This window comes from Hesperophylax consimilis, chromosome 31, assembly GCF_061612785.1.
Source record: "Hesperophylax consimilis isolate HC1 chromosome 31, BYU_Hcon_1.0, whole genome shotgun sequence".
Lineage (NCBI taxonomy): Eukaryota > Metazoa > Arthropoda > Insecta > Trichoptera > Limnephilidae > Hesperophylax > Hesperophylax consimilis.
The window spans coordinates 11,301,814-11,443,126 of NC_142866.1; the positions used below are offsets into that span (position 1 = coordinate 11,301,814).

Genomic DNA, 141,313 nt, shown 5'->3' on the forward strand with positions numbered 1-141,313 from the left:
TGCCGAGGGCAATCTTATGACAACGCAGCTAACATGTCAAGCATATACAACGGCCTACAAGCTAAAATAAAGGAATTTTCTCCCCTTGCCGAGTATGTTCCCTGTTCAGCACAATCGCTCAATTTAGTAGGTGAGTGTGCAGCTGAAAGCAGCCAAGAGGCTTGTTCGTTCTTTTCTCTACTCCAAGAGCTGTATAATTTTTTTGCAGCATTAACTCAGCGTTGGGAACTCCTACAAGCCCATTTCACCGTCAAAAGTCTATCAACGACTCGTTGGTCAGCTCGTGCAGATGCATGCAAAAGTTTACGCGAATCGTGGCATGAAATCCATAAAGCGTTAGTCTCGATCGAAAATGACACAGAACAGAAGAAAGCCGTTATATGTGAAGCAAGAGGTATTCGTTTAAAACTGGAACGCTTTGAAACGGCCATCATGACTGTGTTTTGGGGTTTTTCACTGAATCGCATTAACGCCACAAGTAAAAAACTTCAGAGTGTGGAAATTGACATCACCATTGTCATAGAACTGTATGAGGTACTTATTCATTTTATTGGCAAAATGCGAGATGATTTCGAAAACCAAGCAAAAAAACTGTCCTTTTTACAGGAATATGAAAGAGATTTTCGACGCAATTGAAAGCCTAAGCTTCTTCCTGGCGAGAATAATACAGGTGAAGAGATGCAACAAAAAAAGGGCCGCGAAAATTTCAGAATCGCTACTTTTTTAGTAATAATCGATTCCTTATCAGCAGAACTAAAAAAACGACTGGGTGCTTACAAATCACTTTATAATAAATTTAATTTTATTACTCAATTGACAAAACTAAGCCCGTCTGAAGTCGAAGAAAAGGCAAAATCATTGCAAATGATTTATTCTAGTAATTTAGAAGCCCATTTTTCAGAAGAATGTCTCCATTTTCGTGCTCACTGCAGTGTAAAAAATAAGGATCGAAACAATGCTGTCAGTTTGTTAAAATGGTTACGAACTGAAGATCTTCAAACCATTTATCCAAACGTGGATATTGCTCTTCGAATGTGTGTGTGTACTCCCGCCAGTAACTGTTCTGGAGAACGATCATTTTCTTGTTTACGACGTGTAAAAAATTATTTACACACAACAATGGCGGAGCAAAGGCTGAACAATCTTGCTTTGCTTAACATGGAAGCAGATTTTTTTAGGAAATTGGATTGCGAAGATCTAATTAATGATTTTGTTGCACTTAAGTGCAGACGAGAATTGTAACTGCCAGATTTTTGTTTTGAGTTCAGTTTTTTTTTTTATGTTAGACAATGCTTTACGTAAATTGTATTTTAAGTTTAGTTATTATATTCGAATATGTACCTTGTTGATTTTTATTTAAAAGAGGTGCTGATTTCTTTTATTTTTTTGGAGACTTAATAATAACTTTTTATCCAGCCCGTATCTGGCAAACCTTACTGTAACTGTGAAACACTTATATATTATTATATGAGAATAAACCTGAAACTAGTTAAATAAATTAAACCTAAAACTGTTTTAAATGTTTTATTCAAATCCTTGAAACCTTAGAAAGTATTACGAACTAGCAGCTATTATAGTTAACTAAATTTCTGAATCGATTTCGATAAAAGTTGTCAATAAAGTAAATTCATTATGTAGTCTATAGTCTATATCAGGGGTCTCCAAACAACGGCCCGCCAATGTCATCAATCCGGCCTGCGACAATCGACAATTATACAGTAATTGAACCTACGAATTTAGCAAGCGTATTTTTTTACATTAATTCCACACAGGAGGCTTTGAGAGAAATATTTTCCCTCACGACCTATGTCATCTTAGGTGATGCTGTGTGGAGGGTCTTTTTAAGGAAGGGAAGTATAGGAAGTTCTGAAAAGGAAAATGTATAAGGGGTGGGTAGGAATCTGGGGATTAGTGTGTCCAGGAGTGACATACGTATGAATACATCCCTCCAACTGCGGTGCAAGGCGATGGGTCAAGGTAGTCCGGCTGGAAACGTCAAAAGGCCTCCCTCACCCAGTCTCTCTCGATCCTGCCCGCCAGCAAGCAGGTGGGCAGACGTATCCGCCGCCAAGACCTGGACAAATCTCACCCCATGAACCATGAATGATAATGGCAGGAAAATTAAAACGGTTTTGACCCTAGGAACTTACTGAAAAGTTTGGATACTCCTGGTCAATATGATGGGTACTGAGAAAGGGGCGGCTACATGGTCTGGGGCCTAGGGCGGCCAAGACTGCAAATCCGCCCCTGATAGTCTCCATATTTTGCACAAACCTATATAAAGTAAGTAAGTACCTAATTCAAATACAGATGGCGCCAAAACGCTTACGAAGGTCGATGAACTTGTTATCAATGGCATACCTTGTCAGCAGTCATAAAGAAATGATGAATATCTACTCATTTTAAGTGTTTTTTTGGTGTTTTGTTTAATTAGTATAATACTTTTTTTTTTCAATTTAATGTAAAAAAAGTGAGTTAAAGTTTTAAATATATTTAATTTTTTCTGTACAAGAGATACAAATGTCAAATGTTTTGACTGTCCAACTAGGAGGAATTCCCGTTTAAGGACATTTAAATTAATACCGGCCGGTCCTCTGCAGTCGCAATTGGAGCAGTCCGCTCCTGACGCCGACTTGCTAAGGCGCCAAAGCCTTGATAATATCTAATTTCTTACAGTCCTAACAAATCTCACCAGAGATTTTTTTTATACAAACGGTGCTGTAGAAAAATACAAATCATCCGAATATTATTGATTACAGTCATCACATATCTTGGCCGTATACTGGTTTTGACAAGGGGTGCCAAAATTTAACTGCTGTTTGTTTAACATATTTATGAAAATAATAGATAGGTAAATTTACTTAATAATAAAAGTTTAAAACATATAATAGATTAAAACATATGGATAAATGGGGTTTGCTGTGATTTATTTTAGTTTTAATAGATTATTATAATGGAATTCCACCAAGAATTATCAGTATCAAAAATATAATTATTGACTAAATCAAATTAAATATTTGTAAATGTACTTATTAAATATTAATTTGATTATTGTGACAGCTGTTTCGGCTTTCATTTTGTACTTAATAAATTAAAATTTATGTAACGGCATTTACCTAGCACGCCAACCAAACACGTCATTGCTTATAAATTATAAACGTGTTTTCATGAATTTGATTTTCCTAGGTCGCTGATCGGTTGGTAAACAAATACTGTACTTTGTGTCGTCACCAAAACGTAAATCCCCGCTCTTATCGTAGAGCAAACAATTATTTGGGGTTTCCGAAACGTATCTCCTATCTACTGGTTTTACAGAGACCGTGGTTAAAATAGCGATGAGAGTGGAAAAATAGATTTTCGTAGGTTGGGAATTAAATTTTCTTCAGAATTCCCTGAATTTGATTTCAATAATAATCTAAAGATTTCATGCTTCACGGCGGGAAGATAATAGAATGTGTCACCTAAAAATAATACATATTTAACTTAAAATAATAAAAATATTATATTATAATATAATATGAAGGAGTGTCTGTGGAAGGCAGACATCCGGCGTACGGCGGGGATTTATTTTTTAAACAAATCTACAGAATTATGTTTATGATTGATGAAGTTTTGCACACCCACTGTCTACGTGAGATTTCGAAAAACTCCGCGTAAAGCCACGACAGCGCCGAGGACTTGTTTCATTCCGAGATTGGTGAAATTTTGCACACTTGACCATCGAAACAAGAAGAAGGTCCCTGTCTACACGAGGTTTCGCAAAAAAATGCTTAAATCCAGGACAACGCCGGGGACTTGTTTTATTTCGAGATTGATGAAATTTTACACACTTGATCATCGAAACAGGAGGAAGGTCACTGTCTACATGAGATCTCGAAGAATTCTGCATAAAGACAGGACAACGCCCGGGACTTGTTTTATTCCGAGATTGATGAAATTTTACACACTTGACCTTCGAAACAGGAGGAAGGTCACTGTCTACACGATATTTACAAAAAATCTGCCTAAAGCCCGGGCAACGCCTGGCAATTTATTTATTTATTATATTACAGTAAGCAAATAATAAACAAAACGTATTGACATTTTCATGGAAAATATACAATTTTCTTTATCTCTGAAGAAATTATTCGATGGAAGTATGCTGTGGGCGTGTCCGCGTGCCTAAATGAAGCTAATATTAATCTTTACTGGTTTAATATTACCAATATTTTCAAAATTTTAAATTCTTTTTTTGAATTAATTATACGGGTGTATCAGAATGTACCGAAAGATTTTAACCAGCGATTATTGAGCACGTTTAGAGTAAAAACTGTAGATGACATTTTGCTATCCGACTAATACATCTATTTGATTTTAATATATTTTAAAATTAACCTACTTCCCGACATCCAATCCAGCTGAAACTAGATAAACGAGATAAACTCGTTGTCGATGGCAATGCATTATATTAACTTTTGGTGCACTCACGCACACACGTGAGCGCAAACACACGCATTTCTCTGAAATTAGATAACATTATGAAAATTTACAGCTGTAAATTATACTTACGAAGTAAATCTCTGTACCATCACGAATTGAAAGTACGTACATCTCGTTCCAGCACCAACATGAGACAGTGTGATAATTTTGAAAAATGTATTATTGTTTTTAAAAGATTTTTTTTCACAGTTGGCAATCTCTTTGTGGTTACACATAATTATAATTTTAATGATACAACTTTGTTTACACACCACTTGATTGACTAATTATATAATCAAATATATAAACAATAGAAGATCAGAAATAGAAAATATGCCGACACCAAATACAGGCTGAAACCGAATCCACGCAACTGCACTGAAAAACACTACATAATATTATATTTATAATTATCGTAGACAAACACTACATAATATTATATTCAGTATCACAGAAAAACACTGCATATTTTTTTGTTTATTTTATTTTATATTACAGAAACAAACAGTGCATGATTTACAGAGATGAAACAATATACAGGAATAAGATACCTGTGATATGTTTCCTTGTAATGTCTGCTAAGTGGTATGTTTTTTCCTTAATTACAAGGTGACGTGTGTAGTATAATATAGGATTATGTGTAGTGTAAGGGTGAGTGTTTTTGTGTGTGTGTGTCTGTGAGAGGGTGAGGGTGAGGGTGTGTGTGTGTGTGTGAGGGTGTGTGTGTGTGTGTGGGAGGGTGTGTGTGTGTGTGTCTGTCTGTCTGTACGTATGCTCATTGAACAGTTTAAATTATTGACATGCTGCCACGTTTGAATTTGGGCAGTGAATCCGAAAAAATATCAATGTTAGAGTTAAGACAAATATTATTTAGAGTATGAAGAGCTCGGTTAATTGGCGAATTAGATGCTGCATTTTTTTTGTTTTAAATTTATTTATTAACATTCAAACCTGCTAAACTACTTATGTAGTTTGTCAGCAGGTACATAATGACAACATTTTTGCAATAACATGGTACAATGGTAAAAACAGTATGTAATTATGTATAATGTTGATGATAAATTAACAATAAATGACAAGTTGGTTAAATTACAGAATTGTATAAATATAAATATGTAAGAAGCAGTATAAGCCTCATATAACAAAAACAAGCACAAATGAATTTAATATGAACAAATGAATATAATCAAGTGAAATATAATCAACAAGTACTTCTATGATTTTAATATATACCTACATAAGGTAATACAAATTTATAACGATTTTTCATTTCCCTAGAATGTGAATTCCAATTAGGAAAAAAAGGTCTTCAGTAGCGCATCAATATAAATCCTCATTATCTAATAGCCATTTCCTTAGATTATATTTGACTTTGGCTGTAAAAACGTTTATATTTTGAATTGTCATTGGTAGTTTATTAAATATTCTTGGTACAATAAAGTTTAGGGTTCTTTCACCGTATTTATTGGTACATTTCGGGACCACCAATCCTTCATTTTGGGTGAATCTTGTATTATGTTTATGGAAAACTCTTTCCCTATACAAGGAATCAGACAATATAAGATGTTGACTTAGAAGAAGTGATTCCATAACGGATTGTGGATTCAGCCAGAGATAGATAAATTAATTTTAGTACTTACAGGCACAAAATATTTTATTTTATAAATTCTACCCACAATAGACCGTAGACGTTTACAAACATTAGTAATGTGTATATCCCAGTTCATGTGGCAGTCAATAGTAACACCCAAATATACATAATTTTTGACAAAATCAATGGTTTCACATGAACAGGGCTGTGCAACATTTCTGTGTAAGCAGTCAAAAGTATGTGTATATAACGAAGGGATTAAATTGTATCTGGCGTGTGGTGATCTTATGTGCATAATTTTAGTTTTTTTGGCATTTATTATGAGACCCGCGTCATGAGACCATTTTAGGAGACCAATAAAATCAAGCCGCATAAGGTTCATTGCAGTAATCAAATCCTCGTGTGATATTACGAGTGCCGTATCGTCTGCGTACACAAAATGTTTAACGAAAGAAAACAATTTACTCATAATTGAGACGTATATAATATACAGGGTTGGCCCTAAAATTGACCCTTGTGCAACACCTGTTGAAATATATTTTCTTTTGCTAAATTTTTTTAGAATTTTTACTGTTATTTGTCGATCTGATAATAATTTTTTTAACAAAACTAGTAGCTTTCCTCGTATTCCTATTGCATCCATTGTTTCTAAAAGTTTATTTTTATCAATGGTATCAAACGCCTTCGCGTTATCTGTGAATAAAACCAACACACTTTTTTTAAAATTTAATTCATGATTTGAAAATTCCTGAAGCAACATATCCGTACTTTTTTTCTTTTGAAAACCATACTGGTTGGGATCTAGCAAGGAGAAGGATTCTAAATATTTGTTAAGTTTTGTAGAAATGTATTTTTCAAGTATTTTTTCTACGGCTGGCAAAATGCTAATTGGCCTATAATTTTGTTCATCTGTATGTTTGCCGCCTTTGTAAATCGGTCTAATGATAATAATTTTAATTTCATCTGGAATCACTGCTTGTTTTAAAATTATATTGATAAAATGAGTTATGACAGGCCCTAAAATATGAATATATTTCTTAATGTCAAACATTCGAATGTTGTCAATCCCTGGTGAATTTGAATTGTTTAGTTTGCTAACAATGATATTAATTTCTTCGCAGGTAGCTCTTGGTAGGTACATACTATGTTGAACTTCTGTCGGTCTCACGGTCGAAGCTATATAATCACATTTATGTATCATAGAGCTAACACTGCTCGTAAAATATTCAACAAAATTATTTGCTACGGTTTCTTCATTATGCGTGTTTAACATATATTTTGAGATTATTTCGTCACAACTACTTTTAGACTTGCGTCCTAATATTTTATTTAGTTCATCCCAAGTTTTTTTGGTATTTCCGAAATAATTTTTAAATTTATTGTTAAAAAAGGTAGACTTACATTAAATGATTTTTTTTGTAACCTTATTTCTGTAAGTTTTATATTCTAATTCAAAGAATTTATTTTAAATTTGTTTTATAATTTAGCGTGTGGAATAGCACTGTATGTCGTGTACATCTCAAAGGTTAATATTATATTTATAATTATTCCAGATAAACACTACATAATATTATATTCATACTTATCCCAGAAAAACACTACATAATATTATATTCATACTTATCCCAGAAAAACACCACATAATATTATATTCATACTTATCGCAGAAAAACACTACATAATATTATATTCATAATTATCCCAAAAAAACACTACGTAATATTATATTTCTAATTATCTCAGAAAAACACTACATAATATTGCATATTTTTGGCATATTATGCCAAAAATATGGCAAATATAGCTTTCCACTATCTTCAGCTTCACAACATGAACACACTCTATATGAATTTGGTGATGACATAGAGCCACCGGTTCAGTTTAGATTATTCACATGGAAAAAAAATATCTACTCAACTTAGTACACTTATAATGGTTTTTAGATTTATAAAATATCAATATTTATTAATTTAACTACATATTTACCCAGATATTTTGGGAAATTACCTATTCTATATCAAATGTAATGAGAGCTGCGTTACTTGGAATTCCGTTGCGTGAGCGGGAATTCCTAGTGGCCAGATAACTAACATGCCCATTGATAGTGCATAGGTACCCAGTGGAAGTGATTGTATTTAGATGATATGTTTATTTGGGGGTACTTACTCGCAATGAAGTCGATCAACATTTGACCGGTCAAATGGCTGAGTTGGCATCGCGTTCGGGTCCCACCCAGGCGTAGTGTGTTCAATTCCTCGGCTGGCTAAGTCCTCCATCACAACCAGAGATGTGCTTTATTTCAAATAAATCCATTTCAAATGGAAATGCAAAATGGGTATTTTCATTTTAAATGCGTTTCTAAAAATTATTTTGCATTTTCCATTTTAAATGCTTTTTTGCAACATTCTTCCTACTATCTACACTGATCTTTTTTTCATAAGCCCCAAATATCAATCGGTCCTCAACCTCGCTATGAGAGATAATTTACATTTTTCAAGTTGCTCCCTGGTAGGAGCCCTGGCAATTGAGTGATACCATTACAAAAAATACTGATTCAAATACTGAACATGGGGCCATGACGCTGTAATATATGTTAGATAGCAGTTTCTATGTTTTTACGTTGGCAACATTAGTCCTGCGCAAATTTTTTGTGGTTTCATAATCTGTAGTCGTGGTGTTTTTGGATTTACCATCATGTAATATGTTTGTTCTACATTGATGTCCATTATTAAATGACAAAATTGTTTAAAAAAACCTATAATTATTTTAATTGTTTGACCTGAGAAACCATTTTGCATTTTCAATGCATTTTGAAAATAGGTATTTTGCTTTTTGCATTTGAAATGCTTTTCTAAAAACCATTTTGCATTTTGCACTTTCAAATGGAAAAGTTTTGACCCATTTCCATTTTGCATTTCAAATGGTTTTGGGTACCCATTTTGCACATCTCTGATCACAACACACCGTTCTGGCAAGCTTTAGGTACCCACAGTTTCCGCAGACGTCAACAAAGCAAATGGTGCAAAAATATTAACGGGTCGAATGAAAGTGCGTCAATCGCACTTCATTGTACATTGTCAATGACATAAAAACATTGATAATTTTAAATGATCATATCCGGACCCCACTCCTCGTAAGCACATAGTGGAACCCATTTCGACGAGATTACAATGTTCGCAATGGCCTTTCTAATTGTATAACTCTAGTTTAGTGGGAGTAAGTATTTGTTTTTAAAGTCATACAATTACAGCTAGTCACGTTTGCAGTGTAAACTTTTAAGGAAAATGTTTACGTTTACTATGTAAACTTTAGCTCTAAACATGTCCAGGCGTCGTGAATTCCTGGAAACGGTGATTGTAATCTTCACGTTGCTTGGAATGTATTTTATAATATCACTAGTTTGACCTTCAAGCAGCACTAAAAATGTTTTGGCAAACAAAAAAACAATAACACATAGCTCGCAGGATTTGTATCACTTATTAGCTCAACGATTTACTTGGGGGCCTCTTCTCACTTGGGTTTTTCTAATTAGGATATAATTATTAGAAAATTTATTTTATTACACATAATTTTTGCACTTGTCAGCAACAGTATAAGTACTTAGAAAATGAACAACTTTGTGTACAGCTGACTTTAAATAATATTTAAATTTTTCATTTTAGTAACACGACTTTAATCCAAAAACATGTGTTACCTTAAATACACTGGTAATTACACAACTACTATTAATTCGTTGCCTATCAGTTGTTTAAAGCTTAAAACTCGATTATTAGTAATGGGGATAATGTTTATCAACATTTATGGACAGAGCTCGATAAATAGGTAAAACGTGGTTTTCAAAGTAAAGGTAACGGGTACTTTCTTGTAGTCAAGTTAAATTATATGATTTAAGATTTTCACGGCCAAAAGTATTTTTGTTATTTGTTTTTGGGGTATTATGCCGTGTTGCGCTAACTCCTTCTTTAGCCAACGTTTCGGACAGCATTGCAGTGTCCATCATCAGGGCAGATGTCTTGAAGACATCTGCCCTGATGATGGACACTGCAATGCTGTCCGAAACGTTGGCTAAAGAAGGAGTTAGCGCAACACGGCATAATACCCCAAAAACAAATAACAAAAAAAAGTTAAATTATGCCTACATGAAAAAGTAATTTGAATTTCGATCGCTTGCTATTTTAACGATGACGTTCTTAAACGCATGGATTTGAAGAAAGACAAAAATTTCCTCCAAGACAAAAATCGACTAGTCGAAACGGAACAAGTTAGTAACAACTCTCGTCATGAAAGTATGGATATTATCGATGATATTTTGGAGCGATTTTAATATGTAATTTTAACGAGCCGGCGAGTGAATATTTAAATAATTTGCTGTGTAAATTTGATACCTTGTACTTACCTATAGCCTATACTGCTGTGTATATGCTATCTGATGAGTTCGCGAATGCGCGGAACCAGGGGCGGACTTGTACTGGCCCACGTGGTGCGCCGATGTCTATACGAGCTGAAACGTTATTTTTTTGTAACTTCATTTGGTTTTACGCCCAGCTGGGCTTTTATATAGATTATAAGAAAATATGCAATAAAACACGAAGTACCTATGTAAAAGTGATAAAACAAAGCCATAAGACAAAACTTCTTCTTCTTTTGTACTGTGGGAGATTAGAGGGGGACATTTTGGTCTGTCGTAATTTACAATATTTTCTGGACCTCCGCACTAGGGGTCGCTGTGCTGATGCGAACTCGATTTTCTTTAAATACTTTTTGTTTCTGCTCCTTTATTTTTTAAAGTCAGCGTTGTATAATTCATAATTTATTTTTTTAAATCATTTTCACTATCCCTTAAAAAAAATATAATAATTAAGTCTTATTTTTGACATAATAATCTTTATTTCTTCTATTTGATGCTTTTTAAGTATGGTATTTGCCTTTAGTATTTTGTTTAACTTATAATTGTAAGTCTTTATTGAATTTTTGATTTTGTGTACGAGGTACGAACATAAATTATTGGGTTTTGCAAATTATTCATATTCCTTTAATTATTGAAGACAATATTAGAGATTCCTAAACAAAAATCTGAAACGGAAAAATCAGAAAAAGATACGGTCACATCTAGGACTATCTTTTTCTGATTTTTTCTGTTTCAGATATTCGTTTAGGAATCTCTAATATTGTCTTCCATAATTAAATATTATAATTTGAGGTTTTACTCACTAAGTTATTCCAAAAAATAAATATTCATATTCCATTTAAATAAAATAAAATATGTTTACTAAATAAATCGATTTTACTTTAAACAACATTTCAATATGTGTAACTCAACTTTGTCCATCGCTAAAGCGGATTCAACAAAAGTAAGATCAGAGCCACTTTTCAAAAAATTTATAATCCTAAATATACGTCAATTATACATTAAGACTATTCTTATATACATATGGAAAAAAAATATCATAAAAAAACACAACAAAATATTTATACGCGTTACTCGTCACATCTAAAAAGTGTAATTCCTCCAACAAAAACAGCATTTGCCCAGCGACAATTTTCATATATTGCTTCCAAGATATTCAATTCACTCAATATAGATACCAGAAAATCGAAAACTGAACATCTTTATATAAAACATATTCAGAATTGCCTATTGTTAAAGGGAAGGAACTATTTCAAAGAATGTCTCATGTCATTAAATTAAATTAACTACTCTTTTATTGCATTCTATTCATATGCTTTCCTTTTATTTTTATGTTTATATATTTTTTTCTCTCTTATTTCTGTATATCCTAACATCTTAACATTGTGATCTAAAGAAATATGGCTACCATAATACGGTCATGTGCCTATGATGACTGTAGAAAACAAAAAAAAATGAATCATTTAATTTTTTATGAATAAAGAAACACAAAAAATATAGGCTTATTTATTCATATTTTTTCAATCCTTGGGTCATAATGATAAATAATTCGCCCCTGCGCGAGCCTCCACTTCTTCCACTCGGCATTAATTTGCCAGCAACCAGTAGTAAGCAAAGCGGTTGCCAGTAGACAGTTGAAAACCAAAAGCAGTCGAGTCAAGTCAAGTGGCAGTACAATACACAGTGGTGCGAGGAGCGTCAACATGATCGTCGAATTCCTATTGTTCGTTGTGGTGATATACCTGATTACTTTAGTGATTAAACCCAAGAACTATCCTCCCGGTAAGTCGATAAAAAATACTAACCAATTTACTTTTTTTTTAAATTTATTTTGGAATTCACGATGACACCAATTCAAGTTTTTTTTTAAAATTTAAATCGTTTACTTACTTAATTTTACATACGTCATACAGTCGAACAAAAACCAAAAACAATAAAAAATACTCTCTAAGAATACAAATAAAAACTTACAAGTGAAAAAAAAGTTTCACATACGGTGAGACTTGTATTTTCTAAATTGATTTCTTCCATAATTTTATAAATGTACTCGGTGAAGTTTATCTTTATCTAAGTAAACCTAAACATGTGGTTTGGCGTAAGTATGTGTGATGTGCTGATGTAGCACCTAGCATTATGATGCCGACTATTTATGAAAAATGATTTTGTGCAAATATTTAACCGATTTTATCACTGTATTCTTAATTTTGTCTATCTGTGTTACATTCTGTATACTTTTTTGCAATACCAGTTAGAAAAATGTCAGACTTGACACGTCGCGTTGGTAATAATGTCGGTAGCACGAATGTTATCCACTGCAAAACCGTCCCTTTAATTAATAAAATTATTTTAGTTCTTTTATAAAATATTTTTGAATCAATATGATTTTTTAACAAAATATTAGTCACAATACCTACCTACTTACAGACCGATATGTACCTTTGTAGATACGTATCTACAAAACAAAGGCCGAAATGGCAATGTGTTTGACAATGTAAATTATTATTATTAATTTATGCAAATGGGCGTTGTACTGTTTTCCGATTATATATTAAAAAAATTCCAAACCATCTATTTACTTCAATTTTAAAATCTTTGAATATCTTCCATTGTTTAATAGTACGTTTGATATTCCAAGAGACTCTGCCTATTATGGATACAAAACTAACAATGTACCGATATTTATTCCTGAAATATTCGGTAGAGCACGTTTTGACTTTACAACGAGCCAGGCCACAACAGAGCTGTATTCCATCTGTTGGTCACGCTATTTTTAACCAGCATTTCGAAAAGCACAAATCACCATGAAACGATATAATTTCTTTGTGTGTATGAGTGTGATCTTTTCCAAACTGGATCTGACGTACCTACTTTTATTCTGTGTTAATTGAAAATAACTACATTATAGAGAGATCCTTTCAAAACTGAGAGCGATAAAGCACGTACCTATTATATATTTTATTATTATTATTTTATACTGACTCGTGGATGAATTTTTTAATAAATAATTTTTAGAATAAATTGTTTTTGAAAAAAATATATTGAAATTTTGAACACAAAAACATCACAAAAAGTCACCGGAGACCAAAATTTCTTTAACATTTTTTACTCCAAATAATTTTAGGAATCACCGGTTATAGTAAGTCATCTATATAAGCAATCTATGTACACCATGTATATAAAGATTGTTTAAAATTAATTAATTTTTACAAATAAAATTTTTCAGATATTATCATTGTAAGTCAAGTTACAAGTTTTCATGGGTTGCAGCTGACAACTAACAACCAAAAACATTAACATAATAATATTTTTCATTATAGATAGAAAGAATGTCCACGAAACCATAAAATACCGCTATCTCCTTTTTAGTAAGCAAATCTGGTTCTTGTGCAAATAAAGCTTGCCTACCTAACTTCCAGATGTCACGTATTTTTGCGATTTCTTTTATAGCATAGTGGTTAATGAAAGGTCAAATAGATCGTTAAATTTAGCCCGATTAGTTTATACGCCCGATGATAACTTTCAAATACTATGTAACAAGATAAACAACATTTTTATTAGATTAGTTTAATCACTCGTAAGTAGCAACTTTAAATGCGAAGCTAAAAACAATTGAACGCACGTAAGTGTACATGTATTAGAAACAATGTTTTGTTACAGTAGACCATTGTTTTCTTTTTAGTGACTAGAGTATTAGAGTAATTTTAGAGTATTTTCGTTTTATCGATACTTATTTCAAAACTTTTTTTCTTGTATTACAGCAAACAACCTTTTCTCACTTGTTATTGATAAATAATAATTGAGGTATTTTCAGGATTTAGGTTAGGTTTCTTAAAACGAAGGTATGGTAATTGACAGTGATAAATGGTAGTTGACCATCAATGTTATCCTTGAACTCTCACTACGTTAAGCTAGTTTATTATTTGGCGAGGCTAGTTTAGGCTTCAGCCATTTTTTCAATGGATTTGTAAAACTATGGCTAACACATACATAATCATAATAACAGCCATGCACACAGTTGAAACGTTTCTTGAAATGGATTTAGCCTTGGTTGATGACCAGATCAAAGCACTTCTCCTACATTTATATTCCCCATCTCCTTCCTCCCCCACTACCTTCAACCTCACAAGTCTCTTTGGCTTCAGACGGTTGAGAGCAGTTGGAAGTCATGTGCGGTAATCACATAAAAAATACAAGTCATTTTATTTACAAAAATTTTCTTTTTAGTTATAAACATCAACATACATTCAAATGATACAAAACCAGATATATGTCAGCTCTTTTACTCGTTTAGCATTATATAAAATTTGTTAAATTCTCATGAACAAAAGGTGTATTTATTTTTCGGAATAACTTTATTGAGTAAAATCTCAAATTGTAATATTTAAATATTGAAGACAATATTAGTGATTTCTAAACGAAAATCTGAAACAGAAAAATCAGAAAAGGAAACGGTCACATCTGGGACTCGAACCCAGGACCCTTGTCTTTCCGGGACAGTGCTCTACCAACTGAGCTAATGGGACTCTATTCCCTTCGGTCACTTTTAACTATTGTATCATACTTCGAATAAGAACTACTAACATTGTCTTCATTTTTTAAAAGGTGTATTGTTGTTATTTTCAAATCTGAAAACATAATTGCTTTCCAAACCCTTTTAAGGAAAATTATTCAGAAAGACAATCAAGAAATTTTTTTAAAAATATTAACATTTTTATCCAAATTTATTTATTTATTGAACGCCCATAGGGCTTTTACAGACATAATACAGAACATAGATAAAATAATACAGAAATGTAAAACCATATAATAAATATCATTAGATACAATAAATACTTTTCGTGTTAATTTGTAGTTACACTGTCGTAAAATTTGCATAAAGCAGTACAACAAGTTTACAATTATATTTGTATAATTTATACAATATATTCACACAAACGAGAAAATCAGAAAGAAATGTTTTTAATTCCAGACAATACGATGGCATGTGATAATACATAAATGATAGAAAATATGATGGCATGTTATAAAACATAAATGATAGACAATATGATGGCATGTGATAAAACATAAATGATAGACAATATGAAGGCAGATGATAATACATAAATGATAGAAAATATGATGGCAAGTGATAATACATAAATGATAGACAATATGATGGCATATGATAAAACATAAATGTTGGTAACAGAGGTAACTTACATCGAGTTTTTTATCGTTGATTTTAATAGCTACCTCGATAAAACCGATCATTAAACATTATCTTAATAATGATTTATGTAATGCCTTTTAAAATGCTACTAGATACGAAATTGTCAGCGGAATGTGAAATAATTCATATCACATGTAAATAAGTGATACGATGTATTTTTGAAAAAAAAATTTTTTTTAAGTTTTTTCATTATATTATATATTTTTTAAATTTTTTTTTATCATTATTGTTAATATTAAAATTGTGTTTAGTTCCTTAATTTTTATGGGCGGCAAAAACTTAATCGGTTAGTTTGCAAAACCATTTCTGTCTTGAATTTCTAGCTCAATTCAACTATTTTCTGCAAAAGACCAAAAGTACACCTCCTAAAACAAAAAGCTAAATAAAGAATTACAGACCTGTAGTCATATGGTCAACGATAATAAAGATATTTGAAACAATCTGTTGTACAATATTTTTAAAATAATCCAACATATCTGTTATCCTTGTCGACGCGTGGTTTTTTACATTGTATATTATCAACCTATCATAAATAAAAATGGTAATGGAAGCTTAGATATAGATAATTATTATATATGTTGCAGAAACCAGTCATTGAAATCCAACCATTTCAGATAAGTTTTAGCACTACCCATTATTTGTACACAAATTAACAATTTGAAATTTATTATTATTAAAGAAAAAAATCAATTTTTCAAGAAAAACAAATTAACTTGTTATTTTTTGTTTTTTTTTTGATTGGTTATTATTAATAATAACCAATCTCATTTTAGTATACATACGACACAAGTTTTTTTTCACGAACACGATCAAGAATTTTTAATAAAATCCCAGGAAGGGTGGAAGATAATCTCTTTAGTAAAAAAATACCAAATATTTTGTGCAAATATTAAATATCAGTCTCGAGACGTTGCCTGAAATGGCTTTAGCCGTGCTCAGTGAATAGATCTGAATATCCAGATACTTACCAAACTTACTTCTCCCCCTTCTCCATCCCCTCCCACTCCCAATGAACAAATCTATGTAATTTATAATGAAGAACAACGCTATCATTTTAATAAATTTTATTAAACTGATGGATATGATGACAGTTATTTATCCGGTGACTAGCATTTAACCCGTGTAAGTACATTCATACTTTAATAGTTTTTATATACGCTATTGATGACGACTGTCTATGTCGGTTCGTGTTAATTTGTATCCAGTGACTGATTAAATCTGTTGCTACCCGCAGAACGCGACGAACAATGTACCAATAAGATACATTACATTACACGAGTATTCTATTGTAAAGGCTAGAGTTGTCAATTCATTTCAATTAAAACAGACTAGGAACAAAAATGCATGAAATTTCGTATCGAATACCACTGCTGTTATTTTTTGTACCATTTTTCTAATGTCATTTCATCACAATATTTTTTGCTGCAATAATAATAATTCTACAACATTTCTGTAGCGCAATTTTTTTGTTCTTCACTTCAAGTTCGCAACATATCTTAAGCCCCCGATTTATAACAAGTTACTAGTATACCCTATTTCTACCGATTTATAACAAGTTACTAGTATACCCTATTTCTACCGATTTATAACAAGTTACTAGTATACCCTATTTCTACCGATTTATAACAAGTTACAAGTATACCCAATTTCTACCGATTTATAACAAGTTACAAGTATACCCAATTTCTACCGATTTATAACAAGTTACAAGTATACCCAATTTCTACCGATTTATAACAAGTTACAAGTATACCCAGTTTCTACCGATTTATAACAAGTTACAAGTATACCCAGTTTCTACCGATTTATAACAAGTTACAAGTATACCCAGTTTCTACCGATTTATAACAAGTTACAAGTATACCCAATTTCTACCGATTTATAACAAGTTACAAGTATACCCAATTTCTACCGATTTATAACAAGTTTCTTAAGTTTATAAGATCCAAAAAAATAAGTAATTTTTGAAGATGATATCTATACATGTGTTATGAAATTAAGTTAATTAGTTTAATAATATGAATGGGGAGTGAGTGGAAATGGGAAGAAAGGTTGGGAAGCACCTAGCTATTCAGGTCTGGTCATGAAAACCGGCTAAAGCCATTTGAACCAATCTTTCGAATATCATTTTTCAATTTCAATGCCGGCAACCCCGGCGTATATTTCACTAGACAAAGTCTGCTCCGTTGCGGGTAATTAACATATGAATTATAATTATAAAATATTATATGAATATATTATACAAATATAATTATTTTGATTATTATTATTTAATATAAATGCATGCAATTATTAAACATCATATTTGTAAAATATATAAATAAACATAGGAAAGTTATGGATACAGTAGAAATAATCTTCAGTTTTTCTTAGGACGGGTTGTTTCGGAGTATTTAAACAATTCATCAAATTTCAACGTTCATTTTCAAGTTCTGTGAAAGATTTTTTCAAGCTCTGTTTTTATTTCAGTTTTGTCAAGCAACTAGCCTACAATGATATAATAACAGAACTTAAATAGGACTTTCACAGAACCCGAAAATGAACGTTGAAATTTGATGAATTGTTCAAATTCTCCGAAACAACCCGTCCTTAGTGATTGTAACTCCGATTCAATTAATTTGCTTTGAATTTAAGTCTCACTTCATAATTGAAACTGATTGTGTCAAAAATTCAGCGAAAAAGTAATATAATCTTTCATCAGAAAATTATTCGACTGTCTTCAATTTTCAAAATTGATTGTGTCAAAAATTCAGCGAAAAAGTAATATAATCTTTTATCAGAAAATTATTCGATTGTCTTCAATTTGCAAAATTGATTGTGTAAAGAATTCAGACGATCGTAGCTACTTGTAACATAATATTTTTACTGACAATTATTGTAATTGTAATTTTCAAAATTGAAACCGATTTGTCAAGAACTCAGACCATCCCGTGATTTTTATCATAATAAAGAATGAATTGCTGTTATAAAAATGTAACACAAAACTGTTAAAGCAAAATTATATTACTTTGAAGTCACGTGTTAATTTCAAAACGAAAGATTTCTGATTCCATTAATTTATTCATACGCCACCATTCAATGTGCGACATCATGTGTAAACTTAAAACTACCTAACTAACTAACCATCACGCAGTTTTCCGACGGGGTAGGCAGATAGGACAGATCGCCAAACAACTCGGTCTCAAGCCAAACAACACTCATTACCTCATTCACATTCATATAGCATCTCTCACATACTCTTCTGATCGTGCCATGTCTTTCTCGGGCGTCCCCGTCGTCTTATAGCATTCTCATTCGCGTCGTATATTCTCTTTACATTCCTTTCTTCGCTCTACATGCCCATACCCTCCAAGCGTCCCTTTCTTAAACTTGCTCATTACGCTTACAGCAGCCTTGCGTTCTTTGCGAATCTCCGCATGTTTCACACGATCATACATGGATTTACTATTTGTACGCTTCAGGGATCTCATTTCCATAGCATTCAGTCTACTTTCTTCCTTCCTCTGCCAGTTCCATGCTGCTGACTTCGTTTCTCTGGACATTTCTTTGTTAGCGCCAACGGCGTTCAGTCCTCCATTAATGGAGTTACCTTCATTTACCCTTCTTTCAATAGCTCTATCAGCATTTCCATCTCTCGTAAAATTTAAGCAAAATAAATAATGGATGCTGTAATAACATTTGTCTTAGCAGGTGTTAGTGGTTAGTATCAAATGCCTTTTGGATTCAGATAATAAAATTAGTTATACGATAAAACTTTGATAAAAGCTGTCTCGATCGAGAGATAACCCGGCATTCTAAATTTATTAGAAGTCTATGACCACAAATTTTAAAAAAATCTACAAAATAGAGTTGTAGAAAATAATAATTGTGATGTAAGCTTTACACTGAAAATCCAAATAATTTTGGTAATATTTACGCAATACATATTTTATATAATACGTAGAAAAATCATAAAATATATTGCTAATTTATTATGAATTTCTTCAAATTAAGTAATCCGGTTAAAAACGGGACTGCTAAACTTTTCTTCCTGATAAACTTTTAATAAATTTGTAATATGTCGTAATACGTGTTAATGCACGTGCATTTGCCTTGATAAAATATAATGACGAAATGTAAAAGGTTTTTATATTTATAAACAATAGTTTATCAAGAAACCTATCAATTCATTCGATAAGGACCTGCAATCCCGTTTTTAACCCAATAACGAATAATTTGAAGAATATTATTCTTGGTGTGATATTATATATAATCAGAAGGCATCTCACATTTTAAGGTAATAAACCATCAAAGTATTTCAGTTTTCATTATCTAATATTTTACTAAAACAAAATCCAAAGAACACACATATTATTGTGTTATTATTAGATTTAACATTTGAAAATTGTTAATATATAACTAGTATAATCCTATTTATGTAAATATGTAAAGTCAAACCTACCATTTAGCAAATAATAATGCAAACATGCAACTGAAGTGGAAATTGTTTAATTTTTATCAGTCATGTCACCGAGGTCAACGAAGTGCGATTTCTCATCGCCTCAATAAATAGAGATAACCAATAGGAGTCAGCGCACAATCAACACCATGTGCTGTTTATAGTGTAAGCAATGAACTTTACTGATCTGCATCGGATTTCAGCAGTAATCAATATTATCACGTGCATAACACTGATTACTTCATTTACAAATCTGCAAACTTATTGTAAACGTTTTACAACAACATAGTACTAATTAATAATTGTTATGCATTGATGTATTATACTAGATTAGCCCTGTCTAGTTAAATTCATTTTTAAAATAACGCCACGTAGTGTACGTCACAAATATGGAGTTGAACTTAACAACCCAACTCTGTTTAAACTCCTTGTACAAGCGTTCAAACTCGTAAGCGAAACCACGGAGAATTTGTTGTCAGAGGTGTTGTAATATGGACATAATTCAAATTTAAATATTTGGAACTCGGTTATTTATTTTTGTAATTGAAAAAATGAACTTGCCCAGCATAGCTGAGAAGCAAAATAGACCAACAAAAGGTAAAACGCAATGCACAGTGCCCATTTCGCATTGCGACATAATGCGTGGGCCTTTTCATAAATGTGCATGTGAACCGAACCAACATTGTGTTGGGGTTATTTTTAAATGAATATGCCGTGTCTAGTCTAATGTTATGTTATCTAAATGATAGAGCCAATTATTATTAATTGGATATTTTATGTAGCAACACTTTTGTGAAAATCAGCCGAAACACGCTTTAGATATTACTTCCTGGAATATATCTAATTGCAATAATAATTAATTTATTATTTCAATTATTTTTTAATCAGAACAAAGCATCGTGGTTGAAATACAGGGTTTTCTAATAAGATGTGTTATTTTGAATAGCCCGCTATTTCGGTTGATGTTACTTTTGAAGCTGTTATTTTTTGACATTTAACAAGTAGAAACTACGCCATTAATAAAAATGGAACGATACACGCTTCAACAATGCATTGAAATTATTAAAATTCACTTGAGTGAATCAAATGCAAATCATCTTGAGTGATGAGGCCCATTTCCACCTCGGTGGCTTCGTCAACAAGCAAAATTGTCGCATCTGGGGCTCGGAAAACCCAACAGTTGTTATTTGTTGAAAAGCCTCTCTATTCATTGGACCTTACTTTTTCGAAAATGAGGCTGGAGCAACAGTTACGGTGAATGGATTGCGCTATCGAGAGATGATTAATGATTTTTTATGGCCGGAATTGGATGGTATTGATCTGGACAACGTTTACTTTCAACAAGGCGGCGCTACGTGCCACACAAGCCACAAAACCATTGATCTTTAACGATTGAATATCAAAATAACACCTCTTATTGGAAAACCCGGTAACTTATATCAATAAAATAGAGATTTTAAGTTTGCGTTTTTGGTGGTTCACAATAAATTTACTTATTAATAAAATATCAATTTAAGAATGTTTTATCCATTTGTCTTGATAATATATCACGACGACACAGAGAATTTTCGCTGTAGTAATAAAATATTTAAATATTCATGAACACGTGTTCCGATGTGATAATGCTTTCTTTATATAATTTACTAAAACTTTATCAGGAAACCTGTTAATCAATTCTGAATTACCAATAATTTGATGAGATTATTGATAAATTACGATTAGTCTTTTTCTCTGTGTGAGATCTGCGTTTTGACGGTGTAGTCTTGCAGTATAAGATTTATTGGACACTGGACAAGTGGATTTATTAGACAATGCAGGACTGTTTAAAAGTTAAAGAAAAATGCCAAACCTTCTAACATCCCATTTTATGTATAAAATAAAATAAAATAAAAATGAAACGTGAACCAACATTCGTATTATTATTATATTATAATGAGTTGATATAAATTTAATTTATTTCTTTCAATGTGATTTTATATTTAAATAAAAAAGTTAAAATTGAACAAGCATTAGTATTGGGAAAAAATAGGTAGGTATTCGATAAATAATTAATTACATTGCGTACTGTACACATTTTACCTTATATTTGCAATAAAACAAGAAAAAATTAATTATTTCAAATTTTAGTTTATAATTTATAGTAATTAATAATGTTATAAGATCTGCAAGTATTTTAATTTTAATTCGTTTTACAGGTTTATTTTTAATAAGAAGAAAACAGATATTTATATTTAATTTTTGTTGAAGTGGAAAACAAAAAAAATGCGTATTTTTGTGATGCTGCTGAAACTTTGATAGAGATACAATTGTTTGAATTTAGAACAATTTTAATAAATAGTAAACTAGGAAGATACTCAGAATATATCAGACCACTATTTGCTTGAAATGACTTAAGTCATCTTTGGTGACTAGATCTGCATTGCCGGGTACTCCCCCACTTTCGCCTTCTCCATCTCCCACCCTTCCCTATTACCCTCAGCCTTACATCATACCCCAATTGGAGATGCCATAGTCTCGCTGGCTCCAAACGGTTGGGAGCTGTCGGGACTCTTGTGCGGTATTCACATAAAAAAAGGAAACTATAACTGGTTATCGTAACGGTATTTGCCTACATGTTATGGCCGATTATACCATATCCTTCAATCCTTTGCGTAATTAGATATTTATCAATCATTTACCAAGGTATTTGCTTGTGTTAAGAGCTGTGTAAAAATCACGTATCCTGCTCGTCGTGAGAAGTGAAAATTATTGGTTATATAATATATATAAGTATATATATACATACATATCATAGGAATTCGATTATATTATTGTGTGTTATCAGGCATCTGATGATGAATTGATTGCTCTAATGTCCATTGTAACTATCATTTGTACAATGGATATCGAGCAATCAATTAATCATTTTCACTAATAACTAAAAATAATATTATTCAATTTGAATGCGTGGTGAAATATCATTTAAAAAATTCTAGTTATTAATCGAATGACTCACACTCGAACGTTATCGAAGATATCGAAGTAATCGTAAAATCTTCGGTAAAATTCTCACGTATTTGTATAATATACCTAAACGAATGTATCGAGGGATTACTGCCAAAAATTGGTAACTAGATTTTTTGGTTTTTCGAGTTAGCGATGATTTTAATGTTTATGTATTACAATCTATCTGTGGAATAAGTTTGGGTCCCCGCTTTATATAATTAATACACAACAAAAAAAAATATTAAAGGACTTACAAAAATAAACGTATTTGTTTAAGAAACGAAGCTGTAATGTGTTTTTTCATATGGCATTATTTCCCATGAATGTCTTCATAATGAAGACCAAACTTTAAAATTCAGTTTACTCCAAAACATGTTGTTGATAGTAACCAACTTTTGGCAGTAACCCCACGATATATTATAATATTAGTGTAGACTCTTGCAAAATCACGAGATGTTATAACTGTATTATTGGTGAATCTTAGAGAACGTATTTATATATAAAAAACTGCCTTAGGATTTTCCTTTTTTCTTTCAAAAGTCGTTCAGTAATTTACCTTTAGTATGAACAACTTAAGCAAATACTAACAATACCATAACTTCCGACATTTCCCATTAATTTCGATGGCGGCATGTTACACTAGCGCCTCCTGGCGGCATGAAATGTGCGCATTGGTTTCTTTCAAACATTTTAGTGTATTATTTGTGAAATAATATTCCCTATTTTACGTTAGGCGATGTTACGTTACGTTAGGCGTTTTATGTAAGGCGATGCACTACGTCGTGTAATATTTTAAATTGAGCCGCTATCAATAACAACCCTTACGTAGATGGCGATAAGGTTTAAATTCCCGCTTAACACCATCCGCCTGTTTTGATTTATGCAAGAAAAAAACATGGCTAAAAAGTGCCTTTTATTTTATTTTGTAAATGTTCAGGCATAAATATTAAAAAAAATTTCGATCATTTTATAAATAACTGAATTTTCCACATTATACAGTAAAATCATAACCGAAAATGGGTTCGTAAGTAAGAGATTTTTAACTTTAAAGCAGTTTTCATAGGCCTTTACATTATTTTTTTCTGGGCTTATAAAAAAACTTATCTAAAAATACTCGATTATTAATTAAAGCATCTGAAACATTTCTAGGCGACCAAATTTTCAAACCATAAACTCATGATTTTGAATTACTACGTGTGGCATCGCCTTAATAAATTATAGAAATCGGAATAACGAGTATTTAAAAAATGTTATTATAATTTTAATTGTTTTAAAAATCTCGTTTGCTTAACTTAGTTTCAAAATCAAAATTATTTTAAGTACAATAATTTCATATGTCAACAAAAAGAGGGACTACCAATGGGAGCCCCTACCAGCCGTCTAATTTATATATTTATCTATGAATTATTTGGAAACAACTTATTTTAAATAAAAATCCAGCTTCAAAGAAATGTTTTACTATGAAAGAGGTATGTTAACGACATCTCCTGCCTTTGGACAGGATCGGAACGTTAACTCAACAACCTTTTAAATTCCTTTAATAATGAAATAAAATTAACAATTGAAATAGGCACGACACTTTAAACTTTACCGATTTAACTTTGTCTATTATTGCGGCACATTTTAGAGTGGAAGATTCTCTCAGTATTGCCCTTAAGTAAGAACCGCCATTCAGAAATGAAAACCACCATTCAAAGTTTGAAATGGCTTTTAATGGTTACCAGATCTGAATAGCCAGGTACTTCCCCATTTTCTTTTTTCCCATCTCCTCCCCCCACTACCTTCAACCCCAATTGGGGATGTCATAGTCTATCTGGCTCCAGATGGTAGGTAACAGTGGGGACTCATTGAAAAAATAATAATTAAAAAATCTGTGCATTAACTTTTTTTAAGGATCTCTGAAAACTGACTGAATACCGAAGTAGGTACCTTTTGCACGATGTGATATTGTGTTTTTCAAATTGTATCAGTAAAAAAAAATTCTGGATGTTTTTATTTAATTTAATTATTTCCAAATCATAAATATTGTTAAAACACGGAACAGGAAGAAGTTAATGAGTAATAACATGCTCAATTTAGGCATAATAAGAATGAAAGTTGTTTGATTAAATGAAATTTTACGTACTTGTGATGGATTATTTCAAATGAAACACTATTATTCACTACATGTCTCAAACTGATATTAACTGTTACCGTCTCTAATATAATTTGCTCATAGGAGACTTGCAGTGCTTAAATATGTGTTACAACCGTCAATGTCTATAAATTAAATCAAAATGAATTGAAAAAAAAAAGAATTGCAATTGAATTGAATTGAATTGAATTGAATATCGTATAGTTTGTCACCACAATTAAAGATAATTATAACGGAGATGACTGAAATAATAGTTTATTACATATTGATTAATTGTACTCGTGTTTATGAATAAATTGTGCGATGAGATTAGCAGTCGGTATTATTAAAAGGTGTTAATTTTACTCCAACTGATGGTAATTCTTTACCTACAACTGTTACTGTATCTAATATAGTGTAAAATTATAACAAAGAAGAATGAAATAATAGATTATTACAATATAATGTTTACATTTTACTGCGTACATATGCATTGATATACAACGGAAATATACAAAATAATGTAATCTTATTACACTTTATTTTATTAAAACATTTCGAACTTCGTTCATGAAACATGTAGAGATTGTGAATAATAAAGTGATGTAAACAAAGTTATTTGTGTTTTAATAAAATAAATAATGCCATCACAAAGTGATAAGCTTCCAGAAGAAATCTTGGTCAAGTAAATTTGCATAACCATGTGTATTGTTAGCTGCATATTTAAATATTCGCGCCAATCATTTGGTTCGTTCTTATACCGCCAGAGGTGTGCTCTGTCGGCCATGAGGGAAACTATAGCTGTCGTGCGTATCGGTCATTTTCGAGGAACCTCAGAACGCATGATTTTTGTATAAACGTCAATCATTATCATGTAATTGTGCACAATTTTCACTGTATTTTAATTAATCCAACGGATTATTAATTTCTAAAACATATTTTCTTCGATATTATCCAAAAATTATATGAGCAGAAACGATGTTTTTAAGAAATCGCGAACTACATAAGGCGATCCTATTTCAGTGTGAAATCGGGTCTTAATTTTTTGGGTCCGGTCGCCTGCAAACCGAAATGAACCTTTCGGTACGTTAAAATTGAGACGCTGGCGTAATAATACTATCAGATCATAATAATTTGATATTTACTTTTACCACTTAACCTTCTGTCAACAATATTCAGAAAAACAATGATTCATACGTATCAATTCGTTAGCATTATTTTGCAGTTCATTAGAAATACATTTTTAAATCGATTATTTCCAAACCATCTGAAAAACCCATGTCAACCACAATCAGAAAAACAATGAGTTATACGTTGCGGGTCTTTAGAAACATAAATTTTTAAAACGTTCATTACCAAACCTTCTGAAAACCCAAGTCAATAACAATCAGAAACAACAACGAATTATACGTCGCAATTAATTAGAAATATACATTTTTAAATCGTTCATTACCAAAACTTCTGAAAAACCCAAGTCAATAACAATCAGAATCATCAACGAATTATACGTCGCAATTAATTAGAAATATACATTTTTAAATCGTTCATTACCAAAACTTCTGAAAAACCCATGTCAATAACATCAGAATTATATCGTCTGTGTGAATACAGTTGGTCCATCCATTTTGTAAAAGACAAATAAGAAAACAATCATAACAAGAAATCGGACCGAAGTGCAAAATACATTATTTTGCATGACCCGCGGCGGGGAATTGCGGGCGCGTAATGCGTATTCACACTTCGGTACAGTTTACTAACCTCAAGGCGAAAAGAGAATCTATTTCTGTACCCAGAACAGGACTGCAAGCAATTGGACCTCAAAAAGATTCGTAACAAATAAATAGAATAGATGATGGTAAGCTTTACAACACTATACGCTTCACAAACTATACTCAATATTATATTATTTTTATATTGTCCTCGAAGTTGCTAGACAGTACCTGCCCGACGTTCGCCATTTGATGCGTGGAATGCAAAATTATGTATTTGCACTTCGGTCAGGTTTCTTGTTATGACCATTTTATTGCCTGGCTTGTGGTTCCTCAGTAAGCGTTCAGAAAGAAGAATCATGTTTGAAAGGGAGAAAGACGAATATCTCCGTAGTTTTATATTGTAAATACGAATTTAGGAAGGTGCGCCCTAATATTAAAAAAAATAAAATGTAATTAGACGTAAGCCAAAATATTTAATAAAGCATGACTTATTTAAAACAGTAAAAATCTATCGACGAATGTTTTGGAAGATACCCTTAGTATCGCCCTGGTGTAAGACCACCGTTCGGAATTGAAACATTGCTTGAAAAGGCTTTGGCCGTGTTTGGTGAGCAGATCTGAACAATCAGGTACTTTCCCATCTCCTTCCCCTCCCTACTATCATCAGCATCACATCATACCCAAATCGGGGATGACATAGTCTCACTGGCTGCTGACGGTTGGGTTCAGTCGGGACTGTTGTGCGGTTTATATAAATATATATAAATAAATGAAAAAAACATTTTTTTAAGCAGCATTTAAAGAAACACTGTGATTTTTTTCTTACCTACAACATATTACAAAACAGAATTATTAATTAATTAATTAATTTTCTGACGGCCCTAACAGATAGTTTCAATAAACCGGTTTCAGTGAACCGGTTTAACTTGCCGACATATTTTTTTAAAATTTATTTATTTATCAATATAAAGTTTTATTACATTTTTTTTTCGACAAAAAAAAATAAAATAAATAAACAAAATACCGATTATGCTTTTTTTGTATTTTGGTTCACCGAGTTTCCGCTTCGAAAATCCACTCAAACTGGATGTACGAAAGTGCGTTATTTATTTCTATGTTCTCGCAATGAGATGATTGGTCATTGGTCGTTCGTGTGTTTTTCCAATAATACCATTTTCCATTTTCGATTAAAATATCGAGAGGTGATCGCAAACAATCACGGATTTTACATATGGACTTCATATTCAAAAGAGTTTGGTCATCTTCCTATTTTACGTTGATCACACACCACCAGATATCAAGGAGATAACAAACAAAGAATTAAATTGCTTGGTAAAATATGTTGTTAAATACATTGTGATTATTTAGTATAAGTGTATATTTACTTAGAATGTCGCGAATACTTGAAAAAATAGGATGTTCAAAAATTTTGATTGGAACACACACCTTTGCAAATATTCTCCAACAGCTGTTATTATTACAAAGTAACCATATTGGCAGCACGGTGTTAAGTTGGACAAATTGCGAGCTCTTGCCAAATGAAGTTAAAATCAAACACCCATCGATTAAAAATCCACTTTCTACCGGATAGAACATTTTTTCTTTGCGAACGGCTCCGACGGTATATTATCCGTAGTCATCAAGAAAATACAGATGTATAATATCAAACCACACACACAATGTGTCTCACCACATATAAAAATTTTCCAGTTGTCAGGTTCTTCAATAGTAACCACCTGTAAGCCCAATATAAATCTCAAGTGCACCCAACAATTGCATTTGGGAGCCACCTCTGGGCTGGAGCCCCACAATACTTGTTAAGCCTACTTGATTCTGTGCAAAGAAAAACTTTCTGAAACTTCTGTGAAAACTTGGTTGACAGACCTTATTAACAGACCGATTGCCATCTCTAATGCACGGCCAAAATGTGGTCATGCTGAGTTTGTTCTACAGGTATTTTAATGGAGCCTGCTCTCCGGTCCACCGGTGTACCTGCATGAAACTCGACATAAACAAGCAGAACACCCGTTCACAGTTGATGTTGGCTTCATGAGAACGGGCCGCTTCTACGACTCGTTTTTGTGTAAGACGGCTTTTATGTGGAACGAGCTACCGGCATCTGTTTTCCTCCTTCATATAATCCGGGCCTCATCGAGACCCGATTTAAAAATCCCTTTCTTCAGCCCCTAATGTAACCCACATCAGAAAGCTGCCCAACCGGGTGGTCACATAGCTCCCCTGCCCTTACACTGTACAGACAGGGGCGCTTTTGTGCAAATAACATTAAAAAATTGTAAATAAATTATTCTTATAATTTTATAATACCTGCATAAAATTAATTAATGCTACCGTTCTTAAAATAGTTGGTGGTGAAACGGTCAGTAAAGTCGCATTTCAAGTAGTTGACCGAGGTTAGATTATCGGCCGTTGCATTTTTTTAAATCTAAACTTTTTTATGTGAGTTTTCGTCCCGCGATTTTTCAATCAACTCGTTTATAATGTTCTTGGGAGCTGCTAAGTGGCAGTTGTAAGAAGAAATATAAAATACAAATAAAAATAAGCATACAAAAGAACATCCCGGCGTGCGCAAATAAATTTTATTTGATTAATTTGTGTTATTTCACAATTAATTAATTAAAATAATATATAGTATATTTGCGGCACGTTCCAGAGTGGAAGATACTACCAGTATCGCCCTGGTGTAAGACCACCATTCAGAATTGAAACGTTGCTCCAAATGGCTTTAGCCGTGTTTAGTGACTAGATCTGAATAGCCAGGTACTTCCCCACCTTCCTCTTTCCCTTCCCCACTTACCTTCAGCCTCACAACATCCCCCAATTGGGGATGCCATAGTCTCACTGGCTCCAGACGGGAGCAGTTGGGACTCTTGTGAGGTATTCACAATAAAAAAAAATAAATAAAAAAAAAATCCTTTTTGGTATGGTTTATTGAATTCGCCGACAAATACATGTGTTGTATATACAATGTCTATTTCATAATTTGTCTATGTTTATCTATGGTCATTTCCATGTAACGTTTTCTTTACAAATGTCAACCTGTGATCATCTGAATAAATAATGTCTCCAATTAATTACCGTCTTTCTTACATGACCGTTCATCGTTGATGTGGTAAAGCCGGCCTTGAGCCTGGCTTAAAACCGTTTTAACCGAACAAATGCCAAGTAAAAATTCAAGTTTTTCACTGTTCTGACCTTACGCACCGCGTAATATTTACAGAACATTTTTTAGTAAGCCTGAGAGTGTTTTATTTCAAATACTTAATATGAAACTAGATGCAGAAAGATAGCCAACAGTAGCGGAATTATGTCATCTTCATCGTATTATTTATAAATCGATTAATTAGGATCCTGTCCGGAGAAATGTGTCATAGTACGAACCTACTGATAAAGAATAGATTAGGTAGTAAGCAAATGACCATCTATGTAATTAATACAAATAATAATATTATATTTTGCTCACTAATTTTGATAAGCTGCCATGTGATATTTTGTGTAACAATGCGTGATTATAACGTAATATCTGATTGTCTATAATATGATAATTTATGGTTTCAAACAATTAAGTGCTTAGATTAGATTTATTAGTAGATTACAAAAAATGTAACAAGCAGTAATTGTTGAATGAAACACTAGTATATATTGAATCATTTCGCGGGTAAGAGATAAGCCGCCATAGCTCAGTGGTCAGAGCTGTCGACCGGAAAACGAAGGGACACGGGTTCGAGTCCCGTTGGCGTCGTGTATCTTTTATCAGGAGATTTTTCAATGTGGATGAGTGTTTCAGGCGAATAATTATTGCTTGTAAAATAATTAGTAGATTACACGTCTGCATTGATAATGAACACGTTAGTGTTCTCCGAAACGTTGGCTAAAGAAGGAGGTAGCGCAATTATACCCCAAAAATAAATCACTCTAATTATGTACATTGAATAAATTTATAACAGAGGTTCAGGAAATCCACAATATTTGCTCTTATATTTGTTATTTTATAGTCAACGGGTCATGAACCGTAGTACCAATAGTATAATAATACACGGTGTCTGGAATCTAAATTACAAGCGCGAAACTGATTGATCTACATCACATGTTACACACTAAAAAATCGCTTTTCTTAAAATTAAAACTTGCTAAAGAGAGCGAATTCTACATTCTACATAGATCTGAAAAATTTGTAAAACTGTACTAACCCATTTGAAATAAAGTCACTTTATTATTTCCACCATAACACCAACGGTAAAATCATTCAAATTTATATTTCTCAACGCTGTGACTTTGTTTTCTACCTTAGAAACTTGATTTTGACAGACAGTCGAAATTATAGTATTTAGTTTTCACTAAATCAGTGCTGCGGGTTTATAAGTGAGTAAAATTGCAAACAAGATAAATTAGTGAGATTAGTATGTATTACACGCCCACATAATACCTTAGAATTATCCTCGGAGCGCATATCATTATAGTAGGTGTGCTAAATTGCTGAAAAACCACAATCTCTTTCGCTTCAAGGCTATTTCACTTTGTATGATGTACAGGGCGTTTCTAAACGAACTTGAAATGTAGGTGGTCAAACTTGTAGGTGGTAGGTATACCATTTTACAAAATGTAAATGACACATATTTTTGTAAACGATTGTTTAAGATAGTTTTGGGTACTGTGATCCGGTTAAAAATGGGATTGCAGGTCGTTTCCTGATAAACTTTTAGTAAATTCGTAATAATATAGTAATACGTGTTTTTTGTTATTTGTTTTTGTTTCGGACAACATTGCAGTGTCCATCATCAGGGCAGATGTGTTATTGAGGTTGTGTTAAAATGTGAGCTTATGTATAAGGTTGTGATACCGTGTTGCCAGCTCCAACCCTCTGAGCTAACATTAACGTATCATTTTTTTTTATTATTATTTTATTTTTTATTTTTTATTTAAAGTGGTTTTCTTCTTTTAGCTCTGGTGTATCCGTCAATTACCGGATACCAAGAACTATTGAGCTTAGCTCCATCGTCTCTATTAATGTTTACGGGATTTTTATGAATTTCAATGGCTTCCGTAATCAGCCGTGCTCTATAAGTTTTGGGTCTCCCCAGGATTTCAGGAACAAATCCAAAGTAATGCCCGGTGTCAATCAAATGCTCGGCAATTGCCGATTTGTCAGGGTGGCCGAGTTTACAAGCTCTGAAGTGTTCTGAAATCCTTTTGGAGATAGTCCGCTCTGTCTGGCCTACATAGACCTTGTCACATCCGGAACAGCTGAGTTTATACACTCCATCTGTTTCCAGAGGAAACTTAGTCTTTGCAGACCTCAGTAAGTCCTGTATCTTTGTTGTTGTTCCGAAGACAGTCTTGATACTTTCCTTTCTCAATAGCCTGGCAATTCTGTCTGTCACATTGTGCACATAAGGCAGGAAGGCACAGCCTTTAGACTCTTGTTCAATTCTGTCTTCGTTTGGTGCAGATTTGGCTCTTATGATTTGCCTTGTCTGACTTGCTGGGTAACCGTTACGCTCCAGTGCATCGGTCAGCTTCGTAAGTTCCGCTCCGTTAATGTTAGCTCAGAGGGTTGGAGCTGGCAACACGGTATCACAACCTCATACATAATCTCACATTTTAACACAACCTCAAATAACACATCTGCCCTGATGATGGACACTGCAATGTTGTCCGAAACGTTGGCTATAGAAGGAGTTAGCGCAACACGGCATAACACCCCAAACACAAATAACAAAAATACTTTTGGCCGTGAAAATCTTAAATCATAATTAATACGTGTTGATGCACCTGCGTTTGTCTTGATAATACATAATGACGAAATGCGAAAATGTTAGGATTTTTATGAACACGTGTTCCAACATCGTGAAAATATTTTGGAATTCTGCTAAAAGTTTATCAGGAAACCTATCAATTCAGTCGTTAAGGGCCTTCAATCCGGTTTCTAACCGGATTACGCATAGATTGAAGAGTTACGCGTATATTGGTTATTTTCATCATTTCATTATCAGTATATTTTCTCCGTGTAAATGTGGATAGGAATGTTATTTTTTTATTATTTAAAATACCACTGGAGAGATAAACTGAGAGAACTGTTTTGTGGTGAGTTAAAGTATGTCCGAAGAAACTCAACTTTTTTCTAAAATTCGAAAAGTTGAAAATAAATTTCCGTAAATATTTACAGTTGCTTTACAAACACCCATTATAATCGTTTTACACCTATGACGAAATGTTTGGCCATGAACTTTATAAACTTGTCGTATATTTACTTAGGATTAAAGATATTAAAAAAAACTAGATCACAAAAATATTTCAGAATATCTTTACTAATTTATTAATCATGTGGATTCTATTTGCCATTTATTATTTAAATATACATTTTAGACCACTCTGCTCTGCGTTTATATAATTATGTAGGTACCCATACTTGTATTGTCAAAAAATTGTTTTCATTATCCTTTCAACGGTGTAATTTATTGGTAACTAGGCCACTAAGTACAGCGGAACACACTCTTAAAAAGTCATGAAAAATAAACACGTTAAATAGGTTACATTAGGTCTTTTTTTCATCACTTTAAATTTATACCACTTTTCAAATGTGTGTTGAATTGCCACTGTGGCACTAAATCTTTCTTACATTATGTATACTTTCTGTTTATTGCTATTAAATATTATTAATTTCTTAATGAATTACTTAACCTTGATTATTCAGGGAAAAACATTATTTTATAATAACTAACACACACCACAGACAACTGAAATTGGTGTGTTTAATGATAACAACATGATAGTGAAAATAAATAAATACATAATAATTCAGTAATCATTGCATGTGGTGCAATTGGCAACTACAAGATCAATGACACTATCATTATGAATAGCAAGTACCTATAGCCAGACCAAAGTTTAAGACGTAATACTGCAATTTTGTTAAAATAGACAGATTATTGAACCGACGTTTTATCAATGGCGTAGCGACCTATATCCCGGCCAACTAATATTGAATAATTACATAACATAGGTATAATAACATTTCGTGTGGAAATAAATATACATGACTGATACAGAACAAATATTCAACAGCTGTGACGTACTAGATATACGCCAATTATACGTTAAAACACTATTGAACTACATTTTTGACAAAAAAAATAAATTTCAACATACACATAATAACACTAACAGACCAGTTAGACAAGCGTACAAAGAAAACATAAAAAACTCCGACAGTAAATTCAAGCTTTGGACAAAGACACTACCAATACCATGCTATAAAAGCTTTCAACAGTGAAAAACTTGAAATTAAAAATAAATTTACACACAAAATTACAAAATGGATTAAAGAACAAAAAAAACAATATTACCAAAATTTTATAGCATAAAATAAAAATAAAACCTACACGTAACACACAAAACCAATATAAACACACATCACTCACAAACACACAAGATTATTTTCAATGTATTATTTTTTAATTTAAATATATTATTATGTATTATGTATTTTTAATTTTAAATGTATTATTTTCTCTTTAAATGTATTATGTAGATTATATTTTCATATTATAAAATGAAGGCCTCAGCACGGGCAAGCCACCCAGTGAGGCCTACATTACTGGAAAACTTAAAATGTAAAAAATATTGTACCAAATAAATAAATAAATTCATCGAGAAACCGTCAAAAATTATTGGCAACTAGTGGTACAAGCTTAAAACTGCAGAATCTACATCACATAGAGAACTGAGAAAACTTAATTATATATTTTTTTTACATTTAAGTAACTTTTTTTTCCTATTTATCGGCAATTAAAGAGTTATAAAAAATCTTTTGAAACCGTCATCATTTTAAAAGACAACAAACAGTGCAGCTAATTTTTTCCAATTTATACAAAAACGAAAACTCAAATAAAAAAAAGTTGTCATAAACTCAACTCTAAATGTGACAAAGATTCATGAGTTTCCCGCTTGTACCACCAGTTGCCGTACACATAATAACTTAAGCCAAAAATCAAATGGCCAAACCAAACCGATCATATTATGGCGACAAATTCAGTTTAGCGGGTGACAGATGAATTATAGAGTTCGATTTACATTGAGTATTCTATATAATAGATAATAATTCAAACATAATTGCTTCAAACCACCGTACTTTTAGAAGAACTAAACAAATGCAGTTTTACCGCTTCAAATGGCTAGATGTGATTGTGATGTAATTAATATAGCTTTTATGCATAGCACAAAGGATAACAAATTATTTTAAGCAATAATTAGTCGCCTGAAATATCAATACAAATTGAAAATATCTCCCGAGTAAAAATAAATGCCGCCGACTTGAATTGAACCCGCACCTTTTGATGTCTGGACAGTTGCTCAGGACCACTAAACTACGTTGGCTTATTCCCAACCCGCCAAATAATTCAATATGTACTAGTACTTCAATCAAAATTTACTGCTTATTATATTTTTTCACCTGTAGGTATACAACCAACTTTATTTTATTTTTTAAATTAAATTAAAGTTTAATTAAATTTAATTAAAATAAAGTTGGAGGAATAATGCTCTGAAAGACAGAAACCATAATATGTTTGCATTTTTGCAGGTCCATCATGGCTGCCCTTTGTCGGCTGCGCCCCCATCGTGAAAAAGCTGTCCTACTCCCTGGGCGGGCAGCACCACGCCGTACAGGAACTGGCTAACCGCTACAACACCAAGGTGCTAGGCACCAAGCTCGGTAGCGACCGCTTCGTGTTCGTGTTCACTGACGACGTGGTGCGCAAGGTGCTCACCTCCGAGGATTATGAGGGCAGGCCTAACACCTTCTTCCTGAGGCTGCGCTCCATGGGCACCAGAAAAGGTAGAAATCGTTTAATTATGTCATACTTGAGAGAGAATGTCAGGCGTTGTGGATTCAATTTCTCCTGGCTTAGTCGTCCATCATTGCTCAGCTGCATTTTTTTCACTATAACGATGGTCGAAAGAAGAATTCAAATGTTGCCAGGTGATCAGAAATGTTTGTCTTATCAAAATGTATATTTAAAAAAAATGTATAATTTAGTGCAGTCTACCGACAATTTTCTTAAATTAGTTAAATTTGCACACCATTAGGTGATCACAGAAAACCAAATTCAATTTTAAAATGTCTTCTTGAAAAATATTATTTTGGTATCCTTATTTACAGGCTTCAAGAATACTTTTTTGCTACCTACCTAAAATCTGTTATAACTTAAAGTCTCAAAATCTCGTTTTTTTACTTGGCACAGTTTTGTATTCTCAGTACTCTGTCCAATTTAAAAACCTCTGGGTCGAATTCTCGAGTGATGGCCGGTAAGACGGATCAATTGACCATATAATGGGTGTGGCAAACGGTGTGCTGCGTCCTTTTTACAGTTCAGTGATAAGGAAAACAGAGCCAAGTTTCTTTAGTATAAACGGATGCCATTGAAGTAGCGGAAAGGGACGCCTGGAGGTGCCTTGTTGATGCAACGGGTTTCCGACCCGAATAGAACAAGATAAAGATTATGGGTGTAGATTTCTAAAATGATCCAGATATTTGAAAAGTTACAGCAAGTTTTCAATGCTGAAAAACGTCCTCGATTATATACATTCTTCATTTCTGAGTGATTAATTTGAAACATGAGTCGATTACAACGTTTGATAATCTTTACTGAACGCGGTAGGCGTCCAAAGAAGCGAAACTAGGATCCCACAATGGAGTGCTGGTACCTACCCTGATGTATGACGGTGAGATATATGGAACTGGCAGAAAGTGGATTGGATGAGAGTAGACTGAATACTGTAGAAATAAGATGAGAGTGCGCGTGTTAAAACCATGCCTGATCATGTGAAAAATGTGGAGATGAGATGAGTTAAAAAGATTAAGAAATATACCCTTACACGGTTTATTTTTTTTTTTTATTTTAAATACATAAACGGCTATACTGCCTTTTATAAATAAACATATAATAGAGTACAAAGTAATAAAAATAGTATTATTACATAATAGTAGTTTTAAACTTAAAAATAACATACAATTATTTTGTGTATCACAACCAAAAATAACAAAAAAAGAACAATGAGAAATATCATCATTTCATTTCAACATGTCCATATTGCGTATATAAAATTACATTATGGAAAAATAATTTTTGATTGCATGTTTATATTGCGCTAATTTTAAGAAATAAATGTCGCCGATGTTGGCATGTTCATTTCCCAAAATGTGTAATCGACTGATTGGTGAGTAATAATGTGATAATGTATGTGTGTTATTATAGTAGAACGGTAGAGTCAGTCTATTGTTAGCGCGACCAGGGCAATGAAATCGTATTAGTTCTATTAAATCAGGGGTATCCAGGACCGAGTGAATTATTTTATATAATATTAATAGATCACAGATTTTTCTGCGATCTGATAAATTTACGAGATTAGTCTAGTTCAATAACAAATTATAGTCCACGGATTCTCTTGGAATACCTAATTTAAAATTAATATACCTAAGGAATCTATGCTGGACTTTTTCAATCGCTTGAATATGGATATTGTAATGTGGAGCCCAAATCGTAGAGTTATATTCCAAAATGCTTCTCACTAGCGTTATGTATAAAATGCGAATAGTATCAATGTTACAAAATTGTTTGGTTATTCTAATAATAAATCCTAAAATCTTCATTGATCTATTAATAATATTAGTTATATGGCTAATAAATGTAAGTTTTGAGTTGAAAATAATACCTAGATCATTTATTGTTTCTACTGAGTTTAATATAATTTTGTCAAGATTGTATTCATAAATTGCGGTTTCTTTATTTTATAAAATCTTATTATTTGACATTTACTAATGTTAAGTGCCAGTTTATTGCATATACACCAATTAAACAAGTTGTTTAAATTTTTTTGTAAAATTATACAATCAGAAATATTTTTAATTTTTTTATATAATTTTAAATCATCAGCAAATAACAGGATATCAACATCGGAAAAAACGTCTACAATGTCATTAATAAATAAAATAAACAGTATTGGTCCTAAATGGGAGCCCTGTGGCACACCACTAGTGGCAGAAAAGGCATCCGATATTACGTCATTTAACTTTACAAAAAGTTGCCTATTTGTTAAATAACTCTCTACCCATTTAAGAAAGTTCCCGGTTATACCCATACTCCTTAATTTATTTATCAATATTTTATGAGAAACTTTATCGAACGCCTTGCTGAAGTCAGTATATATCGAATCTACTTGACATTTATCTGCAAAGGCATTCGCTATAAAGTTTTCATATATTAGTAGATTTGTCAGAGTTGATCTATTCTTCAGGAAACCGTGTTGAAACCTTGTTATAATCCCATTTAATTTAAAACTAATTTTATCCAAAATAATTTTTTCAAATAATTTTGGAATAGTTGACTGTATACCCACAGGTCTATAGTTGCGTATATCGCATTTGTCACCTTTTTTAAATATGGGTGTGATGTAACTATTTTTCCATGCAATTGGAAAATATCCCGATGACAATGACATATTAAAAATTAAATAGAGGGGATACGACAAGGCATGTGTATAGTGTTTCAATAGAATTGGTGGTATTTTGTCAGGACCCGAACTTTTTTTAATATCTAATTTGTTAATATGGGTTTTAATTTCATTTATATCTATGTGAATGTTAGAAATTTGTAAATTGATGTAAGATGAAAAAAAGGAATTTCACTATTATCAATTGTGTTGTCATATACATCTTTAAAAAATGAAGCAAATAAATTAACAATAGTTTCTGCATTATTTCCATTTATGCCGTTATAATACATGCTACTAGGTATATCTATTTCATTTCTTTTTAATGACTTTGAGTACTTCCATAAAGTGTTGATGTTGTTATTTGCAATTGAATTTTCCACATTATTTAAGTATTCTTTGTAACAATTTTTAGAAAGAGCGTGACATTGGCGTCGAATTGAATTGAATTGAATATAATCTTTAATTGATTTAGAATTTTTGTACTTTTTATGTATTTTCTTCTTCAATAGAGTCAAGTCAATTAAATCTTTATTGAACCACTGAGGGAAAACATTATTTTTACATTTAATGTAAGGCACATTTTTTTCTATGATATTGTGAATTATTTTATAGAATACGTTGATATTTTCGTTAATATTTTCTTGTTTTAAAAAAGTCCAATCAGTAGCATTTAAGCATTCATTAATATGATTAAAATCAGCTTTATTAAAATTGTGAAGTGATTTTTTGCACTGTAGATTTGGTATTTTATTTAGTGATACGCTAATATTTAATGGAGGATGATAGTTATCTACAGGTAATATTATTTCACTTGATTTTACTACAGTTACTGAAGTATCACTTGAAAATACCAAGTCCAGTATTTTGTTATTACAATTTTCAATTTTATTGTGTTATATTTATAAAATTTGACATGCTTATAACTTCTTTGTTTAAAGTTGACAAGCCAGCGTTTTCTATACCTGTCAATTCCATAAAGTTTTGATTCCAAATGATGTTCGGAAGATTAAAATCACCAGTTATAATTATTTTTACTTTTGGATATTTTAATTGTAAAATTTCAATATCTTCAAAATGCTTAGTATAAATACTAATATCCGATTTAGGCGGAATGTACACATTACCCAATAAAATTCTGTTTTTACCTGTATTAATCATAACAAATAATTGCTCTATTTCAATGTTTTTTGTATTTAACTGTCTGGAGACAATATTTTTTGCTACTGCAATCAGAACTCCACCACCTCTTCTTTTATTGTTTTTAATGTCATCGTTTGTAGATTGATTTCTATCCCGGCGGAAAACGTTATATCTTGACATTCCTAGTTCTGCAGTGTGAATATCCGGATGTAACCAAGTTTCTGTGAAAATCAACACATCAAATATTGAAGTAGTTATTTCTAGTCTGAGAGTGTCCAGTTTAGTTCGAATTCCTCTGACGTTTTGATACTATAGGTAACAGTGATTTAGTTTATTGTGTAGTTTTTTTGGTGTATGCTGTTGAACGATTTTCGGAATAGAATGAACATATTTTATCGTGAGATTTGTTTCACCGCTATTTTTCCGTTGTTCTAATTCTATTATCAGATTCTTCATGTGATTTCGTTGAGTTATTGTCAAGTCCGGTTTTATCTTTATTCCATCGGTAATTTTAAATTTATTCCGAAGAATGTATTTTACTTGGAAAGAATCTTCAAATTCCACTTTAATTGGTCTGATGACTCCAGGTTTTTTAGCACCAAGTCTGTATATTTTTAGATTTTGTGTTGGTATGTCATCAATTTTTTTGATAGTGGATATTATTATTTTTGAGTCATTTGTCAAATTTTCTTCTTGAGACAACTCACTTTCCGGTACGTTTAGAAAGATTGCATTTTTCGATTTTTCCTTCCTTTCTTCCAATTCCATTATGGTTTCACAAAGGTCTGGAATTTTTTGAGTCGGTTGATTTTGAGACAAGTTTTTGTAAACGGCGAGTTCACCTTCCAACTTCGCCATTATAGCCGCCATATGAGAAATTGAAGCCATGATGTTGTTGGACTCCGGTATTATTTTTGCAATCTGCTCTTTGTAAAATTTATTATTAGGGTTCATCATGACAGTTGTTAATTTGTCAACTGCTTCCTTTGCAATTGTGACGAAATTAATGGATTCCATATTAATTTAGATATCTGAAACTTTTCGTTAATATTTTTGAACCGCACAGTGCAACACCCCTGATTTATATTGGAATAGGTACTGCACAGGTAAGGTTTAATATAGGTACCTGCCGCAGAGTTCACACTGTATTATTGGCACATTTATGATTAATTTCGCCTTTTGCTTTAAGCAATATTCAAGAATGTAATTTTAATAATAAAATTGATATTCCACACTGTAATAGGTAGTATGTTTACGTAATTTTAAATAGCACTTCCTTTAACATATACTGGTAACTGTTTTAAGCCACTATTATCAGTATAAACACTATTTAATAATATTATTATGAAGAGGTTAAGGGATACGTGTACTCACTTTGACAGTTGTTATTGTAATCATGTAGTTTAAGCATGTAGAGCAAATGAACGAAGGAAAAAGTGTAAGGCGAATATATGACGTTAATGTGAAGGGTAATAGAAGCCGGGGACGATCCAGAAAGACATGGCTCGATAAAGTTAAAAAAATACTCGAATCGGGCTACGTCACTGTCAGAATAAGAGAAGGGAATATATGAGAGTATTTATGAATGTGATTGAGGCCAAGTGAATTTGTGTGTGTCAAGACCAAGTTGTTTGGCCCGTCCTCTCTGCCTATCCCTGCGGGGAAACAGCGTGATGGTTAGATAGTTTCACGCAGTTTAAATTATTCACATCACTTAATAAGAAGCTTAATAACTAATTCGCAACACAACAATGTACATACTTAGGACATGGACCTTTGTGAGAATAATATGTAATAATATATTTACTACTTTTTATAGTATTACTCCCAGTACTTTGTACCTACTTAGAGATATGTTTATACATATAAGGACATTGATCGGCTTTTCTGCAACGGTTGAAATATATCATAATATGAACACATGAAAGTATGTCAAAAGGCACGTACACCAAAAAAGCTAATCTCATTCAATATCGCAGATGAAACAAAATTAATCAAAAGTGAATTATCAAAGTTTCAAAATAAATTATGGACATAATACGGAGAAAAATTAGTATTGCGAAACTCTTCAAATTATTGATGATTCTTCGTTTTGTAAAAACAGGATTTCAGGCCGCTTCCTGATAAACCTTTGGTAAATCGCTAATATCTATCCGAACACATGTTCACGCATTTGCCTTGGGGGCTTACGACCACAGGGGCCTAACTACAAAAATTGGTTTCGTTAATATATTTAAGCTTGGTTTCGCTTATGCCATAATCATATTTATTAGTGACACGAAGCTCTATGTCGTGCATACAGAGATACAGTTGGACATATCAGTTTGGCATTCAGTTGGGCATATGAGTATGCCAATCTTTATTTGCGTTTATCTCAAAACTACGTTTTGTAGATAGGCCCCTGTGACCCCTGATATATAATGAGATTTGCGAAAATATTACGATTTTTATGTCAACATTGTCGTAATCTATTTGTCATTTGCTAAAAAGTTTAATAGGAAACCCATTAATTCATTCGTTAAGGTCTGCAATCTTCAATCGGATTACCAATAATTTTAAGAAATTATTTTTCAAGTGTGCAAATTATGATATAAAATACAATGTCTTATTATATCTCTCAGTGGCCTACATTATGTTATCATTATAAGATAGGAAATAGGAGTATTCTTCGATTGACCGATCATCGTAACTTACCACGCATATTTCCCGTGCGTGATAGCAAATGAGTCAATCTTTCTATGTTCAGGGCTGCCCAAACAGATCTGATAAATATAAGATATGAAACATTGGCTATTTGAAAGGGGACGAGCATTTTTTAAAGAATGCATGAGTTCCTAACACTGTGAAAAAAGTTTTAACTCTATCATTTATTTAGTTTTATCTTTATTTCTATTTCCAATATTGTTTCTATAATAATTCAGTGCAACCAAGCACGTTGTCTGTCACGTTACGTGGCTTCATTCATCTTAGCATCTGTCAAGCATTTGAACAAAACAAATAGGTACGCATTTAGAATAAAAAAATAATAATTTATAACAAAATGGTACCTACTTTAAAACTTGTGTGATATGATTAATCGTTCCAATTTCGAAACATTTCACTGAACTTGAATAATGATACGTTTTATGATGGAATATTTCGAACTATTTACTTACCCATGCACCAACAACAAAGATCAGTATTTTTAATTACGTTTTTACCGGTGATACCGGTGACAACCAGCAGTCAGGTTCCCACCCAGGCGTCGTGAGTTAAATTCCTCGGCTGACTGGGTCCTCCATCGCTACAAAAACGACATTTTTCGCTCATTGTGATGGTAACCTGGGAATGTTGATACCTATTTCTTTATAAAAGAATATTTACATAAATATTTATATACACGATGTCCGGAGGTAAAGTGCACAAACCTCGCGAGGTGATTCTACATGATAGTAGAAGTGAAAAAGATTCCGTTTTTTCGATAGAGGAATATTATTTTTCCCATACAAACAATTCAAATTTTGTACCAGAAAACTACCTTGAAACGTTGGAATTTATTTATCTTTTCTACTTGTAATATTTCTTAGAATCACTTCCCGAAGCTTGTGCACCGGACACCCTAGTATAATACAAATTATCTATAGGTACGTTATTAAAATCTCGTGATCCCTATCGACTCTTTGCTGATTTTGATAGTGTGTTGACCTCATTAATTATTATATAAATCGTCTATAATATGACGACTTGTATAGGTGGGTATTTAATTACAATATCCGTTATCATCTCTCATAATAAACAATAGAAAAGATATCACGCAATGGCGAGTGAAAATTGAAAGGACGTAGCTACAGGCACATGTATAGTGATTATAAATCATTTTATAATAACAGTTCATTATAATGATATAATATATATATCGGACGTACAGAGCCAAAGTCATTATGAGATAACAAGATCTCAAGTTTTTACGATGTCCTTAACATTTTTGATAAAACCATTAAGATATCTGCGTCAAAATAAATATGATACTATAATATTGTCCCACATCCTTAATGTGCAACTGCTATAGTTAATATTAATGGGTTTTCAACGCCACCATACATTTAAAAACTAATGTTTTGTTTGTTCAACACAGTGAAGAGATAAGGGTGATCGCTAATTACTCTCATTGAACATGTGTGAAATTTAATGTATAATTTTGTCCAATAAATAGAGAAGTAACTGGTACAAACAGTAACTTCTCATCCGAGAGTACTCGGGAAAGTAATACTTGTTTAATTTAATGTTTTCCTACTGCACCTGCAAAAACTCTCAGATCAAGGTGTCAATGTGTGCCGGTGCCCTGAGGATTGAATTTTATCCCCTGAAACTGGCTCTTAACTATGTTTTAAAATATTTTAAAAGTTGACACCACTCATTTTTTTATGAATTTTATTTAAAAAATATTAATTCAAAAAATTGAAAACTTTTACATTTATTATTTAAAAGCTAAATTCTAGCTCTCCCAGCCTTTTAGACGCTGAGAGAAATATCCCCCACAATGGGCTGCGACTGTTTATCTCATATATCTGGATATCTCCGAAAATTGCTCTAGGGGCGAAAAGAAACAATTTTGAGTCTCCTGGTAAGGTCAACGTAACCTTTTGATAAGTGAAGGATTTGAAGTGACAAAAAAGTTGGTAGTTATTAACGTATTGATTTAATCAAAATGCATTTTGGATTTTACTCAATATGGTGTTTATTTTCTCCAGGCATCACTGGAGTTGATGGTCCCCTATGGCAAGAGCACCGGCAGTTTGCCATGAGGCACTTGCGTAACGTCGGATTCGGCAAACCTATCATGGAGGAGTACATCATCGAAGAGCTACATCAGCTGGTCAAGACGTGCGCCGAGTCCGGCAAGAATGTGTACCTCAACTCAATGCTGGCCCCGCACGTCATCAACGTTCTGTGGATGTTCACAGCAGGTAATGATTCTACAATTTCACCAACCAAAACAAAACTAGACATATTTTGCATTTAAAAAATCTCATAAACCATTTTTTCATGATCATTGTAGGAAGTCAAATGCGAAGCAATGTAGAAGAAAACACATGATATTTCATGTCGGTGTTATCACAAATTCCACTCGCCATGTTTATCATCTTTTAAAAATTATCACTAATAGTTGGCTTTGGCATCATTGACTAACCAAGCGATTGTCAGAGCATCTTTGAAAAGCATCAAAATATGACGCGGTCATGCTGCGCAGGAAATGGATATAGATATTATGAAATTTTGCTTTTCACCTTTCGACTATTTAATACTTGGTCTTGCATTTCTTCCTCATAAAACAACACCATTTCTGATTTCCAGGCAAGAGGATCGACAAGGACGACGCCCGCCTGCCCAGGCTCCTCACACTGCTGACCGAGCGTTCCAAGGCTTTCGACATGGCCGGCGGCATGCTCAACCAGTTCCCCTTCCTACGCTTCATCGCGCCTAATAAATCTGGATTCAACCTACTCACTAGCTTGAACAAACAATTCCATGCCTTCTTCTTGGTACAGTATTTTGAAAAGCCTCCTTAACGCAACAGACACTCTTAATCCTAGTATCTTCCACCATGGAAGAACTGTTAAATAAAAAAATCGAATTGCGATGCAGGCCGATTAGGAAAGAATTATTTGTAACCATTTTACATTCAACCCATTCGACTCTCACGTCCAACGGACAACCAATGATATGTATAAATATTTAGAAGTGGTCTTTGAAAGAATTTCGTTCCACCAGACATGCCCATAATACTCTTCTATCTGTTAATCTATTCAGTGGTACCAATCTAGCAATAAAGCGTTACGTCGATGGCGTAGCGTAAAAATATGCACAAAGCGCAATAATTATTATAATTAAATGCGATTTCCTATTTGTGAGATGATTTAATAATTAGTAAATAGACTTCAATGTTTAATTTAAAATCGTCTACATTGATATTATGTTGCTTTTACGTAACATTATAAGTCGATATTTGACGTCACTCTTAACATTTATTTACGTATATTTACATGACACGTATTATTTTAATTACATTGGTTTAAAAGAGGTGTTTATCTGTCGATAAACACCTCTTAAACCTACCAGCCCAAATTCGTATTGGGAATTCACAGGAATCCTGTATAAGTTTATTGTCTTCGATATTCTTAGTCTCAGATGAAAGTAAATATTCTGTTGCTCATACGCAGTATGACGATGGGTATTAATTTGTCAGCCAGTTACCAACGAAAATGGCACTATGGTGATTTGCATTCGAATGGACTGTGTGTCTCTTGTGTCAAATTGGTTCCCCACAATGGTTAGGATTAGATCCGTGTGAAGCAGTAAATCGGATAATTGATTTTTATAGGAGTGTTCCAGTTTTTGAAAACAATGTTAATATTTTCACTGTGATTTACAATTATTTGCGCAAAACTATTTGTATTTAAATGTCTCCAAACCAAAAATGAAATAAAAGTATGGTTTTGGTGAATAAATTATAGAAAATACTGTATCAGACGTAATCGTGACACACAAGACTGTAAAAGGGGGCCGGTGATCCCAATCTGTGGAGGCGTGAGATGTCTTCCTTCAGTGGCGTGGAGGGGTAGAACGGGGCCGTCTCTGAAGCCGCTGTAGAGCTGGTCCGATCGCTTGTCGCTTGTTCTTGAGCTGATTCCAAGTCTGGTCCGAAGGGGTAGGCAAGTCCGTGGTCCAGGGTGAGGCGGGGGTCAGAGTGAAAGAAGGCGAGTAGAAGCAGAAGTCGGAGCGAGGTAGAGGGCAGAGCAGAGAGAGAGGTGTAGAGCTGGTGGTGGTTTCTGGAGATCTCCCGTTTTGAGGGCCTGTTGCCCGTTTTATAGCCGCCAGCGGGTGCACGACGCGCACACGGGCCCACTTTCTCTTTGATTCCTGGAATCCGTGAGCCGTGTTTGCGACGCTCACGCGGCGCCCCTCCGAGCCGTCTACCGCCGCTCGGCCGGTAGTTTCGAGGGCTGTCCGGGACGTCATTTGGCCGATCTCTTCTTTCCGTACCTCCCGCGACACGATAAGCGGCGCGTTGTCTTGGCCGATCAGCAGCCTCGGCTTTACTGATCGACGGCCGGCCACTGTTTGCCGCTGGAGGTCTAGGTCTGTTACGGTGTGGGCCGTCACCGTGAACGCGTCTCCGTCGCCACGCACCGACAGTCTCACCCGCCGGGACGTAGCATCGGACGAGAACATCCCGTTAGCGCCCCGAATTTGCAGGCCGCGTACCGGACCCGCGGCTCCAACGATGTCTGCAACATCTGCCTCGACTAGGGTTATTGCAGAGCCCTCGTCAAGCAGCGCGTGCACGGTCGCATGCCCCCCGGGGCCGCACAATGTCACGGGAATCACTTTCAGTTGCACGTTTCCCCCACTTTCCCAGGTGTTCGTGACTGTGGGCGTCTCGGGGTCACGAGTGTGTGCGTCATCGTGCAGCAAGCGATGATGCGGGGCCCGACACGTGCCCACTCCGCAGTTGGTCCGGTACTCGCACCTTTTCGTCTGGTGCACACCGTCCAGACACTTCAAACACAACCGTGCACTTTTTACAAGCTCCCAACGCGCACTGATTGTCTCTTCGGCGAATCGGGGACACTTGTAGAGTTTGTGTGAATCGTCTTTGCACAGTGTGCACCAAAATTCACTGCGGGGTTCCGGCCGCTCGTCGGTCACGTACACATTTTCACGATACGGGCGGGCGGCCCGCTGATGTTCGACCGAGCTGCTCGGCCATTGTCGGTAAGGCCCGACCGCGGCACCGCGTTGGACAGCCGCTTCAGGAACGCGGCAAGCTGCACCACGGTGGCCGCGTGCGTCTTTTCGGCCACCTTACCCAACCACAAGAGACGTAGGGCTAGCGGCATCTTCGAGGCGATTTCGCTGAGGAGGGCCGGGTCGGAGAGGTAATCACCTCGCAGATTTCCCAGCGAAGCCACGATGTTCTGCACCGTGCCCGAGAACTCCACCAGAGCCTCGGTCGATGCGTCCTCTTGTAGTCGGGTTAGCCGCTTTATCTTGTCGAACATGACAGTCGCGACAGAGTGCGCGCCCCCAAAGGGCACGCTGCAGCCGCATCAGGTTCTCGGCCGCCGTCATCCCGCAGGTGGCCGTCGACTGGAGGAATTGCGCCTTCCAGGCTTGCCACTCTATGGCGTCGCCAGCGTAGGGCGGCAAGTCCTTTGCGCTGGACTGCCGGGCGATGAGGGATGCCATCCGCTCATCTTCGGGATGGTAGCGAGGTGTGCCACCGGCCTGGGACTGCCGGAGGGCGTCGGCGAACATGGCCGTCACCTGGGCGAGAGGAACACTCCCTTGATGCACCCAGTCTCGTGTCTGCCTCGCTGCCTCATCCGCTCGGTTGCAGGCCCCGTATCCGTCAGCGGGGGGCTGCGAGTTTCCGCTCGGGGCAAATGCTGGAAACTGTGTAGTAGCTTGCGGAACAGTGGGCTCTCCCCCCACTGTGTAGGCAAGGCTGTGACTGGGGCCACTTGGGGCCGCCGCAGTCTGTGGAAGGCCCACCCGTGGGCCAGTGGTGTGCGCCTCGGGTGCGTAGCCCCAGCTTTGCTCGGGGCCGCTAGATGGCTGGCTTCCGGGATAGGCTACGTCGGGTTGCCAGGCTGCAGGTGAAGCGGTCCGCGTGAGGCCCTTCAGCATGGCGACAAGTTCTGCCATCTGTCGGGCGTGGTCATCCTGCAGCTTCTGGTTGTGCCGCCTCTCAGCTCTCAGCTCGAGCTGCACCTGCCGGAGCGTGTCCTCACTGGAAGCCTCGCTTCTTGGCGAGACGTCGGCCGCGGCAGGGGGCGTCTGTGGTGGTGATGCGCCGGAGGGACCAGGCAGTGGGTCCGCTCGGGGATCAGAGGGGGCCAAGGGGGCGGTTGGCCGGAGTCCGGGGGGCGCGGCTGTGGCCGCCCCGGTTGGTGTGGGATCATCGCTTCCCTGCGATGAATCCCCGTCAGCGCTGTTCTTCCCAGAGCGCAGTGAAGGTGACATCTTATCCACAGAAAGATCCGGCGGCGAAGGACCACTTATGTATCAGACGTAATCGTGACACACAAGACTGTAAAAGGGGGCCGGTGATCCCAATCTGTGTAGGCGTGAGATGTCTTCCTTCAGTGGCGTGGAGGGGTAGAACGGGGCCGTCTCTGAAGCCGCTGTAGAGCTGGCCCGATCGCTTGTCGCTTGTTCTTGAGCTGATTCCGAGTCTGGTCCGAAGGGGTAGGCAAGTCCATGGTCCAGGGTGAGGCGGGGGTCAGAGTGAAAGAAGGCGAGTAGAAGCAGAAGTCGGAGCGAGGTAGAGGGCAGAGCAGAGAGAGAGGTGTAGAGCTGGTGGTGGTTTCTGGAGATCTCCCGTTTTGAGGGCCTGTTGCCCGTTTTATAGCCGCCAGCGGGTGCACGACGCGCACACGGGCCCAGTTTCTCTTTGATTCCTGGAATCCGTGAGCCGTGTTTGCGACGCTCACGCGGCGCCCCGCCGAGCCGTCTACCGCCGCTCGGCCGGTAGTTTCGGGCCGTGGTCGAACGTGACCACGGCCTTCCTTTGTTTGGGCACGATCCTCGGAACCGTGCCCGTGGAACGTAATGACGGCGTACCACCGGTCATTTGTGACGCTATGACGGCGCATGGCGCACGGCACGGCTTCCCACTACGTTTTGGCACGGTTCTAACAATCGTGCCCGAATTAAATTATGATTTTACCAGCTCTCACAATACTTCTCTGCCCGTATACCTCTAGCCAAGCTCCGACGTTCATTTATTATAAGATCACAAAAACATTTTACATCATTTTACAAACAGAGGGTTATAAAAATTTATCTTTTCACACATCAGCATTTTACATTGTCCAATTTAACAACAGGGCAAATATCAAATTTTAATATGGGGCGACCGCGGCCGGGCCCGGAGCAGTACGTCCGTTACAAATACATTAAATTGATTTGTCTGTATTGCCATTCGATACTGTATTACTGCTTTAAATTTAAAATTATAATGCAATTTTTTAATTATTTTTCTAATGATAAACTAATATTTATAAGACAAGGTTTTATGCATAGCACAAAGGATAACAAATTATTATAAGCAATAATTACTCTGGATTTTTACCCGGGAGATATTTTCAATTTGTACCTATTGATATTTCAGGCGACTGATTTATTGCTGACAATAAATTGGATTTTTTATATTTACGTAATTGCAAATTTCGTACGCTTTTTCCGGATGTATTAATTTATATGGTCGGCATGCAAAACCGTCAATCTACAATGCTTTTGTGTACTTGAATGAGATTTTCGTTGAATTATGCTACTTGTATTGAGCGAGTGTTTTAAAGTTTATTTATATATTTCAGGAGTCCTAAACAAACACTATTTTGGAGATTGGTGATCTTGGTTTGAAACATTTTCACTTATTGCATATTGTGAATGACCGTTAGATTAAAGATTTTAACGACATTCCACCAAGAGATAGAGAGAGATTTTAAAGGATCAATGTTAACTATTGGTCTATTTGTGTGCTAAGAACTTTATCAAATCGATTGTTTGTAGTAAAATCACGAGTTTGTATATTGGCGGTTTTGCTCTCCGAATAACGTTATAAAAAAATTGTTTCATCAATTTTTCCCTTTTTTCTACAGGAAGCTATTAACGACCACCGTAAGACAATTTCCGTCGCTAATGAGGATTTAATCCACACGTTTTTGTGTGAAATGAAGGAAAAGGAAAATGATAAGAACTCCACATTCACAGGTAACTGTTCACTTATAGAGAAAAGGAGTCCTGCATATTATATGTTTAGCGAGATACATTTCAATAATCTCTCATACTCTTGAGAACACGAGAAAAATGCGTTAATGTCATTTTTATGCTGCAACATAATCTATACAAATATTAATTATCTAGTACCATAATTCATCATATATTATATAATTCTTAGCGATGAACTTGTTTATTTTGCTGGTAATTAATATTATAAAATTTTACTGATATTATCAAACAAAATTTAATGACTTTATCACGTGAATTACTTTGTATGTGATTGCATGCCGTGTTTATGTATCCTTTATTGAAATATCGTTGCCATATGTGCGTTTTTATTATATGATTAAGCGAATGCGTTCTTATATATTATTTAATGTTGCGAGACCTCTGCATTTACTATTACAATTTTAATAATATTTTTGATTACCAAGCAAAGTATTTTAATAAATATATTTTATTGATTGAAATCTTCTCTTCTTTTAGGCAACTTTTAAATACATTAAACAATACGAGTGCATAAAAAAAATTGTGACATACTTAAAAAAATATATTTGTTTCAATAACTTTGCATATTTTAAAATATTATTTAATAAAGTTGTCCTCACCGTGTACATACTTTACCCGTGCTGAGTCCCCCATTTTACAATTTAATAATATTCAATAAAAAGATAATACGAAAAAATTAATTGAAATAAAATATATAAGTATGTAACGATGTCTGTATAGTAATGGTACTGTGTATATATGTTTTATGAGGTACAGTTGTATATAACGATGTCTGTATAGTAATGGTATTGTGTATATATATGTTTTATGAGGTACGGCTCTATATAACGATGTCTGTGTAGTAATGGTATTGTGTATACATATATGTTGGTGTATATATATATGAGGTACGGCTGTAAATAACGATGTTTGTATAGTAATGCTACTGTGTATACATATATATATATATATATTGAGGTACGGTGGTATATAACGATGTCTGTATAGTAATGGTGTTTTGTACATGTGTTTTATGAGATACGGTTGTATATAACAATGTCTGTAAGTAATGGTATTGTGAATATGTGTTTTATGAGGTACGGTTGTATATAACGATGTCTGTATAGTAATGGTATTGTGAATATGTGTTATATGAGGTACGGTTGTATATAACGATGTCTGTATAGTTATGGTATTGTGTAAATGTGTTTTATGAGGTACGGTTGTATATAACAATGTCTGTAAGTAATGGTATTGTGAATATGTGTTTTATGAGGTACGGTTGTATATAACGATGTCTGTATAGTAATGCTATTGTGTATATATGTTTTATGAGGTACGGCTGTATATAACGATGTCTGTATAGTTATGGTATTGTGTAAATGTGTTTTATGAGGTACGGTTGTATATAACAATGTCTGTAAGTAATGGTATTGTGAATATGTGTTTTATGAGGTACGGTTGTATATAACGATGTCTGTATAGTAATGCTAATGTGTATATATGTTTTATGAGGTACGGCTGTATATAACGATGTCTGTATAGTAATGCTATTGTGTATATATGTTTTATGAGGTACGGCTGTATACAACGATGTCTGTATAGTAATGCTATTGTGTATATATGTTTTATGAGGTACGGCTGTATATAACGATGTCTGTATAGTAATGCTATTGTGTATATATGTTTTATGAGGTACGGCTGTATACAACGATGTCTGTATAGTAATGGTATTGTGTATATATGTTTTATTCTTTTTTGTAAAATTGCCTTTTTTTATCTATAACCCAACTTTAATTTTGTATCTGAAAAGTTTCTTGTTTTCCTCACTTTTTGTATCCTTAAATCGTTATACCCTGTAAACTAAGAATCCAAAATCATGCGAGTATCCTACTTGCATGTTATTTAAAAAAATCTATTAGTATTATTAATTAATCATCGGCATTACTACGTAGCAAGATTTAACCTTGTGGTATGAATATTAAAAAATGAATATCTAAAATGGAGGTATTTATACAATTACTGTTATTGCTGATACGCTAATGAAGAAACTAGGTAATAATAATGTCGGATGTTGTGCTTGTGTAATGCGTATTATGTAATGCGATTTATTGATTCTTATCTTCATTTGCATTGATGTTGTGTTTTTATTTTACTTTGTTTACTTTAGATTGTGCCAGTAATGTTTATGTGTGTGTGAATATATTATTTTTATATTTGACGTCAGTCTTCTAATTATCCCCTACTTCTGTTGACGTAATCGCTAAAATTGACAAATTAATTGTTTATTTTCCCAATGTGTTAAAATTGCGAAAATTGATTTAGTGTATTTAGTACAATGGTAGCGTTATATTGTACTGATAATGAGTAAATGGCTTTCAAGCGAAGCCGTTTTTTTTTCGAATAGTCAATTATTATAGTAGAATATGAAGCGCCACAAAAAATTCCCAAAAGCTTGTACACAAATAAACTTATTTGATAAAAAGCCTGCAATATCAAATGTAGGTTATAATTATTTTTTTTATTTTTTAAAAAGAAAGACAAACATTCCCGGGTTACGAATAACCTGACAATATTTGAAAATCTCCTACTACCACCACAGTAAGCTGAAAAATGTTGCTTGTGTTGTGATGGAGGACTTAGCCAGCCGAGGAATTGAACACACTACGCCCGAGTGGGACCCAAGCGCGATGTCAACTCGGCCACCGACCGATCGCTATATTATAGGACAAGTTTAATTTGTTCATTAGACTTGTCCTTTAATATAGCGATTTATTTTTGGGATATTATGATATAATAAAGTCAGCTAACGAAGGGGGAAACGCAACACGGCATAGCACCCCAAAATTAAATCACGATATTATTTTTGAATTTCGGTTTGTAGAGAACATTTAGGAGTGAGCCCGTATTTTTCAGATGACCAGTTGATCATGGTGATTCTGGACCTCTTCATCGCCGGTTCGCAGACTACCAGCAACACCCTGGACTTCGCCTTCCTCATGATGTTGACCCGTCCCGAGATCCAGGCCAAGGTGCACGCTGAGCTGGACAAGGTCCTCATGAGCAGGACACCTTGCCTGGAAGACAAACACTTGTAAGTTACGACCATAAATAATGACATTGAATAAATTCAATCAAGCATCTGGTGATTCCTTTATCAGATTACTTACTTCCAATGACCAGACAGACCTAAGGAACAAGATTGTCTTAGCAGGACCCTCGGTTGGAGAACACGTACCAGTAAAAATGGTTATAAGTGATCCCTTAACCACTCCATTCCATAACCAGTAATAAATGATTCCTTCAATGATTTAAATCATCAAGTAATCCGGAGTAGAATATGGTCTTCTCCACAAATAATCTCCACCGGCTCTTCTCCATAAGCATTCGCCTCCATGCATCAGTTCTTACGTCCTGTTTATCTTATCTAATGCGGTCAGTCCATAATTTCCATGGTTTCACTTCCGTGTTTCATCAACAGAGTACCCTAACAGACATGATTTTTGGTGTCTTATCATGTCATATTCTTTTATGCCACTTTCAAATGCCACTTTAAATTCCTTGACAACCCTTAATTTACTGCCAATAAAACCAAGAGGCCATGAAGTTTCTGTGCCGCTAATGACAGTAAAAAACCTTCTGAATAGGGTTAGCGTCCGACAGTTCTCCAAAAATCAGAAAAACCTAGACCTGTTAATTAGAATTGGAAATATGGCACGCGAATGATGTTGTATGCTTTTATTCAGTGCTATTATTTGTTGGACTCCACGCCCGAAAATTTACATAAGCAGCAATTAAAAAAAACTCATTATCTTTATCAATTTGTTTTTTCTATTTTTCAGATTGCACTATACAATGGCAGTTATCCACGAAATTCAGCGTTACTTCAACATCGTCCCCCTGACCGGCCCACGCAGGGTCGTGCGAGACACTGAACTGGAAGGGTACACCATTCCCAAAAACACCATCGTCCTCATTAGCCTTTATTCCGTACACATGGACCCCAAGATATGGGGTGACCCACAGGAGTTTAGGCCCGAACGGTTTATAACCCCAGACGGCAAACTGAACGAGTCGCTCGTCGATCGAATGATGCCGTTTGGATTAGGTGAGCTTCACAATATCTTATTTATACCTTAATATATCTCATCAGAAGCAAAAATCAGTTTATTCCTGTTCTGACCAATTTTATGCACAAGCCTTTTAAAAACTTGGTTGGCCAGGTTACAGCTTATAGGCCAGACATTATCTCCTGGCCTCGATCAGACTTCTTTGGGTACGCTTATCTGTAGCCATTTACCATCTCCATTGTAATTCAAGCTAATTCAGGCCCAATGACTCTCCATTCTTGTTCAGGAGTTTATTCTCCGATTTTCTTTTTGGTTCAACGGTTATTAACTTTCATAGACGTTTGTTCGTAAGAATATCTTCTCATCTTCCAGGCCGAAGAAGGTGTCTCGGTGAGGCCCTCGCTAGAGGCTGCATGTTCCTGTTCTTCTGTGGCGTTATGCAACGCTTCAAAATCGTGACCACGGATGGGGTTATGCCCATCGTGAAGCCAATCATCGGCATCACTACCAGCCCGCCCAAGTACCACGCCAGTGTTCTGCCCAGGATCGAAGTCTTATAAGCGCCCTACTGTGTTGAGACATTACTTGTGCGTTTCAATCTTGGAGTAACTCTTTAGTCCGGTTGTTCAATCGTCCGTCAAATTACCTGACATAATTAGTCCATCGATGGTTACCAAAACCGAAATATGTTCCATTCAAATTGCTCGTCACACTCTTTGACTATTTAATTTTGGAGCTGTTGGCCGATTTGATGACATTGACAAATGTGACGGGTGGTCAAATAACTTGGACAATACAAACGAATTCTAAGAGCAGAACCTAAGTAATGCTACTCTTTGAATAGAACTTTCAAAGTAATCCAGTTTTTGGTAGATTACACATCAAGTAAGCTTCTCTTTGATTAAATCTATCTAAGTAACTTTCTGTATAGATAAACCTTTTGAATTAACTCTTTGAGTAGTTTTTTAAAGAATCCATATTTTTCTTCGTGTAGCAATGTCCAAGTATAGCACTGACAGAAGTTTGAACTGGCAAAGTTTTTTCAACATTTTTTTGGTTTTCCTACTAGTTTAATCTTAAAACAAACAAGAAGAGAAAGCAATTATTTTATGAAATATGAACGTTTTATAACAATATACCTACATGTATTTTTGGTATCGTATCCAGCGAATACTTTGCTACAAAATTTTAAAAGACAATATCCATAATTTTACCAGTCGATCATAGTTAGAATGTAAATGTTATTATTTTTATTATTTACTGATATTAACTATCTTTATTAGGAGAGTCTGTGTTCATATATCATGTAGTAATATTTCAAGAAACACATTGATTTTTTTTACTGTTAATTGATAAGTTAAAATCTATAAAAAAAAAATTATTTAAATAATTTTTGTCCTGTATTTCAAACGTAAGAACAATTCATTCCACCCACCAGGAAGAAATTGAATATTATTATTACCAAGTTTATCATATGAATTCTATTCATATAAAATCATAAAAAGAAATTATTTTATTACATATCTATTCCAAAATTAGCTACTTTAACTATTGTAATAAAAAATGTTAATGTATTTTTTGACTTGCGTAGTATTTACATATTTGAATAAATTAGTATTACGGAATATTTTGTTCGTCATTTCTAGGGTGCACTAATGGCCGACCTAGTCAAAATAACTAATAATGATTTCTCAGGAAAGTAAAAAAAACATTTTTTTGTTGGTCAAATTGATTATTCAACCCTAAACGATATTGGGTACACATTGATTTTACATGGTAAAATATCATTCCTTCATGTTCGAATATTTACAGTGTTGTTTTTCAAATACTTAAAAAAGAACTTTTAAAAAAAAAAACTCAGGTTGTCAGAAAGCAAAGATATTAGAAGAACGAGATATGCTATGTTGGCCGCCGGACCGTAGCCGGAGTACTACCTAATTAGGGTACTTTGAACGGTATCGGGACGTGTACGCACAGAAATCTGTTCTATGTATTAGTGCGGATACCTTAGCGCAAGCGAAGGTGTGCAGTAGTATTGGTGAACAAAACCGGCGACACTCGGCAAAACAATTCCACTCAGTACGAACTGCGCATAGCACATCTCGTTCTTCTAATATCTTTGTCAGAAAGAGAAAAACATCTATCATAATTTGATTTTATTTGACAAGGTTCTCAACTGCTCCAAGCTATCTGGAGCTAGTGGGACTAAGGCATCCCCAACTGGGGTATGTTGTGAGGCTAAAGGTAGTGGGGAGAGGAGGAAGGTGTGGAAAAACCTGGCTATTCAGATCTCAGTCACCAAACATGGCCAATGCCATTTTAAGCAACGTTACAAGTCTGGATGGTGATCTCACCAGGATGACACTGAGAGTATCTTCCACTCTGGTACGTGCCGCAAATTAGTACTATGTATTGTTTTAAATGAGTAAATTGTGCAAAATACTATCGCATATAATATAATCTCTCAGTATATAATATAATCAAACATACTGATTTCAGTTGTCTGTGTTGTGGGTTTTTTCGGTGTGAAATTATTCACATTCAATGAATGTCATTTTGAAAATTGGAATCAGCTGTGTGAAGAATAATTTGACAAATCATAAAGTAAGTACCTATTGTCTTTTATTAATAATTGTCATTTTAGAAAGTCTAACTTTAATTTGGATTCAACCAACTATAATATGGGAGATAGGGTATTGTACCCTCCACCAAGTCCTGCGGGAATATTTATTTACTATTTTTATACGCCCATGGGGCTATCACATTTACATATCCCGTGATTTTTCACGGGTCTGAGCGAGTATGAAATAATTATGTGTGTAAGTTGATAGTTGTGATGTAATTTTGTAAAGACTGGAAATCAAAAATATAATCACTCTCATAAATACAGAAATAGACCAGCAACCACCATGAAGGTCATCATTGGAGATCGCCACCGTTGACCCCACGAGGATGTTTAATTTGTTAAGTTATGTCGCTTTAATTTTCCATCCGACCCATCCACCACTCTAAGTTAAGTAGATATATAGATTTTCGTATCTGAGCTCAAATCATTATTTGAATGTATTTTCAATTCGGATAGAAAATATAGATTACATTGCTCACTTCCTTCAGTTGGTGCTTTGGATAGTATGAGTTTCATTATATCAGGTGATATTTTGACTGTTAAGTCTTTGGCGAAAATACTTACCAACCTTCTAGAAAATTTTCTTCAAAGTCTGCATGTTTGTCCAAACAAATGGAAAACACTTATATTTTTTTCTATTAAAAGAATTGAGCAATTTTGAACCGGGAGACCATCGACTACATGGGTTTTCTAATTTTCAATTGAGTACTGAATGCATTAAACGATTTTAGTTAATTTCAATCTCTCATGGGATTCGCTGCTTTCGCACCAGAAACTATTTAATAGACAATAAGATCACATTGGAGGAACATCGTATTTTGGAAGGGAAATAATAATAATAATTCCACGTTTTTTTCACATTTATTAATATATGGTGGGGTAATACATCATATTTATTTAAATGACATGTGATCAATTTTGTATCGGAAACAGTTTATGTTTTTCATTTTGATAAACGCAATTCTTAAAAAAACTCACATTTTTAAGAAAATATATTTTAAAAATCTGGAAATACAAGGTATATAAAAAATATATTAATATAAAATTATCAAATTTTCATTTTGAAAACAATGGGGAGAAAGGTCACGATTCAAATAAAAGTAATTTCTCATTTCGATGGTAGTTCAACACGATCAAATAATAATGACACATTAAACTTCAATAAACTTTTGATTTGAAATCATGTAAAACAAAAACAATTCAATACCAAGGAGATGAATGTGTCATATTACCTTATCCCCAATACTATTTTTACCCTTACCGAGATCAAACCTTTCATGATTATTATTCATGGGCAAACCAGATAACTTACCATGCTAGCTGCAAGCACCTGGGCATCTACCTTATATACTAATGACATCGATACAAACCTCTTCCACGGAGGCTTTTTTTACGTTTTTTTTTAATTTTTTTCCCATTCAAAATTGTAATCCATTCATGAGTCTCATGACCGATCGGAACCTTTTCAAGGCTTTTTGGCCGGAAGCAAGATCAACTGTAATACTTGGGTTCCTACCCTAAAAAACATCAAGATCTTAAAAACATCGATACGATACAACATTAAGATAATGAAACAAATCTAAACTGATATCAAAACATTTGAACTCTTCGTGAACAAAGCAGAAACCTTTCTAGAACTTTGTTCACACACTTCTCCACGCGGATGTTTAAGTGCGGTATTTTCATACAAAACTTAATTTATCATCCTGAAGTAATTATTTTTTATCAATCTTATTCATCCATTATGGAAAATTCCCATGGATGTTTGCGTGCGGTCTTTTCATACAAAATATCCTCAACTCTTCGTGGACAAAGCAGAAACCTTTCTAGAACTTTGTTCACACACTTCTCCACGTGGATGTTTGCGTGCGGTATTTTCATACAAAACTTAATTTATAATCCCGAAGTAATTATTTTTTATCTATCTTATTCATCCATTATAGAAAATTCCTATACCTTTTTGATCTATTATTAAGTAAGTTTTGAATGAAAAGGTCCGCGAAGCCGTTCCTCTTAACTCTTTATTATTACTATAAACTTACTATATACTTATTTACTTCTTCAATTCCCGACCATGGAAGACCATAAGCTTTTCAACCAAATTTCCATTTCTTATTTCTGGACAGCAAGAAGCATGTTACATAAGAATTTATATACTTTCTTTTAATTAAAAACCATTTTCTTAATTCTTACTGAGAGTTTTTCATTTAGTTAATACATAAGAACCTAAGCCTTTTTTTAATAAAATTCCAGTAAAAGAGTTTTGTGTTTTTGACGAACTATGTTTTGTTAATATTTCCAGAAGGAATATTTTATTTAAATTAAATAAGGTTAATATAAACTAAACAGTTGGTCAAACTATCGCATGCACGCCGCTGATCACTTCAAAGATTAATTATATAATTAAAATTAACATTCACAAAGCACTCTTTTCAGGGTGAAATGCCTAAAACCAAAAAAAAAAATATTAAAATTTGAGCAAGTGATATTCTAATGCCTTGTTGTTAATCTTCAAGTTAATGGTATTCCTTAACTAATACCAGAAGTTTTTTTGACCTTTGGCGCATATTCAATAATTAATCTAGATCTTATGGGAGTGGTCAGTAATACGAATAATATTTATCGAGAAAGGGTTATAAGAAATAATGTTATTATCTAATGTCGTGTGTCACTGTGCTCATATTATGGTTCATAAACCTAAGAATATTGTGTAAGTAAACACGCAAGCATTAACCTAAATTAGAGATATATAAGCCTATCTGACATCTGTTCCACATATTCCAGATTAGCGAGAATCTTGTCCTTCAAGTTATGCTCTTATCCTTAAATAAATACATCTAATATTAAATAGAGATAAAATCATAAAAGTATTACGTATATTATAGTTTTTAACTTATGCTACGAGTATATATTTATAAATAAGTTCCTTTAAAAGGACACTTTTCTCATCACTAATAATGCAGTGGGCACATTCCTGAGAAAGTATTACCGGTGTTATTTTGACGAAATAATTAATAAGCGTGGCTACTTTTTCCCCGGACATCCTGTACATATACATAAATATATACATACTTTCTCATGTGTTAGGTGTTAAAGTTTTGAACAAACGGTTATGAAAAAGAAAATCGTTAATTTTTGTTTTTCAGAAATCCTTATCTATCGAATTTTCAATTCGTGAAATGTTGTTCTGAAAGCTGATAAAAAATGTATAAAACAGGGAAGCAATAGAAAGGGATGGCTGTATTATTAACGTCTCACTGGATAGTATGTGATCTTGGTGCTGTACTCGACCGTGTAGCTGGTGATGACATACTGCACGGGCATCGGGCTTGGGTAGAAGTAGATTATGGGGGTGTACAGCACTTGGCGGGGGTGGGGAGGGATGCAGAGGTGGTAGACGTTGTTGATGCGGACCACTGGAACTAGCGGCACCATTACCACGATGGGCTGCCATCATTGGTTCAGGTAGGGTGGGTACGGCGAAGGGGCTGGGATAGGGGAAGGGGGCTTCCTCCTGCAAAGAAAGCACCCTCTCGGAAGCTTGCATCTGGAAGAGAAACATCGCACTGATCTTCCGCAACATACCTATATACTACATGCACTTTATATCGGGGTTTCCTAAGTAAGCGGTGCTGTTTTCTAGCGTAGATGACATTACTAATACATTGCCTGTGACTACAAATCACATGGCATTGGTTTCCTAGAGAGTGTCGTCAAATAGCGGTGCCACCATTTGAATGAACAGTATTTGTGGAACGTTTTTCCTCATACAGCAGTGAACATTTATGGCGAACCGTAACACGCTGTGCCACTCTATCTTGACATCTCAGGGTATCTAGCACAGATAAAGGTTTTATCGATAGTATCGGTAATTTGTCAACGTTCGCGAACACCACTGCAGATCGCTAACGTACAGACAACAGTTCACGTCGAATAATTTAAGAGTCAATTAGTCGTTGGGAACTGTTTTTTGTTCGTTGGCGATCTGCAGCCATGTGTGGGAACGATAACGAATTACCGACATTATCGATATAACCTACATCGATCGGCTGTGCTAGATACCCTGGTCACATTTAAGACGGCAGTCTTATCACGCTCACTAATATCACTAGAAGAGAGCTACGCTTTCTTAGGAAACCATAGCTTTATGGTCGAATGACGATGAAAAGGAGCAAGTGGGGTGATCGCATAGTCGCTGAAAATAATCCAAATTACGCACTACTGCAGGTGTGGAATAAACGCACAATGAAAATAGTTTTAGTGTTCTATCGATGAAAAGAATCGCCAATCAGTTTGCAACGCGTATAAATCATTGTCCTGCCTACATCAATAGGCTCATGCTCCACCCCACCGGTCGTTCTCATCGTTCTTCTCCCCTCCTGGTTGCTAGACAGCCTACCCCCTCACTCCCACTTCATCTCCCGCTATGTCTGCCCCCATAACCCATACACCCCCCTATTATGATGGACAGGCTGGTACCCCAAGTGAGTCAGAATTTTCCCAGCATCTGATACAAAATTAAAGTTATTGAATAAGTATAGTTAACAAGCAGACGCGGAAGAAGAATATCGACAAGCAACAAACTTCAACGCAGAATATGTTAATTATTGTTATCAAGTTTAATTTCTGGAAAAAAAACAACGGAATTTCGAAAAAAAAATTTCATCTTTTTTACTTCTACCATCATGTAGAATCTCCTTCGAAGATTGTGGACTTTACCCCCGAATATCCTGTCAAAAAAAAAACTATTAATATTAATCAATAAAAAAACTTTTTATTAATAAACATGTTCGGCTGTCTAATTTTAATTCAGCGTGATATTAATTACAAATGAGAAATTGTTAAAAAATAAACCGTTTTCTAAAAGAAATAATTATATTAGGTAACATTTGTTTTTAGTTTTCTAAATGAGCAGTACCGTGTAACTGTTTTTCAAAAAAACATTTACTAAAAAAGTAGTAATTGAATTTTGTTATCAAATTAAGCAAATCAAATCACATTAGCCCGCCCTGGCTGACAGTGCAAACTTATGTGAAGTTATAAAACGCGAAATATTTGGACAGTAGCGAGAATCGAACTTGCAACGATCCAGCTGGGAGTTAAAGGTACAAAGGATAACATATTATTATTGCTTATAATTATTTGATTACAAAGGATAACAAATTATTATTGCTTATAATAATTTGTTATACTTTGTGCTATGCATAAAAATCCTTGTCTGATAAACATTGGTTTATCATAAAAAAATAATAAAAAATACTACACAAATTAAACATTTTCTATAATCTTCCCCACCATTACGACATCCCGGCATTCCACTGAAATGCTACATTGCAGGATATACATTATATATTGATATATATCACTCACCGGCACTGGTCGTATATTTGGACGTCCTCCCGGTGGCTGACCAGCGACCTTTGGGGGATCTTCACCGTATTTCATATGTTGGGATTATGCTTAGGCTTCTTGCTGAAGAAGTTTTTGTCCTTGGGCGGCGAGAGACACATCTGGAAGGAAGGATACATAAGAAACAAAAAAATTAAAATATATACAATAAGTTTCACAACTACCATAACTAATAACTACCATGTTAATAACTACCATAACACGGGCATTAGCCTAGTATGGTAGTTAAAAATATGTCTAAAAATGTAACATATAAACATTTATTAAATAATAAAAAATAATAAAAATGTTTGAGTCCAATTAACGGGGGCTTAGAATCACAGGGGCCTAACTACAAAAACTGGTGTTTTGAGTTAAGCCAGGTTTCTGTAATGCCATTTCAATCATATTTATTAATGACACAATGCTCTATTTCTTATGTTATACAGCCATTTAAGAGATACAGTTGGGCATATCAGTTTTGCATACAGTCGGGCATATAAGCATTCCAATCTTTATTTGCGTTTATCTCAAAAGTTGGTTTTTGTCGATAGGCCCTGTAATCGTAAACTCCCGTTTAGTAATCGGAAAATCAAATCCATTAAAAATATTTTTGAATACTCCACTGCGCAAAAGAATTACTCCAATAAGCTAAAATATTCCATTTATTCCCAGTTCAAATACAACTTTTGTATTTTTTTTATTTTTATAGTTAATACCTCACAAGAGTCCCAACTGCTCCCGTCTGGAGCCAGTGAGACTATGGCATCCCCAATTGGGGGATGTTGTGAGGCTGAAGGTAAGTGGGGAAGGGAAAGAGGAAGGTGGGGAAGTACCTGGCTATTCAGATCTAGTCACTAAACACGGCTAAAGCCATTTGGAGCAACGTTTCAATTCTGAATGGTGGTATTACACCAGGGCGATACTGGTAGTATCTTCCACTCTGGAACGTGCCGCAAATATACTATATATTATTTTAATTATTAATTAATTGTGAAATAACACAAATTAATCAAATAAAATTTATTTGCGCACGCCGGGTTCGAACCCGCGACCTTCGGAATGGCAGTCCAATGCGTTACCACTGGACTATGCCGGCCGTCTGGAGCAAAAGTCAATTTCATCCTACAAAACTATACAGGGTGTCCGGGGGTAAAGTGCACAAATTTTGGGAGGTGATTCTACATGATAGTACAAGTAAAAAAGGTTAGGAAGTTTTCGGGTTTTCCCCGTTTATTGTTGAATTGTTTGTTTGGATAAAAATAAATTGTATGGAAAAAAACGAAATTTCAAAAAAACGTATTTATCTATTTTACTTCTACGCATGTATAATCACCTCTTTACCCCGGGACACCTGTATAATGTCCTGTCAAATCAAAGAAAAACATAAAACAGAAATTGAACTATTTAAAACTTAAATTAAAAACAGAGAGAGAGAACAGGTTGATAATCAACTTACAAACATTATGAAGACAATGTAAAGACAACTAGAAATTAAATAGAAAAAACTATTTAAATTAACTATAGACCGCCTCAGAACAGGAAACCTTAGTGCAAGTTGTTTCACAGAATTTGAATAATTCATCAACTTTCAAAGTTGATTTACAAGTTATGTGGATGTTTGATTACAATACCTTTATTGGCCAGTTGCTTCACAGTACAAACTATGACACATAAACTAATCAAAAAAATTAAAGTTAAAAAATATTACATCGCGGAATCATTAATTATTTTTATGATAACAATAACAAAACTGATTTGAACGCTAACAGGTTGAATCGGGAAGTTTTCTGTTAGGAGACGAAAATTATGTATTTATCCAAACGGTTAGTGTTCACACAGGCCTACCTCAATGTAAGACGCCTTGTTGAGTTCCATCTCGTCCAGCGGCAGTTTGGAGAAGCGAGGCCTAGGGAAGGCTCTTCCGAGCACTGATCGCCGCGTTAGTTCCTGCTGATGTCGCTCTAGTTCCTGATAGTGCCTGCAGTACGGGTCGCAGAACGGTGCCTGATTGATGCGTCTGGGGCGAGATCCAGGGAGGGTTTGACCAGACAGACGCCGGCCGGCGGAGGCTGCAGACTAATCAATACATCCAAACTGCAATTTATGCGCATGGGGGTGAACTCCTGCATTTTCCGGTAGAGTGGGAGATAGGGGACAGGGCTACCTGCCTCGTTACGTCATTTTTTCGATAGTATCTTGAATGTGTCGATGATTAGTAAGCGTTCAAAAAGAAGAAGAAGATTACAGAAGATGGCTGAAAGAGAGATATTATATAAATTCGCAAATTAGATGGAGCGAACTAATACTAAAAAAGTTATTACAATTAATAGGCGTAAACGAAAATGTTTAATGAAGCATGACTTATTTAAAATAGAGCAAAATCTGTCAACGTCTTAAGAAGCATTATGAAACACCTATATACATGTTCAATATCAGAACCAGATGTGTTTTTCATAATTTTCGGAGCAAGCTTTGTAATTTTTTTTTTCTGTCAAAGAAATTTCATGTAATTACATTTTTTTAACTCGGCCAAGGTAATTTATTTTATTTATTTTTTATTTTATTATTCATTAACGCCCTATCGGACTTTTACAAAGGAAGTTGACAATTTATGTATGTAAGTGTAACACAATACATGGATAATAGCATGTAATAAATAAAATAAAATGCTAATAGGTACTAAGATAAACATCAAACCAAATAATAATAGAGAGTATATTAAAAAATAACTAACATCCTAGTTTTTCAAATCTCGGAAAATAGCTACTCTATCTATATTAGGGTACGTTACGCAAATACTTAAAATAAATACACACAAAAAAGCACATATGAAAAGAAAAAAAAAGTATATGAGTATTTTTATTTTTTTATTAATTTTCATTTTATTCTCATTGTACGTGAAATCTCATTTGTATCTAGTCATATTTGTATATTCATATGTATGTACCAATTTTGTTCCAACTTTATAATAGCATATTATTATTATTTCCTGTTTAATACAGATATTCTCCTATATACAATGTGTATTTATGATATCACTTTTATGTAAAAGCCTTTTTAAGTGTATAAATAAGCTTTTGGGCCAAACTGCTTAAATAAAAGTCAAATTGAGAACAGAAAAAGATAGGGTAAGTTTTAGAACTGAGTTTTGAAACTGTGATAATGAAATAGATAATAGTTTCTGTTGGTAATTTGATCGAAAATAATTCCGGAATTGTAGGAAAGCTTGTTGCTCCTTTTAACGTGTTTCTGTTATTGTTTTCCATAAGTTTGTTATATTTTTTCCAGAAGAGATTCACTGTAATATTAGCTTACTAATTTACAAAAAAACTCTCTGTGACGTTTAATCGTAATTCGTTTTTGATACTTAAAAATAACACACAAGGGTTTAAACTCGCACCGAACTTCTTCACACTAATTTAGCTTTTTCAACTTCCCTCACTGGAGCATAGCTTTTGGAATTGCATTTATTTCGTCTGAGATTCTTCGCTTTAAAACATTCAACTAGGGTGGTAATGGGTTGAAAACTGTACTTTTAAGTAGCCCCATAGGAAAAAGTCAGCAATCGTTAAATATAGACTCCTCTGTGGTAATTAATGTCTCCTCGGCGACTAATTACTCTTTCAGGAAATAAATCGAGAAGAGCAGCTAAAGAGTCATTTGTTTCGTGAATTGTGGGAAGTGGCTACATCATGCTGGAAAAAATATGTTACGGTTGTAGCCAACATGATTTTGCCTTTCTGGAGCCAAAAAAGTCCGGATCATATGGCAATATCGATACGAAAAAAATTCTGACACCCGTTATTTTGGGCGAATTTTACGAAATACCCAAAAAAGTAACACGTGGGCGAGATTCACAAAATTTTCTTTTACAACTTTTTTCACCTTAAAGCAACATAAACAAAATATTTAAAAAAAACTACGAATAAAACGCTTTTGTTGACGCCAATTATTTAAATATATATCTTGTGGCCCAGGGGTTGTGGAAAGGAAGAAAACTTGTCAATTAATTAATACTAGGGAAATTCTTCATTTAATTTTTATTTGCTTGTAAATTATTAAAGTTCATTTTTATTACTAGTACAGCGAAGATATGTGAATAATCAGGGACAGTCTGAATTCTTGTAAAATCAGTTCCAAATCAAAGGTATATTTAATTTTTTTTTTCGTTATTTATTTATTATAAAAACATTGACATAACTAGATTTTAATGGTGGTGCTACACGCTTACCAAGCCTCGGCAAGTATTCACAAGTTCGAACGTGTGGATCGGGCGTTTGGGTTGGCTTGCATACAGTGGCAAGCGCTTGCCGTCGATTGGGCCGGTGGGTGTCGGTATTTTGTGCACAAGTCAAAGGATCCCTGCAGCAAACACTCGCGAGGTATCCAAAAATCAAAGGGGTGACAGATTACGCTATCAGTTCAAAGCGTTTTATATTAACTCCATATTGCTCGTCATACAATCCCTCCAAGCTTGGCTTGAGAGATATTTACGTCTGACAAGTTGATCTATGATAGGAGCCATGCCAAAATAAATAAGCCTAGTGAAACATTCCGAAAAATTCTACCTTTACCGAGATTCTTTATTTTTCTTTGTTCCTTTTACATACCTTTGTTACTTTTCAGTTTTTTTTTATTTATCACGAGAAGGATCAAAAGTTTGGTAGGAAGATTTTATTTAATTTTCCAAAATAAAACATGATTATAAACAATAATATTCTGTTAAAAATACCACATAAAATATGAAGATACTTTCACTTGTCTGAATTATTCACACAACTGTTTCCAATTTTGAAAAAATACTCTTAAATTCATAACAAATTCGAGTTTATTGAACCAGAGTAACGATAGGCACACAGATAACCGAAATGAGTATTTTTATTACAATTTATTGTTTTTGCCATGCGGCAATTTTATCCAACCTCCCGAGATCTTTACTGGGATTAAAACATTTAAGTACGATTTTTACTTTTGTCAGACTGGATTAAGTAAGATTTAAAAAAAAGTCTCAAAACAAAGCGTTAAAAATAAAGATGCAATATTTATATACAATGATAGAATTAATTTTATATTTGATAACCCTAGTTTTGTTCAGGGGCGAACTGGTCGGCCCCTGGGAAATTTGCGACAGGTTGACGCACTTCTAAAAACACTACCTGCCTTGGGAATAACGCGTCTTTCGTCTCGCTGATTTTTTTTCAAACTTGTGTTTCAATTGTTTTATTTGAATAGGTATATAAAACTAAAGGACTACCATTCTAATTACCACTGTGTACTTTTTATGTTTCTTAACCGAAAAGAATCTGTACAATGGATCCGAACTCCAAGATACCCACCTCCTTACACATTATGTACCCACCCGATTCATGATTCATCATAATTCCAGACACTTATTTATTTAAAAAAAATACACGTATACATTTTTTTTGCATAGACCGCCTCACTACGCTGAGCCTCTTAATTTATTAAGATAATAAGAAATAAAAATATAGAAATTAAAGAAGTAACGTGCAAAGAAATGAGAAAAATAAATAAAAATATGTGTGTAACGGTTTTTGTAATAATATTTTAGATGTTCTAATCTGTCCGCAGTAGATAATGCCTTTGTTGGCTATCCATTTCGCATTTTGTGTTTGAGATTTTCTTAAATAAAATTTCAAAAAAAATTGTGCCAAATTATGGTAATGTCCTTGTCTATGGGCCGTATTTCTTTTCGGATTTATGTGTTGATGTTTGGTTTCGTAATTTTGTTGTGCAGTATGATAGTTTACTTTGTCTTTTTGGTGACGTGGAGATAATTTTTTATGCATATAGTTGCTGAATGTTCAGTAGGTTCCGCGAAGTCCTCAAATAAATGTATTGTTGAGAATCCATAAGGTTTTTTGTAATAACTTTAATTAAGGCTTTTGCTCTTTGTTGAGGGTATTATTTTCTTACTATTTTCTAGTAATCTTGTAAGGGCAACTAGAAAAATAATAATTTTCCGACTTTATTTCCGGGTTAAATCTTCTCCCCAGGAAAAACTAAACCCTTCCACACACTTGCCACAAATGATCATCTAGTCAATCCACATTATGCAAGTGCATTAAATAAGCATAATAAATACAAAACAATATAAGAACAATACGTCAACTCGCCAGAGATCAAATGCGAAAATAATTCACCGACTCCAGATATTTTCATATCAGAGGGTTCGGCTCGGTAGAGCTTCTAACTGGACCTATAAATCCTACTGATCCCTCAGTATAAATATTTAAAAAAATGCGTTCCTACGTGTATTTAATATGACTGATTTTTGCTTTTTTATATATAAATTCTTTGACAGATCTAATACGCCTAAATTTTGAATGAGAGAGGTATAATGCCAGTAGCCGAAATAACATCATGTTTGGGATTATTTTAAATACGTGGATTAAATTATAATTTTTTCTTCCAAGATCAGAGCTTTTCAACTGATGTATTTAAAAAGCCCCTATTAGTTCCACACAAAAGTTTTTTTTTCAACAAAGACCGCAGATGTACTGTTATGAAGTCGAAAGAAGAATATTATACCCATTGCAAAACCACTTTCCTTCAAAAGTCCCTGAACGAGGGACGTAAACGAAGAAGGAAAAATTCCACAGATCCTATTAGATTTTTTTAATTTACCATTCCGGTCCTCATTTTGATGGATAGGAAATGGGAAGCTCTGTCTGTCGTCATGACGACCGCCAGGGTAGGTAGGTGCAACAGGACAAGGGGTGCGCCGATGTAAATAATCAACAGCAGGTATAGTAGCCGTATAAACACCGCCCAGACCCATTCTCTCCGTGTACGTATGGTGGTGTTGGGTTCACAACGAAGACACGGTTTCATACATAATATGATTCGGTGATTATTCCGATCACAAATATTGCGCACAAATTATTCCCCACACGATGATTCCGCATACGGAAACCTTGTAGACGGATCACTGCACACAATGCTTGCATTTAAAACACACTCGCGCACAGATAATTTAATTATTTATTGTATTGTGGTAATTTTGATAAGTTTGGTGTTAATATATCTCATAAAGCACGTTTTACACACAAATTAAACATAAAAAACGACAATATAGGTACATAAAAAACAAAAATATAGGTACATAAAAAAATAATATGGTTTAAGGCAATGCACTACGTCGTGTAATATTTTAAATTGAGCCGCTATCAATAACAACCCTTACGTAGATGGCGATAAGGTTTAAATTCCCGCTTAACACCATCCGCCTGTTTTGATTTATGCAAGAAAAAAACATGGCCAAAAGTGCCTTTTATTTTATTTTGTAGATGTTCAGGCATAAATATTTAAAAAAATTTTCGATCATTTTATAAATAAATTAATTTGCCTCATCATACAATAAAATCATAACCAAAATTGGGTTCGTAAGTAGGATATTTTGAACTTTAAAGAAGTTTTCATAGGCCTTTACATTATTTTTTTCTGGGCTTATAAAAAGACGTATTTAAAAAATACTCGATTATTTCAAAGGCCAAGATGTATTCTACTCGCAGTATTTAATTAAAGCATCTGAAAAATTTCTAGGCGACCAAATTTTCAAACCAATAACACCGATTTTGCATTACTACGTATGGCATCGCCTTAAAATTAATTTATGGAATAATCAGTGTTCGTGGTTTTTAAGGTTCGCAATTATCTGTATCCAGAAATTTTTTTGTCCGGAATTATCTGTGTTCGGAGTTTTCCATGTGCAGAATCTTTGTTTGCGGAATAATCACTGCGAAATACTCTTGGTCGGAATAAATATATCTAAACATTACGTCGTGTCCCCGCAGGGGTAAGCGAAGAGGACGGACGGCCAAACAACTAGGTCTTGGCACACACTCCTTGCCTCATTCACATTCATACATCGTCTCATACGTACTCTTCTATTAATCCAACCCGACTCAAGAATCTGATTCACTTGATCGTGCCATGTCTACCTCTGGCGTCCCCGACTTCTGCTACCATTCACATTTGCATATATTCACTCATTAGCTCATTCGCTCTAGATGCCCAAACCATCTAAGCCTCCCTTTCTTAATCTTACTCATTACGCTTTCATCAGCCTTGCACTCTCTACGGATCTCCATATTATTCACATGATCACACATGGTTTTACCACACATACGCCTCAGGGATCTCATTTCCACAGCATTCAGTCTACTTTCATCCTTTCTTTGCCAATTCCATGTTTCACTTCCGTACATCAGGGCAGGTACCAACACTCCATTGTGGACTGCTGGCTTCGCTTCTTGTGGATGCTGGGTGGAGGGTCTTTTTTAAGGAAAAGAAGGAGAGGAATTTCTGGGAAGGGAAAAGTGTTTGTGGGGTGGGTAGGAATATAAAGATCAGTGTGTCCAGGAGTGACGAACGTTTTAATATATTACTCCCGCTGCGGCGTAAGGCAATGGGTCAAAATAGAGGTCAAAGGGTCTCCCCAAATGAGCCAGCATCAAACCAGATTTTAGGCAGACGCAACCTGAACATAACTCACTCGTTGACGCGGACGTAATTGGAGCAATCCGGTCCGGGCGCCGAATTGTCAAGGCCCCATAGCGCTGATAATGCCTTCCACACGGCCCTTGAGATTATTTTTTACAAAAACGGCGCTACACTCAAGTTAAATCATCCTAATATTATTGATTACAGTAATAATTTACCTAGGCGTCTATTGATTTTGACAAGGGGCGTCAAAATTTTACTTTCACCAGGCGGCGTTGGCTCAGGGCCGGTCCTGCCCGAGCACCCCTGTTAAATCACCAAACGTAGCGAACGACTTGGGAGAAAGGATCGATAAATTTATAGAAAAATCTTTTCAATAGCTGCGTCATTCAGCCATAATTTATCTCTCATATTCTATCGTTTTATGTATCATTTGAGTTTGTAGTGGTAGAAAGTTAAATGTACGAGGACCAATGAAACTGCTATGTGTCTGCATTAATTTAGTATTTGTTTGGGGGGTGTGAAATATATTATTTGTTCTTTTGCTCATTCTGTTTTCATTTATTTTGAAATTATTTTTGTTTTTAAATAAATATTTTATAGTTTGTAATATAAATAATTTACGAATGTTAAATAATTTAGATTCTTTGTACAATAGGTCGGTCGAGAATGTTTTATTTTTGTAATATATGACTTTAATTATGTGTTTTTTAATTATTTGTAAAGGCTTAATAAATGTATCAGGTGCACCACCCCATCCTATTATGCCATAAGTGTTTGCAGATTGCACCAGGGAAAACATTAATTTTCTTGGTTCATTCGTAAGCAAATAAATTATTTTTTTAAAAGAGAGTCAAATATACTAGTTCAATTCTGATCCACTGTAGTATTCTACTATATTATCAATTTCAGTCTAGAGTGCTTGGAAATTTTTAAGTGTTTTGTTTGGAATTTCCCGCTCTATTTCAAAAAATGATATCCCGAATTTCAATACGGAGACATATAAACTGCTTATAGTGCTAGACAGCTAATGAATACACATACATTTGATCGTTTTTCCCATATTTTTAGGATTCATGAAAAAATATTAAAAAATCGTTAAATTTGTAAAGCGTAAATTCTGCGTATTATTTACTTTAAAATTGCCGTTTATGGTACGTACTTGGAACAATGTTAAATATTATGACTTATGTACGTTGTCTTTGCCCTTGTTGGTAAGCACTGCTATAAATTTAAATTCTAACGTGATATTTTTTAAAAAGTAAACACTTGATCAATGAATTGTAAGAAAACATGTTTCTATAATTTCGGTTCATTGAATGTCAATAACAAATTAATAGATGGGAGACATCTTTTATTAAAGTGTGAAACTACTGAGGTATCTTTATAATTAATCGTAGATTCCGATCTTATGAAATAATTCCAATAAATGTTTCAAAATATCTCTTCAAACTGCCCACATTTTGCAAATTGTCCAAAATGTGGGCAAATAAGCTCCAGTGGTTATGAAGAGAATACACAGCCTGGGCAATGAACTAATAGATGTCGCTGCTATTTTCGATTTAAATTTAGAAACATTCAAAGCCAAATTAGTTCAGCACTTATTAGAAAATGTAAATAACATGTAATCATAATATATGTTTCTTTAAATTTAGTCCGATAATAACTATTGTATTTTATTCTTTATGTTTTTCACAGTTGTTTTCAATTTAGTTTTTAATCGTTATGTAAAAGTCCAATAGAGCGTTACTAAAATGTTGCCTGTGCATTGTGCAATGAAGGAGAACTTAGCTAGTAGAGAATTGATAGTTAAATGAAAAAGGAAACTGGGTGCCATTTTTTATTGGAAATAAGAAGGTGATTCACATTAATAATTGAAAATGTTTTTGGGAATATAATTTCACTCGTAAATGTAAATATACGGATTAGTTTCAACCAGCAAGATGTCCTTCTCCAACTCCCGCAGCTGACCTTCCAGTTTCTTCTTCTTGAGGACTTTTGGGATGGTATCTGTCAGCATCGGCAACAACAGGAACCCCTTTTGCATTTTAGCCCAGTTCTCTTTCAGACCCTGTGGGAGAAAATTAATGCAAAATAATCAAGCAATAGTGAGACGTTTATCTTGGAGTTAGAATAGTGAGGCGTTTGACTTGGAGTCAGAATAGAAGGACGTTTGGCTTGGAGTCAGAATAGTGAGACGTTTATCTTGGAGTTAGAATAGTGAGGCGTTTGACTTGGAGTCAGAATAGAAGGACGTTTGGCTTGGAGTCAGAATAGTGAGACGTTTATCTTGGAGTTAGAATAGTGAGGCGTTTGACTTGGAGTCAGAATAGTGAGACGTTTGGCTTGGAGTCAAAATAGTGAGACGTTTGGCTTGGAGTCAGAATGAATAGTCACAATTTTTGCATGTATTATTATGTTTTTTTTATTTTTTTTATTTTTTATTTATTTATTCTTTAATATATTTGTTATACAATGGTATGGTATATTGTCCTCCACGCTAGGAGTTCACCTGTGTTGAGGAGGACTTTTTCAATTTTAAGGTTATATAATTCTAAAACAATACAGTGGAGTTGGTTATACAGAGAATAATTAAAAATTAAAATATAAAATCGATTTTCCATAGTTATAACAGCAGTTTTTCCATAGTTATTCCAAAAAAGTGAAAATATAAAAAAAATAAATATTAAAAGGATTGTAGCCAGTTCCATATGTGTTTTATGTGGTCAATACAAGTTTGTGTGGGTAATAGGTTATTTTGTTTAAAGTTGACTCTTGTGTGTTCATTTATGGTGCTAAAGAGTCCATGGAACAACTAAAGGTTTAAGTAATCGTCACTTTGTGGATGTTTTTTTATTTTCTAAAATGTTTATATTCATATCTCCTATTAAGCAGATATTTTTTGTTTTTTCATTTTGATAAGTTGACTGTCTAGGGACCTCAGAAAGGGAAATATGTTTTTTATAGAAGGTGATCGATACATAGCTAAAATACATATGTCATTATTTATGATTATTTCAAAGCCGTTTGCGTCTGTGATATCAATCTCCGTTATAGCTGAATGTAGATGTTTTTGCAGTAAATTACAATACCGTCATTTTGTTTTTTAATATTTTTTGAGTGAGTGACCGTATAATTAGGTAATTGTATTGGTGTGAAGAATTATATCTAGCCAACATTCTGTGAGGATTATCACGTCAAATTCTGTCTCCAATTGTTGAAGTACGATTAGTGAAATTGTCAAATTTTTTGAGATACTGCGTATGTTTTGGTGTAATATTTTTAATTGTTTAGCCATGGTAAGATTAAAATTATCGGATGGAAGTGTACGATTTTGGGATAGAAATTTAGATCATCTTTATTATATCGTCGGAGTGTTTAATATAAATTATTTTATCTTTTTCGGCTTTCCTCGCCATAACCTTTCCATCTTTGGTCCACACAAATGCATATCCCTTTGTGATGGCTTGTTGTTTTGTTTTCCATAGTAGTTCCTTTAGATATGGTGACAGGATTTCACTGATGTAGATTTTTGAGTTTAGCCCTGGGGATGTTTTGTATTTGACTTCTCTTTTCTTAGAGAGCAAAAGCTCACGTAATTTAGGATTATTGAATCTAATTTTGATTTTCGGATGGTCCCTTTGTTTTGTTGACGTTGACGCTGCAGACGGTCCCCCTGGCTGAGCCTTGGCAGTAGTTGGATGTAGTCTGACGGCCTGTAGAATGTCTTCCGGAAGGATCTGAATGTCCGCTGTTTCGGCTATTGACCTTACTATTTCAAGTATAGATTCATCCGCTTTAAGAGGTACTCCGGATATTTCTAACGAGTCTGCCAGCATTTTATGGTCGCTTTCGGCAGCCCGTATTTCCAGATTCTTTAGTAGAATACTTTTTTCGTTTAATGTTTTTTTTAATGTTTCGATATCTGTCATCATTGTTTTTTCCGAGAGAATGGATTGGTCTATTTTTCCTATTAACTCATCATATTTATTACAAAGAAAGTCTATGGTTTTTTGTCTTTCTGCTGCTTCAAGGTTCATTTTTTTGAAGAGTTCGTTTTTTAATTCATCTATTTTTGTGTCTATGTGCGACAATAGTCGATGTGTTAGGTCTTCGAGTAATTCGGCTGTATGAGGAGTAGGAGATGCACTGGTGTTTTTACGTGATTTCGACATTTTTAAATTTGTGTTTATGATTTGGTCGATAGATGTCACTTTAATTAAGTTAAATTTAGTTCTATTGCCTTCAGTTCCAATTATTTAAGTAGTCACTGTAATCTATTTTCAAGTAGTTTAGGTTATTAAGCTAATTTATTATTTGTGTAGAGCAAGTAACAGAAAAAAAAAAAACTTTTTGAAACGGTAGGATTCGAACTCACTTCGTTCAGATATCTCTCCTGTCTAGACTGCCGCTTTCGTGACTGTTCACGCCACTGCGCTATTGGTCGCTTATGACGTAGTGTGAAATAGGTGCAATATGAAATTTCTTGGTAGAGAACTTTTATGAAATTAGCTGATGGATTTTTTCGACAATAATCACTGTCACTTTGTAGAGATTGATCACTTGGAATCACTCGAAATCACTTAATGAAATCACTTAGGGTTCACAGTCCGTACAATTTAACTGTAATTTATCTTCATGTAAACGTTTACTGATATCTTGTTTGTTTTTTTGAATTATACGCTAAATTCGGATAATTTTTGTGGAGCAATATTTTTGCGTGCGCTCTATGTGACGGTTGGTAAGTTGGTTAGGTATATAATATTATTAATATATTTCCATCCACATAGCTTCCCCAAAGATGACATAGGTCCTGCGGGTAATTATATTTAAGACTGTGGAGTTAGGATGAAGGCATTTTGCAACTTATTTCTAAATTAAATACCGTTCTTGAAAGCAGATGAAAGACTCTTGAAAGATTTTAGAAATTTTATTTTAAAAGTATAAAATTTTTGAACGCAAACAAAGTTGAAGCTTTTGTCGCTTACCGAATTTTTTAATTTTTTTTTATATTCTTAAATATATTAGTATTACAAAGGTATTGTATTTTGTCCTCCATTTATTTTGAAGTGTAAACTGAACTACTTTAAACAAAACTAAAAGTCACATTTAATTAGACAAAGATATTATTAAAAATATAGTGATTTTTCTTTGTTTTATAAATAAATATTTTTTGAAAAATTCTTAATCCTTGTCAAATATATTCCAAATGCTTGTTGTTTTATAGAATTATTTTTAATTTTTCTGGCGCGTTTACGGTATTTTTTTTTAAAGCAAACTTAAAGCGCTGTATTCTCTCTTTCCAACACTGTTTACTTCACATTGCTCCTGATACAAAATGAGATAGCATAGTTTTTATGATTCCTACCGTGTCAGGGAGATATATCTATGTATATATTACAGGCTGGGAGATATATCTTCTAAAAAAGACTCTACGGCTCTTTGTTGCTTGTGAAGAATTTCCCACAAAATTTTCCAAGAGGTAAATAATATATATTTTTCATTTAATATAGATAAGTGGGTACAGTGATGTTATATATATATATATATATATATATATACATATGGCTACAAAATATTTATATAATCGCAATCTCACCGAAGAAGAAGCTGGTTCTTGTGCTTGGTGATAAATAATAATTCTTTCCACAGCGCGGGGAAATAAGTAACACATTCCATTCATTACATGTACGCATTGAGGCAGATAAATCAGAATGGCAACGCAGATAAGACAGGATAACCCATTGTTTATTGTTTGTCCACTCGAAAATTTGACATATTATCTGTTTAATATCATGCCTCAAAATATTAATATGGAAACATATGAACTGATTACTGCGGTTTAAAGCCAGTGATTCCACCGTCTTTCGACCAAATTTCGAAGTATATCCCATATTTTTAGCTTCTATAAATTTAGCCCATTATGACAAGCGATCGCTCAAAACGATTTTATAAACTTGCAAAAAAACGCTTGAAATTGGTTTTTATTACTATACATTGTATAATTTCTTACTTCAGAATTTTTAACCTCACTAGGACAAGCCCGTGTTGAGGTTAATAATTTTATGCACGTGGATTCACCTTCCGAAAAAGTTATTATTATTACACACAGATGATACTTTTTTAAATATTTTACCTACATATTATACGGATTTCTTCAGAGTTGATTTAACAATTTTAAAGCTTGACAGAAAACAACTGAACTCAGTGTATAATTCTAAGGTAGTCAGTCATTGAGCACGAATATGATTTGTGCGATACGATCATTTAACTTCTTCTCTTACATAAAGCTACATTACATAATGCCGCGAGTTTTTTTCTGCTAGGCCCTGCATGCGGCTTTTTTATTCAGTTATTTTTATTTATTTATTTAGACGCCGTAAAAGGCTTTTACAATATACATGATTTATGTTTACAGTGGTTCACAGGAGCGAAACAGTATTATGTTAAACAGAATAATTACTGAGAAATTATGTTGAAAATTAAACAAAAATAACATCTGGTATACATTGGTACATTAGCATTTTTATTTTCAATCCGTACAGTAGTTTAGTATTGGGGTTATTGTTACCTTCAATATTGAATTTGGTTGAATTTGCTGAGAACTAAGAGTTAGCTCTAATGAATCAGGGCTGTCAGTAAGACATCTCATAACAATTTTGGGAAAAATTATAGTTTTAATTAAGTATATAAAATTATTAGATAACACTCTTCTGTCTGATATCTGATGTAAGTGCATTGTTTAGGTTCTGTGATAACTTATGAATAGAATGGTATTATGCCTACTAACATTGATAATTTTTGATGGGTTTCGCCCAATTTGTTAAAGTTCCCTGATAGTAGTGTTTTTCCCCTTTGTGTGTGCAACGAAAATTATTAGAATGTGTGCAAAAATTTACTCGTCACATGGGTACCTATTCATTTTTATTTACTAATACAAAAAAAATTGTGAATGCCTATGTACGTTGAATAACTTCGTTAATTTGAAAATCACTGGACGAATGAAAACTAATTTTTACTAAGTCCGTTATCCCACGGGTCGGTAAATAATCGACATAAACCGAGTGCTGCAAGATAGTCCTGGGCCGATCGTAAATGACCCGCTCATTGAAACCCGCTCACGAGCTTCCAAAAATGGTTAATTTTTTGTCAGCACCCGGGTCTCGCGACCCACTTTCGCGACCCACTCTCGCGAGCTACTCTCACGACCTACTCTCACAACCCGGTTGCCGAGCGCCGTAATGGCTAGGCGAGTGCACATAGCTTGTCAGCACACGGGACTCAAACCACTCTCATGATCTACTCTCGTGACCTACTCTCAAGACCTGGTTGCCGGGTGTCTAAGTAGCGAGGCGAGAGCACATAGATAGCACATAGATAGCACATAGATAGCACATAGATGGCACTTGGATCTCAAGACCTACTCTTGCGACCTACCGTCGCGATCTACTCTCGCGACCGGATGCCTGGTACAGATGTAGCGAGTCGAGAAACGTTTTTAAATCATAATATATAATTAAAATAACTTAATTCTTACTTTTATATGATGGTTGCGATAGTTTTGTACCTACGTAGTATTAATTTGATTCATAAGAAGTTGAGTAGCCTAAAAATGTTTTCCAATTCCAAATCTAATTTCCTGAAAAGCCTAACAACCACAGACAAATCTCAGTGTACGAAAAGGGGTCCTTGATGACAAACGCACCGCAAACCAACAAATATCCCACTCACGCACCGTCGGTGAACTAGCCGTATTTGTAAAACCCGCAATCATATCGCGCATCCAGTCAATCTATATCCATATGCTTTTTGAAAGACAGTTATATTTATTTGTAAGCATTCCAACCAAGAAGAGGCATTCAGAAACAAGAAGCTGATAAAGGTAAGTCTGTGGCATTTATATTTATTTGTAAGAATTCCAACCAAGAAGAGGCATTCAGAAACATGAAGCTGATAAAGGTAAGTCTGTGGCATTTTCCACACCCTAAACCCGAATAAAGAGTGGGTTTCCGCGACTCGCTCATGACGCTAGTGGGTCGCGAGCGACTCGGGTCGTGTAAAACGACCGATTGACCCATCATAACGATCAGCAGCGCATTTCAGTGTGGAACTTTTATAGTAGTGTCTTACAGCATTAGGTTTATGCCAATACATTTTTTGTTCATGGGCACAGGTCAAATTTTCGAATTTTATAAAACCCGAAAGGAACTAATTCCAAAAATGGCCGGTTCCTTGGATAAATAATATCGGGCGATCTAGTAGCATCAAACATACCGAAAAAAAACCCATGACAGGAATATCGTCGTACATGAAGTTGGGTACGTAAGTTAGATTTTTTCTTTTCAATATAAATTTTTGTCATTTAACATTTTCAATATTTGTTTAGTAAGACATTTATCTTTTTTGTTTTATTATTTGATGATTTTTCAAGTTTTGATCTTGGAAAACTTTATTAGCAAAAAAATCTTCTGGAAAAATTGGTCGGAAAATGTGTCGGAGTTTTTTTTAAAATTATTTATCTTTTTGATATTATGTGAAGTTTGGAAATTATCAATGTTAACAAATTATTATTTTTCTGAAAAAAATTCTTCCGGGAAAAACTGTAAATTGTGTAAAAATCTTTTAAAACTTAAATTCCAAGGGTTAGTAAATTCTGTTTAAAAACTTCAACGGTTCTTTTTAAAAATAACAGAGAGCACCACTTACATCTACAACAACCAAAAATGTTCACGTATTGAGATAATATAAGACAATTTGAAAGTGCAGACAGGAGCTGATGATGTCCAATGTCACGTGTTAGTCTGACAAACTTCTTCGGAGAGTCCCAGTTGCTCCCAACCTATTTATCTTAACCGTCTGGAGCCAGTGAGACTATAGCATCCTTAATTGCGGTAGGTTGTGAGGCTGAAGGTAGTGGCTAGGGGAAGGAAATGAAAAAATAAGGTGGGGAAGTACCTGACTATTCAGATCTGATCACCAAACACGGCTAAAGCCATTTCAAGCAACGTTTCAATTCTGAATGGAAGTCTTACACCAGGGCGATTCCACTCTAAGACTTATAACTAGCAACCAAGTTAAAAGGGAGCTCAATAAAAATACTTACATCAAGAAGAGCCTGCCTTTCCTCCGGACTGATTGGCTTGCAAAGCGGCTCTGCTGTTTCCAGGGCGTGTTTGAATTCCATCTCAGTTCTGAGAATTTCATTATTTTGCCTAACCAGATATTTGGGCATACTCCCAAACTTCTTGTGATGGACACATTTAAACTTAGTATCATAGGCATTGATCCTATGACCTCTGGGCGAATCAACCAACTTGGGTTCGGACGGTTTTTGCGGTTTCAAGTGAATGGCTTGTTTTATGTTCTTAACGCGAAAATTTATGTGGCTGTTGTCGATGGTTTTGAGTTCCACGTTATGTTTGGGAACGGGTGGTTTGGCTCCCGGCAGGAGGCATTCCTTCTTGGCTGGGATTCTCTCAGGGTGAATTCCACCGCCCTTCCTCAGAAAGCATTCAACTGGATCGAGAGGGACCTCGGGGTATCCCATTGTCGCGTGGGTCTTGGGGTGTTTCTGTCGCTTCAGATCCTTTTCTCTCTCGGAAACGTACCTTTTAATAAAAAAATAAAAACAACAGTAATTTACATTTATAAAGCGTTACAAGTACATGAACACTATACAAGACAACTTAATTATTTCTACACTAATACAGTTGGTAAGAAAAGCAAAAGCGACGAGGGTGTAAACATTCTCGTTCCCGAAGGCCTGAAAACGGAGAATCGAATAAGTAAATTTAAAGAAAAAACTGTTCAATCTTAAGATAAGATTAACGCCCTTGAGATGATTTTCTCGCTAAAACGGCGCTATACAAATCATCCAAATAGTATTATTATTATTACTATTTACTTTAGAGTGATTGTTAATATGAGATGTGTGTTAAATTATTATTTTCAAGTGTATGAATATTGAGGTAATTCTTTACCTACAACTACCGTTTTTTATAAGCATTGAAAAAACAAACATTTGATTCAACAATGACAATAAACAACAACTTTTTGCATTCACTTATTTTGAAAAATATTGATATTTATAAATATTAATATTGGTAAACTTGTCGAATTCGGCTGCATGCAAAAGCTCTTTAAAAGACAACACTTAAATATACAATGGAGACTACTATTTAAGTAAACATGCACAAAATAGGTTTATAGGTTGTTAATTTGAGTTATTTTTAAAAAATTTTACTTATTTCCTAACCTTCTAACAATGGAACTTTAATGAGTCATTTACCATTTCCCCCGACATAAATAGTTATTTATTGTAGTAATTAAGTTGAAACCAAGTGCTATTTATATGTTTTGCGTAGCGTGCAGCGGAACTCGACAAGTTTATCAACAGCTATGCTTGAAAAATGTATTATTTGTGGCCATATACACCTAAATATCGTATACATTCATAGTTTCCTATGAATGCAAAGTTTTAGTTTCTTGTGAATACAGAATGCTTACATGGGCGACTTGGGACGAGGAGGAGGGGGCTTGTAAAGAATGTCGTAAATTCTTTCATCGTGCTCAAAAACATTTATAATTGACATTTTATATTATAAAATTTAGACACTGAGAAGCAGAGCTATGTTGTGTTCAGCAGTTGTTTTATAACCTAGCAACCGTTTCCATAGTAACTGTAGTCATGGAGAACCTATAGAAAATGTAGATAGTATTATAACAGATTGTTTATTATTATTATATTTGAACCTACCTATACAATTTCATTATTTTTAACCGAAAATTAAGAATACGTATGTTTATTTTTAAACTATAATGACCCTGCCTTTGACACCAGTCTAGATTAATTCAAGTTTTGTTTTTTTTTGCATATCTATTTTAAAATATGTTATAATTGCCTTTATAAGTGCCATTATTTGACCGGTCGGTGGCCGAGTTGACATCGCGTTTGGGTGCCACCCAGACGTAGTGTGTTCAATTCCTCGGCTGGCTAAGTCCTCCATCACAACACAAGCAACATTTTCAGCTTACTGTGATGGTAGTAGGAGATTTTCAAATATTGTCAGGTTATTCGTAACCCGGGAATGTTTGTCTTTCTTTTTAAAAAAATTAATAAATTAAATTAATACATACATTGAATAGAGGGTATTTTCTTTAGTAATTGCAAAATAGGGTAAAATATCAGGTATCTGCCATAACGTTACAATATCTAACAAAATACTGTAAATTTAGCTATCTGGGGTTGATTTGAGATTTTCACGGCCAAAAGTATTATAGTGATTTGTTTTTGGGGTATTATGCCGTGTTGCACTACCTCCTTCGTTAGCCAACGTTTTGGACAGCATTGCAGTGTCCATCATCAGGGCATATTATGTGTAATTGCACATAATTACAAATCTGCCCTGATGGACACTGCAATGCTGTCCGAAACGTCGGCTAAGGAATGAGATGAGGAACGCAACACGGCATAATACCCCAAAAACAAATCACTATATCTGGGGTTAATCAATAATTCCAATATTTGTGAAAAACTCAGATATTTCAATGATTGGAACCTTTAAAAAAACCTTTATAAACTTTTGGAACTTTAGAATTGTTTCGAATTTCATCCAGGCTATCATGATTAGCTAGTAGGTAAGGGAGGAGGGTGCAAAAATACCGTGATGAATTAATTATCAGATGTTTCGGCGTTTAAACCATGGTTCTGAAGGCCATTTTCAAACCGTGTTCAGGCCACGTTTAGACGACTTATTTATAATATTTTCTTTTATTTTCAATTTTTATGGTGCAAATGATTTATTACCGGTAAAACCGATTTACTAAGAAAGTATTCGTGACAATAGATTCTCTATTATGTGGGATATATCTGTTTCCCCACATTCAAATACAAAGAAAAAAAACTGCAGAACTTAATACGAACATTATTAAATTTGATTTACTTTAAATATCTCAAAAAATTAAATAGAGTGCTGCGAATTAAACACAAAAACAATTAATAATTCATTTATCGGGTTTGTTTTGCACCCTCCTCCCTTACCGATTCGGTCCGATCACTCTAGCCTGGATGAAATTCGAAACATTCTAAAGTTAAGAGTGAATACTAAAATAATTCTAATATGCTACAAAAATTTGAGGAATGCTATTAAAATAACCCTATGAGTCATCGTTTGGGAATAACTAACATAAAGACATTCAGTCAAATTTAAACATTACAGTAATTGGGGAAACTTTACTGGGGTAATAACCATTAATAATTTCTAACATTTTACTCAGAAATCAATTAAGAAATCAGTAATTGAAATTTAAATACCTATCGACAAATAATATAAATGTATCGTCTGTAAGTGGGCTACCCACAGTTTGATAATGCCTTCAGAGGGCGAAACAGCTGTCACGCGTAATAATAATTACACAGCAGAACTTGTTTAAAAATAAACTGTTTTTATAAACCCAATAACAATATTATTGAACATACAAAAAATTAAAATTGAGAGTACCTACTCGACACGCTAGGCATAAGGACCTATTTTAATGTCACCATTCACAAACAAATTACGTAGCAAACTCGCTAATTCCTCGCCTACATAGTTTAGGAAATGAATCTACAAATGATATCGATATTTTTAATGTAACAAATTCGATGTTTAAAACATACTATAACAATTTTTTACGTCAACATATTACTTTCAGATAATTTCAGTTTAAAGTTATAAATTTTTCTTTTTAACAAATTTTAAACCATTATAATGAAATAATTTTTTTGCAACCTTTGTTTATAACGTTTATGTACAAAAGTGTAAGCATTTCAATGTATCCAATGTAAAAGCCTCATGGGCGTATTTTTTATTTATTATAAATTTTTAAAGATACAGGTATATGCAGTCCCACAAAGCTGTCACACATGACGGCTTGTCTGTAGGTTATACAAATAATATATATAAAACATTTTTAATTTTTAATACATGTATGACACAAAATTATACAATAAACAATATCACAAAATAATATATATCAAAGTACCTACCTATATACAAATTATTTAGGCAGGTACGTTGAGATGTTCAGGAATACATCAATAATAATGTTCAGAGATACATTGATTCATCGCTTATTAGCCAACGCTTAGTGTTTTTGGGGCAGGGTCTCTCATTATTCTGAGGTTTAAAAGAATTATTAAATTTATTGAAAATCTCTGGTATTAAATATTTAAGCGTTCGGCTTCCATACTTATTTGTTACTCTTGGAATAATGAGGCCCTTATTTTCAGTGAATCTTGTTGTGTGATTATGCACCGGTTGCTTTTTATATTTGCTATCTCCCTCATTATCCATTATAATAATGTACCAAAGAAGACCCTTTATTGGAAGTAGGCCCTCAGAACCATACAGTAGTTTTAGATTACTTCTTTGTCTGTAGATATTCGGTGGTACAATTTTTTTTATTATAGCAATTTGTAAGTTTTGTATATATTTAATATAAATATTGCTTGAGTGCCCCCAAGTTCGTATGCCATATCTGAGTATGGATTCGACCATAGAAAAATAAATTATTTTAAGAGTACAATGAGGCAAAACAAATTTCAGTTTATAAAAATTACTTGCAAAAGATCGGAGCTGGTTACAGATTTTAGCCACTTGTTTATCCCATTTAAATTTATTGTCTACTATTAGTCCCAGATAAGTATATTCGTTAGTAAAGTCAATTGTTTCACAGTGGCAAATATTTTCAATTTTTCTATGAATACATTCAGAATTATGAGCAATTATTTTGGGTATATTCCATATTCCCAGGCTTGGTGATTTTACATACATACATTTTGTTTTTTTAACATTAATAATTAAACCAACATCATGAGCCCATTTAAGTAGCTCGTTAAAGTCACTTTGCAATTGTTGAATAGCTATGATAGGATTTTCATTGGATACTACAAGTGCAGTATCGTCAGCAAAAATGAATCTAAAGGCCTTTTTAAAGAGTTTTGACTTAACAATAACATATATAATGTACAATTTTGGACCTAAAATTGATCCTTGCGGTACTCCTGATTTAATATGTTGTCTTCCTTTACTCATATCATTTAAAATCTTTACGTTCATTTTTCTATTAGTTAAGTAGTTTTTAAAGAATGAGAGGAGTTTACCCCGGATTCCAATGTTTTCAAGAACCTTAATTAATTGTATATGGCTGAGAGTGTCAAAAGCTTTTGAGTAGTCAATAAAAAGCACCAGTACATGTTTTTTAGAATTAAGTTGAGAATTTATAAAATCAGAAAATTTTTCCAGCAATTTATCACAACTTTTTTTTTTCTGGAACCCGTACTGGCATTCATCTATAATATTCAAATTATTCAAATATTTATCTAAATTTATCGAAATATATTTTTCTAAAAATTTTTCTAGTGCCGGGAGAATAGAAATTGGCCTGTAATTGTTAATTTCGGAGTGATCTCCATTTTTGAAAATAGGTCTTACAATGCTATTTTTTAATTCATCGGGGATGAGGCTGGTATCGATTATTCTGTTGATAAAGTGAGCAATAACAGGGCTAAGTAATTTGACATGTTTTTTTAAATCAAACATACGAATTAGATCTATGCCCGGTGACTTTGAATTTTTCATACCTCCGATAATATATTCAATTTGCTTAGCATTAGCTCTTGGTAAGTACATTGAATGCGGTAGGGATTCTTGCAAGTGATTAGACGCTCGGAAATCACATTCATGTAACAACTTATTAACTCCTTCATCAAAAAAGTTGGCAAAATTTTCTGCCACTATATGTATAAAAAGAGTATTTTTCTTAAATAGTAAGTTAAAACCAGTTTTGTGTTCCGGGTGCATTCATAATTAAAGCTGATTAAAGCACAACGATTAATTCAAGTCAAAACCAATGATATGTTCCGAATGCGCAGTTAAAATTCCAGTTGCGGTTTGATCTGTTGCCGCATCTCAAAGGAAACCGTTATTATGTTACTAGTGGAATGTAAAATTCTGGTTCAACATTTTATGGCGCAAAATTCTGAGGAAAACCATCTCTGATATATCTATGTGTTATGCAGGTTACTCGCAAATAGATTCGCTCTTAAGTTAAAACCAGTTTGGTGTTCGGAATGTAACATAAAATTTCAGTTGCGGATTTATCTGTGACACATTAGAAGGAAACCATTCTCATCTTCCGGGTAATGTATAAAATTCGACTCGCAAACCATAATACGAGTCGTGTAATTTCTATACCCGCTATATCAACTTTCATTGATTTGGAGAAAACCGCAAAAAAAAACTGTCACATCTCTAGCGTACATAAGTAATTGCATTACAATTTTTTATATAATGAATTGGAGTAATAAAATTTCGAAAAGCATTTATTTTTCTATATTATATTTCTAGCAATAATTAAGTAATTTCGATAAATAAAATGGATAAAGCGGATTTTGATACTCACTTCATATATATATTCGTGATATAGAGGCTTTTGAAAGTCAACTGAGCTGACATGGCGGGTTTAGAAACACACGCGTAGATCATTTTGACACACGAGCGTGGCGTCAGAGCGGCGGCCATATTGTATTTTGGCAAAATAACTGTTTGTGATTGGTTGAATCCGATATAGCGCGTTTTGATAGTAACTTTCTGTATGATATAGCGGATTTGGTTTCTCACTCGCAGTTTTAACATGGTTTTTGGTCGTGATAAGGAGGGTTTTGAAATTCAATTTTAGGCTCCCCTTGTTGCTCGCAAAAATGTGAACAAGATGTCATACTCAGATCATTTTGTCAAAAAATTGGATATAGCGGGTATAGAAATTATAGGATTCATTACGCTGTAAAATTCAGAGGAACACCATTAGCATAGTATTAGTGCAATACTAATTAAAGCCGGGAACTCGCACACAGAATCACTCTTTAGTTAAAACCAGTTTTGTGTTCAGAATATAACCATGAAATTCGAGTTGTGGATTTATCCCCTGACGCTTTTATTCTCGTGTTCGAAATGCAGCTGTGAAATTCTAGTTGCAGACTATGTACTACCAGAACTCGAGGAAAACCACTTTCATATTCTTTTAGTCTATTCTCTACGTTTATATTATTTAAAATACAAGTTAGCAACTTCTTATATCAACCAAGAAAACTTTTCATATTATTTATATAGTGCAATAACTAAGTAAAAGTCAATACACTAGACTAAACATGAATCGCTTTTAATAAATATGCCTATTTCTGACTGTCCTAAAACAGAATCTCCTAGTTGGACAGCCAAAGATCACTGTAACATCTTATATGTCATGTTTTAAAAAAAAATAATAAATAAATAAAAATGTTCTGAGTGTAGTTTTGATTAAAGCTGAGGAACAAAAAAATTCACTCAGTTAAAACCAGTTTTATGTGCTGAACGATCTGTCCGTGATACATTCCGTAGTCAAAACACCGTCTAAAACTTAAACAAAATGATTGATAAAAACCTGACAGCGATAAGTTATTGTATTGTACTGATGTCAATATTATAATCTGTAAATAATTTTTACTAGACGCAAGGATTGTTACAAAGTAATGCAAATTACTGCATTTAATGATGCGAATCGAACGAGGGTCACTGATAAAAACCATACCAATAACACTGCGATAAAATATAAAGTAACTGATTTAACCCCAGGTAACTATCGTCAAAATGACAGACATCAAATGCAAATCTACCTACCTCAGTGTCTACTTGTGTTTAATCAGTAACATATTTTGTTTTTGAAATACCTACTGATTACTAGTCAATAGTTTTGGTTGTTTTAGTGGTTTTTTTCCTAAATTGCGCTAAAAACACAAGTAGTTCTATATTCATCATTGATTTATATCTAGAAAAAATGCTATTTTCCCAGTAATTATAGTACTGAATTTAGGTGAAATAAAATTGAATTGACAGGTGAAATAAAATTGAAAGGTTAAATTTATCTCGACATAAGTAGTGCCATTTTAGACAAGTGATTTAGTATTTAAAACTCGTTTCAAATTAAGACTCGTTTGACATGTTATTATGTTCATTAAATATCATAATCATACATAAAATAAAAAAATGAGACTTTTAAAAATGTTTGTCAGAAAGACGAATGGTTAGCTTATTTAGTTACAAAACAATGTTAGCTATCCAGGGTTAAGTAGTGAGATAATTTGTATTATTATAATATATATTTCTTCCAAGATACAAATTATCGAATAAAATTATTATTATCATGAATGACGTAAGGTGGTTGGGAATTCTAGAAAATCTTTTTTCTGAAGCAGCAAAAGTTCTCGAACGGTCAGATAAGGGGTCATAAAATAACGCAAAGATATTATTTCAGAATTTAAAGGTCAATGGAACTATTTTCAGCTAGCAAAGGCCTTTTCAGAGCGTTTAAAACCTTTTTTTAATAGTTCCGTTATGAACAGTAATTTGAAATTGCTGAAGCTTTTTATAACTTGATATTTGAGAGTCGTAATCATGTTGATAAAAAAGTAAAATGATTTTTTACATCTTGTTTTTAAATCGGCTTTTCACAGATCTTAACACTGTTGACAGTTGTAGTGCCAGTAATACTAGTCAAAAAATAAATAATAAAGCATTTGAAGTACCTCGTTCCTTCGCCAGCACACGCTTTACACACGCTATACACGCGCTATACACACAGAGACAAAACTTTCAACAAACGTAACTCAAAACAAGGGTTCTATAATAACTTATAACATGGCCAATGTACACAAATCTATACAAGCTCAATAATATTATTACAAACACCTAAACGAACAAGAAGAAAATAACTACAATTCATCAGTTCTCGGTAATTTTCAAAGAACTATTTACAGTAATTCTGGATATTGGATATCCTTCGGCCTCTTTGAGATTAAGGCACCAAAAATAGCAGCACAAAGTTCATAACAGCTCTGAAATTTAATGTTAATGTTTACGTTTAGCGAAACAAATGGTACTGCTACGACCCTCGGTTGAGGAGGCAGTAAAATAATATTAACTCTTGCACTGCGAGCAATGATCAAGATGTTTCTTCAAGTAGGTGAGTTTTTAGATGTATGGAGATCAGGAGACAGTATCTGAAATAGTGATAATTGCAGTTTGCCGATGTAGATTATCAATGTCTTGAGGTGTTATGGAAGTTTCGCGTAGAATAATGATAACTTGTGAAGTTTTAGATAAAATAACTTTATTTAAAGTAAAATATAATAATTAACTTGTAATTATAATTAAGACAATGTCAATAACGGAAGGACAGCGTGTAGACTGTATTTCGTTGTAATTAAGAGTGAACTGGTGGAACAGTTTGTTCCTGTAAATAGTAAATCTCGTATCCCGGATTCGTGGGAATTATCGTAGATTTAAGTAGGTACTAGGCACAAAAATGAGTCGTGTGGAATTCGATTATGAGTTTAGTTAATTGATTTTTATAAAATAATGCGTTTGTTTGGAAACGCATGAATGCACAAAAGGTTGACGCTAATGGCGTTAGATTTATAGCTAAGGCTAGGATTATAACAGTACCCATATCTAAGGGAGTTATTTTATGGGTTTTTTTAAATATGCATGGTCAAGTTCGACCTTCATAAATTGCATGAAAATAATATTAATGTGGTATTTTTGAAAATTGAAAAATGTGTATAAATCCAACTTAATAATGTTTTTATTAAGTTCTGCGAGAATTTTTTTTTTATTATTTTTTTTATTTTTTAAACTGGCCTCGTTGAGACGACTTATTATATGATTATATTTAGCCCGCCCAAATTCAATGGGGTTAAATGGAGATCTACGAATGAAACATGAAAAAAATTAATATAAATATTAAAATGACCTACAACTAATTGTATTAGCTCTTTTTGATACTTATCTTAGCTATCTCTCTTATAATGACGCGTTCGTTGCCTATCCGTAGGATTAAAAATAGCACACACACACTGTATTTTCAGCCAATTATCGTTTTTCAATAGACCACCTACATCATACATAATGCATTTAACTATCAATACTTTTCGTGTTATCTTGATGCGTGTGGTATCGTGGTCTTGTGGCAGAGTCAGAGTAGAGGTGAAGCGTATATACAGGAAGAGATAATATGTCAAAGATACTTTCGTACTTAGTATTTGTTCTTAAGTATCGCGCGTCTTGCGAGTATCGCTCGTCTTGTGCGTCTTGTGCGTCCCGTATACGCAAGCGCTCAATGAGAAGAGAGTTTCCCTAAACCAAATACTTGGAACATTCGTAAAGCAAACGCATCAGAGGACACGAAAAAAATATGTTAGGAATTATTTTTTTGGAAATTCTCTAGCTATCATATTATATCTACTAGAGCCGCCAAATCGTTTTTTTAAAACAATTAAAAAGAGCTAATAACTCTTAATACGTCATTTTTCGTAGAAGAGTTATAAAAAAGGAGCCAGATATCTAAAAATGATACTAATAAAGTACCAGAGACTCACACTCTGAGTCACACGTAATAGCTATTATTTTAAATACATTATTAACCTGTTATTTATTCCTGTAAATGGTTTTATATTTATCTGAAGATGCGTAATTAAAAAGTACCTCTTACTCTTATTAAGAGTACGGATACTTTTGGTTCTAAGTTCAGTATCATATCCTCTCTCCTCAATTCTATAACATATTCTACAGTTATGTAGATGAGTAAGCGAGATGCCTATAGATATCTCCCGCCCACGGTATCTATACGGAAAACTCGCTAGACGCGCAAGATGCGCAATACTTAAGACAAGTCAAAATAAAGCCAAAATCTTAACGACATAAGTGGAGCAGCCGTGCACAAAAATATGCAGAAAAATGAACAGACCTGCGATTGAATTTGCCCTAGAAAATCGATATTTCTGTGGTTTATTATAATTATTTCTGATAAACGTATTATTCGTCTAGAAAAATAAAATCTCGCGCTTCTTTATAAATAATATGCTCCTGAATAAAATCTGATAAAATTTCACATTTAAAAAACGTTTTAAGATAAGGGAACCCTCTAGAAAATTTTTAGATTTTAGTAATACGTTCATTTTAATAAATTAAAATGTGAACGTTTTATGTCGCCGAACAAATACTAAATACGAAAGTATCTTCGACATATCTATTCCAAATATCTGTTCTAGTATATACGAATCACCTCTAGTCGACCCCTCGGCAGTCCAGTGAGTGGTTCCAATACCTCCTAGATCCGCAAGGCCAGGACACTGAATCAAGATGGCCGCCGCTAAAGGAATATGAGTATGGATTAAATAATGTAATTTGTTATCAATTATGGCAAAATATTATACTTAATACAGACTGAAGTGAAAAAAAACATAGGTTATTAATTGCACATTGGGGAAATTCTATTGACGGGTAATTAAATGTGAGAAAATTTCCTAGTTAAAAATCATTCCATTCTTTTGTTAAAAATACAACATTGATAAGTACAGCACATTGGAACTTATAATTAAATGGTGACGGGGTAAATCATCAAAATGATAATTCATCACATTTTATTTTTTATTTTTTTTTTTTATATATTTTTTTTTTATATATTCAATAATATTGTTATTGGGTTTATAAAAACAGTTTGATAATGCCTTCAGAGGGCGAAACGTAACACGCGTAATAATAACTACACAGCAGAACTTGTTTAAAAATAAACTGTTTTTATAAACCCAATAACAATATTATTGAATATATAAAAAATAAAAAAATAAAATGGAGTTCTACAAATTAAACTTAATAACAATAAATAATTCATCACATCTTTAAAAAGTTATATAAAGTCATGGAAAGTGATGAAACAAAACATTTATTAAGTCGGTTAAGTAGGTTAGGTTAGGTTAGGTTTAAAAAAAATCATCGTTTCTAATGACTTTATATCACTTTTTAAAGGTGTGTTGAATTGTCGATGTGTTGATTTATAATGGAACTAATTAAATAAGGGATAAATAAGACTAAGAAACAAACTAAATAGTGATGAGTACAGAGTTCATTTTTAAAAGTATAGTTGTTCCACATCTGATAGTAAAAGTAACTGAATGTTTGTTCGGTTTTGATTGTTGAAAGAACCGTTGAAAGCATCCCCGATGAGAAATTGTCAAAAAAAAAAATTACCAAAGATATACGTTTTTATAAAAATTATGGGACTCATTTTCCGATATTCCAAATTTCCCAAGAGATTTTTTTCAGAAAAATAATAATTTCCCAAAGTGGAAAATTCAATAATATCAAAAATATATGTTTCTGTAAAAATTTCCCGTCCATGGAAAATTACAAAAACGCATTAACAATAAGATATTTTTTTACCGAGCTGAATTTTTCCGATTTACTGAGAATTTTTTTTTTCTAGAAAAATAAAGTATTCCCGTAATGAGAAAATTTCCAAGCTTCTCATTATACACGGTGTCCGGAAACTCGTAGTACAAGCGGGAAACTGGAGAATCTACACCACATGGGGAACCCAAAAAAACATAAAGTTTTTTGATTTGAGCATTTTCAAAAAAAAAAAAAAACCCAAAAAAAAATATTTTTCGGCTATTTTAGGGTTAAAGTTTTTTCTGGTGTTTAGGGTTTAATAACAGATGTTTTAACCCTGCAGAGCAGAAATATTTTATGATTACACCGGGTTAAATGAAGGGTGATTTCAAAATAATGCTTCAAATCCGAGTTTCTTCATTTGTTTTACTTTCAAATAGTTTTAATTAGTTGGGTACTTTGATCTTCAGTAATAATTTATAAGAATTTGATTTAAAAAAAAAAAAAATCAACTTCAAACTCGATTTACTCGATAACGAAAGCTCAAATAAAAAAAAAAATACTACAAAATCGACTCCAAATGTGATGTAGATTCACCAGTTTCCCGCTTGTACTACGAGTTTCCGGACACCCTGTATATCAAAAAGATATGTTTCTGTGAAAAATAAAAATTTAATTTTTCCAGAAAGATTTTTTCAAAAAAATAAAAATCTCATCACTGAAATTTAGAAACTTCATGTTATAACAAAAATATACATTTTATACCGAGCTTAAATTTTCCGATTTTCACAGGTAGGCTGGACAATTTGGCAAAATTTAAGTCTCCACTGCTGGTGCAAGTTTTGCTGTCATTAATTACAGCAAAAAGCTGTCAAATACCATAATACAATTTGAAATTAGAAGACAAGGTAAACACTAACATATTTTAAAATCAAAATAACATGAATACGATCTCTTAACATTATATTACAGCACAGCACATCATAGGTGCTTCAATCAAATCGTTGTTTTCCACAAAAATTGTGGTTATGGTTGGTTTTGTACATAATTGAATCGTCGTAGTAATTCTTCATGTTTTATTGCATTAAACAAACCATTTGAACTTACCGTTGAATATTCAATTGATGTAAAATCTCGTCGAATAACCTTAATCCATTTTTTACATAATATTTATTCGGAAATTCGAAAGTGTGAAGTTTGGGTCCGTTGTCGTAATTCCATTTACAACGTGGAACTACGCACTTATTAACCATTTTTTTTGAAAATTGAAGACTTCTGCAGATAATAAATACGTTAAACCGTTCAGAGGTTAAATCAAACCCCACGGGCTCTACCGTCACGGTGATTTCCATAAATATACCCATAAACTAATCACGATATACCTGAATATACAACTCTGTGATTTCCATAGATCGCAGAAATGTTTGAATTTGACGTTTCTAGCCGCCAAGGAAAAACCTTCTATAAGCTAAACTGCCGCCAACTGCCGCTAGAGGCGTTAACTGGGGTTTGGCCTTAATGTCTCGGGGGTTCTGGCAATTAGTTTATTTATGGGCAGTTGCAAAGTAGAGGTGGGTCCTGTGAGTACTTTTCACTACCGGGTATAGTGAGTACAGGTACAAAAAATACCTGCTAAAAACACCGGGTACAATACTCTCAAGTATTTTATATCTAACTAACTAACTAACTAACCAGTTTCCCCGCAGGGATAGGCAGAGAGGACGGACCGCCAAACAACTCGGTCTTGGCACACACTTCTTGCCTCATTCACATTCATACATCGTCTCATACATACTCTTCTATTATTCTGACTTTTGACATGGCCCGACTCGAGTATCTGATTCACTTGATCGTGCCATGTCTTCCTCGGGCGTCCCCGACTTCTGCTACCATTCGCATTTGCAACATATATCCTCCTTACACTCCTATCTTCGCTCATACGCTCTACATGCCCAAACCATCTATTTTATATCTACCTGAGGATTATAGTATCTGGGGACTGGGGACGAAGAGTGACGGGGACCTGAGGCGTGCTGAGCACTAAGCACGGAGCAGGGAAGTTGTGGGGTAGGGCGGGGAGTAACAAGCAGGAATAACATTACTTAGAGGTGTTCAATATAAATTATGTTTGCGTGATTTTTTTTGGTTGTACTTTCGTAGTAAAATATAGGTTACAATATCTAATGTAGGTGATAAGCACTATTTTTGGAGTGATTTTAAGTAAATACATCCATTAAAAAATAATGAATTCTTTATAAATGTACGGTTTTGTGTAATTGGGGAACTTGAAATTAGTTTTTCTCGCAGATATTTGAAATAAAAAAGTATAATTTATTTTATCATTAAAAAAATACTCGAGGTAATTTTTGAAACAGCCTGTAGTGAGCTAAATGCATTCAAAAGATAATGCGATTGAACTGAAACATCGTCGTAAATTACGTGTACACCTAATAGGACCGGACGAAAAGGCATCAGTATTTTACAATGCGACGCATCACAGCAACCGACAAAATATACCTATCTTTTTCCCCCTTCCGTGGAGTGAAGAGTAAATCCAGAGTGTCAGAGTATTTCCATTCCACTCCACTAAAGAAATACCATAGGCAAAAATATTTATTTTATCCCTTTTCCCCTTACAACTTTCTAACTGACCAAGTCGGTAGTATTTTAAAGTACGAAGTACTTCAAGGCCTGTGATATTTACACATATTTAGGAATAAGGTATTTTGAAGATTTGTCACAAGTACAAAGTACGGCATGAATATACCCAGTACTTTTTACTCGGTACGATAAATACGCCTCACCTCTATCACAAATCGCAAAGCAGACAACCTCAGACAACATAGTTTTCGCGAGTTTTCGCAAACTTCAAGTTCAGTTCAGTTATAGTTCAGTTCATATTGGTTCACATCATTTACAGAACGTGGGCAGTTAAATATCGGTGCTTATCAGTGTTTATCTTCGAAAGTACTGTCCAATGCGGCTGCAGAAAACATGACGAAACTACCAGGAAGTGCCATATTTGGGGGCTTGAATTTCGACTACTCTGTTTTTTGGCTGGCAGATAGAGACTTGAAGGTTGATGACAAAGTTTCGCTAATTTTTCTATTATTTGAAGACTCGTCCGAAGCCCTTGATAAAGCTACACTCGTCATCGAAGCTTCAAACACTTCGTACGATAACATCTTGGTTCTCTGGGCTAAGAGCTGTGGTCTCTTATGGAGACAAAAGTTTTTGGAAGCACTTATAATCATTAAAAGCTTTGACATCGTCGATAATATATCGCATCTTGACTGGCAGACGGTTGATCGATATTATCCCATGAACAGTTTCCAAACTGCATTCATACATCCTTTGAAGAAGTGCTTGTACGTTATTAGTGAAGCTTTGGTTCAAGAAGAAACCAATCAAATCATTTATGAAATTCGGAATACATTCAATTCTGCGGAAAATATGATCATTGAAGAAATAGACACAAATTTTTTTGAAGTATTTTTATTAAAACTTATTAAACGTGGTTTCATGGAACTAGGAACGTGGAATTGTAAACCAATTATTCCAACTTCCTTGAACAAATCAAGTATAGAGGGGTTCAAGTTTATTTTAATACACCTTAATTTTAGTAAGTTACATGATTTATTATCGGCAATTGAATGTAAGTTCAATAAACTTATAAGTGAATCACGACAACCGAGCTGTGGATTTGAATTTGAAGAAGACGAAGAAATAGTCGCAGTACGGTCGAAATTTAACTCTTGGTTTGAAGAAGGGTTAACAAAATTGCGTGCCAGTTACAATAAAGACGAGGGTGAACCTATGCCGAGTTCAAGTCGCACTCAGAATGTATCTCATGTGGAAGAACATATGAGTGAAACTCAAGATATTGAGGAATTATTGCATTCCCTCAGTGGGGTAAATTTAACAGAGAGTTCAAATCAAAATCTGATGATGGGACCCAGATGTGGTGAAAGGCTGCAAAAGGCTGACGATCTCCAACAGGGCCTCGAATCAATGGATCTAGTCGAGGAGTTGGAGAACATGAACCTGGGTGATGAGAACAGTTTAACACCATCACCTTACTTTGCCAGAGGGGAGACTTACTCTTTGGCTACTGATCATCCAAAAATATATTATTTTAACAATTGTTTTGAATACGAAAATTGGGAAAATCCATCACGAGTTCAACACTTCAAAGGGCGGCCTAGTGCTGTAATTGAAGAAGAATATGTAACTAAAGCCTTTGAGGCATTTAATTTTGACAATCATGTTGTGCAGCAAGCAAATTATTGTGAAATTAAAGGCACATTAGAAATGATAATGGCATTTAAAGAAAATCAGAGCATTATGGTGTTTTTTATGGTTTGTCATGGATTAAACGGATATATGGTTTCTCCTAATGGCGATGCTTTGAAAAGAGAACATCTCGAGAGACTGATAGTGAAGATACCTGAATTAGTTGGAAAACCAAAAATTTTGATAATACAAACATACATGCTGGATGACGTCAGCCTCCCCGAAGAGTCGACTGAGCGCCATCCTGACCTGTCGGACCTCTTCTCGCTGTGGGTTCCCATTCCCTACCACATGCACGAGTCGGAACTTCCCGGGATATCCATCTTTATGAAGACTTTCTGCGATCATCTTGAGGTGATGGACAGCAATAAGGACTTTGTGTCTTTTTGCAATGATGTTTGCTCAGATGTGATTAACAAAACAAATGGGACATTGATGCCAACGTACAATTCTTACCTGAGTAAACTGCTCTACCTTAAATAGGATGATAATTCTGCTTAAGTTGTGAAGAACAACCTAATCTTCGCAACTTAGCATAAAAGTTCTTCCTGTCCTTGCGGTAATTTGACTGATATTTGGACTGAAGATGGGAGATTGCTCAAAGACTATGAGGAATACCATAACTTGTCTTTGTATAGGTACATATTTTTTTGGATTCTACACTACTATTTAACATTTTTTATTGTTTTTTATTTACAATATAAAGTAGTTTTACAGGTGTTTTTCGATATCTGTCTCACTATGATATACCTGTGGCCCAATACATCAAACAACTCATCTATGCATCTTTAAAAATAAAAAAATGTTATTAACCAAGTAATTTTTTGTTGTTGTATAAACCACCTTTTCTGAGGTTGCAGAAATTTAACTATCTCCTCTTTTTTTCTTCTCTGATATGTACAATACTAAAGCGCATTTTAAAAATTTGTTTGCTTTCATCTTGAATTGAACTATCATGAATGTTATTTATAGAAATTTTGCACATTATTATTAAGGACAGGTTGTTTCACACAGTTTGAATAATTCAACAAATTTCTTCACATGCCGATTGTTTCGCAGTACTTGTATAGTAGCAGAACTTGAATACGACTTTCACAGCACTGGAATATTAACTTTGAAATTTGATGAATTGTTCAGATTCTGTGGAACAAGCTGTCATTAGAGTTTAACCCCTTTAGTGCGACTGGCGACATATGCAGTCAAGTGAAATTATGTCTACCTTAAGGTGCACTGCAGCGTGCAGTGTAGAGAGCTAAGTTTTACATGTCTAGAACGTTTTTCATTACTGCCAATAAAAGTTCCAAAGTAGAAAAGGTTGATATTGGAGAAGTGTGCCAATTATTTCAACTATAATTTTCAATATCCACTCTATTTGAGCCATGAGTGTTCAGTTTTCGATTTAATTTTTATCATTCCTCGAAATTTAATTATGGAAATATATATGAACCAATTTGAACCGTTTAAAGCCAATAACTCCACCTAGATTTCACCGACTATCCTAAATTTTTGGGCTCTGTAAATGGCAAGCGATCGCTCAAGACGTTTTTGCAAACTTGCTATAGTATGCCCAAAATCGTTTGAGTGGATATTATATTTGGCTTAGAGATAATATTTCCAAAATTTTACCATTATGTATGTTTTTTTTTTTTAATAAAATGATTATAATATTATTCATTTTTAAATATTTTATTTTTTATTATTATGTAAGTTGAATAGATTACAAAACTTTACTAATATAACATAACATATTTACCAACATACTAACTTAACAAGTTTATGTAAGTTGAAGATTTTAAAAAACCTTACTAATATAACATAACATATTTACTAACTTTACAAGTTTATGTAAGTTGAAAAGTTTACAAAACTTTACTAATAAAACATAACATATTTACTAACTTTACAAGTTTATTTAAGTTGAAGAGTTTACAAAACTTTACTAATATAACATAACATATTTACTAACATACTAACTTTACAAATTTATGTAAGTTGGAAGAGTTTACAAAACTTTACTAATATAACATAACATATTTACTAACTTTACAAGTTTATTTAAGTTGAAGAGTTTACAAAACTTTACTAATATAACATAACATATTTACTAACTTTACAAGTTTATTTAAGTTGAAGAGTTTACAAAACTTTACTAATATAACATAACATATTTACTAACATACTAACTTTACAAATTTATGTAAGTTGGAAGAGTTTACAAAACTTTACTAATATAACATAACATATTTACTAACTTTACAAGTTTATTTAAGTTGAAGAGTTTACAAAACTTTACTAATATAACATAACATATTTACTAACATACTAACTTTACAAATTTATGTAAGTTGGAAGAGTTTACAAAACTTTACTAATATAACATAACATATTTACTAACATACTAACTTTACAAATTTATGTAAGTTAGAAGAGTTTATAAAACTTTACTAATATAATATAACATATTTACTAACATACTAACTTGAAGTAAAATTTTTGAAAGATTCATCATACTTAAGTCCATTGAATATTTCTACTTTATTACATTACAATTCTTTTGTTTATTTTACTTAATTAGATATATTAATAATTGCTTCATTTTGCGTATATTGTCTTCCATACTGCGAGCTTCATCATATGAATGATATTATGTCCATTATGTACAAGTGCAAAAATATTGAGATAATCTTATTGTGAAGGGAAATGGTTTACCGTACAATAATGATCTCTAGTTCTCAGAAGATATGGTGGACGATATAATATTACATCTTTTTATATATTATATGTTTTTGATACATGTTGTTATATAATGTGATTTTTCTAATTATTTTTCTAATAAACAATAATACAAGAGTTTTGTTTAATTAATTTAGTTATATTTGTACTAACTGCGCCATTACATGATATTTTATCATACCCCCTGCATCCACAAAATCAATTCTCGTGTGTAGTAAACTGAGCTAAGTCTGTGGGATATCGTACCTTTTTACTTAGTATGGCTAATTTGCTCCGTGTCGGTCATTCGAAAGTCAACAGAAACCAGTTTGTGCATTTGCATAACAAATCACATATGTTGAAGTATAATATTACTACTCAATGAATTTATTGAATATTTAATACGGTGCTTGAATATACAAGCAACGTATTGAATAAAATATTATGCCATGTTGCGCTATCTCTTACTTAAGCCAACATTTCGGACAGCATAACAGTGTCCACAGATTACACATCTGCTCTGATGGTGGACACTGTAATGCTGTCCGAAACGTTGGCTAAAGAAGGAGGAAAAATACCCCAATCACTATTATATTACAACCCAGTTTTAAAAAAATATTTTATTTGTTTGTAAAAAGTTTTTATATGTATGCACTTTTCGTTTCAAAATTATATTAAAATATTATATTTGACAGATGCTTTTAATTATTATTTTCATAAATAATCACAAGGTTAGCTCAGTTTACCCTAACTTTGCATTATCTTAAAGTATTAAAAAGTTTAAAAGAACCCTTGCCTGGCATAAAAAAAAAATCCAACTATATTTTCTAATTACTTTACACGTGCGAATTCTAAAGTATTTTTAAATACTTGTAGGTAGATATTTGAATATACTGACTTGGCCTGCGTAAGTGGACTATTTGTAAATGATTTATTTTACAGGTGCGAACTCTGAAGTTACAACTTGACTTGCGTGAGGTAGTATATACAGGGTGTATCGGCAAGTACCCGACAAACTTTAACCAGCTATTCCTCAGCACATTTGGAGTAAAAAATGTTATGGGCGCTTTGCTGTCCGGTAACATTTTTTTTCCATCAAAAACAAAAAATAAATAAAAAATCCACACTCCGTCACTGTCATTTGCATTGTTTCTCGTGTTCAACAGCTGTTATTAGCAAGTGTGTCAAAAAGTGTCCTCGCTCTTTCGTACACACTAAATAATAATAGTTAAAAATGAGACGAATGGTGCCGTGCCATTTTGTTGTGATTGTAAAAGCGCGCCAACGTAGGTACGTACCTACATTATTCAACGAAACTCGAACAAAATATTGCCAGATGGGTTTTCAAACTTTGACAAAGGATAAAACATTGGTGACATGTGGTGAAAATATGAATAGTAAATTTTTTATTAAAAAAAAATTTTACCGGACAGCAAAGTGCCCATAAAATTTTTTACTCCAAATGTGCTAAGGAATAGCTGGTTAAGTTTGTCGGGTACGTGCCGATACACCCTGTATATGTAACTTTACAGGATCAAATATATAATTTAAGTATTTTCGAAGGAAGCAAATACTTTGGGGTGTGACATATTGAATGAAAAAAACATACACTTAGTAAGACACCACTTTATTTTTGAATTAATAACAATAGCCAACCGGGTTTCGCTTGTCCCAAGCTTCATCAGGACTAAATATCAACTAAAGCAAATTAGATACAGGCACATATAAATATAGGTAAATGAAAACAATGAGTGAAAGAGATACAAAACAGATAGAAAGAGATGCAAATAGAAAATGTGGAGACAAATTATTAAGGATGATGAGGAGGGTGGGGGGGAAGGAAATAACAGTTTCAGCGGCGGAATAAATTTAATATGGGACTATCAGATAAATTAATTTGGTTATTTATTATATTTAAATTATTATTAACTGCTTTTTTTATTTCAAGGGCTTCTAAGTTGTTTAATCTAATTCCAGATCCATTTTTATGCAATATTTTAGTTCCCGAGATTTTATCGAATGAATGATTAGATTCAATTAAATGATTTGCGAATTCTGAAAAGGCATTATTGTTTAAACATCGTAAATGTTCTTTTACTCTTAAGTTGACATTCCGGGCCGTTTTTCCGATATAAAAAGCAGAACAATCATTACAATAATTGTTATGATTGTTCTGCTTTTTATATCGGAAAAACGGCCCGGAATGTCAACTTAAGAGTAAAAGAACATTTACGATGTTTAAACAATAATGCCTTTTCAGAATTCGCAAATCATTTAATTGAATCTAATCATTCATTCGATAAAATCTCGGGAACTAAAATATTGCATAAAAATGGATCTGGAATTAGATTAAACAACTTAGAAGCCCTTGAAATAAAAAAAGCAGTTAATAATAATTTAAATATAATAAATAACCAAATTAATTTATCTGATAGTCCCATATTAAATTTATTCCGCCGCTGAAACTGTTATTTCCTTCCCCCCCACCCTCCTCATCATCCTTAATAATTTGTCTCCACATTTTCTATTTGCATCTCTTTCTATCTGTTTTGTATCTCTTTCACTCATTGTTTTCATTTACCTATATTTATATGTGCCTGTATCTAATTTGCTTTAGTTGATATTTAGTCCTGATGAAGCTTGGGACAAGCGAAACCCGGTTGGCTATTGTTATTAATTCAAAAATAAAGTGGTGTCTTACTAAGTGTATGTTTTTTTCATATAATTTAAGCGTACCGACTTGCCTTATGTAAAAAAAAAGTGTAAATATACATGATATTATGTTACTTTACAACAGAGGTTCCCAAAGTGGTCTATATGAACCCCCAGGAGTCAATATCGGCTTGCTGGGGGTCATGTCAGTGAGAAAAAAATTTTGGGGTCCACGAGATTCAAATGGGGGTACATACGAGCGGACCCCCATTTACCTCAAGTCAACATTTAGGAGTTCTGTAAATGACACAATAGGCCTAACACAAATATAATAGACTGAGAAATTACTTTGTATGATATTCGTATTTTTATATTTTGTAAAGTTGTTAATTGAGGTATATAAATAGAGTCTATGTTCCTTTTCTCGTCAGAATTAATATATTCAAGCAAAACATTGCACATTGGAAGCCGCGAATTTTCCTAGTTCCCCAACTTGTTTTTCAAAAATGTCCAGGGTAATAATAATAACATTTAAATGCACTTCACACAGACTTCAAAACTAAGTTTGATGTCATTTTGACTATGGAAATGGAACATTGAAGAATCGGATATCATGTGACAAGAAGAACTGGCCGGAATAAGCACTGATAAAGAACTTAAGGGGCAGTTCTGTAGGGCTAGCTACAGAAAGAAATTCCCGTTGCTTATCCTGCTTCATTTTCATTTGGTGTAATACCTCACAAGGGCACCCCTGTCTGCACAATGCAAAGACAGAGGAACTATACTACCACCCGGTTGGTGGACAGGCAATGGAAGGGAATCTTCTTACGAAAAAGAGAAAATATTATCACATGGGACGTTAATAGTTCTATAAAAATTCAATATTCGGCCGGCAGGTCTACGGAAAAAAAAATTTTTGGCAAGTGGTCTACGGGGCAAAAAAGTTTGGGAACCTCTGCTTTACAAGAAAGAACTTTGAAATAGACTATTCAGCTAACTGTGTCTTTTTACACTCGTCATCTTTGGGGATGCTGTGTGGAGGGTTTTTTTAAAGAAAGGAGGGAGAGGAAGGGGTGGGTAGAAATCTAGGTTTCAGTGTGTCCAGGAGTGACGGACGTATGAATATATCACTCCCGCTGCGGTGCAAGGCGATGCATCAAGAGAGACCAGTTGGAGAGGTCAAAGAGTCCCCCAAACCAGCCTCTTCCGATCTGGCACGCCACGCAGCTGTTTGGCAGGCGAATCCTGAACACACCTCACCCGATGAACCCGGGAGTAATAATATAATAATAATAATATAATAATAATAATAATATCCTTATTTAACCTTCCAGCGGGCGCGCTGTCGTAAAATTTACGACATACGCGCCTTATCGCTTCCCCCACTCTTACCACTTAGTCGTCAGCATCGAGCTTCGAGCTATGCTAGAGTCAAATCAAATGTCAAACATTTACCGCAAGATATAAATGTTTTTCTCAAAGTGAATTACGGTCGGGCAGTTTAACCGAAAACAGAAGAAGGAAACAGAAGCTTTCCAAAACGCGGTGTTTGTCGGTTATGTGCACTGGATAAGAAAAGATCCTCAGCATCAATGAAGTGTTGCCGTTGCCAGTCCATTACATGCAAGAACCATTCTTCAGTTGAGGTGGTTTGTAACAATTAAAGGATGAGAATATGGTTATGACTAAATAGGTCGATAAAATATTTTGTTTTGAAATATTAACATGTTTAGAGTGTTGCTTCGTTTTTTTTTTAAGAAAGTCAAATAATTACTGCCTATTATCATTTTTCATATCCTTAAAAAAATTCCCTAACATTTGTGTAAGAAAACAACACTTACATGGAGAAAACTCGATGACGTAAAATTTACGACAAGCGCCCGCTCAAGGGAAATTTCTCAACGCGCCCGCTGGAAGGTTAATAAATTTGCAACTATGAACATGGAAATAAATATCTAGAATACATAAAAATTACAAATAGTTGAGGGTTCTCATTATAATGTAAATAATAGAAATGTTAATGTAGTTATGTGTTAAGGTTTATCATAGCCCGCCTCACTAGACTTAGCCTGTGTTGAGGCAGCTATCTACCAAGTTTATTTATAGTACTATAATACAATTATATAACAATACGAACACTCAATAGTTAGGTAGCATCAATATCAATACATTTTTTTTTTTTTTTTTTATTAGTAAAAAAAAGATACACGAATTACATAATATAACAATTACATAATATAATCACACAATATAGTACAGTTATTAATTACATAATATTAGTATTTGATGTACCCCCATAAATAAGCAGGGCTGGTGTGTATGGGGGTGTTGTTATATTTGTTTATATTTGATATGATTCAGTTCAACTGTTCGGAATACTTTTTAAGGTGGCTTTTGAATTCGTTTATATTTGCATTCATGTTTCTAATTTTTTCTGGTAATGAGTTAAAAAATTTAACTCCGAGATATTCATGGTTGAACTGTCCTATTGTTTTTTTACATTTAGGAGTAGGAAGTATTGACGTTTGTCTAAGATTTCTGTTATTTTTAAAGGGTGCAATTTTATTTTGAATATAGTTTTTATAAATTTGTAATGTTGCATGGTAGAAGTATAATGCACTTAATTTTCTGATTATATAATAAATAACAATGGTCCCAAAACCGTGACTTGGGGTATTGAAAAGTCGCTATATTTTGAATCGCTGACTTGATTGAGTAATTTTACTTGTTGAGGTCTTTTATGTAAATAACTAGTTATCCATGCTAAGACTTTTCCACTAATCCCTACTGATTTTAATTTACTTATTAATTTTTTATGTGATATGCTGTCGAAAGCTTTTTTGAGGTCTATAAATATGCCAAGACATTTTTTATCGGAATCTAGGGCCGTATATAAATAGTTGGTTATTTTTGCTATCGCGTCGTGAGTACTTGTATTTTTTTTGAATCCGAATTGGTTATAATTAATTATTTTATTTTCTTCTAAGAATGTCCAAATTTGTTTTTTTTTTTTAATTTTTTCATTTATTTTTGATATATTCGATAGAAGTGAAATCGGGCGATAATTTTGTGGATCTTTACGACAGTCTGTTTTATAAATGGGTGTTATAATTGCTCTTTTATAGTTATTGGGAAATTCGCCATTTGCTAGACTTAGGTTTATTATATGTGTTATGGGGAGAATTAAGTATTCTTTCATCGATTTTATTGTTTTAGTATCTATTTTATCAAAGCCGGGGGCAGAATCTCCTTTTAGTTCCGAAATAGTTCTGTTAATGTCGATTTCTGTGACTGGGTGAAATTTATTAATTTGACATTGTGTTATTTGTTGTGGATTAGATATATTGTTCTTATGGATTTTGCTAGGTTTTTTCCCACGTTATTAAAATAGTTATTTAAATTTTTTTTTTTTTTCTTTTTTTTTTAAAAAGAAAGACAAACATTCCCAGGTTACGAATAACCCAACAATGTTTGAAAATCTCCTACTACCACCACAGAAAGCCGAAAATGTTGCTTGTGTTGTGATGGAGGACTTAGCCAGCCGAGGAATCGAACACGCGACGCTCGGGTGAGACCCAAGCGCTATGCCCTTGGGTAATATAATATACCTACCTAATATTACAACATTTTTTTGTGTCATTTTGTACGTTATATATTATTTCCCCATCTGAGATTTCTGATATGTGCTTATATTTTTTCTTTTTATTTATTATTTCATTTATTGTTGACCATATTTTTTTATTATTGTCTTTAGCTTCTGTTATAATTTTTGAGTAATAGTCGTTTTTCGTTTTTCTTATTAGTGTAGTTAGTATATTTTTATACCTTTTATATTATAATACAATTTTATTGTTAACTAGTGGCCTTTGTGTTATTTTATAAAGTTTATTTTTTTTCCTAGTGGCTTTTATTAACCCTAGAGTAATCCAAGGTTTAATTTTTATTGTTTTTGAGTTGGGGACGATTTGTCTTTTTTTTGTTGCTTCTAAAACGTGTTTATTTAAAGTGTTTTCAAACAGTAATGCACTTTGGTTGGCGCATTTATTTTTTAAAATTTCTTCCCATTTTTTAGTTTTTAGTGATTTTTCTAATAATTTGTAGTCTATTTGAGAATATGGAAGATTTAATTTGGGTTTTGTATTTAGTTTTCTATTTGTATCATGTAATATAAGACACGCGTAGTGATCAGTTATATTAGTTTTCCACACAGTAGATTTAATATTTTTTATTTCATTCAAATGTATATTACACCAGATATGATCTATGCATGATGGCGTTTGGTTTTTAATTGTGTTATTATTAATAAAAGATTTAAAATTGAGGTGCGTCATCATGTTAATGAAATTATTTTTTTCTATTGAGTTATGGTTTGCAGAAATATTTATATTGAAATCACCACAAACAAAAGTAAGTATTCTCGGTAATTTGCTAAGATATTCACATAGTTCGTTTGTAAAGTTAATTATGTTTGATTTGTGCGTTCTGTACACTGTTAAAATTCTGTATAATTTATTTTTTAATTTTATATCTATTTTTATACAGTTTACATATTGTATATAAATTTCTTGAATGTCAGTAATTTCACACTCATCATGAACGAATATAATTAAACCACTATTTTTGTTAATCGGTCTTGTTGTAGCGATGCCTTTGTAGTTTGGTAGCGCATTAATGTATTGATTATCATTACAGTGCGTTTCCGTTAACACTATGCAGGTGGGTGATGTATGCATATCATTAATATTTATCAAAAATTCATCTAGGTTTTTTGCTATGCTTCGGATGTTCATATGTAATATTAAGAATGGGTTATTGTTTGTAATACACCATTTATTATTATTATTATTATTATTATTATTATTATTACACGCCCTAATGGGCTTTTACACACCACAAAGTTTAATAGTAGAGTATCACAGTTATTATAGATTCTACAAAATTAAAACAATAAAGGAAACATAATACAACGAAAAAAGAAAAAATATTAAATGTTACAACAAAAGCATATAATAAAATAAGATACATTAGTAAAAATGATAAGAAGTCTCATATAAATAGATATTCAAAATAAAAATAAAAAAATATATATTGCGGAAATTATAGATGTCTATTTGTGTCTCGATCTATAAAAGAATTGAAATAAACAATATTTATATTGATTATTTTTAAGATGAAATATATCTCCCAGATCAGAGTATTTATTTCCGAGACTGTGAAGTCTTGGAATTGGGGAATTTTGATAAGACAGTGTCCTTGTGTTGTAAAAATAAAAGGGTAGTAAATTTCGGCAAGATCTTTTGGGTATGTGGATGCTGATTAATTGGAGTAACTCAGGACAGTCAATTTTGTAATGAAGTATTTTATGTAGTACTATTAAATCTGTGTTTATTCTTCTTTCAGAAAGTTTTAATAAGGACAATTTATCTAGTAAGTAGTTATAATCAATGTTTTCTACAGGAATATGCAATTTATAGTTTATATACTTCAAGAACTTATGTTGAATCTTTTCAATATTATCGGAATGAATATTGTAAAAGGGAGACCATAATGTAGAGTTATACTCTAGTTGGCATCTAACAAGGGTTTTGTACAACATGATAAATGTGCCTAAATTATTGAAGTCTTTTGAAATTCTCAAAACAAATCCAAGAGTCTTAAGAGCCTTATTGATAATGTTATTAATATGATACACAAAAGTTAGTTTGCTATCGAACAATATACCTAGGTCAATAATTTCACTGACGCAATTTAAGTTTTTATCATTTAATGTATATTGAAAAAATATTGGATTATTTATTCTGTAAAAATTAATGAACTGACATTTCTTTATGTTCAATGCAAGTTTGTTGATAGAGCACCATTCAAAAAGATTTCTCAAATTAGTTTGTAATATAATGCAATCATTTATGTTATTAATCTCTTTATAAAGTTTCAAATCATCAGCAAAAATTAATACTTTTATGTTAGTAAATATATCAACAATGTCATTTATGAATATAATAAACAAAATGGGCCCTAAATGAGAGCCTTGTGGCACTCCACTTGTGGCTATAAATGTGTATGAATTTGTGCCATTTATTTTCACACTAAGACTTCTATTGGACAAATAACTAATAAACCAATTTAATAAACTACCATAAACTCCAAGTGTGGCTAATTTATTAATTAATATTTTGTGACACACCTTATCAAAGGCCTTGCTAAAATCAGTGTATATTGAGTCAACCTGGCATCTGTTTGCTAAAGAATTGGATATGAAGTTTTCGTATATTAGTAAATTAGTTAAAGTAGATTTATTTGAACAAAAGCCATGTTGGTAGGAAGTTATAATTTTTTGTATGTTGGAAGTTATCTTAGAGAGTACAATTTTTTCAAAAAGTTTGGGTATCGCTGATTGGATACATATCGGTCTATAATTTGTAATGTCCGTTTTGTCCCCTTTTTTAAAAATAGGGGTAAGAAAACTGTGTTTCCATGTATCAGGGAAACAACCTGTTTCTAGAGACTGATTAAAAATTAGGAAAAGAGGAACAGCTAGGCCGTTTAAACATTCCTTAATTAACACCGGTGGAATATTATCAGGTCCAGCATTTTTTCTAACATCTAACAAATTTACATGCTTTTTGATATCATTAATTTCTATGCGTATTTCAGATATATCCAGACTAAGATTTGATGAGAATTGGGGAATTTCGTTGCTAGGTATATCCTCTTCATATACAGACTTAAAATAATCGGCGAATAAGTTTACAATGTTTTCATCATTACAACCAATTTTCCCATTGAAGTTCATACAAGGAGGAATACCCAAGTTATTATTTTTTTGAGAATTAGTGTAATTCCAAAAATGTTTTATGTTTACACGAATATCATTTTCAATTTTATCAATATTGACTTCTGTAATATTTTGACATATTTCTTCGGTTATTTTGTATTTTTCGTCAATTTGTTTTATTATAAAATCGGCCATTTTTAATTGTAATCAATTTTTTCTTGAGCGAAGGCAAGCATTTTCATCCTGTGTTTGCATTTTTCGCTATTTGATTTGTGGTCTGTTGGATTTGTGGTTTTGAATTTTAAATTAAGTTCTGTGCAATTTATGCATTTTGGTGTTTCGTTCTTACTGTTGCAGTCTTTAATGTTGTGCTCACCCGCACAATGAAGGCATTTTGGTTTGTTGGGAAGTTGAAGACAACGCATTGCTGTGTGCCCATATTTTTGGCAATGGTAACACTGCATTAGAGGGTTGCAATCTTCAACTTTGATTTGGTAAAAACCAAGGTTAACTTTTTTTTTCGCAATTAGCAGATTTCTCAAATCTCCACTGGTTTCGAGGATGATATTTTTAATATATCATCATTTACCAAGTTCGTTTATAGTTCTAATAATATACCTACAATTATATGAAAATACATACAATAATTAGGTTGCATCAATAACTGCGAATTTGGATGAGTGCGCCGGTAAAGGCCCTATCATTACTTTTGATCCAAATTTTTACGCTATCCTTGAAATTTTTTTGTGAATGACATGTTTTTATTTTATCAGGAAGAATGTTGTAAAGTCTTGTGGCAAGATATCTAAAGTTTCGTTGACCAAAAGTAGTGCGCGTTACAGGAATTTGAAGTAAGTCTTTGTTATTGCTTCGAGTACAGCGAGTATTAGATCTTTTTTCGTAGTATGTATGTATATTTGTGTATAGGTGAGTGAGTATTGTTTTTGCGTATGTCTGCCGAACATCAAACACATTCATAATATTAAAGATTAAGTTCGAGTCAGTAATTAGAGGAAGCCTAAGAATTATTTTTATAATAGTTTTCTGTGCCTTTATGATTGGGTCTAGTGCAGATGAAGTTTCACTTCCCCACGCTATGATACCATACTCAATAATAGATTGACAGAGTGCAAAATAAACCATTTTCAAGTGTTGTGAGTTGAGGAAGTTTCGTATCGTTCTGAAGAAGTGCATGGTTTTTCTTACCTTGTTTGCAATTATTTGAGTGTGAAGTTTCCATTTGAGGTATGGATCAATGGTGAGGCCGAGGTACTTTATCTGAGCAGTGCGCTCAATGTAGAGACACTGACAACATTCTTCAGAATTCAAACATGTTTGTATTCTAATAGAGGTATCGTCATGAGGTTGACCTGTAATATTAATGCTTGATGTGATGTATTTGGTTTTCTCGGCATTCAGTGTGAGCGTATTTGTATCCAACCACTTTTTTACAATGCTTATGTCTGTTTCACCTTTTTTCTAGACAGCTGGCCAAGTGTCAGCTTCAAACAGAAGAACAGTGTCATCGGCAAAACCAACAATTTTCCCCTGAATATTAATGTTACATAAGTCGTTAATATACACCAGGAATAAAATCGGTCCTAATATGCTTCCTTGTGGTAGACAGCCGGCCGGCGTGGTCTAGTGGTATACGCTTTTGACTACAGATCCGAAGGTCGCGGGTTCGAACCCGGCGTGCGCAAATAAATTTTATTTGATTAATTTGTGTTATTTCACAATTAATTAATTTAAAATAATATATAGTATATTTGCGGCACGTTCCAGAGTGGAAGATACTCTCAGTATCGCCCTGGTGTAAGACCACCATTCAGAATTGAAACGTTGCTTGAAATGGCTTTAGCCGTGTTTGGTGACCAGATCTGAATAGCCAGGTACTTCCCCACCTTCCTCTTCCCCATCTCCCTCCCCTCCCCAATACCCTCAGCCTCACATCATACCCCAATTGGGGATGCCATAGTCTCACTGGCTCCAGACGGGAGCAGTTGGGACTCTTGTGCGGTAATACTGTAAAAAAAAAAAAAAAAAAAAAAATACCATAATTAGTTGAGCAGGTGTTGCTTAGTATGGTATTTATTTTAACTGGTTGCTTACGTCCATTAGGGTAGCTTTTAAAGAATTTAAGTTCGTTGTGCGCAATACCGATTTTTTCAAGTTTATTTGTTAATTTACTGTGCGATATTGTATCAAAGGCTTTAGAAAGGTCTAAGAAGATTGAAATACATTTTTTGCTTTTATCAAGGGTTGTAACAATGAAATCAGTGACAGCAGCAATAGCGTCTGAGGTAGGTACTCTTGTTTTCTTGAAACCCGTATTGATTTTCTGAGATCAGTTTATGGCTCACAAGAAATTTTACCAACTGTACATTGATAACCTTTTCAAATACTTTAGATAGACTAGTTAGTAGAGTTATTGGTCTGTAGTTGTTTATGTCTGTCTTGTTACCTGTTTTATGTATAGGAATAACAATACCTTGTTTCAGGTTTGAGGGGAAGTGGCCCTGAGTGATACTAGAGTTTATTAAGTGTTCTAGGGGCAATACAATTTCCGTAGACAGCGTTTTTAAAATCTTGGTTGATAACCCATCAACTCCGGCACTGGACGTGTTTTTTAGGGAATTAATTATTTTTAGATTCTCTTCCCGAAGACACTGTTTGAAAGTTAAATCTTCTTTGAGAAAATTGGAGTCCTATTTCAGTGTAAATGGTTTGAAGATTTGAGGTTTATAAAATGAATGATGAGTTATGACTTTAATAATAATAATAATAATTTTATTCCAGAATGTGGGGAGGTTAGTGCAATCCCACACGTCCCATATAGATATACATTTTTTTGTTGTATAATAGATATATTAAATTAACAAACAAGGATAACTATGCAGGGTGTCGTCTTGAGTGCGCTTCTGCCCAGCGCTCACTCAGGAGTGGCGCTTGGTGCTGGTAGGCTGCGGTCACCAACTTGTTGGCGGAGGCCATTAGCCTCACCCTGGCTCCAGTGACCCTCAGTGTCTCATCAGGCCGGCAAATCCATTCAGTCCTAGTTCCGTGAACATTGTCGATGCGCTGCTGTATCTTCGGTATCCAAATATGATTCTACAGGCGTCATTATATTGAATTCGGAGTCGTTCCATCGAGCAAGTTCGATAGTGACACCATGTCTCACACGTAAACAGGCCAGTACAGAATGCGTTGAACAGTATTTTTTTAACAGTATTGCTGCATTTGCCAAATCTGCAGGCAATCATATTAGACACTTTGGTAAGCACTTTGTAAACAGGATGTTGGAAGATACTCAATGGTCCACACTTGGGCAAAAACTTTCCAGCCTCAAGAATGCCATTTTTAGATTGCAATAAGAAAATATAAACTTGCCTTTCCTTCACCTCAAACCTATATTTTTGCAATAGGAGAGGTTGCTATCATAACTCTATTTTTGAGATTGGAGACTTTTATTTTTCTGCAAAGAAATGGTATATTAAACATATGGCGTTGGTATTTTGTCGTAACTTATTAGTTTTTTTTTCTATAGATACAACAGACATTATTTTTCTTCTTTTTTTAAACATTTGTTTTAAAATACATATCAGTATATAATATATATTTATTTTCTATTTACCTGACGAGTAAATTATTTTACTGTTTTCAGTCTTACTGGTTTTGCAACAAACATGAATAATTAAATGCTTATATGAATATACAATGTACATAATTACTTTATACTTGAAACTTTTCTTTATTTACAATATTTTTTTTTTTGGATTTTTTGTCAATCTTAGTATTAGCATTTGATTTTTACCTTTTTTGTATTTAATTATGCTATTATCCATTTTAACTTTATTACGCTTTATTTATTATCTATGTTACACTTACATTCATAAACTGTCAATTTACCCTGTAAAAGCCCGATAGGGCAATGAATAATAAATTTAAAAAAATAAAAATAAATAAGGTCACATTGAATTTTATATATTTTCCTTGAAACTTCAAATGTTGTTCCACAGAAATTGTGGGTAGGGTCTTGAGGAAATGATGAAGAGGATGTTCTGGGATGGAAAAAGGTATGAGGAGCTGGTAGGAATCTAGGAGTCTGTGTGTGAATCCATCCCTCCTTCTGCAATGCAAGGCGATGGGTTGAGAAAGTCTGGCAGGAGAGGTGATAGGGTCTCCCTCAATCAGCCTCTCCCAATCCGGCCCACCACGGAGTGGGTGGGAAAACCAAGACAAATATCACCCCATGAACCTGGGCTCGTTACCAAATGTTGCTTGCCACTTGGAATGAGCTATTGCAAGGGGTTGGTTTTCCAATAAATGGTTCTTGGAGCAGCGGTACTCATACCGACCTCCCAAAATGTTATTGTGGGCTGTTTCTCATTTAATTAATATAAAATAATATGTAGTGTATTTATACAACGTTCACCAAATATGAAGAGTCAAATACTTCCCAACCAGGGCTGGCCCTGTTCAGGCGTAATTGGAGCAGTCCATTCCGTACGCTGACTTGCCAGGACACCAACTTTCCGAGGAGCCAAGGCGTAGATTGTACCTAACACCTAATAAAGTGCCTTTAGTGTTTTTACTACTGCCAATCGCCGTTTGGCTCGGGGCCGGCCCTGTTCCCAACTTTCCTCCTCCACATCTCTTCCCCTTCCCACTCCATTCGGCCTCATCCCATAACCTAATTGGCGGTGTCTTACTACTGAATAAAGTTTTTTTCAGCTGACAGAATGTTCAATAATTGCAACTTTTCTGCAAACAGGTAGGTTGACATAAATAATATATAAAGGTAAAGTATTGCTAGTTCACTGTGCGCCTTAAGCAGGGTACTCACCTAACCGTGTAACATGTAACGTATCTGATACTGTATCAAGTGAGTACGTAGGCGCGAGCCTACTGCGAGACGCTCGCGGGTGGAGCGCAGTAGGCTCGCAGTGACCCGTCGACGGCGGTTTCACTGCGAGCACCATAGCGAGCACTAAAGGCGGATCCGGGAGGTCGTAGATGGATACGCGGTTACCGTGGACGAGCCGTACCCACTTGCAGATTAATACAGTATCAGATAAGTTACATGCTACACTCTTGGTGAGTACCCTGCTTTATGATGCAGGCTGTAAAAATGAAATCAACTTTCAATTAAGTAAACAAATTTCTCAGTGTCATTCCTGGTGTATCTTCCTCCATTATACAGGGTGTAATGTGTGGCAATATTTTATTCGAATTCCGTTGAATAATGCACGTGTGTACCTATATTGGCGCACTTTTACCATCTCAACGAAATGGCACGGCACCATTCGTTTCATTTTTAACTATTATTATTTAGTGTGTGCGAAAGAGCGAAGACGCTTTTCGACATACTTGCTTATAACAGCTGTTTAACACGAAAAGCAATGCCAATGACAGTGATGTAGTGTGGAATGTTTTTTTTTTGTTTTTGTTTAATTGAAAAAAAAAATGCTACCGGACAGCAAAGTGCCCATAACATTTTTTACTCCAAATGTGCTAAGGAATAGCTGGTTAAAGTTTGTCGGGTTAGTGCCGATACACCCTGTATATGATGGTTTAAGCCGGTCTATCTTCACCATTTTTTTGCATTTGACGAGTAGTATGAAAATCTTATTGTTTCGAAACGAAAAGAGCTACTGTATGGTGATTGCAATGGTCCAGGAATAGTGTCATCTCGGAGAAATACATGAGATTCTAGCATGTAAAGGTCCTTCTCCCGCCGTGCCCTCTACTTAACAAATTATCTCTAGATATTTCCGATGTTATTCTTATGAGATAGTAGTACTGTGACCTGATTTATTTGTCTCATACCTTTGCACAATAGTTAAAATTACCTTTAAAATACTAAAACACTGTACGTAAATACTCACATCTAAAGAAATAAATGTCGCAGCTTAGTAAATAAAAAAATAAAGATTTTTTTATTGTAATCTATTTTTAAAATTTGGAATAAGCATTTCACCATTTTGCAAATTCAGTCAAAACTATAATAAATAAATTTTCATCTGTTCACTCGCACAAAGTGGCTTGGGGCTCAGCATTTCGCTGACGATGAAGGTTTTTAACAGGTTGGCGACATGGAATTCCCTAGCGGCTAAGTGTTATACATAATGAATTTGCAAATTGGTGAAACATGACAAAGAGTGCTGGAATTTAAATAGCGAATATGTTGAAAAATAGTGGAAAGCAGTTGAAGTTTTAAGAAGCACATAATAAAATGTTTGTATCTATCACAGTTTTTTTTTATTTATACCCAAACGGTGGTTACTTTCTGAACAGCCCTCATACATCGAGTGGATTTACTAAGATTCCCAAATGTGAATTGGAAAATAAACGAAGGTTAATAATTATGCCTCATTCATTACGTGAATGAGGCAAGGAGTGTGTGCCAAGACCGAGTTTGTTTGGCGGTCCGTCCTCTCTGCCTACCCCTGCGGGGAAACGGCGTGATGGTTAGTTAGTTAATAATTATGATTTTTTTCGACATTTTCCAAGGATAAAAAAACTTTACACTGGCTTGAATATAAATACGAAGTAGTTATTTAATAGTTTAAAAATAATTAATCTTTTCTTACTTCTTTCAAATTTGTGCAATTTTTTGAAAATCTAGACTTCTAGACCCGGTTTTACTAGATTTTTCATGTTACCTAACACTATGGTCTATGCTTCTATCAATTTGTCTATTGCTCTGTTTATGACGCAAATGACGTTTCATTTAATTTACGGCTATTTTTCTTTTCAAGTTCGACGACATAACTTTTTCTCATGTCAAATTTCATCACGCAGTTTTATTTTGTTCAAAAATGAGGATTTTAAATATTGAACCGTTTTAAAAAGATATAAGTTGCACTGCGGTCTATCACGCAGTAATTTGTTAACACTCGGTCGTGTCGTTGATATAATCTCGAACGATGTCACTCCGATATTTTTCGGTTCGTCTAATCAGAAATGGTCGATACCTGCTGCAGAAGTATATATATACAGGGAAATACAACGTAAACATTTCGGAAGAAAGTGTCTCGAAAACAAAGTCACTCCTCGAGCGTGGTTCCCGTATTGGAGAGGTCGCGCCGCGGCAATCTGCCATCAGGAATGTAGGCTACGCGGTGGGCCTCCAAGCCAGGAGGCTCTTCATCGAGAACGTTCTTTGCAAAGTCAACCACGGTTTCAACAACCATGTGAAGAAGCAGGTCACCAAGAGGTACCAATCAATCCTTGTTTACCGCAGCAAACATTTTACCACAACATTGCATGTTTATTTTGAGTCATCCTTATTTTTAGCATCGAATGACATCGGCTAGATTTATAGAATACTAATATGATATTGAAATGAATATCATGCCAAGTTCACCGCGTTTAAATGGCGAGGACCCAATTTCTTCTATGGCGAATGTTGTTATTATTATAATATTAGTAAGATTATCATTCATTTCCTTTGTTTGACCTTTATCAGTATCACCTATAAAATAATATATGTATGATGGAATGGTTATTTATGAGAATAATGGTAATCATTGATTTTATTCAGTTAAATTAATGGTAAATATTTACCTACGACTACCGTTTTTACTACTACAAAAAATTGCCCCTTTAATAACGCCTGCTCGCGTCCCCTTTAGAGTTATATCCCAGTTTTCAAGTAGTTTGTGGGCTACGCTAGGTTTGTATAGACTGGTTTGTGATTTAATTCTACCTAATCCAACCTAACCTAACATGTACGGAATATTTTCTCAAACGGTAGTCGTAGGTAAATAATTACCAAATTAATTATCACTGTTCTCCAATCAAAAATTTTGTATAAAACATATTTTTTTTTCTAATATGCATACGATTGTATGATATTAGGCTTCACCTAAGTTTCAATCTCTTTTGTAATAAAGACGATTGAAAAATTAGAACAGTTTTAAATTGTGTTTTTTTTATGCTCAGTTGGTATCAATTCCCACTTGTTCACGCAGTATATATGGGAGTAGGTAGGCATCTATTTGCAAAGACTCGAATATTAAATCCTGAGATTGTCCTACAAACCCAATATAACCATAATAAAATGACCGGAATGATTGTTGCAAGAAAAAAAAAAGTAAAACCTACCTTTCAAAGTGACAGTATGCTCAGTGGAGTTCAGTGTAAAATAATACCTCAGAAAGGGAGGATTGATGTGTATATTTTATTAGTGAAACATCCAGAAGCTGGCAAACTATTATCCATTCTGGGCTTATCTTATGTTCCAGAAGCCCAGCTTTAAAACATTGAGGAATACTGTCCATCGAGTTCTGTAGATGCATAAAAATGAACTGTCCCAAATAACATAAGCTATTTTGGGATCTCCACATAAATCATGTGAAGGAGAAAATTACCCCCATAACTGGTGTACTATGTACTATATACTATATCTATATGATAGTTAGTCACTGTTTGAACTTTTTGGCCGCTTCATACAAATGATAACCGCATAAAACAGAGCGGTGATAGGTGTTCTTATTTTTTTTTTTTTTTCTTCACTTTTCCTCAGTGTTATGCATAGACATATAAATATTAGTAGACCTGCCCTAAGTGATTAAAAGCTTATTATCCCCACTCCCCATACCGGTTCCATTGGAGCCGGCTGTGCTCGCGTATGGCCTCAAGTGAAATTTGAAAACGTGACGTCATCATTCTTGTGCGAACTATGGTCGAGGCATCATCGGTTCATTTTACGAAATAACACGGCAAAATGTTGACTTGTACTATGAAAACTTGTAAAAATAGATTTGAAAAAGAGAATAAACCCAATTGTCGTATTACATTCCATATATAAGCATTATTTTACTTTATTTTAAGCATATTCACATCGTATAATATAGATCAGTTTTAGAAACATATACTATCACATCGTGAAACGTCTGGACGCGAAACACAAAGCTGGTTGGTTGCTGGGAAGTAAATTATGAACATTTATAAAAGTGTCTTAACTAAATACTTAAACGAAATATTCGACTCTGAAAATAGAACCGAATTTTTTTGCCGAATTTGGACTTCGCAAATTTGTTCATAACGTGGCGAGTAATTTGCGCTCCCATGTAAAAATGTCTATTCATTCAAAAGCAGATTTTACTTTTAAGAAGTAAATGGTGATATTATAATGCGAGATGCCTATTTACTGTCAGATTGATTTATTGACGAATCACAGTCAGCCTTACTCCCTTCGTTCTTCAACAGTTGATTTTACCCCTCGCCATTATCTTCTCGTCTATTAATTCCTATGTCTGTGGTGTTATGTTTTGTCATATAACCCATAAATAAACATATTTTCTGTTTTGTTGTTAATGCATGTATTGTATTATTTTTAGGCTATTTTTTGGAGATGCGGCGCCCTTGTTTGCCTTTATGGGAGTCTCCTTGGCATCGGGAAGTGGCTTTCTCAGCCGGCAGGATGAGTTGGAGGGACTCTGTTGGGAGATTCGTGTAAGTAACCCTTAACTTTTCAAGCTGACCTTACCTAACCTTACCTTCCTAAACTAACCTAATCTAACCTAACACATTTACGAAATACAATGTCCATAGTTCTTAATACATATCATTAAATTATCAACCTCAACACAGGCTTGTCCTAGTGAGGTTAAACATTATAACTTTAAAAAAAGATACAATGTAAAGAAACGATAAATAAATAAATAAAAATAAAAATATATCATTACAATGAATATTTATCATTTTACAAATAATTGTTTTTGCTTTTTTGGAAAAGTTCTAAACGTATCAATAGGTCTGTATATGTATTGGCAGTTCAGTGAAATCACTCTAGTGGTGAGTGATATGAATAGTTAGTGCTATGGTTGACACAGTGGAAAAGGTCTGTATATGTATTGGTAGTTCGCTGAAATCGCGCTAGTGGGGAGTGGTATGAATAGTCAGTGCCATGGTTGTCACATTGAAAAAGATGGTGGAGTCGAATTGATTTAACAGGGACATAGATATTTCAATAAAAGGTCGAAAATAATAGAATCCAATAATATAGACCTAAAACTGAGAATACTCCTCATCAAGACCTATGTATGGAGTATCTTGATGTACGGCTGCGAAACATGGTGCCTATCCGAAAGAGATAAACGGAGACTAGAGGCTTTTGAGATGTGGTCCTATAGAAGACTGTTAGGAATTTCCTGGAGAGACCATATTACAAATACAAATGAGGAGGTCTTCCAAAGAATCGAAGGAGGAAGGCACCTGATCGGCCATGTTATACGACAAGAAGGCCTCTTGCATGTCATAATAGAGGGTATGACCGAGGGGACCAACTCTAGGGGACGCCCACGCCGAGAGTACCTGGAGGACCTGCTGGTGGACGTGCGCTGCTCATCATATGCAGAAGTCAAAAGAGCCGCACAAGACAGGGAAGAATGGAAGAGGAGATTAGACAAAATTGCTGCAAACCAATCCCAGGATTGAAACCAGAGAGAGAGAGATATTTGAGGGCAGTCGATGAAGTTATTCAGTAATTTAAAAGTATAAGAATGTCATTAATAGTTCTCCTAGTACAAGGTAGCGGCAGTTTTAGATTAGATAATAATGTTTTGTAGCAGATATCAAGTAAAGGACGTCTCAACTTGTATTGAATTGTAATGTATTATCAAAAATACATTCAAAATCAGTAATAAACATATGTTTTAGTCATTTTATCAATATTTTAAATATAAAAAATAAGTACGTTTCCACATAATATAGTTACATAAAACAATGACAGATGACAGATGTCAAATAATTTCTGCCATCTTAAACTGTAAGAAAATTGGTAACAAAATAGGATATATCCTTCTTTTACATCCTGAATCCATATGAAAAACAACTCATGTAGAAACTGGACAAAATAGGATATATCTTTCTTTTTATCCTGAATCCATATGAAAAACAACTCATGTAGAAACTGGACAAAATAGGATATATCTTTCTTTTTATCCTGAATCCATACGAAAAACAACCCATGTAGAAACTGGACAAAATAGGACTTATCCTTCTTTTTCATCCCGAATCCATATGAAAAACAACCCACATAGAAACTGGACAAAATTGGACATATCCTTCTTTTTCATCCCGCATTCATGTGAAAAACAACCCATGTAGAAACTGGACCAAAAAAGCCCATCAGACTCTAAAATCTGGATGAAAAGTATGTCATAGTGAAACCTCTATCTTTATTGTTTTTGAAGGGACCTATTGAAAAAATTATGAATGCTTGAAAACAATGAATGCGGGAATATAGAAAAATGCTGCTTTCTTACAAAAGATGTATCAGTTGGATGAGCTGCACTGTGTTATCTACAAATAATAAAATATTTTGTGGTTTTACGCCCATTACTACGCCTAGGGCCCTTAAAAACAAATTTTAAATCTTCGTAGTCATCCTTGTCTTTTTGTTCGCATAATATTTTATGGGTAAAGTTTTCATATTCTTAAAGCACCTACAGCCCTTGAGGTAATTTTCAAAAACTGCATGTTTTAAACGATGAATGCGATAAAACTACCCATGAAGGAATGATCGATGCAGTTTATTTTTGTGAGTTTTGTGTGAAACTAAATCAGAATTGGAAAAAATAATAGCGAGAAATCGATAATTCGAGGAATGTTCGATCGAGAATTCACTGTTTTGTTCTGTACATATTACGGTACAAAGATAAAATATATTTTTTATCTATATCTCATCTAAATGAGAGATTACTTTATTTATTATTTGCTCGTACCCTTTTAGCTCTTACAACGATTTGGCAAACTCTGATTTAAGTTATTGAAGCAAATACCAATTTCATTACAGAATGCCGTATCCAAATTCCAATGGAGTCTTCTCACTGACGAGCAAAACGAACCCGCCTTCATCCAGGAGGAAGTTAAGCTGAGCAACTTGACTGTCGGCAATCTGATTGCTAAGGGATGTTCTGCCGTTGTGTATGCTGCGAAACTTAACGACAAGACTCAACTGCACGCTCAACTCGACCCCTGTGATGTTACCTCTGACCACCCCACAGTCAACGGCCATTTCAACTCCGATAAAAATGGAAAGCGTCCGAAGACCGAAACCGATGTTTCCGAATACCCCATGGCGCTCAAGATGATGTTTAATTACGATGTCCAGAGCAATTCCCTCGCTATCCTGCGTGCAATGTACCAGGAAACTATACCGGCGAGGAGAATTCTCACTAACAATATCTGCTTTTGGGAAGATTCGTAAGTATTCAATCAAAATTATTCCCTAGGTTGGAATGTTTGAACTCCATTCTATTTACAATCTAATCGGTGATCAGAGCCATTTTTATTTTGACATTTGAACGGATCGATTCTTCGATAAAATAATAATGACAAATCGATTCTTGTTGGATTTCAACTTTTGAACAAATTTTGAAAATGCACAACAGTTAATCAAAATTTGATCAAATGCTGAAACAGCCAAGGAAACGTTTAGTTTAACAAGTTTAATGAAACCCATTTAAAAATTTAAAATTGCACTGATTTTCTGATGGAGGTTAAACCATCCAAACTTGGTGTTAGCCTAGCTAACTTCTTATTTTATTATTTTCTCTTTTGTATTTTTCTACTATATTCAGTTTTTTTTGTAAAAAAAATACGTGTAGATATTTTTAAGTTTTCTTGATGTTTGATATTGAAAAATATATGTGTGTCATTAGTAAATATATTTCATATAAATGAACAAATACTATGGTTGCTAAATTACAAAATTGTACAAACTTTCCTAACCTTCCCATTCGGTACTCAAAAAAACTCTCCAGCTCCGGTGCTGTGTACTAAATAGGTACATTTATTTTATTTTCAGAAAACTGATTAAAAAAAATGTCTTGTAAAATTATTGGAATTTTTTCCACAAACCCTTAAGATCAGAAAAGCATCTCTAAGTTCTTGGTTGATATCATCAAATTGTTTTTACTGCTATTTCGGCTTATGTTGAATACATTTTAACTATTTTTGCGTTGTAACTTATCATTGTTTTTACTGCTACATATTTAGGCTTATATGTATTGAATACATTTTAGCTCTTTTTGCGTTGTAAGTTATCATTGTTTTTACTGCTATTTGGGCTTATGTTGAATACATTTGAACTATTTTTGCGTTGTAACTTATCATTGTTTTTACTGCTATTTGGGCTTATATGTATTGAATACATTTTAGCTCTTTTTGCGTTGTAACTTATCATTGTTTTTACTGCTATTTGGGCTTATATGTATTGAATACATTTTATTTTTTCATAGGAAGCAATCACTTTGTGGTTAGACATTATATATTAAATCAAATAAAACACTTTGTTTATTAACCACGACTTTATTATTATTACATCTACCGGTTTCGCTACGGTCGAGCTTCATCAGGATGTGAAATATAACTTATATTTCACATCCTGATGAAGCTCGACCGTAGCGAAACCGGTAGATGTAATAATAATAAAGTCGTGGTTAATAAACAAAGTGTTTTATTTGATTTAATTTGAATACATTTTAGCTCTTTTTGCGATGTAAGTTATCATTGTTTTTACTGCTATTTGGGCTTATATTGAATACATACCCTCTTTTGCAAGAGAAAACCTCGTAAACATTAGATAGCCTGTGAAATTAATATGAAATTAAAAATTGTGCAATTTGGAACTACGAAACCACTTCAGACCTTTTGAACAAACAATTACTACATCACTATGCTGAACTTTTGTAATTGAATTTAGATAGTACAGGTAAAATAGGGTTGTATCACAGACAAAGGAAGCCGATAAGGGTTAGGGGAACAAATCAAGTTGCGAGCAACGGGGAAGTGGCGTAGGCGTCAATCTTTCAATGACTGGTCAATAAATGAATCCAACAGTTTAGGGCAACTCTATCACTATTAAGACTAGTCCTTTTTATAATAGCACACAAATTGCTAGCAAGTTCAGTAAGTTCCGCTTGTTTCCAAAATCAAATATTTTGTTGCAGTATGTACATATTTAGTTAAGGTTTTACAAATGAGTTATAATTTAGTTACCGCAATAACAAACACATGCACCCTGAGTAAAGGCCTATGATACCTATATTTAGGGTTGTCACACATAAGTTCCTATCATAAAAAATAATACAATTATATCTTTTAATTTAAATAAATTATTTCACACATAAATAAATAATTTAACCTGAATAATACATAGCACATACATTATTATTTGCGGCTACTTGTAGTAGATACTCTCAGTATCTCCCTGGTTGCTTGAAATTGCTTTAGTCATCTTTAGTGACCAGATCTGCTTAGCCAGGTACTCGTCACCAAACTTGGCCATAGTCCACAACCTCTTAAACATAAACATCTGAGTGCTTAGCCATAATTTTGATATGTATTTTTGTAAATAGTTACATTTCTTTAAAGGTACAATAATTAATGTATATAATACCACAAAGAGATTGATAACATTATGAGAGCAAAAAAAAAAATATTGTCTTTGTATTTTTGTATCGCTTTCCAACCGATGTGATAGTATTAGTCAGTTCGGTTAGAAACATACAAAGTTCCACAATGGATTGCGCTGCAAACCGTTACCTTACTTTGGCGAACTTTACTTTTCTATGAGAGTTCTAGTTATTTTAATGTTCGCTCGCCGGCGTTCAATGTAAGAAAGATGTTGTCGTTTATTAAAGACGTGCTTGAACTTTCCTCGTGCCATAATGATTGTCACGTGGTTTGCATCCAGCTCGTCAGGTGTTGTGTTATGGCATGTCTACTTTTTCTCATGTATATGGGTTTGATAAAAGACAAAATTCGTGCATTTATGAAACTTTCTCATACATTCATGTTGGCAGTATAAATTAAGATCATTGCTCAAAAAAAGTGGTGAAATGCCCAGATCTTAATTTATATTTTGTGCATTTCGGTACTATTTTACCTGCACTGAACTCACTTTTAGAAAATCGTTTGAAATTTTCGATTGTCAAATAGGATGCCTCAATCTACCTATTGTACCTACACTGTTCTATGCGTTATGTATTGCAAATGTGTTTTTTTTTTGCGGGAATAATATGTTTTAATTTAGATGGGTTATATAAAAATAATGGGTTGAATGATTGGATGGGTTATATAAATTGTATTGCTAAATATGCGACATATTGGCCACATTGCACTTGCTGACTAGCGTTTTTCCCCTTTCTCCGATATGTCAACATTACTAATTATAATATATAAGGAGATAAATTTATGAATGTATTCTCGTCTCTGGAGATCAATGATTTTATGTACCATTCTCTTCTCCATGAATGTGGGCATGTTTGCATTCTCTTCTCCAGATAAGAGTATTTGTTTTCTCTTCTCCAAGAATAAGGGCACGTTTGCATTCTCTTCTCCAGATAAGAGTATTTGTTTTCTCTTCTTGAAGGATGAGGGTATGTTTGCATTCTCTTCTCTAGATAAGAGTATTCGTTTTCTCTTCTCCAAGGATAAGGGCACGTTTGCATTCTCTTCTCCAGATAAGAGTATTTGTTTTCTCTTCTTGAAGGATGAGGGTATGTTTACATTGCCTTCTCTAGATAAGAGTATTTGTTTTCTCTTCTCCAAAGATAAGGGCGTGGTATATATTCCCTTCGAAGATGATTGTATTATGTATGTGTTATCTTCAGAGTTGATTTAGCATTATTTTATAATTTTGGTGAATGAATGTATGTATGTTGTATTTGTGTTCCAGTCTCCGTCAGAACAAGCTGGTGCTGCCCCCACACCCCAACATCGTAGCCATGTATGCCGTGTTTGCGGACTACATGCCTCAGCTGCCCGGCTCCATGCAGGCGTACCCGGACGCACTACCCTCGGCCTTCAACCCCGAGGGCTCTGGCAGGAACATGACGCTCTTTCTACTCATGAAAAGGTTACATAAATTATAATTGGGTGGAAGTGATCATGTAAATATTCATTTAAGGCTGGCTGTTTTTCAAAGTGGGAGGAAAACTTCCTCACTTCGCTAGCTATTTCGAATGAACAGCAGACCACTTGTCTTGCAGACTTATCAATGAATCCACCAGATGAAGAAGAAGCACTCACACTGTACCAGTTTCTCATCGATTCTGCAGACTTAAGGCTAGTTTAGCCTTCTATAATAAAGAAGTCTGTGTGGGCAAGCCACAACACTCATAACCCCGTAACTTTCACACGTTTTCTGGAGGCACTGGGCTAATGGAGTTTCTGACACTCTCCTGCTTGCTAGGTATCTTTAACACCTTCTAAAATTCATATTATCATCACAGCGGCGGAATGGATGTATATCCAGGGTGGAATTTGGCCTCCTCTGGATGTGGTCCTTAGCCATAGGCCCCCAGTCCTCCATTCTTCCTAGTGCTCCAATCCTCTTCCGTGCAATCTATTCATCTCTTCTTCGGTCTGCCTCTGGATTGCTCATAAATTCCTGTAAAATTTACAACTATTGTGATTAAATAAAAAGTGAGACTAGAACTGAATCCCTTTTTGCTTTTTCAGATATCAGTATTCCCTGGCCGATTTCTTGAAGAAGCATCCCCCGGTGCAAAGAGACTCAGTGCTACTTCTGGCCCAGCTCCTGGAGGGTATTACCCATATGAATTTACATGGAATAGCCCACAGGTAAAGCTCCAAAATCATTTTTTTAATTTTTGGTGTTCTTCACACCAAAATTATGTGGGTATGTAAATTAAAATATATACACCCATATACATAATTCAACCATGATGATGATAATTAATCCACAGAATACTTATAATATAAAACATATTATAACTAACAAAAACGACGATGACACTGAATGCAATCGGCAACATACGGGCTAATAGTGGAATGGTGCCAGATCTTTTGAAAAAGGCGATCGTCCACCCAATCCCGATGTAGGGGGACCGCTCCGATCATACCAATTACCACCCCATAGCCATCACTTCCATACTCTCAAAGGTATTGGAAAGGGTGGTTAATAGCAAGTTCCTCACATACCTCGGGAATAACAACATCCTATGTGATTGGCAATGTGGATTTCGATAAAACCGAAAGTGTGGCGATCTACTCAGATATGTGATGCATATTTGGGCTGGTACTTGTGGTGAATGTTTTGGAGAAACTCAAACCGTCGGGTTGATCTCCAAAGCCTTTGATAGGGTTTGGCACCCGGCGCTTGTCAGCTTTCTCAAGAGAAGAACAATTCAAACAGTAGTTGACGGATGAATAAATCCCTTCCCACAGCCCCTACCTTAACACGCCTCACAACGCTGCCCAACCGGGTGGCGACGTAGCTCCTCTGCCTTTACACTGTATAAACAGGGGTGCTCTTGTGAGGTGTCATGTAAAAATGTATATAAAAAAATAACTAATAAGGTATCAATATAACGATTTCTAAAATCGGAAGAGCGAAGAGCTTGCAACCTTTCAACCCCAAAGTCATTTATGACTAGCTGGCTATCTAAAAGAAATGTAAAATTTGAACAGAAAAAAGGTTTTGAAGTAGAAATCATACACTTTTTCTCTATTGCGTGTATGTTTCCAGGGATCTCAAGTCTGATAACATACTGGTGGACCAAGTGGAAGCAGACGACAGCTCTGTTCCTGTTCTTGTAATAACAGATTTTGGATGCTGCCTTGCAGATAAAACTCATGGCCTTGAGATTCCATACAAAACTGATCAGATGGACAAAGGTTAGAATATATCATTTTGGACGGTTGAAAATCTATTTGACAATTTTTGTGTAAAACTATATTATTGACCGAAGTTATAAGTTCAGTGTGTCCGAGTATGACGTGTAGATCTTTCATAATTTGGCCATACCAGATTAGGTAGTTCATAAGGCGTTTTGGTCCAATGTCTGTGGTTTCAGAATATAAAAAGAAATGCGAAATGATAGAAGAGGGTAGGGAAGTAGGTACTTGGTCATTCAGCTAAAATCTATTAATGCAAAATTGTGCCATTTTTCAACTTTAAAGAGATATAAATCTGTAGATACTATTTAAAGCACTGGTCAAAAGCCAGTATGTACACACAACTAGGAGATGCACAATCTAAACTGGCTATGAAAGTAGAAGTGGAAATATGCAGATTTATTGTGATTGACGAACCATGAGTTGAAGAGGAGTTGATGTTGGTTTTTTAAGAATGCTGAGATTTTCCAGTCTTGCAGTAGCGTATGTCGGTCGGTGGCTGAGTTGACATCGAATTTGGGTCCCACCCAATGGGATTTATTTTAAATTCCTCGGCTGGCTAAGTCCTCCATCACAACTCAAACATTTTCCGCTTAATGTGGTGGTAGTAAGACATTTTAAAATATTGTCAGGTTACTCGTAACCTGGGAATATTTGTAATTCTTTTTTTTTTAAATGTAAATATGACATTGCGTTATTTCCTTTTATCCATATTTATACAAATATCATAAAACAAATTCTATGAATAAAAAAATGTACACTATTAATACCATTACACTTTTAAGTTGGATGTTCTAAATCTAACGAATGCGTTAATTGATTGAAATACAGGTGGCAACGCCACCCTGATGGCTCCTGAGGTGATCCTGCAGAGCCCGGGCACCTTCAGCGTGCTGAACTACAGCAAGTCTGACCTGTGGGCCGCCGGGACCATCGCCTATGAGATATTCGGGCAGCCCAACCCCTTCTACGCCTCCCAAAGTAACGGCAATCAGAAGTCTGAGGGTAAATATGTGTTTTAAATAAATTTAAAATTAACAATATAAATACTTATACAGTCGAACTTGGTTATAACGATCACGACAATAGCGAGTTCACGACTGTAATGAGCAATTACAAAAAGATATTTTAGTTCAGGCTTATCTTCATATAATTGTTGACTGTTATAACGAGGTAGATTCACTGATATACCGAGCAAATAATTTGGCAACACAATTTATGAATACATGAATGAGTCGTTAGGTTTGAAAAAATAGTTTAGTTAAAAATTATTCAGAAATTGTCTTGCAAATAATTTTGCAACACAATTTCTGAATACATGAATGAGTCGTTGGGTTTGAAAAAATAGTTTAATTAAAAATTATTCAAGAATTTCCTATCCCGTTAGGGGCGGATTCATATTTTATGGCACTACCTGTGTAAGATTGTCGGCTATGTGAACCATTGCTCTCCATCGGGCACTATGTAAAATTGTCATCAAATCTGTGAAAGTCATACGAAATTTGGGCTTCACAAATTTGTTCCCTTTTTTACGTCTTCTTTTATATTACAACTCATCGTCAATTTTGTTTTAAAATCCAATAAATATGTTTATAAAGGCACCTAGGTACGAGTACCTACATCCCTGCACAGGGTAAATTTATGATAGTAATGCACAACTTTTTCAGCAGAGCTTTGCCTACATTTCAAACAGGCCGCAATCTATAAGCGGATTTTTTTTTGTTTTCGTTGAGGGTTGCCATCGAAATTCAAGAGTTAAGGTTCCTGTTGACTTTTTGAATTTCGTTTTATGCAAACGGGTTCTTCGAATTCGGTTCCATTTAGGAAATGCAGCGTAAATTAGCCAATACTCTATAAAAAAATGTTCTTAGCCAGGGTTTTTAAGAATTACCCCAAACATTTAGATTTAGCCAAGTGGGCCGTATGAAATTGATATGCGGGCCGCAAGAATGGGGTCGCAGGTTGTGTATCACCGGTTTGTAAAATTTTACAGCCAAAAGCTAGTTATTAGTTATCTATGACAATTGCGATTTTACAAGCGGTAGGTACAGTACGAACAAGGTAGTGATAATAATATAGATAATTTAGTGATATTTTTCTTGGAAGCCTTGAACCAGGTGATGATAGTTATAATGCATCAATTGTTTTGAAGAGCAAATTGAGAAGCATGAAAGCGAAATCTTAAAACAATTATTGATAATAATTTTCAGTAATACAGTGAAACTCTCTTAAGAAGTTTTCCAAGGGACCGGGGAAAAAAAACTTCTTACTTCTTAAGTGGGATTCAATTTTAGCCATTTAATAACTCGAGTCCGGGGCATACGTCATTCCTATGTCTACCTACCTTAAATTGTCGTGAAAACAAGCTCATATGATCCAAGCGGTCAAAAAAAAATATATATATAAACGTCTTCTAGTTATCATACGTTTCAATCTACATTTTAAATTTATGCATATGTATTTCCTAACCTTCAAACTTAATTTACGACAAATGTCAGATGAAACATGATGCAAGGCAATTTTTGATGTTTGAATGAAAAAAACGTAATTATAATGCATATTTTACCATCTCCCCCGCCATTTAATCATGTTGTTATGTATTTAAAGGTGAAATATTCCGTATTAACCGTGATCCGATAGATTATCAAAAGTTTTTCGTGTTTTACAAATTCGATGGAATAAAAATTTTATACAATAATATTACGAAACATCTCTATGTTCATTATCAAAGGGAAGATTATTGAAGGAGGCGTCAAATGTATGCAAATGTAGATCTAGCCCACGTTGTCATTAAGGATGAGTTTAATATAATCTTTCATGTTATTTCGGCCTTAAAGACGCTTGCATATTTGTTACATAATTCCACATTGTTTACTCGTTCCATTGCTATTTTACCTAGTTAGGGGATTAGGAGACGGGGTATTTGGTTTATTTATTGGTTACGGCAGGTTACGGCTTACGGCTCGGCGGCCGACAAAGGGTTTTATGGTCTCAGGTACTAGGTATGGGTTTCAGTCAACGTCTTTCAATTTATGACTTGGAAAAAGGTTCATTTTAGATATTTTGCGACACAATATTTCGTTTGTGTTGATTTTACCGCCGGATTTCTAAAACCTCTTAAGCGGGAAGCAGTTTTAGCTCTAAAACTTCTTATCATAAAATCGTGTTTTTTGTATGGAATTTTCAAGGGACCAAAAATCAAAACTTCTTAAGCGTGAAAACTTCTTAAGTGGGAACTTCTTAAGCGAGTTTTACTGTAACAGTGTATTTTTTTAATAAGTATACCTTTGCGAATATATTGATAGTAGAGGCAGGTAGGTAGGTTCATACGACTTTTAAACAAACCTATTTTGGATATAACAATTAACAGCTATAAGGAGAAAATTTAGTCGGTCCCCTCATGCTCGTTATAACCAAGTTTGACTGTATATGTTTTAAACCACTTTATTTTATCACAGCGGCTCTTCCTTTATCAGGAGAATATTAAAACTAACACAAGATACAAAATACTGACAGATGTGTATGATATACAAATAATTAGGTGTTGGAGTCGGAAGCCAACAAAGGGGAAGGGTTAATTAAAGTGTGTATGGGAGGAACGGCACAGCTTATTGAAAAGGGCTATAAGATAAACTGTCGCCCTGTTAGCCTTATAGCTCTTTTCTAAACATATTTCTAGTAATCCATACTGTTCCTCACGTAAATTTCTTAATAACCCTTTGTACTAATAACTCTTCCACTCCAACACTTTAATATTTATGTAAATCTCTCAGTATTTTGAATCTATGTAATGTTAATTTTAATGTTCTCCTGATGAAGGAAGGGCACTTCTGAAACCGGTATAGATGTGTTTATATTAAAATGGATTAAAATAAATGTGTGTGTTTATATTGTAATATGGCAAGTACAAAGTAAATGCTTTTTACGAATATGGAACTTAAAAAAAATGAAGCTGTTTACACGAGGGAACCCAAAAGTAACTGGAATTTATTTATAAAACATCTGATATTTATTTTTACATGATCATATTCTTTAACTATAAAGTTATCTTTGTTTTATACAATGCACTTATCGAGACTTTTTTTAACAGTGTTTGAACTCACCTTTTCTGATCTCTTTTAATAAACTCTTATTATTATTATTTAGTAATTATCTTCTTTAATTATTAACATCAGCAAAACATTTCCTTTGAGAACTTTTTTCATCTGGAAGAGCACAAAAATTTTGCACAATTTAATACCAAAAAAGTAAAATTAGCAATAACTAAAGTGAGTCGGTTATTGCTACTTTTATTTATTTTATTCAATCCATTTGCCATACACTTTTATAGAAAGATGTTTTATTTTCAGTTCTTCGAAATGTGAGCTACAAGGAATCTCAACTGCCGAGTCTTGAGGAGAACACACCTACAATTATACGAAAACTTATCGAAAATATGCTGAAAAGGAACCCTAATATGGTAAAATATCCATTACGGAAACAATACAGAAACCCGTTAATTCGAACCTCGATAATTCGAAACAAGCGTAATTCGAAATTTTCGCCAAATAAATTCGTAATTCGAAATTGTCCGCGCATGAAAAATTGTTAGTGTAATTCAAAAAAATTCAAATTTCGTAAATCTGAATCTGAAAGACAGCCGTGGCCGTAAAATGTATTTTTACATAGTTATACATAGTCTTTTTAAAAAAAAATTTATTTGTAATTTTTTTGATACACACAGGTATACATATATAATTATACAAAACATATTACAGTAACAAAAAAAATCCCACAAAGGCGAAGCCTGTGCGTGGGCATTATAAGTTATGTATTCAAAAACAGTGGTGGTTACATTATCTATGGCTTAAATAAAAAAAGAAATATGAATAAAGAAAAAAAATAAATAAATACATAGTACTGTTAGCAATAATAAAACGCTAATAGATATTTGTTATGAAATATTTTAATCTTGTCTCCACGGTATTACAATCAATAACTTTATTTGATCTGTATTCGCTTAGCGTGGCTGTGCTAATGTGTTGATCGCTTGCAATCCTTCCTCGTGGGGGGGGGGGAGTCGCTCCCGCCTAAAACCAGCAGCGCCTCTGCCGGCTGTACCGCAAAGCACCCGCGAAGTGTAGATCCCTGATTGGCCGACAACGATGAGAGAGGCGCCTCTGGTGGCCAATTAGTAAACTACTGTGGCGGCAGTATTTGAATGTGCTGCTAACAGTACATATAGTTTGATTAATATGATTTTACTGGAGTTTTTGCATATTTATTAAAAAACAGTTTAAAAGAAGTTAACTTTTTTTTTTTAAGGTAATGGAATATTTTAGGTATCATATTCGTAGTAAGTATGTGTAAATTATAGAAAAAAATCTCTCAGATACTTCCAGATACTTTTTTACTCAGCTTTTGACATTTATTTTATACAAATTTATTGTATGGTATGTTAACGGTATGTTTACGGTATTGGCACATCTTGATGGAACACGGCAAGGAATTAAACAATTTTGGGCCAATATAATTAATGTGTCTTTGGGCTAGCCTAGTTTTGCATTGAGGCACTGTGTACACGCATATGTTGTGTCTCTGGCTAGAACGATTTGGATTTTTACAGAAATTATAAGGACGAGTGTATATAAATTTAAGACATTGAACACAGTAGATCCGCCTTAGTTCCATAATGTCAGTTTCCTGTTTTCCCATTTTACAAACGGGATATGTCTTGGTCTTCTGGTGCATTATCTTAATGATAGACTTCTGAATAATTTCTAGAGGTTTTACATGGTTATTGTATGTTCCTCCCCAGGCGATTATTCTGTAGAAAATGGATGATAGTACCAATGCATCATAAACAAGCCTCATGGTTCTTATGTTAACGATATTGCTCATGCGTTTGAATATGTAAATTAGGTGCCTCAGTTTATTGACTGTTTTTTCTATGTGATAAGTCCATTTGAGTTGACAGTCAATAGTTACACCTAGGTATTTGATACAATTTCCTAATTTGGACAATACCCTTTACCAATAGCCAATTCTTAATATTTTTTATAAAAAGATGATCTGTTTCCGATTTTCTGGTATCTATATTGAGTAAATTGACTATCTTGGGAGCAATATAAGAGAATTTGTCGCTGGGCGAATGCTGTTTTTGTTGGAGGAATTACACATTTTAGGTGTAACGAGTAACGGGTTTGAATATTTGGTTGTTTTTTTTTCAGTTTCTTTTTTATTTTTTTTTTTCGGCAGCAAAATTTCGATTTATGCGTAAATATATCGTATTTTAACAAAATTTACTTCGAATATCTGATTTTAAAGGGACGGCCGCGACCAGCTGCGAAATTTCAATTTACACTGAAATATATCATATTTTTATGAATTTACTTCAAATATCCCCGGTGCCCGGGGTTCATCGGGTGAGGGGTGTTCAGGTCTTGGTGGCGGATGCACCTGCCCACCAGCTGCGTGGCAGGCCGGATCGGGAGAGGCTACTTTAGGTAGACCCTTTGACCAGAGCTGGTCTCTCTCGACTAATTGTCTTGCACCGCAGCGGGAGGGATGGATTCATATGCCAGTCACTCCTAGTCACACCGATCCCTAGATTCCTCCCCACCCCTCATACCTTTTTCCTTCCCAGAACTTCCTCTCCTTCTTTTCCTTAAATAACCCCCATACAGTATTATGATGGAAATTATTTTCCTAAGGGCCTCAGAAAAGAGGTTAATATAAATTTTTTTAAATTAAATCACCGACCCGTGGTTTGCACGAGTAGCTATCTGAAATTATCAAGTGTGTACAAGCTAATCATGTCAATTTGTATATTTATAATAAATAAATTTTATTTTTTGACTGTCATTTGACAGAAATATTAAAAGGATTGCGTGGACACAAAATAATGTAATATTTCGGCATTTAATATTTGTATACATTAAAAGAATATGTTAATCTAAAATGCTTGTTTCAAGAATTTGAAATACACTGGCCAATAAGAATGCTCCATTTAAAAGGTCATATCTCTGAACCAACCAATCAATAAAAATCCAAATTTTAATTTGCGCAGATAACGTAGCAAGTTTTAACAACTCGAATTCGAGCAAACTACGGCTTAATCATGCACATTTGGTGTTTATACTGATAACACACTAAAATACATATTTATCTCTTTCTATTTTCAGCGTTTGTCTGCGGAAGTGGCCTCCAATATTTGCCAGCTCTTCCTGTGGGCTCCTTCATCTTGGATCCGATCCAACTGGATGCCCAGCAACCAAGAGGTAAGCAGTGATAGGCCACATTCTTATCTTGTGTAAACAAATTAATATTAATTGCAAGTGCAGCTTCTGTACTGCCTACATTTTGAGCCAAATATCACGGTTTTAACTTTTAATATTGACTTACCATAACTATTTAAAATATGTTTGTATATTTTCACAATTTTACACGGTAGCTTAACAAAACCAAACAGTGACAAAACTCTTATAAGTCATGAAAAGAGCATAATGTGTCTAAGGCTCAAACCCTAGAATTATAATGTTTACTTATATTATTTTGAAGAATTTGCAGTGAGTCCTTTAAATATCCTATTTATGTTTGCAGATACTTCAATGGCTCTTCTGTCTCACCACCAAGGTGCTGTGTGAAGGTCGCCTTTCTAACCAGTCTTGTGAGGGAGACAGCACCCCCCTCGGCTTGGCCTCCCCATCCACCCCCTCCAGCCCCCGCACTGGCCTCATCACCAAGAAATCCATCCGCAGGAGCCACCCGGAGTACATTCTAATCTCCAATTTCCTCTGCCGGGCCAAACTGGTTCAGATCAAACAGGCTATCTCGTGGATTCAGGCCAATAATGCTTAAAACCCAGTTACATATGGTTAATAGACAAAATATCAAAACAGATATTTGTTCGAAAGATACTGCTGGTATTTATGTTCCGCCCCAACATCTGAGCAAGTAGTTAAATCATAGGGTGCACTTTTGTATTATCATTTGGTATGTTCATCATAATTTGCTTCCACAAGGCATCTCCAGGCATCGTCCTGTACAATTTCAGCAGCATCAGTCCATTGGAGGCCCAAACCCTCGTCACACAACCTCAACAGTCTCGTGTGGCAAACTGGATGCTTTTCCTCTGAAATTGCTGCCAGTATTTTGTGTGGAAATCGTTCTTCAATCTACTTCCAGTAAATGTTCAAGCTACCTCATCTGCTTTTTTTCTATAAAGAGTAGCAGGAGCTCGATACTAAGCAACCACGAAGAATCGTTGAGCTTCTCCCCTGATTGCATATTGTTTATTGCTTTATTTTATTTGGCTGTTAACCACCAATATGCTATTTCCAAGATGTTAATTAACACACATCACCATAATATATATTTAATACAACGATACACCTAGCGTTGCTGATTTTGTGATCTGAGATCTGAGGGACCTCACTCAGAATAGGTCCTTGGTAAATCGACCTCGTAGCCCAATCTAGACAGCAATGATGGTGACTTTTTTATTAACTGGTAAATCTGAAAATTTGTCCTCATTTTGGGTGTGATACAGGCCTAGTTCAACATATACATGCACTGATTTTAATAATATGTATGTAACTATTATCATATGTAGCTTATTTATTTTTTATTTGAATGATGAATTATTTAGGTTAGTTTTGCAAAATAGAAACGCTCAATCTACAGACCAGAAACTAAGGAAATCTGAATGTACCTGTGATTTTTTCCTATTGAAATATAAAGGCTAATGATGGAAAAAAACTGTAAGTGAGTTTGGATAACCTCAGATTTTTTATTGAGATTTATTTTTGGGGTGTTATTCAGCGTTACAGTGTGTCCATCATCACTTCATTACATCAGTCCATCGGTGCTAAGCTTATATATATACATATTATATAGTACATAATACATGTAGTGATATATAATTATGTAGTTGTATATTGAAATGCTTATAAGCATTAGTTTTGTAGTGAGTTGTAATGAAATCTATTTTATTATATACCAGAAATTATAGTTCTCAGCATCCGGTAATTGACGGCTATACCAAAACTTAAAGCTGAAAACCATTGTAAATTATATTGAAATACCAGCATTTAGGGAAGTGGAGCGCGCAACATGGTATCGCATCTACATACATAAGCACACGTTTCACCACAATCTACGATTACACATCGGCCATGATGATGGATACTGTAACGCTGCCCAAAACTTTCGCTAAAGAAGTAGTACCTCAAAAATAAATTACGATAATACTTTTGGCAGTGAAAATCTCAAATGATATCTCAGATTTTTTGGCCAAAATATGAAATATGTAAAAAAAATTGCACTTCTATCTATAAATATATCATAACTACCGTTTCCTCAGAAAATTTCAAAATTAATTTTAACATTTTGAATTGACAATATTATTGACCGGTCAGTGGCTGAGTTGGCATCGCGTCTGGGGCCCACCCGTGCATAGTCAGTTCAATTCCTCGGCTGGCTAAGACCTACATTACGATACAAGCAACATTTTCCGCTTACTGTGATGGTAGTAGGAGATTTTGAAATTGTCAGGTTATTCATAACCTAGGAATGCTTTTTTTTTTTAAGAAATGAAAAAATTAACAAATAAATTATAAACACACTTACACTTGTTGGGCATTACATATTTATTATTATTAGAAGCTTTTCAGTATTTTACTACAGAAAATTTTGTGCTTTTCAATTTATTAAAAATTATAATCATTTTCTGTTTAAAAATGTTTGTGTTACACTTTTTTGTGATTTCTGACTACACAATACAAGTAGTGATATATTATTATGTATGTAGTTGTATATTGAAATGCTTAATGCTATAAACATTGGTTTTGTAGTGAGAGTTGTAATGAAATCTATTTTATTATATACCAGAAATTATTCATAAGAATAATTCACGATTCTTATTGTACTTAAGAAAAAGAGTTTATTTTTGTGCCTGTAAATAATATTAATAAAGATATCTAAAATTAAAGAAAAAGTTTTTTTCTTCAGCCTCAAGTTTTTACTAATTTCGACACTATTTATATAAAGAAGAGTGTCCATGGCGGGTGGCATGAATTTGGTTTTTAAACACATCTACAGTTTTATTGCAATTAGTTATATTGTTGATGAAATTTTGCACACTTGGCCTTCAAAACAAGAGGAAGGTCACTGCCTACATCTACAAAACTCTGCATAAAGACGGGGCACTTTCAATCCTGGAAACTTTTTTCAGAACTGGGATTACGATTTTTCAAGTATTATACACAGATTAAGTAACCTACATTATAAACTAAATACCAATAACATAAAAGTATCGGCACAAAAGAAAAAAAAAATATATTTAAAAAAAAAAGCATAATCCAATACAAAATCAAATACTTGGAGACTTAAAATGCGACCTCAAGACTAAAGTCTCTAAGGATTCATCATTTAGTTATGATCTTATTTTGGTTGCTATTTTCCCACATCCCTAAAAACCCGTTCAGATTCCAAGCCGGCAGGTGGTATTGATTTTAAATCCTCATAGCATTTTTGTAGATTTACTCAAAGCTTCGTTTCGAATTGGAAATTTTCAAACTCCTTTTTAATAATATTTGTTAATTCTACGGCTGTTTTTATATTTGAGAGATTTTGGAATTAAGTCTATGATCAATTGCTCTATCAAGCTGTTCTTGTAGAGATAGATTTAAATCGACTCTTCTACAATCTCAATGTCTAATTCCGACACAGATAAAGACAACTTTTCTTCAACTGATTTCAGCAACATTGAGATTATTGTCACTTTGTTCAAACACCCAAAATTTAACAGTGGGCCTAAATTCATTTCTGCATAATCTTGATTGCCTTTGTGCAAAAACTGGAACTAAGAAGATACACAAGTCCGACGTTCATTTATTTGACGAGCAAGTGATTCTTTCAATTGAATAGCAAAACCACCACATTGCCCAAACTGTTCATCATGATACAAATCATTGTATCAGCTGACAGAATAATTGCGTTACAACCACAATAGTTTTCTACTGATGACTTTACAGGTTCAAGTGTTTCAACCAAATTATGAATTAATTCAATTTCTTCTTCCTCAAACAAAACAGATGAACCCACTTCAATCAATCATTTTCAAATGCAGGCTATAACGTGATATAATCTTTGCAACATGAAAAACAAGCTGTTCCTCTGAGTTTTGACGTCCAGCATCAATTGAAGATCTTTGCCAAACTGATCATTAATATGTTTTTGGAGAATACCGTTTAGTGTCGTCTTCATCTTCTTCTTCTGGTAAATATTTAGGCTTAGGTTTCTTGTAGAGAAAAAATTATGCCAGATGAATTGCATGTGCGAAACAATGTTGCTTCTCGCACACGGAGAAAAATGAGTATTATTCATATTAGAATCTCTTCAAATTATCGGTAATCCGGTTAAAAACGGGATTGCTGGCCTTTAACAAATAAATTAACAAGTTTCCTGATAAACTTTTAGCAAAATTAGAAAACATTAGCACAATATAGGAAATTGAGCGCCGGCGTATCCAATAAAATTAGTAATCTTTAGACAATAGGTAGAGGTATTAGATCACGGGAGCTTGGCTCTTAAAAGTTTAAATTATGTTTGGTTGTTCAAATTTGAATATTAAAATTAATGAAAAATATGTAAGTAATGTTTTCTATTTATTTAAAAAATCATCATCTTGAACATTTTCGCTAGTAGCTGTTTCTAATTGCAAGTTAAGGCTATCACCTAAGCGGATCTGCACCTCCGAGGAATCGGCGCGGCTACAGCTGGACTATGACGCGGTTATTGGGCTTTCCTGGACGGCTTGACGTCAACGAGCATACTTTCAATAAATAACTTTATTTTTTTGTTGATTCTCGATTTGTGAAACGTTCCTATCCCATGGATGGAATGAATCTCCTCGTTCAGGAAATCTCTGAATGACTTCTGAAAATCATTTTGTTGCACTTAATCTCAGCATCAGATTATTTTTTCATCTATTAGATTTTCAAATTATTGTCAGGTTATTCGTAACCAGGGAGTATTTGTATTTCTTTCTAAACTTATATACAGTTTGCACACTTCACTTTAGCACATATTATCAAAGAACGAGTTCATGCATGTGATATTTATTTTACAAATATCTCCCGTAGCTTATAATATATATTATCGTATATTAATAATTTATATCATCAGGTATTTCTGATTTAATGTTTCGGCTGAAGGGAATTGTGACAAAGTTAGTGTCAAACGTAAATAAACCACTCACTCAAAAGACATACACTTTGAAAAATTGTCCATTTTAGCTAAAATTGATATCACTACTGCCATCTTTTGACAAAAATATAAATGCCTTATATTGTCTCCAATTATCTCGTTCTTAGACTTATCGATAGAGGATTTTTCATAAATAAATATGAAATCAAAGAAAAAAACATTATTCGACTTTTTGGAGCACTAAAATGAAAATCAAATAAATTTTTCAATCAAGGTAATGTTAATTCTTTTTTTTTTGTTCCACAGATGGCAAGGCAAATGTTGAAACAAGATTTGTTTTGTAGTGGGGTACCAAAGTTGTGGGGTTCGTTATACAGGGTTTTCCAAAAAGAGGTGTTATTTTGAATAGCCCGCTATTTCGGTAGATTTTACTTTTGAAGCTGTCATTTTTTGACATTTGACAAGTAGAAACTACGCCATTAATAAAAATGGAACGATACACGCTTCAACAACGCATTGAAATTATTAAAATTCACTTGAGTGAATCAAATGCAAATCATCTTGAGTAATGAGGCCCATTTCCACCTCGGTGGCTTCGTCAACAAGCAAAATTTTCGCATCTGGGGCTCGGAAAACCCAAGAGTTATTTGTTGAAAAGCCTCTCTATCTTCAACGTTTGGTGCGGTTTATGGTCCGGCGGAGTCATTGGACCTTACTTTTTCGAAAATGAGGCTGGAGCAACAGTTACGGTGAATGGATTGCGCTATCGAGAGATGATTAATGATTTTTTATGGCCGGAATTGGATGGTATTGATCTGGACAACGTTTACTTTGACAACGTTGACGGCGCTATTCTGGCTAAGAGAAACAATTAATGAAGTTGAAAGATTGTGACATGTAGAAATACGAAGGAAAAAAATATTTTGACAGATTAAAAAAATTAAATGGTAGCTTAAGGGTTTATGGCTTTATTGAAAATGCTAATTTTTGCGCTTCTCCATCAGTCGGCAATAGATACCTAGCTACATGACGGCCGACGCGACGGTTCGGAATTGGCCATGCACACTCCAAGAAGATGATCTAAGATTGGCACGAAACGTTCTTGATGCAAATTGCCTGCTGATATTTTTTGTTGATAACATGACCCCTTTTACTATAAAATATTCTATGTATTCACTATTTAATCAAAATAATCGATATTACATTTTTATTAAATTTATTTTTTATTTCTTAACAAATTTTTGTTACATTCATAGGTACATTTATTTTTATAGAATAACAATATTTGGAGCGTAAAAAAGGCCAACAGGACATCGTGTTCCTAAGCGGTCACCCATCCAAGTACTGACCTCGCCCGATGTTGCTTAACTTACAGAAAGTTGTTAAGCAATCAACGTAGAGAAAGAACGCTAAGAAAGTCTAACTACATAAAAATTAAATTAAATTTATTAAAAAATATATTTAAATTTATATAGTATGTAATTGCATTTATTTGTTGATACATTACCACTACATTTTTTCCCCGTTTACGTTTGTTTGTTAATTATTTTATGTTTTTAGAAATTTTTTATTCAGAAAATCAGCCGTCTGTTAAGTTTTAAAAATAAAATTATACTTATAACAATATTAATTTATGTTCGACAATTAATTTTACCGATTTTTACGTATGTTCTAACATGCATTTTTCTATAATCGACGAAGGTTTGTTAGAATAATATGATTATATCCATTTAGTTTATATACTAAACCATCTATAACATTAAAATGATTTGCTCAATATTCAGGCTGATGAAAGCAAAGCTTTGCGTTTTAATAAATGGTTTTTATTTTGCAGTTTTAGAAATGTATATAAAAGTAAGCAAGTACAAATTGTATATTATATCAAATAACCTATAATATTAATAATACCTCCAACTTCTGACGTTTCCCATACATTCCGATAACAGCATGCCACACTAGCGCCTCCCAGCGGGGCGAGTTAGGCGGCTAGATTTTTTCATACATTATTTTGGGAAAACATAAAACTATTCATAAGCTGCTCGTTCATAGAAGATGCTTATTTAATTATTTATTTATAAAATACATGTTTTTTTAATAGACGTTACATAAATATAAAAATAAACATAATATAAATGTAAATTTTCCACCTAATGTTCCCACACAACAGATCAATACCAAGTTTTATGTGATGTTTATATTATTTTTACCACCTTTTACTGAGTTTTACTTACCATGTTTTACAAAAGCATAAATATAATCAAATACCCTATAATTTTAATAATACGCCCAACTCCAATGAAATACTGGCAGGATTAACAAACAACGCTGGCCGCTAGAGGCGCTAGTGTAACATGTTGACATTATTTTATTTTAAATTTCTTTTCAATTGCGACAAATTAAATTAATGTAGTACGTACTTACTTGGTGGCGGTGTTTTGCGCTTTCTAATTTGTACTTTGATCAATATTGATAAAATAATAATCTCCTACAACTTAGGTTCTGAGCATGCAGTTTGCAGATGTAATAAATACAAACAAAAGATACCAAAAAACCTTGTCATATTATTTGGTGGAATGTAATAAGTTTGTTAAGTTCCAGCAAAAACATTGTTCTTGATTACTTAAAAGTGGATAATGGCATGAAGAATATATAAGAGCTAGAATCTAAAATCTAGCTCTAAAAATAGATTTTGGGTTCAAGTTGGAGTTATAAAAATCTTCGTCAATTTTGATGTTTCAAACACATTTTTTTAATGTTTTCGGCTTTAAAAACCCGGAATAAAGCATGCAAAAGAAAAGATTAAGACGATATAGTAATTTTGAAAGGCGCCGATGTGCACTGTACATTTTCACGCCATTTTATAACATAAATATGTTTGAAACTAAACTTGTTCACTTAGTGGTAAAAAGTCAG

At 34.0% G+C, this 141,313-nt stretch overlaps 4 protein-coding genes across 4 annotated transcripts; 2 read left to right on the plus strand and 2 right to left on the minus strand.

The window, feature by feature from the left end:
* Nucleotides 1-12,068: 12,068 nt before the first annotated feature.
* Cyp305a1 (Cytochrome P450 305a1) lies at nucleotides 12,069-56,018 on the plus strand. The gene is made up of 8 exons (XM_089649813.1): nucleotides 12,069-12,239; nucleotides 35,517-35,771; nucleotides 44,299-44,514; nucleotides 44,903-45,090; nucleotides 50,215-50,326; nucleotides 53,240-53,417; nucleotides 54,166-54,431; nucleotides 54,766-56,018. Exons 1-8 carry the CDS (start codon nucleotides 12,161-12,163, stop codon nucleotides 54,951-54,953), a joined length of 1,482 nt encoding a protein of 493 aa, XP_089505939.1. The 5' UTR covers nucleotides 12,069-12,160; the 3' UTR covers nucleotides 54,954-56,018.
* Nucleotides 55,658-69,073, minus strand: LOC149409456 (uncharacterized). The gene is made up of 4 exons (XM_089649798.1): nucleotides 69,059-69,073; nucleotides 64,256-64,486; nucleotides 62,390-62,529; nucleotides 55,658-60,566 (listed from the first exon to the last, which is right to left on the minus strand). Exons 1-3 carry the CDS (start codon nucleotides 69,071-69,073, stop codon nucleotides 62,461-62,463), a joined length of 315 nt encoding a protein of 104 aa, XP_089505924.1. The 3' UTR covers nucleotides 55,658-60,566; nucleotides 62,390-62,460.
* Nucleotides 69,074-72,738: 3,665 nt separating this feature from the next.
* On the minus strand, nucleotides 72,739-80,452 carry LOC149409457 (enkurin). Its single transcript, XM_089649871.1, has 2 exons — nucleotides 79,980-80,452; nucleotides 72,739-72,947 (listed from the first exon to the last, which is right to left on the minus strand). The coding sequence occupies exons 1-2, from the start codon at nucleotides 80,421-80,423 to the stop codon at nucleotides 72,777-72,779; spliced, it is 615 nt and encodes a 204-aa protein (XP_089505997.1). The 5' UTR covers nucleotides 80,424-80,452; the 3' UTR covers nucleotides 72,739-72,776.
* A 34,815-nt stretch (nucleotides 80,453-115,267) lies between these two features.
* Nucleotides 115,268-136,138, plus strand: Pink1 (PTEN-induced putative kinase 1). Its single transcript, XM_089649951.1, has 10 exons — nucleotides 115,268-115,772; nucleotides 117,901-118,015; nucleotides 120,360-120,769; nucleotides 124,248-124,427; nucleotides 125,033-125,155; nucleotides 126,063-126,211; nucleotides 127,043-127,216; nucleotides 130,561-130,670; nucleotides 133,375-133,470; nucleotides 133,793-136,138. The coding sequence occupies exons 1-10, from the start codon at nucleotides 115,483-115,485 to the stop codon at nucleotides 134,048-134,050; spliced, it is 1,905 nt and encodes a 634-aa protein (XP_089506077.1). The 5' UTR covers nucleotides 115,268-115,482; the 3' UTR covers nucleotides 134,051-136,138.
* Nucleotides 136,139-141,313: the final 5,175 nt, after the last annotated feature.

Bases quoted from the DNA above. Each gene is read 5' to 3' on its own strand.
- Cyp305a1 (XM_089649813.1), top strand. From the start codon at position 12,161: ATGATCGTCGAATTCCTATTGTTCGTTGTGGTGATATACCTGATTACT. The intron at 45,091-50,214 runs GTACAGTATTTT...TTTTTTCTACAG, and splicing joins AATTCCATGCCTTCTTCTTG to GAAGCTATTAACGACCACCG. The intron at 53,418-54,165 runs GTAAGTTACGAC...TCTATTTTTCAG, and splicing joins TGCCTGGAAGACAAACACTT to ATTGCACTATACAATGGCAG.
- LOC149409456 (XM_089649798.1), bottom strand. The intron at 62,530-64,255 runs GTAGGCCTGTGT...CCTTCCTTCCAG, and splicing joins ACAAGGCGTCTTACATTGAG to ATGTGTCTCTCGCCGCCCAA.
- LOC149409457 (XM_089649871.1), bottom strand. From the start codon at position 80,423: ATGGGATACCCCGAGGTCCCTCTCGATCCAGTTGAATGCTTTCTGAGG. The intron at 72,948-79,979 runs GTAAGTATTTTT...TTTCTCCCACAG, and splicing joins AAAGGCAGGCTCTTCTTGAT to GGTCTGAAAGAGAACTGGGC.
- Pink1 (XM_089649951.1), top strand. From the start codon at position 115,483: ATGTCACTCCGATATTTTTCGGTTCGTCTAATCAGAAATGGTCGATAC. The intron at 115,773-117,900 runs GTACCAATCAAT...TATTATTTTTAG, and splicing joins AAGAAGCAGGTCACCAAGAG to GCTATTTTTTGGAGATGCGG. The intron at 124,428-125,032 runs GTTACATAAATT...TTGCTTTTTCAG, and splicing joins CTCTTTCTACTCATGAAAAG to ATATCAGTATTCCCTGGCCG.